The 121,896-nt window shown below is 43.7% G+C and overlaps 3 protein-coding genes and 1 long non-coding RNA gene across 16 annotated transcripts; all 4 read right to left on the reverse strand.

Annotated features, from left to right (window-relative positions):
• Positions 1 to 44,740: 44,740 nt before the first annotated feature.
• LOC109909347 (calpain-8) lies at positions 44,741 to 57,285 on the reverse strand. Of its 3 annotated transcripts, XM_031796113.1 has the most exons (22): positions 56,885 to 57,285; positions 54,723 to 54,792; positions 53,728 to 53,846; positions 50,844 to 50,977; positions 50,367 to 50,538; positions 50,099 to 50,182; positions 49,916 to 50,001; positions 49,745 to 49,822; positions 48,689 to 48,882; positions 48,371 to 48,573; positions 48,249 to 48,260; positions 47,948 to 48,027; positions 47,730 to 47,852; positions 47,583 to 47,619; positions 47,327 to 47,401; positions 47,186 to 47,231; positions 46,825 to 46,886; positions 46,520 to 46,588; positions 46,087 to 46,165; positions 45,852 to 45,968; positions 45,694 to 45,746; positions 44,741 to 45,312 (listed from the first exon to the last, which is right to left on the reverse strand). In XM_031796113.1, the coding sequence occupies exons 1-22, from the start codon at positions 57,077 to 57,079 to the stop codon at positions 45,286 to 45,288; spliced, it is 2,115 nt and encodes a 704-aa protein (XP_031651973.1). In that variant the 5' UTR covers positions 57,080 to 57,285; the 3' UTR covers positions 44,741 to 45,285. The 3 variants fall into 3 exon arrangements, with proteins under 3 accessions (XP_031651973.1, XP_031651972.1, XP_031651974.1); XM_031796112.1 differs by having other exon boundaries at positions 45,694 to 45,968; XM_031796114.1 differs by having other exon boundaries at positions 45,694 to 45,968; positions 54,723 to 55,535; positions 56,885 to 57,255.
• Positions 57,286 to 69,625: 12,340 nt separating this feature from the next.
• On the reverse strand, positions 69,626 to 72,225 carry LOC116354771 (uncharacterized). Its single transcript, XR_004204000.1, has 3 exons — positions 71,763 to 72,225; positions 71,552 to 71,650; positions 69,626 to 70,069 (listed from the first exon to the last, which is right to left on the reverse strand). It is a non-coding gene; the product is annotated as an uncharacterized LOC116354771 (long non-coding RNA).
• An 11,494-nt stretch (positions 72,226 to 83,719) lies between these two features.
• On the reverse strand, positions 83,720 to 99,390 carry LOC109909346 (B-cell lymphoma/leukemia 11A-like). The gene is made up of 4 exons (XM_031796115.1): positions 99,126 to 99,390; positions 96,819 to 97,163; positions 86,230 to 87,357; positions 83,720 to 86,178 (listed from the first exon to the last, which is right to left on the reverse strand). The coding sequence occupies exons 1-4, from the start codon at positions 99,175 to 99,177 to the stop codon at positions 85,574 to 85,576; spliced, it is 2,130 nt and encodes a 709-aa protein (XP_031651975.1). The 5' UTR covers positions 99,178 to 99,390; the 3' UTR covers positions 83,720 to 85,573.
• Positions 99,391 to 100,596: 1,206 nt separating this feature from the next.
• LOC109908881 (CLK4-associating serine/arginine rich protein-like) lies at positions 100,597 to 117,974 on the reverse strand. 11 transcript variants are annotated; one of them, XR_004204004.1, is made up of 21 exons: positions 117,847 to 117,956; positions 112,237 to 112,376; positions 111,891 to 111,988; positions 111,618 to 111,719; positions 111,327 to 111,406; positions 111,138 to 111,222; positions 110,879 to 111,018; positions 110,520 to 110,616; positions 110,182 to 110,260; positions 110,011 to 110,084; positions 109,720 to 109,761; positions 108,912 to 109,078; positions 108,012 to 108,329; positions 107,467 to 107,658; positions 104,819 to 104,858; positions 103,090 to 103,150; positions 102,925 to 102,983; positions 102,714 to 102,760; positions 102,544 to 102,629; positions 102,122 to 102,146; positions 100,597 to 101,307 (listed from the first exon to the last, which is right to left on the reverse strand). XR_004204004.1 is itself a non-coding variant. In XM_031796123.1 (21 exons), exons 2-21 carry the CDS (start codon positions 112,333 to 112,335, stop codon positions 101,265 to 101,267), a joined length of 1,953 nt encoding a protein of 650 aa, XP_031651983.1. In that variant the 5' UTR covers positions 112,336 to 112,376; positions 117,847 to 117,974; the 3' UTR covers positions 100,597 to 101,264. The 11 variants fall into 11 exon arrangements, 5 of the variants coding, with proteins under 5 accessions (XP_031651983.1, XP_031651981.1, XP_031651982.1 ...); XR_004204005.1 differs by having other exon boundaries at positions 104,815 to 104,858; XR_004204002.1 differs by having other exon boundaries at positions 104,815 to 104,858; positions 108,893 to 109,078.
• Between the last annotated feature and the right edge of the window lie 3,922 nt (positions 117,975 to 121,896).

A 121,896-nucleotide genomic window follows, 5' to 3' on the forward strand; every position in this document is an offset into this window, starting at 1 on the left:
TTCTCCCATCTCCACAGAGGAACTCTGGAGCTCTGTCAGAGTGACCATCAGGTTCTTGGTCACCTCCCTGACCAAGGCCCTTCTCCCCCAATTGCTCAGTTTGGCTGGGCGGCGGAGTCTTGGTGGTTCTAAACTTCTTCCATTTAAGAATTATGGAGGCCACTGTTCTAGGGGACCTTCAATGATGCAGAAATGTTTTGGTACCCTTCCCCAGATCTGTGCCTCGACACAATCCTGTCTCGTAGCTCCTTCGACATCATGGCTTAGTTTTTGCTCTGACATGCACTGTCAACTGTGGGACCTTATATAGACAGGAGAGTCTATAAACATCTCAAGGATGATCAATGGAAAAAGGATGCACCTGATCTCAATTCCGAGTCACATAGCAAAGGGTCTGAACACTTATGTAAATAAGGTATTTACATTTTTTACTTTTTGTTTAAAAAAAAACTTGTGTAAAAACTTGTTTTCGCTTTGTCATTAAGGGGTATTGTGTGTAGATGGATTAAATAAACTAAAAACTCATACATTTTAGAATAAGGCTGTAACGTAACTGTCACGACTTCCACCGAAGTCGTTTCCTCTCCTTGTTCGGGCGGTGTTCGGCGGTCGGTGTCACCGCTCTTCTAGCCATCTTCGATCCACTTTTCATTTTCCATTTGTTTTGTCTTGTTTTCTTACACACCTGGTTTCCATTTCCATCATTAATTGTTGTGTATTTAACCCTCTGTTCCCCCCATGTCCTTGTGTGGAATTGTTTGTTTGTAAGTGCTTGTACGCTATGTTACTGGTGTGCATCAGGTTTTGTACCCATGTAGGTTATTTTTGTATTGCAGTTGGTTTTGTAATGAAACTGCTCCGGCTATTACTTATCTTTGCTCTCCTGCGTCTGACTTCACTGCCACCAGTTCCGCAACCCTTACAGTAACAAAATGTGGGAAAAGTCAAGAGGTCTGAATACTTTCAGAATGCGCTGTACCACACCCCCTCTGGCCTTATAGGGCTCTGAGGGGCCACACCCCCATTCCTGTGGTTATAGTTCTGGAACTGACACACCCATACATTTCTTTTGCATAAAAATGTCAACAACATGCTGCTTGTGTGGTTCCAAACCGTAATTAGGTACAACAACAATCTCTGGGGAGAACCATTCTTTCAAAATAATAGAAATCACTTAAAACAAAATGATTTATGAGAAAAAAAAGTCAAGGGTACAAGACTATGTACATACCAGAGTCAGGGGGAAAACAAACTACTCATCCCATACAGCATTGCGGTCAGTTAACAACAAATTGTTATTTACAATGACTGCCTACGCCGGCCAAACCCCAATCACGGCTGGTTGTGATACACCGGACTCCCAATCACGGCTGGTTGTGATACACCGGACTCCCAATCACGGCTGGTTGTGATACACCGGACTCCCAATCACGGCTGGTTGTGATACACCGGACTCCCAATCACGGCTGGTTGTGATACACCGGACTCCCAATCACGGCTGGTTGTGATACACCGGACTCCCAATCACGGCTGGTTGTGATACACCGGACTCCCAATCACGGCTGGTTGTGATACACCGGACTCCCAATCACGGCTGGTTGTGATACACCGGACTCCCAATCACGGCTGGTTGTGATACACCGGACTCCCAATCACGGCTGGTTGTGATACACCGGACTCCCAATCACGGCTGGTTGTGATACACCGGACTCCCAATCCAGGCTGGTTGTGATACACCGGACTCCCAATCACGGCTGGTTGTGATACACCGGACTCCCAATCACGGCTGGTTGTGATACACCGAACTCCCAATCACGGCTGGTTGTGATACACCGGACTCCCAATCACGGCTGGTTGTGATACACCGGACTCCCAATCACGGCTGGTTGTGATACACCGGACTCCCAATCACGGCTGGTTGTGATACACCGGACTCCCAATCACGGCTGGTTGTGATACACCGGACTCCCAATTACGGCTGGTTGTGATACACCGGACTCCCAATCACGGCTGGTTGTGATACACCGGACTCCCAATCACGGCTGGTTGTGATACACCGGACTCCCAATCACGGCTGGTTGTGATACAGCCTGGATTCAAACCAGGGAGTGTGTAGTGACACCTCTACCACTCCTCCCCTTGGGATCACAATACAAGCGGATACAAGCCACGTGACCACTGGACTCAACCTTGGACATTATTTGAAATACGGCTGTTGTTGGTTAGGCAAGGGCAAAGAGGAAGAGGCGAAGCAAGAGGTTTTACTCCACCCTAAATCTAAAATAACCCTACGAAGTGAGACATTGTTATACATTTTTTGCTCCTTTGCACCCCAGTATCTCTACTTGCACGTTCATCTCCTATCTATCACTCTAGTGTTTAATTGCTAAATTGTAATTATTTCACCACTATGGCCTATTTATTGCCTTACCTACCTAATCTTACTACATTTGCACACACTGTATATAGATTTTTCTATTGTGTTGTTGACTGTACGTTTGTTTATCCCATGTGTAACTCTGTTGTTTGTGTCACATTGATTTGCTTTATCTTGGCCAGGTTGCAGTTGTAAATGAGAACTTGTTCTCAACTGGCCTACCTGGTTAAATAAAGGTGAAATAAAAAATACAATTAAAATAAATAAATAAAAGATTTAAAAAAAATACTTTTAGCAAATAGGGAGAGCCAACTAAAGGTGTTAACCTTCCACATCTCTCCAGCCAACTGTGCCAGCACAGATGAAACACCTTACTAACAAGATGACAAGCCAGCACAGGTGTAAAACATACTGACTAATGAGATGACATCTCAGCAAAAAGAGGGGAGCGGGAAACATCCTTACTCTGTTCAGCAATCAGCTACTTCCCAGACATCGAAGTGTCAACTGTAGGGGTCCCTCTCTTCCTTCAGTGGTCCGACAAACATACTCATCTTTGGGGTTTTCAAAGGAGAGGTCGGAATCACCCATAAACGTCTCAGACAGATCGACCATGGTGGGATCGCTGACGTCCTCCTCAACACTAGACTTGCTCCCGGCAACTTTCTTAGACATAGCACGTGTAACGGCACACGCTGGGAACACTCTAAATCACAGTGCATTCGTGAACTATTCAGGTTCCCCTACTCTGTGTTCCTTACAAATGACAGGATTTAGCACAACCTTCCCTCCAACTAAATCATTTCCCAAAATGAATGAGACCCCTTCACCAGTAGCCTAGGCCTCACTCCAAATGACAACGGAACCAGAAATAAGATCAGATTTGAGTTCCACGTTTTACAAAACAACTTCCATGCAACCCTTCTCCACCCCTTGTATTAACGCACTGTAACAAGTTGCTGAAATGTCAGACAAGGGCAAAATGCCCTCCGAAATTAAGGATTGGGCTGCCACAGTGTCTTGCAGTATCTTCACCGGCTGCTTAACAGATTTGCCACTCGGCAGAGACATGAACGCATCTGAAACAAAGTTCATACACATCTGATCCAAAATCTTGTTTAGGAAATGCATACCAGTCCAAACCAGAGACTTAATGGGCTGGAGTGCTCCCACAAAAAGAAACTGCTTTTTCCTCTCTCTAATTTTCCTGTTTCAACTTAGGACACAGAGACAATATGTTATTTCTCACTGGCAGTAACAACAAAAAGGTGGATACGAAAAACCAGTTCTGCTGATCATTGTCTTTGGGCACTGTAGAAAAAGACATACCTTGCCGTAGGAGATGGCTTCCCTTGCGTAGGGATAACTACTAGGTGCTTTGTTTGTGAAGGTAGTTTTATGTGTTAACAAACTCATCTGCAAGGACTGCAGCTTTCTCAAGAGTGAGATCCTTGTCCTCAAATGTAGGTAGCAACCCTTAAATGACGGCAATTCTTGAAATGATCAAGAGGTACGAACGTCTTTAAATCCTCAAGGTCCTTGACCTCTTGAGAACCACACCACCGATCAAAAATCCATGTTATTTCCTTTGCGAACTCAACATGGCTTTGTGATTCTGTCTTTCGTAATTTATGGAACTGTTACCTGTATGCCTTTGGGACCAACGTGTAAAATAGAAGCTTTAACAGTGTCATAATCTAAGCTCTGGCCAAGAGAAAGCACCGTATACTTTCTGGGCATTTCCCACAAGAACACTTTGGAGGAACAGTGTCCTGACTGCCATTTTAGGAATGAGGCAATCCGATCAAACCGAGTAAAATTCACATCGACCTCCTTTTTTTTTTAAAGGCATTACAAGCCGGCTGTTCCGACCAAGATCAAACTCTGTTGAGGGTGCAGGATGGCCTTGATTCGGAGTACTTACAGATCTGTCTCCCTTTGTTGCGCTTCCAGCTCAATCTGTTTTATTCACTCTTCCTGTTCTTGTTCTAGTCTGGCTGCACAGTCTCTTATCCTTTTCTTGTGTTCGAGCTCTAATTTCTGTCGTTCCCATTTTGCCTTTAGTTCTACCTCTCGCAGTTCTATGTCTATGGGGTGTACTCTACCACCCGAAGGACCCTTTCATCATCCTCCCTCTCTGTGAGGATTTCCTCCTCCACCAAAGCAGTATAGACTAACTCTTTGAGGATTTGTTGGATTTTCCACAAATGCTTCCAACTTTTATGAAACTTTCAATGATTTCACCAATCTTATAGCCACTCTGGGTGGATGTCAGTGACATAAATCCTACCCCAAACGGGTCTTTTGAACACTCAAATATCTGGACACACCCGAGCTTCAGAGTAGGTGATTAGAGCAACTACCATACCCATGGTAAACAAGATCCCGGACGAGCCCCCATTTTGTTACTTTCCCCAGCAATAAAACAAAAAAAAGTAACTCAAACAGAAAGGGAACTAACAAAGAGTCACGGACTACGTCCAGAACGACAGGTGGGATTCTAGTTGACGAGCCATAACAACCTAAAAGGCCTAAAAGACACCCACACATTAGTGCCCAATACATCTGCCTAAGAAGAGGCAAACAAAATAAAACCCCACACCAAACTTAGACCGAAAACAACAACAAAAAAAGTGGATCAAAACGAAAACGGGGAAGATCAGACAAAGGATAGTTAAAAAACAAAAACAAATAGGGAGAGCCAACTAAAGGTGTGAAACGTCATCACCATATCTCAAGCCAACTGGAGCACTGGGTCAGCCCCTCTTAAACATCACCTGTGGGTAGGAGTGAACGAGGCAGAGGATTGTAATGGTATATTAGCTATGAGGTTTTGCCTAAAACCTTGCTACTCTGCTCCCACCTACTGGCTTTTACTGGTACTGTAGTGTAATAATATTCCCCACAATAGGACTAACATACAATACCGGTACCCTTCATTACAACAGATTTGACTAAATTAACATAACAATTAATAATGATGTCGGCGGAAAATCGATTTAGCATTAAAAAAAAATCCCTATTAAAAATCTGTCAGTTTAAGTTAGAGATACGTTTTGCTGCATTGGATCTGTCTCAATCCACCATATTAGCCTATGTCGCACCTTCGCTTCTGTGGTGAAAGGTGACAAAGCTAGAGCGGTGTTTGTCAGACGTTCTCACAAAATCGGCCATAGCGTCCGAACGGTTTGCTCTACGACTCCCACAAGCGTCTTGGCACTCGTCTGAATTTGGTACAGCCAATCTGCCAACTTCTGTCTATGACCCCACTGTGGAAAGGTGAGACTCTCACGAACACATACATGGCTTTTGTGCCCGAGGACACCCACGAGCAACAGAAGACTCGTCTGAAGATCCTCCAGTACCAGTTGAAAACATTTATGGAAGTATATACGGAGACTGTTTAGTGCCAAAAATAAGGGGTTAAATAACAAATGTTTCCTGATCTTTCTTATATCGCTCAGCTGGGGTGGCATGTGGCCTAGTGGTTAGAGCAGTAATCTAAAGGTTGCTGGATCAAATCCCAGAGCTGACAAGGTAAAAATATGCCCCTGCACCGCTCTGATTCAGAGGGGTTGTGTTAAATGCGGAAGAGACATTTCAGTTGAAGGCATAAGACAGAACAAACTTTGATAAATTATGTGTGTTGTTCCATGTAGTGAATCTGTTATTCAATGCATTTGTATGGGCTAATAGCAGTGAGGCCAAATAGTTTTTTAAATAAAATAGTTTTTTATATAATTCTTAAAACAATTCCATATATCTTATCAGAACCCCCTCCCCCGGCTTAGACTCTTATGGATTCATTAATGATCTAACCTGAGTTAATGAGCTTCATGAACAGGAGGTTAATTCTCTTCTATGGTTGAGTTATATTTTTAGACGAGAGAATTCCTACAGGCCCCGCCATCTCATCAAGGGGTCTTCTGTACTCTCTTACGATCCTCTGGCAAGACTGGTGGCATTGACGTTACATGTGAAGCACACACACACACACACACACTTCTTGACCTGAACCACACACACACAAACAATGGTAACACTTACTTTTAAGGGGTCCTTATTACAGTGCAATTACACTACAACAAGTATTGTAATAATTTATAGTTACCCTGTATTAACATGTAACTGATTGGTGTTAATTGCAGTCTGTAATCACAAAGGTGTAACAACAAATGCTTGTTACCATGCTTGTTACAAATGTTCAAGTTTCTGATGGCACCGGAATGCTACATTTCTCAGCCTGCACAAATCACATTATAAAGTGTTAGTCAATTGAAAACCAACCATGTAATTTACACAACTCTGCTATAAAGGGCCCTGGAGTCTGATGCACAGGCCCAGCTCCAGCTCTCGTTTGAAATGCATGGAAGCTTATCAATGCTATGGCATGAGGGGTTTACATCCATTATTATTTTTTATTGTTAAATAATTGAACGGTGCATTTGACCTGGAAAGCAACAGTAGCTAAGGAGGACGGGGCTTGACAATGAGGGGGGTTCTACTAAGCTATATGGAATTGTTTTAAGGATGTCAATTTAGCTATTTAATTTAGAATTTTAAGACCCCGTGAAGTATCAAAATAAATATATATAAACAAAAATGTATGCATTAAAATATTTTTTTTTACTGCTATTAGCCCATACAAACGCATTGAATAACATATTCACTACATGGAACAACAGAAAAAATCCAAAATAAGTTTGTTCTGAAGTGTATGTCCGAAAGTATTCAGAACCCTTGACTTTTTCCACATTTTGCTACGTTACAGCCTTATCCTAAAATTGATTACCACACTAACTACCAAGAGAGTTCTCATCTATATTATTCGCAGCCTTCAATTTTCCACCACAAACCGATGCTGGCTCGAAGACCGCACTCAACCAACCCTATAAGGCCATAAGCAAACAAGAAAATGCTCATCCAGAAGCGACGCACTTTGTGGCCGAGGACTTTAATGCAGGCAAACAAAGCCCTTTCACATAATTTCTACCAGCATGTGACATGTGCAACCAGAGGAAAATAAACTCTAGACCACCTTTACTCCACACACAGAGATGCATACAAAGCTCTTCCCCGCCCTCCATTTGGCAAATCTGACCATAATTCTATCCTCCTGATTCTTGCTTACTAGCAAAAACTATAACAGGAAGTACCAGTGACTCACTCAATACGGAAGTGGTCAGATGACGCGGATGCTACGCTACGCTACAGGAATGTTTTGCTCGCACAGACTGGAATATGTTCCGTGATTCATCCAATGGCATTGAGGAGTATACCACCTCAGTCATCAGCTTCATCAATAAGTGGATCGACGATGTCGTCTCCACAGTGACCGTACGTACATATCCCAACCAGAAGCCATGGATTACAGGCAACATCCGCATTGAGCTAAAGGCTAGAGCTGCTGTTTTCAAGGAGCCGGACACTAACCCAGAAACCTATAAGAAATCCCGCTATGCCCTCAGATGAACCACAAAACAAGCAAAGCGTCAATACAGGATTAAGATTGAATCCTACTCCTACTCCTCTGACGCTCGTCGGATGTGGCAGGGCTTGAAAACTATTACGGACTACAAAGGAAAACCCAGTCGCGAGCTGCACAGTGACACGAGCCTACCAGACAAGATACATGCCTTTTCATGCTGGCTTTGAGGCAAGCAACACTGAAGCATGCACGAGAGCACCAGCTGTTCTGGATGACTGTGTGATAATGCTCTCTGTAGCCGATGTGAGCAAGACCTTTAAACAGGTCAACATTCACAAAGCCGTGGGGCCAGACGGATTACCAAGACGTGTATTCAAAGCATGCGCGGACCAACTGGCAAGTATCTTCACTGACATTTTCAACCTCTCCCTGACCGAGTCTGTAATACCTACATGTTTCAAGCAGACCACCATAGTCCCTGTGCCCTAGGTAGCGAAGGTAAACTGTCTAAATGATTACCACCCCGTAGCACTCATGTCGGTAGCCATGAAGTGCTTTGAAAGGCAGGTCATGGCTCACATCAACAGCATCCTCCCGGATACCTTAGACCCACTCCAATTTGCATACCGCCCAAACAGATCCACAGATGACGCAATCTCAATCGCACTCCACACTGCCCTTTCCCAACTGGACAAAAGGAACACCTACAGTGGGGAGAACAAGTATTTGATACACTGCCGATTTTGCAGGTTTTCCTACTTACAAAGCATGTAGAGGTCTGTAATTTTTATCATAGGTACACTTCAACTGTGAGAGACGGAATCTAAAACAAAAATCCAGAAAATCACATTGTATGATTTTTAAGTAATTAATTTGCATTTTATTGCATGACATAGGTATTTGATCACCTACCAACCACTAAGAATTCCGGCTCTCACAGACCTGTTAGTTTTTCTTTAAGAAGCCCTCCTGTTCTCCACTCATTACCTGTATTAACTGCACCTGTTTGAACTCGTTACCTGTATAAAAGACCTGTCCACACACTCAATCAAACAGACTCCAACCTCTCCACAATGGCCAAGACCAGAGAGCCTTGTAAGGACATCAGGGATATAATTGTAGACCTGCACAAGGCTGGGATGGGCTACAGGACAATAGGCAAGCAGCTTGGTGAGAAGGCAACAACTGTTGGCGCAATTATTAGAAAATGGAAGAAGTTCAAGATGACGGTCAATCACCCTCGGTCTGGGGCTCCATGCAAGATCTCACCTCGTGGGGCATCAATGATCATGAGGAAGGTGAGGGATCAGCCCAGAACTACACGGCAGGACCGGGAAAATGACCTGAAGAGAGCTGGGACCACAGTCTCAAAGAAAACCATTAGTAACACACTACGCCGTCATGGATTAAAATCCTGCAGCGCACGCAAGGTCCTCCTGCTCAAGCCAGCGCATGTCCAGGCCCGTCTGAAGTTTGCCAGTGACCATCTGGATGATCCAGAGTAGGAATGGGAGAAGGTCATTGTGGTCTGATGAGACAAAAATAGAGCCTTTTGGTCTAAACTCCACTCACCGTGTTTGGAGGAAGAAGAAGGATGAGTACAACCCCAAGAACACCACCCAACCGTCAAGCATGGAGGTGGAAACATCATTCTTTGGGGATGATTTTCTGCAAAGGGGACAGGACGACTGCACCGTATTGAGGGAAGGATGGATGGGGCCATGTATCCCGAGATCTTGGCCAACAACCTCCTTCCCTCAGTAAGAGCATTGAAGATGGGTCGTGGCTGGGTCTTCCAGCATGACAACGACCCGAAACACACAGCCATGGCAACTAAGGAGTGGCTCTGTAAGAAGCATCTCAAGTTCCTGGAGTGGCCTAGCCAGTCTCCAGACCTGAACCCAATAGAAAATCTTTGGAGGGAGCTGAAAGTCCGTATTACCCAGCGACAGCCTCGAAACCTGAAGGATCGGGCGAGTGTCTGTATGGAGGAGTGGGCCAAAATCCCTGCTGCAGTGTGTGCAAACATGGTCAAGAACTACAGGAAATGTATGATCTCTGTAATTGCAAACAAAGGTTTCTGTACCAAATATTAAGTTCTGTTTTTCTGATGTATCAAATACTTATGTCATGCAATAAAATGCAAATTAATTACTTAAAAATCATACAATGTGATTTTCTGGATTTTTGTTTTAGATTCCGTCTCTCTCACAGTTGAAGTGTACCTATGATAAAAATTACAGACCTCTACACATGCTTTGTAAGTAGAAAAACCTGCAAAATTGGCAGTGTATCAAATACTTGTTCTCCCCACTGTATGTGAGAATGCTGTTCATTGACTACAGCTCAGCTTTCAACACCATAGTGCCCATGAAGCTCATCACTAAGCTAAGAACCCTGGGACTAAACACCCTCCCACTGCAACTGGATCCTGGACTTCTGCCCCCAGGTGGTAAGGGTAGACAACAACACGTCTGCCACGCTGATCCTCAACACTGGGGCCCCTCAGGGGTGTGTACAGTACATCCAGTACTCCTTGTTCACCCATCACTGCGTGACTCCAACATGACTCCAACACCATCATTAACTTTGCTGACGACACAAGTGATAGGCCTGATCACCGACAACGATGAAACAGCCTATAGGTAGAAGGTCAGAGACCTGGCAGTGTGGTGCCAGGACAAGAATCTCTCCCTCAATGTGAGCAAGACAAAAGAGCTGATCGTGAACTACAGGAAAAGGCAGGCCGAACATGCCCTCATTAACATCGACGGGCTGTAGTGGAGCGGGTTGAGAGTTTCAAGTTCTTTTTTTAATGTTTATTTATTTATTGAATATTTGAAACATACAATATACTTGCAGTGAAGCCGAAGAAGCATCCAGGGTCAATGCCCTGATCTACCACCAGGCCAAAAATCATGAACCCGAACCCTCCAAGATCCCCCCACAGTTCCCCAATAGCTGTCCCTCAACCATTCAAGACCCCTCCCAAGGTCACCGCCCCAGGAAGAAAAAATTAATAAAAAATACTATTAATTCCATTCCCCACCCCCAATAACCCCCTAATGCACCAACAACCAAGAGAATAAACTAAAGAGAAAAAAGGAAAGGTTGGAAGAAAACAGCAAACAACAATGCAAAAAATCTTTAACAAAATAAACTAAAGGACATCAAGGACAACTAAAATCATAACAGCAATGCCAACTGTATATTTTTGTGTGCATGTCTGGCACTGTTCTTGTATGTGTTTATTTGAATGAGAGCATGTGTACAAACACCTGCACGGCATCAGCCTCAGGCAAACCGGCATTAGTTGTAAAAACATTGCCACTTCGTGTCATTCAAATGTACTTTTTATTATGTTTTATTTTGACTTTTTAAAATTTGATCTTTGACCATCATTCTCTCTCTCACACAGCAACTCCAATCCAACTTGTCTCCAATTCCACATACCAACCCTCAGCACATCCCATCTATCTCTGTTGGCCACCCACTTCGGGTTTCTGCGCAACACATATCTTTCAACTATGCTGTGATGTTTAACGTACAATTTCAATCTATCTAATCGAATCGAATCCACCGATTGCGAGTTGAAGATAAATACTTTTACTAAGATTAAAAGATCTCCTAACAGTACTATTTCTAGGGTCAATTTTAGATCAATGTTATTTATTTTCAGCCATTTCTGAACCTGAGACCAGAAACAAGCTACCTGAGGGCAATACCAAAATAAATGCTCTATTGATTCTGTATCCTCACAACAAAATCTGCAGAGCTTCAATGATTTTATGCCCCAAATATTCAACATTTTGTTGGTGGCAAGAATTCTATATACAGTGCCTTGCGAAAGTATTCGGCCCCCTTGAACTTTGCGACCTTTTGCCACATTTCAGGCTTCAAACATAAAGATATAAAACTGTATGTTTTTGTGAAGAATCAACAACAAGTGGGACACAATCATGAAGTGGAACGACATTTATTGGATATTTCAAACTCTTTTAACAAATCATAAACTGAAAAATTGGGCGTGCAAAATTATTCAGCCCCCTTAAGTTAATACTTTGTAGCGCCACCTTTTGCTGCGATTACAGCTGTAAGTCGCTTGGGGTATGTCTCTATCAGTTTTGCACATCGAGAGACTGAAATTGTTCCCATTCCTCCTTGCTAAACAGTTCGAGCTCAGTGAGGTTGGATGGAGAGCATTTGTGAACAGCAGTTTTCAGTTCTTTCCACAGATTCTCGATTGGATTCAGGTCTGGACTTTGACTTGGCCATTCTAACACCTGGATATGTTTATTTTTGAACCATTCCATTGTAGATTTTGCTTTATGTTTTGGATCATTGTCTTGTTGGAAGACAAATCTCCGTCCCAGTCTCAGGTCTTTTGCAGACTCCATCAGGTTTTCTTCCAGAATGGTCCTGTATTTGGCTCCATCCATCTTCCCATCAATTTTAACCATCTTCCCTGTCCCTGCTGAAGAAAAGCAGGCCCAAACCATGATGCTGCCACCACCATGTTTGACAGTGGGGATGGTGTGTTCAGGGTGATGAGCTGTGTTGCTTTTACGCCAAACATAACGTTTTGCATTGTTGCCAAAAAGTTCAATTTTGGTTTCATCTGACCAGAGCACCTTCTTCCACATGTTTGGTGTGTCTCCCAGGTGGCTTGTGGCAAACTTTAAACAACACTTTTTATGGATATCTTTAAGAAATGGCTTTCTTCTTGCCACTCTTCCATAAAAGCCAGATTTGTGCAATATACGACTGATTGTTGTCCTATGGACAGAGTCTCCCACCGCAGCTGTAGATCTCTGCAGTTCATCCAGAGTGATCATGGGCCTCTTGGCTGCATCTCTGATCAGTCTTCTCCTTGTATGAGCTGAAAGTTTAGAGGGACGGCCAGGTCTTGGTAGATTTGCAGTGGTCTGATACTCCTTCCATTTCAATATTATCGCTTGCACAGTGCTCCTTGGGATGTTTAAAGCTTGGGAAATCTTTTTGTATCCAAATCCGGCTTTAAACTTCTTCACAACAGTATCTCGGACCTGCCTGGTGTGTTCCTTGTTCTTCATGATGCTCTCTGCGCTTTTAATGGACCTCTGAGACTATCACAGTGCAGGTGCATTTATACGGAGACTTGATTACACACAGGTGGATTGTATTTATCATCATTAGTCATTTAGGTCAACATTGGATCATTCAGAGATCCTCACTGAACTTCTGGAGAGAGTTTGCTGCACTGAAAGTAAAGGGGCTGAATAATTTTGCACGCCCAATTTTTCAGTACTTGATTTGTTAAAAAGGTTTGAAATATCCAATAAATGTCGTTCCACTTCATGATTGTGTCCCACTTGTAGTTGATTCTTCACAAAAAAATACAGTTTTATATCTTTATGTTTGAAGCCAGAAATGTGGCAAAAGGTCGCAAAGTTCAAGGGGGCCGAATACTTTCGCAAGGCACTGTATATTATACTGGAAAAATTCAGTTATGAATTATTTTGTCTTAGTTAAAAAATAAGTTGTCGTCCAGTAAACTTTGATTAAATTTCAAATATCCCCATCCATGTGGAAAATCTATGAGAGTTATGTGAATGCCAGGTAGATGTAAAGGTTTTCCTCCTCTTTGTCTGAAGAGGAGAGGCGAGAAGGATCGGAGGACCAATATACGGCGTGGTAAGTGTCCATGGTTCTTTTAATAAGAACTACTCAACATGAACACAACTGATACAAAAACAATAAACGTGAAACGATCGAAACCTAAACAGTACCGTGTGGTGAAAAACACAGACACGGAAACAAACACCCCCCAACAAACAGTGAAACCCAGGCTACCTAAGTATGATTCTCAATCAGAGACAACTACTGACACCTGCCTCTGATTGAGAACCATACTAGGCCGAAACATAGAAATCCCAAAATCATAGAAAAACAAACATAGACTGCCCACCCCAAATCATGCCCTGACCATACTAAAGAATGACAAAACAAAGGAAATAAATGTCAGAACGTGACATTAGATGATGATCCGATCACATTCTGTCTCCTATCAAAACTTTTTTAACCTTTGATGCAAGAGAGAAAGTGACAAGAAAGTAGTCAAGACGACTAACTTGATTAAGTCTCCTCCATGTATATCTCACTAGGTCAGGGTTTTTTTAAGTCTCCAAATATCCACTATTTCTAATGTGTCCATAATATTTGTGATTTCCTTAAGGGCACGGTGATGATAGTTTGTAGAGTGATTACCTTTACGCTCCATTGAGGTATTTAACACTGTGTTATAGTCTCCTACCATAATGATTAGATCATTTGTTGCCTGTAAGTTCAATAAATTGGTATAAATGTTTTTGAAGAAGTCTGGATCATCCTGATTTGGACCATACAGATTATTGAGCCAGATCTCTTTTCCGTACACTTTCATATTCGAAAGGATCCACCTTCCTTGCGAATCATTCCTGACTATTTGCACATTCAGATCGAAATTTATGTTAATTAATATCATCACACCTTTTGAATTCCTTTGACCATGACAGAAAAAAAATTCACCATTCCTTTTTCCACGCAACTTCATCTAAGGATGTACAGTCAAAAGTTTTGGCCAAACGTTTTGAGAATGTGACAAATATTAATTTGCACAAAGTTTGCTGCTTCAGTGTCTAGATATTTTTGTCAGATGTTACTATGGAATACTGAAGTATAAATTACAAGCATTTCAAATGTGTCAAAGGCTTTTATTGACAATTACATGAAGTTGATGCAAGAGTCATTATTTGCAGTGTTGACCCTTCTTTTTCAAGACCTCTGCAATCCACCCTGGCATGCTGTCAATTAACTTCTGGGCCACATCCTGACTGATGGCAGCCCATTCTTGCATAATCAATACTTGGAGTTTGTCAGAATTTGTGGGTTTTTGTTTGTCCACCCGCCTCTTGAGGATTGACCACAAGTTCTCAATGGGACCTAGGGAGTTTCCTGGCCATGGACCCAAAAAATCTGTTTTGTTCCCCGAGCCACTTAGTTATCACTTTTGCCTTATGGAAAGGTGCTCCTTCATGCTGGAAAAGGCATTGTTCATCACCAATCTGTTCCTGGATGGTTGGGAGAAGTTGCTCCCGGAGGATGTGTTGGTACCATTCTTTATTCATGGCTGTGTTCTTAGGCAAAATTGTGAGTGAGCCCACTCCCTTGGCTGAGAAGCAACCCCAGACATGAATGGTCTCAGGATGCTTTACTGTTGGTATGACACAGGACTGATGGTAGCGCTCACCTTGTCTTCTCCGGACAAGCTTTTTTCCGGATGCTCCAAACAATCGGAAAGAGGATTCATCAGAGAAAATGACTTCCTCAGCAGTCCAATCCCTGTACCTTCTGCAGAATATCAGTCTGTCCCTGATGTTTTTCCTGGAGAGAAGTGGCTTCTTTGCTACCCTTCTTGACACCAGGCCATCCAACCAAAAGTATTCACCTCACTGTGTGTGCAGATGCACTCACACCTGCCTGCTGCCATTCCTGAGCAAGCTCTGTACTGGTGGTGCCCCGATCCCGCAGCTGAATCAACTTTAGGAGACGGTCCTGGCACTTGCTGGACTTTTTTGGGCGCCCTGAAGCCTTCTTCACAGCAATTGAACCGCTCTCCTTGAAGTTCTTGATGATCCGATAAATGTTTGATTTAGGTGCAATCTTACTGGCAGCAATATCCTTGCCTGTGAAGCCCTTTTTGTGCAAAGCAATGATGACGGCACATGTTTCCTTGCAGGTAACCATGGTTGACAGAGGAAGAACAATGATTCCAAGCACCACCCTCCTTTTGAAGCTTCCAGTCTGTTATTCGAACTCCATCAGCATGACAGAGTGATCTCCAGCCTTGTCCTCGTCAACACTCACACCTGTGTTAACGAGAGAATCACAGACATGATATCAGCTGGTCCTTTTGTGGCAGGGCTGAAATGCAGTGGAAATGTTTTTGGGGGTTTTAGTTCATTTGCATGGCAAAGAGGGACTTTACAATTAATTGCAATTTATCTGATCACTCTTCATAACATTCTGGAGCATATGCAAATTGCCATCATACAAACTGAGGCACCAGACATTGTGAAAATGAATATTTGTGTCATTCTCAAAACTTTTGGCCACGACTGTAGAGTGAGTTTCCTGTAAACAGTATATGTTATATTCCTTTTCTTTTAGCCATGTAACGACGGATCTTCTTTTTTTATAATCTGCTAAACCGTTACAATTATAACTGGCTATACTTATTTCACCCCTTACCATAACTAGATCCTATTCTCAGTCTAAATTTACCATAATTAGTGCTTGTAAAATGACTGCTATCAGAGGTATTATGACGGTCAAAACTAGAGCTTTCAAATATCTGATATTTAGAATTCAAGAAATAGGTTCTAGCAATATTAGTTTTATTCCCTTGCCTGTTTGCCTGTGAGCCAATGCCACAGATGTTAGAAAATTGAGACAAGATATTATGTGTGTAACACATCTGAGTAGGTTGATGTGTATGATATTGGATGTGTTATAATGAGTGTGTACTATGTCTGTATAAGAGTAAGACTATAAGAGTATAATGTGTGATGTCCAAATAAATAATAACTCTAATAACTCTAATGGTTGAGTGTCTTTGTGTAACATGTAGTGCGTATAGCCTTAATATTCATGATGATAATTGTAATCCTTATCGTATCACCATCATAGTTGCATTATAATTACCTTTAACATAATTGTAAAACAAATCCCAACATTTCCATAGCAATTGACGTTTCGCATGATCTTGAAAGAGACCTTGCATTACTCTAGAGACGGCTTCACTACAGTACGAGGTTTGATGTTGGTGTGCTGTGACTTTTTTTCTCCACACATAGTGTTGTGTGTTCCTTCCAAACAACTCAGCTTTAGTTTCATCTGTCCACAGAATATTTTGCCAGTAGCTCTGTGGAACGTCCAGGTGCTCTTTTGCAAACATCAGACATGCAGCAGTTGCTTCTTCCATGGTGTCCTCTCATGAACACCATTCTTGTTTTAAAGTTCTACGTATCGTAGACTCGTCAACAGAGATAGCATGTTCCAGAGATTTCTGTAAGTCTTTAGCTGACACCCTAGGATTCTTCTTAACCTCATTGAGCATTTTGCACTGTGCTCTTGCAGTCATCTTTGCAGGATGGCCACTCCTAGGGAGAGTAGCAACAGTGCTGATCTTGTTCCATTTATAGACAATTTGTCTTACTGTGGACTGATGAACATCAAGGCTTTTAGAGATACTTTTGTAATCCTTTCCAGCCTTATGCAAGTCAACAATTCTTAATCTTTGGTCTCCTGAGATCTCTTTTGTTCGAGGCATGGTTCACATCAGGCAATGATTCTTGTGAATAGCAAACTCAAATTTTGTCAGTGTTTTTTATAGGGCAGGCCATCTCTAACCAACATCTCCAATCTCGTCTCAAGGATTGTACTCCAGGTTGGCTGACTCCTGACTCCAATTAGCTTTTGGAGATGTCATTAGCCTATGGGTTCACATACTTTTTCCAACCTACACTTCAAATGTTCAAATGATGTATTTAATATAGACAAGAAAAATACAACAATTTATGTGTTATTAGATTAAGCACACGGTGTTTGTCTGTTGTTATGACTTAGATGAGGATCAAATCTAATTTTATGACCAATTTATGCAGAAATCCAGATAAATCCAAAGGGTCCACATACTTTTTCTTGCCACTGTTAGACCTCAGAATAACTGGAGTGAGTATGATAAGCACTTCAATCAGACGCCTAAGAAGATACTAGGCAATGTTTGACTCACTTGTCTCGCATTCTTCCTTTTCTTTGCCCCGAGGAAGAGGACCTATTCCCGGGTAGCACGCCACCAGGTGCAAGTTGAGAGCATGTCTTGAAGCCCCGGACTCATCGCTCTCTCTGTTTTGTTCCTTAACACAGGCAGTCAGAGGAGCCACCACGACGGACACAGTGACCCACTCGTTACTTGAGAGGCCTTTCAGTTGTATTTCTCCCCTCCCCCCCAACGTTTATGAACCAACTTTATTTTGAGCATCGTAAAACGGTCTCCCACTGTCTTATTTTACTGTGAGTTTCACTTTTGACTCCCCTGGCCTGCCACAGTACTTATGGAAATTGTAACGGAATTCCTTTCTACAGAGGAGGAGTAGCAAGGATCAGACCAATGTGCAGCCTGGTATATTTAATAAATCAACAGAACACTGAGCAAAATAACAAAAGTACAAACAAACAACCGAAACAGTCCCGTATGGTGAAAACACTAACACAGGATACAACCACCCACAAAACACAATAGAAAACAGGCTACATAAATATGGCTCCCAATCAGAGACAGCGACTGACACCTGCCTCTGATTGAGAACCATACTAAATATAACAGAACAAAACATAGAAAAACAACATAGAATGCCCACCCCAACTCACGCCCTGACAAACTAAAATGAAAACATAAAAAAGGAACTAAGGTCAGAACGTGACAGAAATAAGCTAGTGCACTCGCCTCGATTTGGCGAGGGCGCTAGAACAATCTGCAATACTCAGCCTCACTCTACTAAAATCTGAAGTCAAATGTCTAAACTCATGATATGGTGCTTCTGTCTCCAGCCAAGGAGGGCCTACAGCAGCACTTAGATCTTCTACACAGATTGTGTCAGACCTGGGCCCCGACAGTAAATCTCAGTAAGACAAAAATAATGTTGTTTCAAAAAAGGTCTAGCTGCCAGGACGACACATTTCCATCTAGACACCGTTGCCCTAGAGCATTAAAAAAAAACTATTACATACCTCGGCCTAAACATCAGCGACACAGGTAACTTCCAGGAAAGCTGTGAACAATCTAAGACACAAGTCAAGAACGGCCTTCTACGCCATTAAAAGGAACATAAAATTCAACATACCAATTAGGATCTGGCTAAAAATACCTGAGTCAGTTAAAGAACCCATTGCCCTTTATATCTGTGAAGTCTGGGGTCCGCTCACCAACCAAGAATTCACAAAATGGGACAAAGTCCAAATTGAGACTCGGCATGCAGACTTCTGGAAAAATATCCTCTGTGTACAATGTAATGTACAATGACCAGGGATGTTGTCTTGATAAGTGCGTGAATTAGACCAATTTCCTGTCCTGCTAAGCATTCAAATTGTAAAGAGTACTTTTGGGTGTCAGGGAAAATGTAAGGAGTAAAAAGTACATTATTTTCTTTAGGAATGTAGTGGAGTAAAAGTAAAAGTTGTCAAAAATATAAATAGTAATGTAAAGTAAAGATACCACAAAAAAGTACTTTACACCACTGCAAGTAACAGTCTGTTAAAACATACACTGAGTGTACAAAACATTAGGAAAACCTTCCTTATTGAGTTGCACCCCCCTTTGCCCTCAGAAGAGCCTTAATTCGCTGGGGCAAAGTGTCGAAAGCGTACCGCAGGGGTGATGGCCCATGTTGACTCCAGTGATTCCCACAGTTGTGTCAAGTTGGCTGGATGTCCTTTGGGTGGTGGACCATTCTTGTTTCATACTGGAAACTGTTGAGCATAGAAAAACCTAGCAGCAGCACTGCAGTTCTTGACACACTCAAACCAGTGCGTCTGGCACCTATTACAATTCCCCATTCAAAGACACTTAAGTCTTTTGTCTTGCCTAATTCACCCTCCCAGTGGCACACATAGACAATCCATGTCTCAATTGTGTCAAGGCTTACTACACTGATTGGATTTAAGTGGATTTAACAAGTGACATCAATTAGGGATCATAGCATTTCCCATGGTCACCTGTTTTGTAGACTCAGTGTATATATTATGAGTAATTCTTCATCAATCATTCAATTCAAAAGTGCTCCTATGAAATAAAACACACATTGATATTTGTGGGAGCTGTGGGAGTCTCGTTGACACTGAAAACGTACCAACACACTGTGCATTTGCCTCACAAACACATCAGTCAGTTTTGGCCAGGGATCAATGTCATGGATTATCATACCCAATTGTTATTGCAAGCGATCATCAGTTACATTTTTTGACACACCATCTACTCCAGCACAAGGAAAGGCCCATAGGATTCAGGTTTGTGTACACAGTATCATATACTACTAGCATATAGTACTTAAAACTTCTTAGGGCTGCAATCCCGTTAACGGCCCAGGGCCCAGTGTACATGGGTGGCCAAGGATGCAGGGCATTGCCAAAGTTAAACCCAACCCTCGTTACCCCCTTGACAGTGGAACACAGAGAGTAGAGAGCAGTTAATGACATTTCTCCAGAGAAGAAGACTTTGGGGCGGTCTTGTTTGGAATGAGTCCCAGCTGTTTTAAGGGTTAAGGGTGGGGGGGTAATTAGAGATCTCCCTTGTGAGTGACAGAAGGGGGGATGAAGAGGGGGGTCATAAATCTAGTGGGCTAATTATACAGCAGTACAAGCAAACTGTCTGTTAATCTTGGGCACGGATCATCAACTGGATTCAGCAGCGGGCTGTTTTTTTCTTGAGCGGATGGTCAGGGGACTGGAATATAATTATAAATCATTTATAGACTGCAAATTGACCACAGGAAGAACAAACAGATATAATATTTGACTAAAACATAATCCTTTCAATCCTTGCTTACATTTGTATATGATCACATACATATCTCTCTATTATGCGTGGGAATACTTTGGAACAGATTTCCAAAATTAAAATCACGTGCGGCTGATTTGCTGGTGTTTTTTACAGTCTTTTTAAAGAAGATAAAATCAAATCACACTTGGGCCATATTCGGCCCGTGGGCCGCCAGTTTGAGAACCCTGATTTAGTTACACCACCTCCTCCCATAACCCATACTCTCTGTTATACACACACTAACACACTCCTCTATTCTCTCATTCCCTTTGTTCCTACCTTTGCTTCTCTCGCTCTTTTCCAAGACATGCTACTCAATAGAATTGTAAGGGACATCTTCATTGCAATAACAAAAAGTGAGAATGCAGGACACATGCTCATGAACCCTCCCCACATTTTACCATGAAGTGGAAAATGCCAGCATAGGATTCTGTCAGGCACTGATTAGGTGGTACCACCTTGACAAAGAGATTGGGGTGCATGGTAAGGCAGGACAGGGCAGCTAGAAGTCAACAGTCACAGGTTAGAAAAATAAAGAGACAGGCAATATGCACGTTAACAATTGTTATGATATGGGGTTTAGGTTAGTGTTAGCCCACAGTTAGGCTGCACACTACTAGGTTACACGTCCACACTCCATCCCCACGTGGCAGCACCAACCGGATCAAGGGCATTGCTCTGCCAGGAAACCTTAATAAGCTTCAGTTGCTTAAAATTATGGTGATCATTAGTCAGGGTCCCAGCTGGCAGAGCCTGAGGTATTGATAAATCAGGAAAACAGATTTTGCATGTCCATTTAAATTATTTTTAAAGCAACTTCATAATGGTCTATCAACTAGAAACGTTTTAAAGTCATCCACAACAATAGCATGAAGAACCATGTTACGTTTGGCTTTGACATCTTGAAATACACTGAGTGTACAAAATATTAGGAACACCTCCCTAACACCTTCCCTGTTGCCCTCAGAACGGCCTCAATTAGTCAGGGCATGGATTCTACAAAGTGTCGAAAGTGTTCTACAGAGATGCTGGCCCATGTTGACTCCAACACTGGTCGAAAAGGGTCAATATCAGGGGATATCTTTATCTATATATTTCCGGATATCTGACATTTTACTAGATATACGGTGCATTCAGAAAGTATTCCAACCCTTTCCTTTTTCCACCTTTTGTTACATCCTTATTCTGAAATTGATTAAATACCCCACAATGACAAACCGAAAAAACTTTTTTCAAAAATGTTGCACATTTAGTAAAATAAAAAACATAAATAACTTATTTACATAAGTATTGCTGTGAGACTCTACATCGAGCTCAGGTGCATCCCCTTTCCATTGATCATCCTTGAGATGTTTCTACAACTCGATTGGAGTCACCCTGTCTTAAATTCAATTGATTGGACATGATTTGGAAAGGCACACACCTGTCTATATAAGGTTCCACAGTTAACAGTTGTCAGAGAAAAACACAAGCCATGAGGTTGAAGGAATAGTCTGTAGAGCTCCAACACAGGATTGTGTTGAGGCACAGATCTGGGGAAGGGTACCAAAAATGTCTGCAGCATTAAAGGTTCCCAAGAACACAGTGGCCTCCATAACTCTTAAATGGAAGAAGTTTGGAACCACCAAGACTCTTCTTAGAGCTGGCCGCCTGGCCAAACTGAGTAATCGGGGAGAAGGGCCTTGGTCAGGGAGGTGACCAAGAACCCGATGGTCACTCTGACAGAGCTCCAGAGTTCCTCTGTGGAGATCGGAGAACCTTCCAGAAGGACAACCATCTCTGCAGCACTCCACCAATCAGGCCTTTATGGTAGAGTGGCCAGACGGAAGCCACTCCTCAGTAAAAGGCACATGACAGACTGCTTGGAGTTTACCAAAAGGCCCCTAAATGACTCTAAGACCATGAGAAAGAACATTCTCTGGCCTTATGAAACCAAGATTGAACTATTTGGCCTGAATGGTGAAGCATGGTGGTGGCAACATCATGCTGTGGGATGTTTTTCAGCAGCAGGGATGGGGAGACTAGTCAAGAACGAGGGAAAGATAAACAGAGCAAAGGACAGAGAGATCCTTGATGAAAACTTGCTCCAGAGGTGATTAGGACCTCAGACTGGGGCAAAGGTTCACCTTCCAACAGAACAACAACCCTAAGCACACAGCCAAGACAAGGCAGGAGTGGCTTCTCTGAATGTCCTTGAGTGGCGCAGCATGAGCCTGGACTTGAACCCTATCTAACATCTCTGGACAGACCTGAAAATAACTGTGCAGCAATGTTCCCCATCCAACCTGACAGAGTTTGAGAGGATCTGCAGAGAAGAATGGGAGAAACTCCACAGATACAGGTGTGCCAAGCTTGTAGAGTCATACCCAAGAAGACTCAAGGCTGTAATCGCTGCGAAATGTTCTTCAACAAAGTACTGAGTAAAGGCTCTGAATACTTATGTAAATGTGATATTTCATTTTTTAATTTGTTTTTTATTTTGCAACAATTTCTAAAAGAAATGTTTTGCTTTGTCATTATGGGGTATTGTGTGTAGACTGATGAGGGGGAAAAAACAATAAGGCTGTAACTTAACAGAATGTGGAAAATGTCAAGGGGTCTGAATACTTTCCGAATGCACTGTCAATCTGAATGGCACACATACACAATCATGTCACAATTGTCTCAAGACTTGAAAAGCCTTCATTAACCTGTCTCCCCCCCTTTCATCTGCACTGATTGAAGTGGATGTAACAGGTAACATCAATAAGGGATCATAGCTTTCACCTGGATTCACCTGGTCAGTCTATGTCATGGAAAGAGCAGAGCTGTGTTTCAAACTCATAAAAGACACACCCTCTTCCACTTACCCTCGCCTTATGCCTTATCTTGAACGTCGGTCCAAACGATTAGCCAAACAATTATGTTCACTTTGGGGCCTGAAATGCCCCATAATTCAATCCACGATGATTGTACATCCGCTAAGAAAAGTCTGGCAAAACTTAAAACCTCAACGTCAATATGGAGTCAACATACAAGTGTAAGTAAAAACGAATGTAAAAAAGGTTAGAAATTCCATTTTAGTCCATTTAAAAAATCATTCCTTCCTCCCTCGCCCCTTGCCCTGCAAGTGTATACCTGTCAGACGTCATGATACGTCGTCAGAAGTGTCCACTTAATTTGAGGGTTTAGGGTGTATTTTAAGTGCTGCCCAGGTGTTTAATGTTTTGCTCACACAGTGTATAAGGAAACTATTAACAACTATTTATTTTTTACTATGTAACACTAATGCTTAAAATAATCATAAAAAGTCCTCTTCCAATGGACTAAAGGCCGGATTTACTCCAAATGTGGTTTTTGGACTCCTCACCGTGGTCCCTAAAGAGCTTGATAAAATAACGTGCATTTAAAGATGGCCTCAATATACCAGTAGACGCATATTAGCACATACAGTTGTTCTGATATGGGGTTTAGGTTAGTGTTAACACACAGTTAGGCAACACACTACCAGGTTACACTTCCAAACTTCCATCCCCAGGTGCAGCACCAACCGGGTCAAGAGCATTGCTCTGCCAGGTAGCCATGATAAGGACATCAAAGTGCAGGCAATTAAGGTGATCGTCAGTCAGAGTCCCAGCTGGCAGAGCCGTGAGGCTGCTGGTTTGTTTGGTGGCCATGAGACCTTTCGTTTGGTTTTGAGACTTTCGTTTGGCCATGCCTGTTTGTAGTTTTCCTTTTTGTATGTTTATTTTCATCACCCATCTGAACAAATTAAGAGTTTCAATCCAAAACACTATACTATATATCAATTTTCAGAAATGTTGGCCAATTAGCTTTTATTGTCTAAACAAATTATGAAGAGATGTGTTTTTTCACCATCTAATCATTGCATTGGGTTTTTCAATGACAGATTTTAAACAAATACATGTCTATCACTTGATGGTTTCATTTCAGTGAACTACCCACAACTCAAGGGCGAAACCAGGCAGCCTAAGTATGGTTCTCAATCAGAGACAACGATTGACAGCTGCCTCTGATTGGGAACCATACCAGGCCAAACACATAGAAATACAAACATAGAACAAAACATAGAATACCCACCCACATCACTCTGACCAAACTAAAAATAGAAACATACAAAGCAATCTACGGTCAGGGCGTGACATTCATGAGGGAAAATGTTAATTAATAGATTTAAGAATAAGGCTGTAACGTAACAAAATGTGGAAAAAGTCAAGGGGTCTAAATACTTTCCGAATGCACTTCTACGGAGGGTTTTTCAATGCGACATCAAACACTGGACCATTTATTTTATACTGTTTTTCACACTGTGTATTTATACACTGTATTTTCCACATAGCTCATTCTAAAATCTACTACTGTACATAGAATTTTTGCTACACTGTTTATACCGCCTGTATGTATATGCTGGCTTCTTGACAGTTTACATATTTTCACCTGTACATATCATTCTAAGTATATATTTTTTGTGTATATATGCATAGATTGCTTTTGGATCCGAGGGGTGTCCTCGGATGGGGCCACAGTGTCTCCTGACCCCTCCTGTCTCAGCCTCCAGTATTTATGCTGCAGTAGTTTATATGTCGGGGGGCTAGGGTCAGTTTGTTATATCTGGAGTACCTCTCCTGTGCTATTCGGTGTCCTGTGTGAATCTAAGTGTGCGTTCTCTAATTCTCTCTTTCTCTCTCTCTCGGAGGACCTGAGCCCTAGGACCATGCCCCAGGACTACCTGACATGATGACTCCTTGCTGTCCCCAGTCCACCTGACCGTGCTGCTGCTCCAGTTTCAACTGTTCTGCCTTATTATTATTCGACCATGCTGGTCATTTATGAACATTTGAACATCTTGGCCATGTTCTGTTATAATCTCCACCCGGCACAGCCAGAAGAGGACTGGCCACCCCACATAGCCTGGTTCCTCTCTAGGTTTCTTCCTAGGTTTTGGCCTTTCTAGGGAGTTTTTCCTAGCCACCGTGCTTCTACACCTGCATTGCTTGCTGTTTAGGGTTTTAGGCTGGGTTTCTGTACAGCACTTTGAGATATCAGCTGATGTACGAAGGGCTATATAAATACATTTGATTTGATTTGACTTACCCCAAGGTGGCTCAACTTACCCCATACCCGGAATAAGTCATGTCAAGAGACCACTTTTTTGGACAAGCTATGTTTTTAAACAGTTAAATTTACATGAATATTGATTATTTCCAGGGATACACATCGTAAATCATATGTAGATATCTTTGTTACAAAGAATACTATATTTCCCTTGACATGGTGATGCTGAAAACTTACCCCACTCTCCCATACTTTTGATTTCAAATCATTTCCTGAGGCTTGGGGAACTTCTGCCACCGCAGATTTCCCACATGCACGCACGCAGGCACGCACGCACTCTCTCTCTAACAAACACACACACATGCACACAAAACATGCTTGTACACACACAGGCACATTCCTCTCTAACAGTAAACAGCTGCTCTGTGTGTCCATGTAGAGGAACGAAAGAGGTTCCGATGTTTGACGCACATATGCACACACACACACACACACACACAGACACACAGACACACAGACACACAGGATGCCACATTGCCACCATATCCATCACACAAACCTCGAGGACAAATATTCAAGCAATAACAAAGTAAGCAACAATGCAACAATTCTCCCTATGTCACCTCAATAAAAAACAGACTGGACGTCGCACGAAAAGCGGTGACTAAAACAAGTAACATTGTTTTTCGTGGGAGAAAGAGGTGTGACCACAGGGTCCATTTTTAGACCCACTGATACACTGAGGAGTTTGGGACAGTAAAGAAGGCAGTAAAAGGACAGGAAGTTAGCCCGATTCCCCCCCCCTGCTGTTGGGGCATGTGTTTGGAGCGGAGGCCCTGGGGCGGTCTGGAGGGGTGATAGAGATTTGATAGAGATGCTCCAAAGTCACTGAGAGACTGAACCATACAGAGAAGAGAACCAGGATCTCTCATGCCCATTCCAATGAGAATAGGTTTGGAGAGGTGAGGGTCAATCTGGTTACACAGGAACACTGTGAGTTGGAGGTAAGTATCTACCTGTCACTGAAATGATACCCACATCCTACGATGTTTAAAACGCACGCACACACAAACACACCGTTGTGATGCGCGGGTTGACTTATAACATGCAGTCCCGGTGGTTATATCAGGCGCGTTTAGGGGCATGAAATATTGTGTAGATGAAGGGCGGGTAGGAGGCGGGTGGTTTGAATAAATGGAAAACGATGCATTAAAAATCCCTGTGATGTTTAATATACCATTTGAATCTATCTAATCGTTTAGAATCCACAGATTGTCAACCGACGTGAATTCAATGTGAAATTAACCAAAAATGTTACCCTGTCATTGGAATTTTTAGGTTTAAATGACATGGAACCAATACTGATTGATTAAACCAGTTTTTGCCCAGTGGGAAACTCTCACATAGCCTTTTATAATATTTACTGCTGCAGAATTAAGCATTTCTTGCAGTAAAAGGGTACACCAAATGTACATTTTCACTCAGGAACAGGGGTGGAGAAATATTATTTATTCCTTTCAGCATCTTGAGAGAATGGATGCGCGTTAGGGACCGTCTGTAAAGGTGCTATCTTTCTCAGCGTCATAAAAGCTGATAGTACTGTACTTCAACCACATAAAATATGCATCCAAGCCAAACGGAAATCTTATCAGAAACATGTTGGGTCATTTTCAGAACTTTTCATTCCCTTAAAACCAGTTATACTGATGTAATTTGGAAATTTAGCACGGAAATCTTTTTTTTTTTTTTTTGTAAATGCATTTTCTTCCTGGTCCCTAAACAAGAGAGACAGAGATTAAGAATATCACTAGATGAAGCATTCATTCTATCAATGTATGACATATTTTCTGGTGAGCATGGGAGAGAATAGAAGAGAAGCTGCATATATCGAATTATAGACTAATTAAGTAGACTAACAAATAGCCTACCAAAATGTCCGAAATTATAAGCAGAAACATTCCACTGGGCACAGATGTCAGTTAAAAGTCTAGTTTGGATTTACATTTCATTGAAATGTCAACTAACGTGAATTCAAGGTGAAACGTAAAAGAAATGCCAGCATGTCATTGGATTTAGGTTAAAAGCTAAAAGCTGGGAGGACAAAATACGAAATGTCCAACATCATCACATTATTTATTGTTTGCTTGAAATGACGTGGAAGCAATGTTGAATCAACCATTTTTTGGACCAGTGGGATAGGCCTATGTAAATTAATCCCTGTTCAAAAATCGTTCTGGCATCTCTGACTGTATGTGCATTTTCTATATTTGCGGGTCAGGGTCGGGTGCAGGCCTCAGATTTTCACATAAAGTAGGGCGGTAGCCGATGGGTTATTAGCATTTGCGGGGGGGGGGGGGGGGGGGGGGGGTGAATTTACAGCTGACCATGACAAGGGAATGTTAACGATTTAAACCGCATCACAAGTTTCATGGCTTCTTCGGTTGTTATTTCATAATTCCATCTCTGTTCTGCTTTTAGAGATATCCTGTCCAGCTGTTTGGCTCAGACTCAGAGTCTGGACTGTAAGTTCTCTTTCTTCTCGCTGAACATGCTCCATTCTGTCCGTTCTCTCTCTTCTCGCTGAACATGCTCCATTCTGTCCGTTCTCTCTCTTCTCGCTGAACATGCTCCATTCTGTCCGTTCTCTCTCTTCTCGCTGAACATGCTCCATTCTGTCCGTTCTCTCTCTTCTCTCTTAACATGCTCCAGCATATCAATCTATCTTCCTCAAAACTAGAGCACACCTGACAGAAAGAAGGGTTGCCATGTTCACGGTTTTCATGCTATTGGGCTACTTTGAAAATAACGTTTTTATGATCTATTAATTTCACTGTGACCTGCTGTTGCTGACTTTCAGGCAATGAGGCAGGCTGCTGTTGCTGAGTGAGTGGTGGCGGGGCGGGAGCTTCATATACAGTCATTGGAAGGGAGGAGCGGGCTGTGTTTGTGTTTGTGGAGTGTGTTTGTGTGTAGTACTGTTGAGACTGAGAGAGCGCTTCTGCTGCAGCTGGCAGCCGAGTCACATCAGCGAGGGGAGAGCAGTACACGCACACAAGTGAGGTGTGGTTCAACGACAAAACAGCACTAGCTAGCTGCATACTTCTCCCTACCAAATTGTTCTTTGTATTCTGACCGCCCCCAGTCCTACCAATCATTACAGCCAACGCAGCAAGGGAGAGAAACTGAGAATGAATCATCCAACAGTTTCAGAGCGAAGAAGAGAGGATTGACCAATGTGCTTCTAATTTTTCAATTCAAAGGGGTTTATTGGCATGTTTACATCGCCGAAACAATTGAACTAGATGATAAACCAAAGCGGGGGAAAAATAAGACCAGTAACCATTAAACTCAGAAAAGTTCCAAAATACAGTGTTGTAAGGATGTGCAAATAGTTAAAGTACAAAGGGGAAAATAAATCAACATAAATATGGGTTGTATTTACAATGGTGTTTGTTCTTCACTGGTTGCCCTTTTCTTGTGGCAACTGGTCACAAATCTTGCTGCTGTGATGGCACACTGTGGTATTTCACCCAGTAGATATGGGAGTTTATCAAAATTGGATTTGTTTTCAAATTCTTTGTGGATCTGTATAATCTGAGGGAAACATGTGTCTCTAATATTGTCATACATTTGGCAGGAAGTGCAGCTCAGTTTTCCACCTCATTTTGTGGGCAGTGTGCACATAGCCGGTCTGCCTACGGCGGCCTCTCAATAGCAAGGCTATGCTCACTGGGTCTGTACATAGTCAAAGCTTTCTTTCATTTTGGGTTAGTCACAGTGGTCATGTATTCTTTCACTGTGTACTTTCTGTTTAGGGCCAAATAGCGTTCTAGTTTGCTCTGTTGTTTTGTTAATTGTTTCCAATTTGTCAAGTAATTATCTTTTTGTTTTCTCATGATTTGGTTGGGTCTTATTGTGTTGCTGTCCTGGGGCTCTGTAGGGTCTGTTTGTGTTTGTGAACAGAGCCCCAGGACCAGCTTGCTTAGAAGACTCTTCTCCAGGTTAATCTCTCTGTAGGTGATGGCTTTGTTAGGGAAGGTTTGGGAATTTTATGTGGTTGTAGAATTTAACGGCTCTTTTCTTGATTAGCGGGTATCAGCCTAATTTTGCTCTGCATGCATTATTTGGTGTTTTATGTTGTACTCTGAGAATATTTTTCTGAACTCTGCATGCAAAAAAAAATAAAAAATTCTGCATGTCTCAATTTGGTGTTTGTCCCATGTCTTGGTTGGTGAGCAGACCCCAGACCTCACAACCATAAAGGGAAATGGGTTCCAGAACTTTTTTTGGAACTCCATTATTTTTGTCTTAATGAGATTTAATGTTCAGGCCCTGGTCTGACAGAATCTGTGAAGAGTATCTAGGTGTTGCTGTAGGCCCTCCTTGGTTGGGGACAGAAGCACTAGATCATCAGCAAACAGTAGACATTTCATTTCAGATTCTAGTAGGGTCAAGCCACATATCCCATGGTAGATATTGGGGTCAAATTTGTCTACACTTCTGTGGATTTGGGTGATCAGTCCTTGGTTCCAAATATTGGGAAAGATGCCAGTGTCAACACTGATGATGTTGATGTTAATATTTAGACTTGAGAAGCTGAGAGGTCTAATATATTGTTTAGGTTTTCTACTGCCAAGATTACACCACTATTACAGTGAAACGTTCTGTCCAGGAAGTTGTCTAAAAAGGGATTTCATTTTTTGTTGCCTAATTGTTTTTTGGTAGGTTTCTACACTCATTTCCTTCCATCTATAGCATTTAATATTATGTAGTTCCTTTGGCTTTGATGCCTCATGATTGAGTATTGCTCTGTTCAAGTAGACAGTGATTTTGCTGTCAGTGGGCTGATCACTCTGAGAGACTCTGGGTTGAGGTCAGTGATACACTACTACTGCCAAGGGATGAGCTGTAGGTGTACCTACTGTAAGAGTCCCCTCGAAGCCTACCATTGACTATGTACAGACCCAGCATGCGACAGAGCGGCAGGAGTTGTGACCTGTTTTTGTTGGTTGTTTTGTCATAGTTGTGTCTAGGGGGGCATATTTGGGAGGGAATGCTGTCAACTCCAGGTAGGTGTGTTGGTACCATACTTTATTCATGGCTGTGTTCTTAGGCAAAATTGTGAGTGAGCCCACTCCCTTGGCTGAGAAGCAACCCCACACATGAATGGTCTCAGGATGCTTTACTGTTGGCATGACACAGGACTGATGGTAGCGCTCACCTTGTCTTCTCCGGACAAGCTTTTTTTCCGGATGCCCCACACAATCGGAAAGAGGATTCATCAGAGAAAATGACTTTACCCCAGTCCTCAGCAGTCCAATCCCTGTACCTTTTGAAGAATATCAGTCTGTCCCTGATGTTTTTCCTAGAGAGAAGTGGCTTCTTTGCTACCCTTCTTGACCCCAGGCCATCCAACCAAAAGTCTTCGCCTCACTGTACGTGCAGATGCATTCACACCTGCCTGCTGCCATTCCTGAGCAAGCTCTGTACTGGTGGTGCCCCGATCCTGCATCTGAATCAACTTTAGGAGACGGTCCTGGCACTTGCTGGACTTTTTTGGGCACCCTGAAGCCTCCTTCACAGCAATTGAACCGCTCTCCTTGAAGTTCTTGATGATCCAATAAATGGTTGATTTAGGTGCAATCTTACTGGCAGCAATATCCTTGCCTGTGAAGCCCTTTTTGTGCGAAGCAATGATGACGGCACGTGTTTCCTTGCAGGTAACCATGGTTGACAGAGGAAGAACAATGATTCCAAGCATCACCCTCCTTTTGAAGCTTCCAGTCTGTTATTCGAACTCCATCAGCATGATAGAGTGATCTCCAACCTTGTCCTCGTCAACACTCCTTTTGTGGCAGGGCTGAAATGCAGTGGAAATGTTTTTGGGGGATTCAGTTAATTTGCATGGCAAAAATGTACTTTGTCATTAATTGCAATTCATCTGATCACTCTTCATAACATTCTGGACTATATGCAAATTGCCATCATACAAACTGAGGCAGCAGACTTTGTGAAAATTCATATTTGTGTCATTCTCAAAACTTTTGGCCACGACTGTACATGTCCCTGAGCCTGGAAATGGTTGATCTCCCCCTCTAGGATGGAGAAGCTGTCGTCGTTAAAGTATGTGGATTCTATTGGGAGGATATAGGTAGCACACATGAGGACATTTTTCACTGTTGAGATAATTTCCTTATACATTTTTAGCCAGACGTAAAATGTTCCTGTTTTGAATAATTTAATAGAGTGGGCTAGGTCTGTTTTTAGCATACCCAGAGTCTCTTCCCTGTTTCAAACCTGGTAGTTCGAGGGATTGGACTACCAGCTCTCTGTAACCTAGAGGGCAAACAGTGCATCCGTCTCCTCTATACCATGTTTCTTGTAGGATGACAATGTCTGTATTTCCAATTTCTTTGATGAAGTCTGGGTTCCTGCACTTTAGGCCAAAGGCAGATGACCTCAGACCTTGTATATTCCAGGATGAGAGAGTAAAAGCTTTGTGTTCCATAGTGTCTAGTTTTTTTTGTGTGGTTTTAGGCCTGGACCATCACAGTAAGTGTGATCAGAGCATGTTGAGCATCTGATACATACCTGTAAGGTCGCAGGATGGGGCTTGGGCAGGTGTAATAGTGGGGGTTGGGCCTGCTGCTCTGCTCACGGCCTGGACATATGTCCTGCGTATGTCCTGCTGTCATGTTGAGGTCCTTTCTGAAGAGGTAGGAGGCATGGGGGGGGGGTCTGATCTGGGGGGGCCTATATAGGGTGTGGCCAGGGTTTGTTTGGGGGGGGTGGGGGGGTCTCAGCTGGTTGGGATGGGGATGTGGCTGGTGATGCTGTGGTCTGGGTGTAGGTCCTCTTGGCGTGGGTTTTCACAGTGCAGGTCCTTCGGGAGGGGGCTGGTGTCCATTGCTCTGTTGTTCCTATGTGAGGTGCTGGTGCTGAGGTTGAGGGTGACATCCTTCAGAGTCCAGGCAAAAGTTGGGATTGCTGCCTTGTAGAGGTGGACCTGGTCGTAAAGGCTGTTCAAGTCCAGGGTGGAGTGGTGGGCCAGGTATACATTAGGTTTTGAGGCACAGTCCTGGGAAATCCTTGCATTCACCTGCTGTATGGTGGAAGGGTAAAAGACTTAGGTAGCAGGGTGGAGATGACCACTTGAGCGTTGGGGAAAGTGGAAGAAGCTTTTTCAATCGCTCCATTGAGTGCTGTGGCCACCCTTTCCTGCTGGGCCCTCAGGTCGTTTGTGCCGGGGGAATTAGGATGTGGCTGGGGGACCCTAGTCTGTCTTTTGACAACAGCTCGAGGGCATACCTAGTGTTTGTGCACCGGTTTAGCCACTTTGTGTTTGGGTTAAAGTGTATTCTCTTGAATGTATTTCTCATTTGAGTCCATGAGGAGCACAATCTCTGGCTTTTGTGTGTCCTTGGTGGATGTGTGGGAGTTGTCAGGAGGGCTATCGGGGAAGCTGACAGGGGGGCTGTTAGGAGGGGTTGGTGGGTCCTGTGTTGTCTGTCCCATATTGGTATTGAGGTTGTGGTCCGGGTCTGAGGTCGGCTGTTCTGCTGGCTTCTCTGAGGTAGTGTCCTGCTCTCTGTCACACCTCAGCTTTCTCACCTCCATCAGTGCATTTAGCTGGGTTGTGTGTTCCTCTCCTCCTTCAGTGCAGCCAGCTGGGCTGTGTCCCTCTCCTCCTTCAGTGCAGTTAGCTGGGCTGTGTGTTCCTCACCTCCTTCAGTGCAGCTAGCTGGGCTGTGTTCCTCTCCTCCTTCAGTGCAGCTAGCTGGGCTGTGTTCCTCTCCTCCTTCAGTGCAGCTAGCTGGGCTGTGTCCCTCTCCTCCTTCAGTGCAGTTAGCTGGGATGTGTGTTCCTCTCCTCCTTCAGTGCAGTTAGCTGGGCTGTGTGTTCCTCTCTCTCCTCCTTAAGTGCTGTTAGCTGGGCGGTGTGTTCCTCTCCTCCTTCAGTGCAGTTAGCTGGGCTGTGTGTTCCTCTCTCTCCTCCTTGAGTGCTGTTAGCTGGGCGGTGTGTTCCTCTCCTCCTTCAGTGCAGTTAGCTGGGCTGTGTGTTCCTCTCTCTCCTCCTTCAGTGCTGTTAGCTGGGCTGTGTGTTCCTCTCTCTCCTCTTTCAGTGCTGTTAGCTGGGCTGTGTGTTCCTCTCCTCCTTCAGTGCAGCTAGCTGGGCTGTGTTCCTCTCCTCCTTCAGTGCAGCTAGCTGGGCTGTGTTCCTCTCCTCCTTCAGTGCAGCTAGCTGGGCTGTGTTCCTCTCCTCCTTCAGTGCAGCTAGCTGGGCTGTGTTCCTCTCCTCCTTCAGTGCAGCTAGCTGGGGTGTGTTCCTCTCCTCCTTCAGTGCAGCTAGCTGGGCTGTGTTCCTCTCCTCCTTCAGTGCAGCTAGCTGGGCTGTGTTCCTCTCCTCCTTCAGTGCAGCTAGCTGGGCTGTGTTCCTCTCCTCCTTCAGTGCAGCTAGCTGGGGTGTGTTCCTCTCCTCCTTCAGTGCAGCTAGCTGGGCTGTGTTCCTCTCCTCCTTCAGTGCAGCTAGCTGGGCTGTGTTCCTCTCCTCCTTCAGTGCAGCTAGCTGGGCTGTGTCCCTCTCCTCCTTCAGTGCAGTTAGCTGGGATGTGTGTTCCTTTCTCTCCTCCTTGAGTGCTGTTAGCTGGGCTGTGTGTACCTCTCTCTCCTCCTTGAGTGCTGTTAGCTGGGCTGTGTGTTCCTCTCTCTCCTCCTTGAGTGCTGTTAGCTGGGCTGTGTGTTCCTCTCTCTCCTCCTTCAGTGCAGTTAGCTGGGCTGTGTGTTCCTCTCCCCCTTCAGTGCAGTTAGCTGGGGTGTGTTCCTCTCCTCCTTCAGTGCAGCTAGCTGGGCTGTGTTCCTCTCCTCCTTCAGTGCAGCTAGCTGGGCTGTGTTCCTCTCCTCCTTCAGTGCAGCTAGCTGGGCTGTGTTCCTCTCCTCCTTCAGTGCTGTTAGCTGGGCTGTGTTCCTCTCTCCTCCTTCAGGGCTGTTAGCTGGGCGGTGTGTTCCTCTCCTCCTTCAGTGCAGCTAGCTGGGCTGTGTTCCTCTCCTCCTTCAGTGCTGTTAGCTGGACTGTGTTCCTCTCTCCTCCTTCAGGGCTGTTAGCTGGACTCTCCTCTTGGGGCTCCTCGTTTGAGGATGAGGTGTGACAAGACTCACTTAGTATGGGTGAGTCGTCACCAAGAGACAGCTTTTCCTGCTGTGCTCTCTAATTCATTCTGTAAAAGTCCTGCTGAAACTGCATAAGGATGCCCTGCACCATTACCGTCCCAGATTTGTACATGTTGACAGAGGTTGTTTCAATTTCCTCAATGTCTATAACCTCTTTCTTGGCATAGGGGTAGCGTTCTCTCATAGCACTGTGCCATGCCAGGGGATGATCTGTGTGGGAAATTAAGTTGCTTACATTTCCCTCTTCGTAGCAGTCAGTAAATAGTGTCTCTGGATTGTCCTTAAAAACCTCTACAGGATCGGTGTCCCGTCCTCGGGACGGTTAAGCTAACGTAGACTGTGATTAGCATGAGGTTGCAAGAAGAAAAAAATCCCAGGACATATTATGACATGTTATGAGCAGAAAGCTTAAATTCTTGTTAATCTAACTGCACTGTCCAATTTCCAGTAGCTATTACAGTGAAAGAATCCCATGATATTGTTTGAGGAGAGTGCAGAATTATGAACTTAAAAATGTATGAATAAATCAATTAGGCACATTTGGGCAGTCTTGATACAACATTTTTAATAGATATGCAATAGTTCACTGGATCACTCTAAAACTTCGCACATACAGTGCTGCCATCTATTGTCCAAAGTCTAAATTGCGTCTTGTCTAGAATGATTCATTATGGCCTTTCTCTTGCATTTCAAAGATGATGGTACAAAAATATTCTCCTACATTAATTTCACATTTTAACAAACTTCAAAGTGTTTATTTTCAAATGGGTTCCAAGAATATGCATATCCTTGCTTCAGGGCCTGAGCTACAGGCAGTTCGATTTGGGTAGGTCATTTGAGGTGAAAATTTAAAAAAATTGTCAGATCCAGATTTATTAAGGGGCTTATTTTTTTACTTATTGTGTGCAGTGTTCTTTTTTTAAATATTCAAGGTGACCTCTCACACAGGGGGAAGCCATGGAGCAGGGAGCTTCAAAGGCCTCTGCATTTGGGTGGGGGAGGCTATGAAACGCTGCTGCCATTGTGGGCTCAAGAGTTCACACATCTCACTTCACACTTCAGTGCTATTTGAAGTTGCAGCCGGGTCTCTTCTGTCCTAGCAGCTTGGTAGCTTAGTAGACTTTTTTTTAAACTTAGCTTTACATAACAAAATGACTTAGTTATTGTAACTTTTGGACTTCAGAAGTAGCTTTAGACTGAACATTACTCACTCAGTTTGGGGTTGGATGGTATTTTGGTTTGCTATACGTTTCTTCTTGATAGTCCTTATAGTAAGAATCCTACAGAGTAATTTTGTCCAAAATCAAGGTTGTAGTTTTGGAATTTGGATTTAGAGGGTAGTATCCTGTGTAAGTCCTTGCTCAAAAAAAAAAAAAAACATGTTCATCTACGTTTATCCTACTTGAATTCCATTTTTGGGGCAGAAGAACTCAGGCTACCATTGCCAGAAAGTTGAAGTCAGAGGGGAGTCAGAAGAACCCAGGCTACCATTGCCAGAAAGTTGAAGTCAGAGGGGAGTCAGAAGAACTCAGGCTACCATTGCCAGAAAGTTGAAGTCAGAGGGGAGTCAGAAGAACTCAGGCTACCATTGCCAGAAAGTTGAAGTCATAGGGGAGTCAGAAGAACTCAGGCTACCATTGCCAGAAAGTTGAAGTCATAGGGGAGTCAGAAGAACTCAGGCTACCATTGCCAGAAAGTTGAAGTCAGAGGGGAGTCAGAAGAACTCAGGCTACCATTGCCAGAAAGTTGAAGTCATAGGGGAGTCAGAAGAACTCAGGCTACCATTGCCAGAAAGTTGAAGTCAGAGGGGAGTCAGAAGAACTTAGGCTACCATTGCCAGAAAGTTGAAGTCAGAGGGGAGTCAGAAGAACTCAGGCTACCATTGCCAGAAAGTTGAAGTCAGAGGGGAGTCAGAAGAACTCAGGCTACCATTGCCAGAAAGTTGAAGTCATAGGGGAGTCAGAAGAACTCAGGCTACCATTGCCAGAAAGTTGAAGTCAGAGGGGAGTCAGAAGAACTTAGGCTACCATTGCCAGAAAGTTGAAGTCAGAGGGGAGTCAGAAGAACCCAGGCTACCATTGCCAGAAAGTTAAAGTCAGAGGGGAGTCAGAAGAACTCAGGCTACCATTGCCAGAAAGTTGAAGTCAGAGGGGAGTCAGAAGGACCCAGGCTACCATTGCCAGAAAGTTGAAGTCAGAGGGGAGTCAGAAGAACTCAGGCTACCAATGCCAGAAAGTTGAAGTCAGAGGGGAGTCAGAAGAACTCAGTCTACCATTGCCAGAAAGTTGAAGTCAGAGGGGAGTCAGAAGAACTCAGGCTACCATTGCCAGAAAGTTGAAGTCAGAGGGGAGTCAGAAGGACCCAGGCTACCATTGCCAGAAAGTTGAAGTCAGAGGGGAGTCAGAAGAACTCAGGCTACCATTGCCAGAAAGTTGAAGTCAGAGGGGAGTCAGAAGAACTCAGTCTACCATTGCCAGAAAGTTGAAGTCAGAGGGGAGTCAGAAGAACTCAGGCTACCATTGCCAGAAAGTTGAAGTCAGAGGGGAGTCAGAAGAACTCAGGCTACCATTGCCAGAAAGTTGAAGTCAGAGGGGACTCAGAAGCGACGTGCAGCGGCACAGAGGTGAGGACGTAGGAACCGATTTTGACACGCTAGTTTATTGGCAAGACACGGTTCTACTGCCAGAATGCCAGCGAAATGGGCAAAATATGGGCGAAAATATTACTAAGACTGGGAAAGAGAACGGGGTGTAATGGAATTGATTAAGAGCATACCAGAAAAGCTTACCATATGTATTGCAAATCAGAAATGCGAGCCCACCACGCCGATCTTATTTCTCATGAGCAAATGGAGAAACACAAGAGAAATGCTGCTCTATTTTCTAATGTAAGGACATCGCTTGACACAGGAACTACATTTGTACGAGAGAATAACACAGTTGAACAATCGGAGTTACAGACGGCTGCACATATTGCATGCCACTCCAGCATAGCAACTGTAGATCACCTGCGTGCGATGTGTGGTTGAAGACATTGCAAAGACAGGAGTCAATGTCCACAGAACAATATGCACAGTGCTCATAAACGCAGTTACAGGGCCCGCAGTGCATGAGGAACTAATAAAGGACCTTGGGAATGAGGCTTACTTGTTGATTATTGATGCAAGTACTGATGTCGCAACCCGAGAAGCAACTGTGTGTGGGGGGATAAGATGACACAGCATGAAACTTTCTCAAATCACGAGCAACATTCCAGCTGGAGATTCACTGACTATTGCCAATGCCTTGTTCAAGTTTCTTAATGACAAATGAATGATACATTTCCCATTGACAACTGCATCGGTCGAGCCACAGGTGGCTGCAACAGAGTGTGTGGCAAAAACGATTTCCACCTGACAAAACGTCAAGCACGTAATCCGAACATCGTCTACATAAAATGTGTCCTTCCCTGCAACTCTGTGCCTCCAAAGCAGTGAATGCTCTTCCATACATTTTTTGATTATATGGCGTCACAGACACATACATGGTTCTCCAATGATAAGGGGACGACGAGCGGATAAGAGGCGATCCGTAATTTCGATTAAGACATTAATGAGCGAGCTAGGACGGATGTAGTTATATTGACTATTTGTTCAGTACTTTTGAAATGTACAGCAACAGAATTCAGAACATGGGCCATTCTTACAGTATTCTCCTTGTACACCAAGTCAGAACTGTAGGATAAATAATGGGGGCCTATAAGCAGACAATGAAAGCTCTTACAATATTCGATGATAACAGTTCTCTAAAACAGATTACATCTGCACCACCAAGTCAGAACAGTAGATGAAATTAAGAGGGGAAAAGGAGACAAATTATTAGAGTGAGGTACTTGGGCTACTAACAGCTAACTACACAACATACACTTAGTATTAATTTCTTAGCTAGAGTATACATATCTCCCTGGCATATTATATTTATGCAGCAGCAAGAAGACATTTTTGGACCTTGTTGTGCTGTGCTCACTTAAACAGGAAGGTGGCGTGGCAGTCCATCGTAGGAAAATTTGTCATCAAACTTTGTCATCAAAGTATGTCATTCTCTGGATTTATGGTGCTTCCAAGACAACTGGGAACTCAAAGCCGAATCATGATGACGTCAGTGATCTTCAGGTGGTCGGCGCTCTAGAAAGAGGCCAGAGTTACAATTCCGAGTTGGATGACCGTTCAAAACATATTTTCCCAGTCTGAGCTTGTTTTTTTTCCTGAGTTCCCAGTTGTCTTGAACTCACTGAAGTCCGAGTTTCCAGTTGTTTTGAGAGCAGCAGAAGTAATGCTGGAATGACAGCATGGCCAATGTTGAATGTTTATCCTTTTACGCTTGGAAAAGAGACCCTTAAACCCAGACTTGGGACCACACACCCACTCCACTGAATAGCAGGCTCGTGATGCTTGCAGTTAGCCACAGATTCCTTCCAAAGCACTCATTGTTGAATTTGCGATTTCCAACTTGTTGTGTAATGTGTATGTCCAATGGCCGATGAGCACCGATATGTTTTATCTATAATTTATCTTCATATGACAAGGATTGAAAAGGATTTGCCAGTAGATTGTCGACTTGATTAATGATGATGACCGCTAGCTACTGTAGATATAATGTGATTTGACATCATTTTATCTGTGGCCAATGACCTTGAGCCTTCTTGAATGGGCACCTCTAATGTAATGCTATGGCAGCACCCGAGGAGCTTGAATTTTCGAGCTCTACCATGAGTCACAGAACAGTGAGCCAATCACGGCGCAACTAGAGAACATTACCAACCCCTACGCACCGTATTTTCCGCTAGTTGCCCCACCACCACAGAAAGCACTGAGCTAGGCTGAAACACCTGCATTTTGGAGCTGCCTTACTCAGGAAAGCAAGAAAGAGACCAAGTTTACATACGGCTTTATTAATAAGTCAATTATATTTTTGCACAATTTTTTTTTACATAGTTTGCAATCTGCGATGTGGTACATATTAATGTCAAAGTAACATGCAGAACAGGCAACCCCCACCCCCAAAAACACTTTTCCGGCTAGACTCCAGGAAAACTATTATCTGATCAAATGACCTTCTACTGCTCTCTTGTGGAGCAAGTCATGGTGCCTCAACGATTCCACACCAGGAGCGAACTCATGGAATTCGACTTGACAGATGAGCCTCGCCTGCCGCTCGAGGCTGTGGACTTCGGGGTTCAGTTCCCGCCTTGCTCTCTCTGAAGGCAGAGGAATAGACCCACAAATAGTACAGGACATGAGAACCCTACAGAACCCTAACCCTACATCAAACAACTGGAGGCACTCAAGTCTCTCGCTCTGATTATTCTGCTCAGTAGCGTCAAGCCACATCTAGATGCTCCCATTCCCCCCCCCCAAAAAAAAAAAAAATCTGGAGCAAATGTTATTGGTCACATACATGTGTTTAGCAGCTGTTATTGCGGGTTTGGCGAAATGCTTGTGTTTCTAGCTCCGACAGTGCAGTAATATCTAACAACTAATATCTAACAATGTCACAACATATACCCAATACATACAAATCTAGGTAAAGGAATGGAATTAAGAATATATAGATAAACGGACGAGCAATGTCAGAGCGGCATAGACTAAGATACAGTAGAATAGAATACAGTATATACATATGAGATGAGTAGTACAAAATATGTAAACATTATTAAAGTGACTAGTGTTCCATCATTAAAGTGGCCAGTTATTTCAAGTCTATGTATATAGGCATCAGCCTCTAATGTGCTAGTGATGGCTATTTAACAGTCTGATGGCCTTGAGATAGAAGTTGTTTTTCAGTCTCTCAGTCCCAGCTTTGATGCACCTGTACTGACCTCGCCTTCTGGATGATAGCGGGGTGATCAGGCAGTTCTTATCTGATAGAAAATAGGTAACAGACTGTAAATAGTTTGGATCCCCAGAACAAAAAACGGACAGAGTAGAGTGGCAGTTCACAGCAGGAGGAGAGTGTTCTGGATAAGGGCAGGGAGTTTGCACACATCAAGACAACATCCCTGGTCATCCCTACTACCTGTTATCTGTCAGACTCACTAAACACAAATGCTTCGTTTGTAAATTAAACTCTACTCTCTGTAGAGCAACATGGGGAATGGCAGCAGCGGCAATTTGTATGCGGATCACCTCATCCAATAGGTGGAGGGCTACTACCAAACCAGCACTACTGTCTTGGTGAGTACTTATCTCTAACTCCATTACAGACCATCAAATTATAGTAGTGATCGACTGATTAATAGTAGAATACGCTATCTGATGTGATGTACTGGACTCCTGATGGATCTCCTCTCTCTCTCTTTTCATGCTACAGAGGGAGGATGGATGACTGAGTCCAGTATGTCAGAGGAAGGCCCAAAAAATTGCCTAAGACTCCAGCAACCCTAGTCATAGACTGTTCTCTCTGCTACCGCACGGCAAGCGGTACCTAGACTACGTCCAAAAGGCTTTGTAACAGCTTCATCCCCCCCAAGCCATAAGACTCCTGAACAGCTAATTAAATAGCTACCTGGCCTATTTGCACCCCCCCCCCACCTCATTTTTATGTTGCTGCTATTCTCTGTTTATTACCCATACATGGTCACTTTACCTCTACCTACATGTACATATTACCTCGTCTAAGCTGTGCCTCTGCACATTGACTCTGTACCAGTACCTCCTGTATGTAGCCTCGCTACTGTTATTTTATTGTTGCTCCTTAATTACTTTTATTTGTATTTTTTTAACTTCAGTTTATTTTAGTAAATACTTTCTTAACACCTTCTTAACACTTATTTTCTTAAAACTGCATTGTTGGTTAAGGGCTTGTAAGTAAACATTTCACTGTAAGGTCTACGACACCTGTTGTAATTTGGCCCACAAATACAATTTGATTTGATTTGGCTGGGACATCAGGCTGCAACCACACATGAATTTACATTTATTATGGAATAAAAGAAGCCTAAAGCAAACTGATTGGGCTGTGAGATTTGTATAGTCCAGTTTGAAGGAATACAATTATTTTAGAGCAATGTGACTTGTATTAACACTATTTCACAATGATTAACATTGTGAAAACACCATTTCAGAAGAATGCTTTCTGAAAAAAAACATACCTCTTAACCATTCACTTTCCATCACTTCTATAGTTAAGATTACATATTTTGGGGTGATTGACCAATAACAAAGGGAGAAATGAAGAGAATAAGGTAAAGCAATTTGACCATAAGTATTTAGAATGTAATTATGGAGACACCTATTGAATAAATGTGAAAACTTGTCGGAAAACACATTTGGCCTACTTTTCAGGCCTTGTGGGTCGGTTTTTGAGTCATCATTGTGCAAAAAAAATGGACCCTGACCTGGCAACACTCACAGTGAATCAGCTCAGGTGTCCAGGAGCAACACCCAACTTTACAAACTCTGCCTTGAACTACCTAGACTTACTCATATCCTCATCAAACTCGATGCATAATGTCAATATCAAAATGATAACATAGGCTACAGATATCAGTAAAATAAGCATGACTATCACGAGTAAAAAGCTCAGTATTGCAATATAGAAGTATGTTTTTGAGCGGAACCACATGGCTCGCTATCATGATAGGACGGTAGCCTACCTTGGATCGCAGCCACTTGATCTCTTTGCTGGGGTCCAGGTCGGTGGGCATACCGATGGAGGTCTGGTACCGGGGAGAAGGTTGGGTCAGAACAGCGAACCGGACTTAACGTACCCATCTAGGACAGCCACATAGTTCTGGTCCAGAAATGACACCGGGTTGGCAATGGACCCAGGTGCGACCTGCTGAGCCTCCATTTTCAGTGGCAGTTGAGATGAATTTGGAAAAGTAGGCCTAGCAAATATAATCAGATTGAACCAACATTCCTATCTCGATTTGTTCGTCTAAACTCAGTTTTGGGGGAATTGTGCAACAAACAAACCCAGTTCATAACACATTCCCACCCACCAGGGAGTTAGTCAGCTGAAGTAATGACATGGTGCCAGGAGTTTACTGTATTCTTTATCGTCGATTTGCATAATTTTCCGAGGGTTAGTTAATCCGATATCGATGAAATGTGTGGTGGCCTATAAACTGCTGTATATTAAAACGTCCTGCTCTCGCTTTCAAACACACATACACGTTCCTCTTCTTCCTTTAAACACATTTCTTTCACAATTCTTCTTCCACACATTGCCTATATTTAGCTCAAACTGTCCTCTCCATCAAACCAGTTAATGCGGGGTCTATGTTGTGAGCGCCTTTTCGACTGCAATCGATAGTAGAATGCTATATTTAGTCACCAGATGGCGGTCTGTCTCTGCAAGATGGGCGATACGGAACTAGAGTACAATTTTGAAGCACTACAAACGCCAAGAGACAACAAAGCCGAAAAATGTGATATCATCCGCAAATGTTACTTGGAAAGGAGAGATACAGTATGCCTACGAATATGTCTAGGCCATTTTTTATTTCCTTCTATGACTATAGCCTGTTTGTCAATCTATAGGCAGTGGTGGAAAAAAAGTACTAAATGGTCATACTTGAGTAGAAGTAAAGATACCTTAATAGAAAATACTCAAGTAGAAGTGAAAGTCACCCAGTAAAATACTAAAACGTTTCTGGGTTAAAATATACTTTAGTATCAAAAGTAAATGTAATTGCTGAAATATATTTAAGAAACAAGTACAAATCATTTCACATTCCTTATATTAAGCAAAACAGATGGCACGATTTTATTTTTTCATGTTTTATTTACGGATAGCCAGGGGCACACTCCAAGACACAAATAATTTACAAACGAAGCATTTGTGTTTAGTGAGTCTGACAGATAACAGGTAGTAGGGATGACCAGGGATGTTGTCTTGATGTGTGTGAATTAGACCGTTTCCCTGTCCTGCTAAGCATTCGAAATGTAACGAGTACTTTTGTGTCAGGGAAAATGTATGCACTAAAAAGTACAGTGTATTCTTTAGGAATGTAGTGGAGAAAAAGTCAAAGTTGTCAAATATAAAGAGTAAAGCACAGATACCCCCAAAAACAGCTTAAGTAGCACTTTCAAGTATATTTACTTAAGTACTTTACACCACTGTCTATATGCCTACATGCAGGAACTACTAATCTAGCCTTTAGCATCACAGTCAGTACCTCACCAGTGGGTTGGGGGGTGGATGCATAGAGCAGGTGATGGGGGGCTTAGTGGGCCATTTTAGGAATTGTAGAAAAATAGGGAAAGGAGGGTGGGGAGGAGATGAAAGGAGAAGATGGATATATTTGGTAGGGGTAAAAGGCAGTTCAAATTTGGTTCAAATTCAGCTGTTGAATTTCAGATGACTCAATACAGGGAAATACATGTAATGATATCTTGCTGGGTTGAGCTGATACAGCCCCTAGGGTGTGTGTGGTGTGTTTGTTTTTTAGCGGAAAGAGAGACACAGAGAGGAGGGCCCCATCCTGGTACATGTGTATTATGTCTCCTGGGCCCAGTGATGTCTATTTTTCCACCCTCGGCTAGACCACAGCTGTCGCACTAACTCACCTCATACAGAACTCAGTCAGCTGAACCAGAATCCAGACAGACCGAGAGACAAAGGTGGAGAAATAGAGTCACATTACACATCTGTCTACTACGCTCCCTTTCTGTCCCGAGGTGGATGGACTGTTGCCACGGGCAACCGGGCAACCTGTCTGTAGTCGCATAAAGACGAACAGGAAGAAGCTGTGTGTGAGCAAAGCTTCTATTTATAGGAGAATCAGGAGAAAGGACAAGAGCATAAATGTTTGTGTGACAGAGCAAATGGGTAACCAGAGGGAGAAGGAGGCAGAGTGTGAGACAGAGTTACTAGAGAGAGCGCGAGGGAGGAATGGAGCAAAGGAGGGAGGGAGCGAGGGAACGTGGTGGAGGAGGCGGCGAGTGCGTGTTGATGCTGTACGTGGCGTCAGTATGATAAGAATAGAGACGGCGAGTGCAGCGCGGCTGAGACCTCACCTTCAATCCCTCACCGGGGCAGGCCGTACTCACCGTGTGTGTGTGAGGCTGGGTTGTATTTATAAACACAGGAATAATTTTACATTATCAAAGCAGATTCATGTTTGCAAAGATTTATTTTCGGATACATTTCATTATTGCGTTTTTCATTTGAATTTCCAGAGCTTCAAATACATTTTCACTATTTCAGCTGTTGGGCAATACCACCTCATTATTTGAGTTTTAAGAAATACTTGGCTGTAAAACTGAAAATACTTGACTCAATTACTTTGCGGAAATAGCTGAAACAAATGAACATTTACAGATTCATATCTGTGTACACATCAAATACATTAGTAGTGACTAACTCCAGAGGTACTATCCATGTAAATGAATGTAAAGCACTATAGGACAATATGGCACTGGTGTATAGTATGGTGACAAAGTTCAGGGATTGTGTGTGTGTGTGTGTGTGTGTGTGTGTGTGTGTGTGTGTGTGTGTGTGTGTGTGTGTGTGTGTGTGTGTGTGTGTGTGTGTGTGTGTGTGTGTGTGTGTGTGTGTGTGGACGAGGACGCCGCCAGAAGCATGATGTTATCATATGGTCCTGGTCAGACAGAATGCCCCTGCAGTGCCCACGCGGAGACCCCGTTTGCAGAGCACACTCACACGATCAGGAGTCGGAGCAGCCACTGTAAAAAAAACAGCAAAGAGAGGAGCAACCAACCAGGCAGGGTTAGAGGGCATTAGTAAAGGTATAGCATATATAAAGGTTAGGGTCAGGGACAAGGTATAAGTTAGGCTTGAGGATATGGTCTGGCACAGGACGGGGTAGGGTCAGGTTATGATTCATGTTTAGGGTCATGGTTACTGTCAAGATAGGGTTATGGCTAGGGTAAGGGTTGAACAGGAATGTGGACATTATGCTAGGGTTGTGGGTGAGGTTAGGGTTGAACCGGGATGTGGACATTGAGTTAGGGTTGAGGGTAAGGATAGGGTTGAACCCGGATGTGGACGTGAAGTTAGGGTTAGGGCCAGGGTTTTGGTTGATTTCATAGTCAAGGACGACTCACGGCATTGATTCCCACATCTTTGACCTCTGGGTTGCTCTCTGATTTATACAGGGCTGGGTAGAGGGGACACAAACACACACAATATTGCAGCAGAACATCGTAACCGACAACAAAACATAACACGCCTCGCTGTGTGCGTTGCGTGTGTGTTGACATACCGAATAGCTTGCGCAGCCTGGTGACACAGGCCACAAAGCCATGGAAAGGCAGATGCGGCTCCCCAGAGCCAAACCTCTCCCACAGCACCTGTATGACCTGGCCATCACACTGCACCCCTAGCAGGAGCGAGAGGGGAGGAGAGAGAAATGGGTTATTATCCATTCAAGAGTGGAGTGGAGGGTAAAATGTAACACACCATATGGAAAGTGAGTGAGTGAGTGAGTGAGTGTGTACCTGCAGCCTGGAGGGCCAGACTAAGCTCAAAGGGGCTCATGGTCCCTGAAGAGTCCTGATCAAACTTGAAGAAGATGGACTGAAAGAGAGAGAGCGTGAGAGGTCAATGACAGATGGTTGAGTAACTGTAGCTAAGTAATATTACTAATTATAAACCAGGTATTTTGTGTCCTGGATACTGATTGGCCGAAACAGCATTTCAGCTGTGTGTATATCAGACAATATACAATGGGTATGAAGCAAAAATACCATTTATGTTGGTAACCAGTTTATAAAAGCAATACGTATACCCATGGTATACGGTCTGATATACCAAAGCGTTCAGCCAATCAGCATTCAGGGTTGATTGGCAGTTTATAATGGCCAATATACCACAACCCCTCTGGCTTTATTGCTTAACACCTTGGGGCTTGTCCCTCTAGCACAGTCGTACCTGCAGACTGCGAAGAGAGGCCAGCACAGGCTCTGTCTGCTCTCGGGTCAGACTGCTACGCCCCCCAGTCTGACAGGTGGGTTAGGGATAGCTCTCAGACACAGACAGAGGTGCTCAAAAGTACCAGGGCCCGTATCCACAAAGCAGTTTGGCGTTTTAGATCACAATGAATAAGATTCAATGGACAAATCCTAGATCAGCACTCCTGCTCTTAGATGCTTTGTGGATACGGGCCCTGGCAAGAAGAACAAAGGCAGTGAGATGTATGGGGTAAGGTTGTGACAACTGGCCAAATGAAAGGATACATCCTCTCCAAAGATGAGCTGTCTGCATGTCTCCAGTGGCAGCTGGTAGTCTTTCTCCAAAACTGAGAGAGGGGGAGAGGGGAGGAGTGAAAGTGGCAGATGATTTTAATGCTATATTAGCTATGAGGTTATGCCTAGAGAAGTCATCTCTGTTTAGCCCAAAAAGTTTGTCTACCTGATAGAGGTAACCTTGCTACTCTGCTCCCACCTACTGGCTGTTACTGGTACTGCAGTGTAAGAATATTCCCCACAATAGGACCAAATGGAGGTACCCTTCATCACAGCAGTTTAGGGAGTTCAGCGACACGGTTTGACTAAATTAACCTTAGAAAGGAAAACCTGAGCTCATGAAGGACCGAACCTGAGTTAACCAGCTTCATGAACTCCTTAGCATTCAGCTTGTCGTCCTGCCAGGGAGAGAGAGAACAGGAGGTTAAGACTGTCTAAGGGAGATAATTATCTTCTATGGTTGAGTTATATTTTGAGACGAGAGAATTCCTACAGGCCCCGCCATCTCATCAAAGGTCTTCTGTACTCTCTTGCGATCCTCTGGCAACACTGGTGGCATTGACATTACCTGTGAAGGACACGGACACACACACACACACACACACACACACACACACACACACACACACACACACACACACACACACACACACACACACACACACACACACACACACAGTGACAGTTGGCTTGCTGAACTGGAGAGTGGTAAGTGCAGTAGAAGTATGCTTCAGTAAGGTCCAACGCACCATGATGAAGCCAGTGGAGCAGGTGAAATCTTTGGTCCTGGAATACAAGGAGGAGCTCCATCAGTCTCAATGCAATATAAGATTGTCACTGAACTGTCATCATCGGCAGCATCATCATCACCCGCCCCCACCCATCCCCCTCTGTACCCCAGATTGTTGCCGGTCTTGGAATAGACGCGGAGGAAGAATTCCGCAGGCTGGTTGGGACTGTAGGTGGATGCCAGAATCACATAGTTTCCCGGGTCCAGCCTCACCTCCCTCCACACAGCCCTACGGCGACAAATGACAAGAAGAAGAGATGAGATATAACTTTGTAGACTGTTTTCATGAACATGTGACACAGTATTTGCAGGGAGGTACAATACCTCAGGGGCTGGTACTTCCCAGAACTCCCCACAGGCTGCTGGGAAGAGAAGAAGCTCTGGTCCAGACACAGGCCCTGGAGCTACAAGAGGGGGAGCGGGGAGGAGAGGAGAGGGGAAGATAGGAGAGGAAAGAGAGGAAGAAGGCAGATATAGAAAAGAGGGAGAGATGGAGGTAGTGGTTGGAGAGAGAGGGGGGCAGCAGAGGGGGGCAGCAGACATGGTTGTTAGATTAAAAGTGACATTATCTAACAAATGAAAATATGTCGTTTTTTCCCCAATTTCTTCCCAACATGATACTCACCTTTGGAGGAACCTGCGGAGACAGGAAAAACGTCAGACTAACTGAACATGTAGAACATTCAGATTCACAGCACACACGGGGACAACGCATGTTCTCTCCCTCGCTCTCCCTTCCTCTCTCACCCTGTAGATGTGGAAGGCGATGTGGAGGAAGTTGACTTTGTCCTTCTTTCTCCGGTTTTTCTGCAGTAGTTCCACCAACACGGTGCACTGCTTCGCTTTCTCCTTCTGATTCTCGGCCACCTTCTTCTCCTCCGGAGTCATCGCATGATCGTCATCATGCTCGGCAAGGACAAGCTGGAACTGGGGATTCTTCCAGAAGGATCCTACAATAGAGGAGGGATTGATGGTAGTAAATGACAAGGAAGGTAGTAAATGACAAGAGGATGAAATTACAAACGTTCTACACACACACACACACACACACACACACACACTCACGAGGGTAAGTACAGCTTCCCCCTGCAGTGGAGCCCGATACCCAGGAGCCTTTATGGGAGCTGAGGGTCCAGGAAGAGATGGGGGCGGCAGGGGAGTCGGGGTCGGTGGGTGTGTCCTCGTCCACTATGGGGTCAGGGTCCACACTGCACAGCTCCACTGTGCCAAACAGCTTGCTGAAGTCCTCCGCACTGATCCTGACACACAGAGAGGGACGCGCACTGTTGGAATGTGTTTGTGTGCTGTTGTTGTATTGTATGAAACTAGATTGCACTTTAGAGTTAGAGACATTTATTAAAGTGTCATTCCACAATGATACAATGCAAAATGCAGATTTTAAAAGACCACATTGTGGACCACTCAAACAGAGTTTTGAGACACGAAAAAGCAGTCATAGTCCAACATGGTACACAGTGTTTCATTTGGAGTCATCTATAATACATTACATCATCTATGCATTTTTGGTGTCAGTTATTGTACATTACATTGTATTTACACGTGTGTGCATCAACAGAAACAGTACAGCAGACATAAGGTGAGACTGGTCGATGTTTGCGTCTACGTGTGTTTGTGTCCATGTGGGTTTGTGTCTGTGTCCATGTGGGTTTGCATCTGTGTCCATGTGGGTTTGTATCTGTGTCCATGTGGGTTTGTATCTGTGTCCATGTGGGTTTGTGTCTGTGTCCATGTGGGTTTGTATCTGTGTCCATGTGGGTTTGTGTCTGTGTCCATGTGGGTTTGTGTCTGTGTCCATGTGGGTTTGTATCTGTGTCCATGTGGGTTTGTATCTGTGTCCATGTGGGTTTGTATCTGTGTCCATGTGGGTTTGTGTCTGTGGCCATGTGGGTTTGTATCTGTGTCCATGTGGGTTTGTATCTGTGTCCATGTGGGTTTGTGTCTGTGTCCATGTGGGTTTGTATCTGTGTCCATGTGGGTTTGTATCTGTGTCCATGTGGGTTTGTGTCTGTGTCCATGTGGGTTTGTGTCTGTGTCCATGTGGGTTTGTATCTGTGTCCATGTGGGTTTGTATCTACGTGTTTTTGTAATGCCAGAACCTACCAGAACTCTCCGTCCTCACTATTTTTCAGCTCAATCCTTTTCTTTTCAGCAGCATTCACATCATCCCAGTCTTTACTCCTGCAATTACACACACACACAGGAAAATGAGCACGGGATCACTGTGTAGTGACAAAATGAAACACACACACACGCACACACACACTTCCTCACTTGTCACTCCAGGGTCCAGAGTACTCCACAAAGCCCCAGGGGTTCCTCAGCCTCAGCAACAAGGCCTCACCAGCTGACTTCTTCACCTGAACCACACGCACACAAACAATTATGTTAGCAAAATGGGAACGTGGATTATTTTCTCAATGACTTTAGTTCAGGGAAGCACAGTATGATACATACCGTGTCAGTGTCTGTGATGGCGTAGGCATGGCCCTTCACCAGTCCCTCTGCAGTTACTGTGCCTATCTCAAGATAGTTACTAGCCTGTGGAGATACACAGCACATAGAGAGCAACTTGCTTCTTACACAGTGAAAGTCACACTTGCAATCACAGTAGCTATTGACGAAGGAGCGGTGTGGGTGTCAGAAAGGTGTGTAGCTTTGTTGGTACAGCATTCTGTGTGTGTGTGTGTGTGTGCGTTCTTGCTTGCTTGTGTTTGTGCTGTACCTGTATGAAGCAGCTGAGCAGGCTGCCACGGGACAGGGCATCAGAGAGGGCTTTCCACATGATCCTGGGGGTGCGTGAGGATACAGGGAGGGAGTAGGCTATGCCCCCTGTGAAGTCCTCCATCGCCTCAGAGATATTACCCCCCTTCAGACTGCCATATGACCCGATCAGCCTGCTCCGAGATAGGGGTAGAGGGAGCAGGAGAAAGAGGTGTGTGGAGAGAAAGGGGGAGGGGATAGAGTGTTGGGGGAGAGGAATGAGGGAGATAAAGGAAGGGGACATTTTCTAGATTTAGCAGGTGCTCTTTTTCAAAGTGCCTTATGATAAACATATTCAAATGAGGAGGCTGAAACCTCATAAGAGCATTGTCAGGCACACACAAACACTACAACCATATAGCATATTACACATGCACACACACACACACACACACACACACACAAACACACACACACACACACACCCCGGTTGACTCACTTGGCATAGGCTTTCTCCACCAGGGCGCTCCAGTACTCGTTGCGGGTACAGGAGTAGCTGAAGAGCAGGCGGCCTCCGCGTACAGGCAGCCTGTCATCCACTACCACCTCCACCCACTCACCATACTGCCAGAACTACACAAGGAGGGGGAGGGAGAGGGAGGTACGGAGGGGGAGGGAGGTAGCGAGGGAGAGGGAGGCATAAAGAAGGTGGACAGTAAGGGAGGGAGAAGGTGAGAGAGAAATCTACATTTAATGTGTTGCGTAACAGTGGGCAAGTACAGGCCTGCATTTAAACATACTGGAGGTCATGAGTTATGACTTGGTGATGTTCTCTAATTGCTTGCCCATAAGCGTGTGTGTGTGTGTGTGTGGATGCATGCGTGCGTGTATCCCAGGGTAGTAGCTACCTACAAGTCTGGACTACACTCCCAACATAACCACTCCAGCTATCTAAGTCTACTCATATTATCCCCCTTCCTTCCGACAAACATGTTATGTCATGCCACACATACTTCACTGAGAGGACATTAGAAAATATTAAAGCATTTACAGAGTCATAACTCATGACCTCTATGTTTTAATGTTTCCATTGCATGTCTTTTCACAGATGTTATTTCATGAGACAATGTTTCAGTAATCAATCCCTTTAAATTGACACAATTGGTCCAGAGAACAATTAAATGATAATGACGTCAGGGGCAAGTTTGCAGAGACGAGATAGAGAATGGGTTAGAGGTGTGTGTATGAAAATGTGTGTGTGTGTGTGTGTGTGTGGGGGGGGGGGGGGATGAAAGGTGTGTGTGTGGGGGGGTCATAAATCTAGTAGGGTGATTATACAGCAGTACAAGCAAACTAGCACAAGCAAAGTTAATCTAGGGCAGAGATCATCAACTAGATCTAGGGTGCCGGAACATAATAACATATTATTTGTAGACTGCGAAATGACCGCAAGTAGCCCAAACAGGTCAAATATTTTACGAAAACAACCCTTTCAAACTTTGCTTACATTTCCATACGATCACATATATCTCCATATCACAGGGGGTTCATGGCACCTTCATTGGGGAGGACGAGCACGTGGTAATGGCTGGAGAGGAATATTAGTTACACCACCCAACTTGGTCTCAAAGCATTTTGTATTATTCTGTACGTAAACCCGAACCACTCCATTTAGTATGATATGTCACGTTTCGTGTGGTTACATAAGACAGATGGTTACTAAAAGCAAAAACATAAGGAGGGTGGCTGTGGGTGGGTGCACAGCGAGAACATCTAGCAACCCAAAGGTTGCCGAGTTCAAATCTCATCACGACCAACATTAGCATTTTAGCAACTTTTCAACTACTTACTACTTTTTTAGCTCCTTTGCATCTACTTAGCATGTTAGCTAACCCTTTCCCCTAACCTTAACCCTTTTAGCTAACCCTTCCCCTAGCCCTTAAAACTAACTCCTAAACTTAACCCTAACACCTAACACAAAACCTAGCTAATGTTAGCCAGATAGCTAACGCTAGGCACCTAGCTAGAATCCTTAACATATCATACTAAATGGAGTGGTTGCCCCACCTGGTCCCATAACACACACTAACACACGCCTATATTGTCTCATTTTCTTTGTTCCCTTAATAACTCTTTATTTCCACCTTACCACTGAGACATAGCTAAAAAAAATAGCTACATGGACCGAGTTTACCTTGTATCTTTGTATATTTGCTCTGTCTCTGTGTACACTCACAGGGCTCCCTACGCACTCACACACACTGTCACTCCAACGCACTCACACACACTGTCACTCCAACGCACTCACACACACTGTCACTCCAACGCACTCACACACACTGTCACTCCAACGCACTCACACACACTGTCACTCCAACGCACACACAAACACTCACTCCATCATTTGCCCACTCACACATACATTTATACTGACTCCACTCACATACAAGCTGCTGCTACTCTGTTTATCTTATATCCTGTTGCCTAGTCCCCTTACCCCCTATACATATCTACCTCCATCACTCCAGTATCCCTGCACTAGAGGAGATCTGCATGGAGGAATGGGCCAAAATACCAGCAACAGTGTGTGAAAACCTTGTGAAGACTTACAGAAAACGTTTGACCTCTGTCATTGCCAACAAAGGGTATATAACAAAGTATTGAGATAAACTTTTGCTATTGACCAAATACTTATTTTCCACCATAATTTGCAAATAAATTCATTAAAAATCCTACAATGTGATTTTCTGGATTTTTTTTCCTCATTTTGTCTGTCATAGTTGAAGTGTACCTATGATGAAAATTACAGGCCTCTCTCATCTTTTTAAGTGGGAGAACATGCACAATTGGTGGCTGACTAAATACTTTTTTGCCCCTCTATATAGCATGCTTACCTACTTACTTTATTGTGTTTTTCATATTATTCTTATTTCTTGTGTGTGTTTTTTTCTATTAATACATTCGCTATTGATTACTGCATAGTTTTTTTTTAAATGTACCTTTTATTTAACTAGGCAAGTCAGTTAAGAACAAATTCTTATTTTCAAAGATGGTGGGTTAACGGCCTTGTTCAGGGGCAGAACAACAGTTTTGGGGTTTGAACTTGCAACCTTCCGGTTACTAGTCCAACACTCTAACCACTAGGCTACCCTGACGCCCCATTGTTGGGTTTTGAGTTTGGAAGAAAGGCACTTCACTGTACTTGTGCATGTGACATTAAAACGTGACACTACTACTTTTCAGTCCTGCTTTTGCTTCTCTCACTCTTTTACATGGCATGCTGCACTAATACGATTGTAAGGGACATTCTCATTGTAACGACAAAAAAGTGAGTATGCAGAACACATGTACACTGCAAGCTCATTAACCCTCCCCCGCATTACCGTGAAGTGGAAGATGCCAGCATAGGATTCTGTCAGGCTCTGATTAGGTGGTACCACTTTGACAAAGAGATTGGGGTGCATGGTAAGGCAGGACAGGGCAGCCAGAAGCCAACAGTCACCTATTAGAAAAACAAAGAGACAGGCCAAAGGCATGATAACTAGCCATATGATAACTAGCCATAACTAGCCATATGATTCTACATGTTTTTTTGTTTGTTTTTCTCATTTCAAATCATTTCCTGACGCTTGAGGAAGTTCTAACACTGCAGAGTTCCCACACTCACACACTCTCTCCCTCACAAACACACACACATGCACAAGCGCACACAAACATGCCTGTACACACACAGGCACATTCCTCTCTAACAGTCAACAGCTGCTCTTTGTGTCCGTGTAGAGGAAAGTAAGAGGTGTTGATGTTTGATGCACACACACACACACACACACACACACACACACACACACACACACACACACACAAGGGATGCCACATTGCCACCAGATCCTTTACACAAACCCAGAGGACAAATAATGAAGCAATAACAAGAGAATGAGAATTCTCCCTATTTCACAACAATGAAAAACAGACTGGACATCGCATGAAAAGCAGTGATAAACAAGGCACATTGTTTTTCATGGGAGAAAGGGGTGTGACCACAGGGTCCATTTTAGACCCACAGATTCCCCCGGGAGGTTGGGACTGGGAGGTGAGAGCACAGAATGTCTCCCCGATCCCCATGCTGTTGGTCCATGTGTTTGGAGCGGAGCCCCTGGGGTGGTATGGAAGGGTGACCTATTCAGAGTCTGAACCACACAGATAGTAGAACCAGGATATCATCTTGGCCCCATTCCCAGGAGAATAGGTTTGGAGAGGTGAGGTCAATCTAGTTCTACATGAAAACTGTGAGTTGGAGTGAGCATAAGTGTCTACCTGTTACTGCAATGATATCCCATCCTACGATGCTTAAAACACACGCACGCACACACACACTTACCCAGCTGGCCCTGGCAGATATCGGTGGTGCAGGTTGTGTCCTCCACAAACACAGCATTGGCACTGATCTCCTGCAGAGAGAGAGAGAGACACAGGGCAGAGTTCAAGGCTACAGTTTACACTGTCTGAGGGAATGTGTAACTCTTTGTTTCATTCACATAACAGTTGACTGGATGATGACAAAGCAATGTTCCTGATTTCAACTGCATCACAGACGTTCCATGGCTTCTTCGGTTGTTCTCCTCTTTCCATGTCTTTTCTGCTTTTAGTGATTTCCTGTCCAGCTGTTTGGCACAAACTCTGTAAGTTCTCTTTCTTTTCTCTCTCTCAACATTCTCCGTTCTGTCAATTCGCTCTCTTCTCTCTCTGAATACGCTCCAGCAGATCAATCTATCTCCCTCAGAACTAGACCACACCTGACAGTGAGTCAGCTCTGGTGTAGCCTACATCTGTCCAGGAGCATCACCCAATTGTACACAACTAGAGCTACTCATATCCTCATCAACCTCAATTCATAATGTCAATGTAAATATGATAACATAGGCTACAGATATCCATAAAATAAGCATGACTAAGAAATTTGACTATTGCAATTTAGAAGTATGTTTTTGAGAGTGACCACATGGCTGGCTATCATGTAGACCAGGGTTCCCCAAACTCTGTCCTGGGCCCCCCCCCGGGTGCACTTTTTTTTCTTCCCTAGCACTGCATAGCTGGGGGGGGGGGACCCTGATGTAGCCCAGTTGTCACCAATCGGTCGATCACGATCGACTTTTCCATCTTCAAGGCATCCCTAGATGATCACCAAACATTCCTGTAGAAAAGCGATAAAGGATTGAGTTCCTTTGTGTGTGTGTGTGTGTGTGTGTGTGTGTGTTGCGCTGCCAACTCTGCCTACCTGGCAGACCGGGAGATCTGTGGCTAAATCGAGTGTGCCAGCACTGGCCAATCCGGTAGCTCAAATCACTGTGCCTACAGCTTCCGTCATCCTGGCCACAAAATTTGATACTAGCCTATGTGAGATTTCATAACTTTTAAAACCATGACCAGAGAGAGACTGTCAAAGAATAACCTAAAGCGACGAGCTGCTATTCTGAGTGAGTTCACGTCTAAGTTTTTATTCAGTACTGTTTTATTTAACCAGGCAAGTCAGTGAAGAACAAATTCTTATTTACAATGACGACCTACCCCTTCCAAACCTGGGCCAATTGTGCACCGCCCTATTGGACTCCCAATCACAGCCATATGTGAACCAGGGACTGTAGTGACACCTCTTAGCACTGAGATGCCGTGCCTTAGACCACTGCGCCACTCAGGAGCCCTATTACAAACAAAACGCTCTTCTTCCTACTTCCACTGGAGCTGCAATGAATGAGTATCCAAGTGTAGGCTACCAATAGCCCTGCGTTTTTATTATTATTAGCATTTCGTCCTGTCTATTGTAATATCAAGGAATATGTAGCTTTCTCTGGTCATAGGGACAACATTAATTTGTGCATGAGGCAGACGCGGTTTAAAACATTCGAGTTTTGCCATCAGGTGGAAGATTGTGTCCTCTCTCTCTGGTCAGTCTCACCAGAGGAAAGGGAGGAGAGAGCAGGGACTCTGCTGCTCTCTCCCTCCCTCAGCTGAGACTAATCTCATACTTCAGTGTGTTCAAGACAACTGGGAACTCGGAATAAAACGAGATCTGACTTGGGGGGGAAAAAAATCTTTAACGGTCATCCAACTCGGAATTCCAAGTCGGAAATATTTCTAGAGCTCTGACTTTCCGACCTGAAAATCACTAATATCATGATTTGACTTTCCCCCTTCTTGTTCCCAGTTGTCTTGAACGCACCATGACCATCAGAGGCAGTTAGCATCAGTCCAGTAAAATAAAAAAGCTCATTATTTCAAATTATACTGTGCCTCGCAAGTGCTACAACTGAAATATTTTGCTATCAAAGCTCGAGTTTTGAAATATAATATGGCCTAAGAATAGCAATATTGGCCGGCCAGGCGTATAGCCAATTTGCTGTGATAATGTATTTGGCGTACTGCACAAACCTCAATTCTACAGAACAGTTTTATTATTTTAATATTTCAAGTCATGTTTAAAAAAGAAATCACTGCGGTAGATCTCGACTTGCTTGTGTATACACTGATAGGACAGTAGCCTACCTTGGGTCGCAGCCACTTGATCTCCTTTTTGGGATCCGGGTCGGTAGGCATACCGATTGAGCTCTGGTCCGGGGCGAAGGTTGAGTCAGAGAACAGCAAACCGGATTTAACGCACGCATCTAGGAGGGCTACATAGTCCTGGTCCCGAAATTGAACAGGGTTGGCAATGGAACCGGTTGCGACCTGAGTCTCCATTTCCAATGTTCAAGTTGAGATCAATTTGGAAAAATAGTAAACGTAGCCTAATTAGAGTTAAACTATGCCAGCTTTCCTATTTTGACTCACTCCTGTATGCTTATTTTTTGGGACTTGTGCAACAACCCCTGTTCTTAAATACACACACACTCATTCACCCGTATGGAGACATAAGGGCGCCTCCCTTACTCGAACCATCCCAGAAAGGTATGCAGAGCCCCCGGGAGGTTTGGAATTTTCTCCTTTTGTTAACACAATCAACATGTTCCTGTACTGTGGCCGGAATTGTGATCGAATCAAAGTAAAGTTAGCCACTCTCAATGCAACAAATATGAAACAAAACGAACTTCGACTTAGTAGGAGAGTGTATGCAAGATATTTTGAAAATAACTTCTGAGTAGAATTATATTGCAACGACTGGCGCAAGCGACTTGATATATGTGCTTGTTTTGAGATCAAAGCGAGAGCCGTATGTACTGCCACGTGTGCACATTTGTTGATATTCTTTGTTAGTTAGTGAGTTATTAGCCCAGTTATAGCTCATTTCTGGTCAGCAATGATGGAGTGATTGCTTCATACAAAAGCAGAAACTGTGTACATTTCTAGCCATCTGAGTCAAGTAGATGTTTTTATGTCTTAAAAGGGCAGTGTTGTATTTTGAGACATGCTTGAATAGCTAAGTTGCCATTAAACAGAGGGTAGCATAGATTTTTGTCTGATTCTCTGTAATAATAAAAATTATATGGGAATAAGAATTATTCTTATTTTGTAAAGTGGTTTCTTGCATAAATCTATGGTGCTCCTGAGCAGTGACTTGCCTATACAACAACATTTTCAGTGATGTCCTTGTTCGAAGAACAAGTTGATAAACAGGTTAATGACAAACCCTGCATGTTTTTTCAAAGGTGTCTTGAAATGTAGGCCTACATTGAACACCCCATGTTGTCTACTACTGTAGGCTGAATGATATAACTATGTCCTTGTTAAAATGTTATGGGATGCATTTTCTCAGTTGTTTTTGACATTATGATCAAAGAGCCACAGTAGCCTTCCTAGCCACTGTTAAAACAGTGACTTAAAGCAGGTGCAGCCTCAGTGTTGACAGTAAACACCGGAAATTGCACAGCATTTTCACAATGTTCAGGTTTGCAGACCTGAAATTTCCTCAGTGCTGAAAAAAATGTAAGGGAACATTGTCTATGACACTTGCTTTGTCCACAGGAGGATTTGGACTCTCAAAGAGCCCTTCAGTCTGTCGCTGGGCCGTTCTCCTTCACGCCTGATTAAATCGACAATGAGGACAAGAAAACAATGACCAGAGCAAACAAACACAAAGAATAACGATTCAAACCCATAGAATGGTGCCCATTTAACTCCATTATCCGCCTGCCCATTCTCCCCATATGGTCTTTGAGGTCGGGATTATACACAGCCCTAATAACATAGCTCGCCGACCTGCCCTAAACATCCACATCCACATCAACATCCTTTTGATCCCACGACTCGCGACGTTCTGACGAAAACTGTCACCGCCACTATTTAAAAATATATAATGTATAAATGTTATATATATATATATATATATAAAAATGTGTTACAAATTAATTCTAAAAAATAGGTCAGGGAAATGAACAATATGAACAACCACCTGAAATAAAATAAATAGAAGATGACAGATCACAATTCAACATACCGGTACATCAAATCCAATTATATAATGTTATGGTGCAAATACTATTTTGTTACTATGTAACTTGAGGGTATTTGGCATTTTATTAGGATCCCCATTAGCTGTTGCAAAAGCAGCAGCTACTCTTCCTGGGGTCCACACAAAACATGAAACATGACATCATACAGAACATTAATAAACAGAACTACATCAAAAACTAATTTAAAGGCTCACGTAGCCAACATATGAATACATACACACAAACTATCTAGGTGAAATAGGGGAGAGGCGTGGTGCCGTTAGGTGTTGCTTTATCTGATTTTTTAAATCAGGTTTCCTGTTCATTTGAGCAATATGAGATGGAAGGGAGTTTCATGCAATAACGGCCCTAGTAAGGCTACAAATTCACAAATTAAGGTTTGAAATCTGGGCGTCTTCTTTGAAAATATACATTTATGAATATAGATTTTAATCATAAGTAAATTCTGTTTTTTCAGAATTTCTTTTAGTAAGCAGGAGTCTGGGTAATGACATGGTGCCAGGAGCTGACTGAATGGTAGCCTATTATTTTTCGCCTATTTGCATCATTTTCTGTAGTCAGGCAATCCCATGTCGATTAAACGTGTATGTCGATTAAAAATGTATGAAGAACAGGCTGTGTGTGTTCTCTCTCTATAACTCACACATAAACACACTTTCCTCGTCCTACTTTAAGCACATTATTTCACACATTCTTCTTCCACACACAGCCTATATTTAGTTGAAACCAATTACATATACAGTGCATTCAGAAAGTATTCAGACCCCTGTAAGGAGTGCGTAACTGGTGGCAGGGAAATCAGACACAGGAGAGCAGAACTAGGTAATAGCTGGAGCAGTTTAATTCCAAAACCAACGGCATTAAGAAAATATCAACATGGGTACAAAACCCGACGCGCACCAGTAAACATGTGCACAAGCACTTACAACAAACAATACCACACAAAGACACGGGGGGAACAGAGGGTTAAATACACAACACGTAATGAGGGAATGAAAACCAGGTGTGTAGGAAAACAAGACAAAACAAATGGAAAATGAATCGGCGATGGCTAGAAGACCGGTGACGTCAACCGCCGAACACCGCCCGAACAAGGAGAGGAACCGACTTCGGCAGAAGTCGTGACAACCCCTTGACTTTTTCCACATTTTGTTATGTTAGAGCCTTATTCTAAAACGGATTTTATAGTTTTTCCCTCATCGATCTACACACAATACCCCATAATGACAAAGCCAAAACAGTTTTTTCTGACTTTTTACAAATTTAGTTTAAAAATAAATCGGAAATCACTTTTACATAAGTATTCAGACCCTTAACTCAGTACTTTGTTGAAACACCTTTGGCAGAAATTACAGCCTGGAGTCATCTTGGGTATGATGCTACAAGCTTGGCCCACCTGTATTTGATGAAGTTTCTCCCATTCTTCTCTGCAGAGCTCTGTTAGGTTGGATGGGGAACGTCGCTGCACAGATATTTTCAAGTCTCTCCAGAGATGTTTGATCGGGTTCGAGTCCGGGCTCTGGCTGGGCCACTCAAGGCCATTCGGAGACTTGTCTCGAAGCCACTCCTGCATTGTCTTGGCTGTGTGCTTAGGGTCGTTATCCTGTTGGAAGGTGAACCTTAACCAATGTCTGAGGTCCTGAGAGCTCTGGAGCAGGTTTTCATCAAGGAACTCTCTGTACTTTGCTATGTTAATTTTTCCCTCTATCCTGACAAGTCTTCCAGTCCCTGCCGCTGAAAAACATCCCCACAGCATGATGCTGCCACCACCATGCTTCATCGTAGGGATGGTGCCAGGTTTCCTCCAGACGTGATGCTTCGCATTCAGGCTAAAGAGTTCAATCTTGGTTTAGTCAGACCAGAGAATCGTGTTTCTCATGGTCTGATAATCCTTTAGGTGCCTTTTGGCAAACTCTAAGCGTAGTGTCTTGTGCCTTTTACTGAGGAGTGGCTTCCGTCTGGTCACTCTACCATAAAGTCCTGATTGGTGGAGTGCTGCAGAGATGGTTGTCCTTCTGGAAGGTTCTCCCATCTCCACAGAGGAACTTTGGAACTTTGTCAGAGTGACCATAGGGTTTTTGGTCACCTCCCTGACCAAGGCCCTTCTAGCCCGATTGCTCATTTTGGCCGGGCGGCCAGCTCTAGGAAGAGTTTTGGCTGTTCCAGACTTCTTCCATTTAAGAATGATGGACCTTCAATGCTGCAAACATTTTTTGATACCCTTCCCCAGATCCATGCCTCGACCCAATCCTATCAGATCTCTACGGACAATTCCTTCGACCTCATGGCTTGTTTTTTGCTCTGACATGCACTGTCAACTGTGGGACCTTTTATAGACAGGTGTATGCCTTTCCAAATGTCCAATCAATAGAATTTACCACAGGTGGACTCCAATCAAGTTGTAGAAACATCTCAAGGATGATCAATGGAAACAGGATACACCTGAGCTCAATTTTGAGTCTAATAGCAAGGGTCTGAATAATTATGTAAATAAGGTTACTGTATTTAAAAAATATATACAATAATAATACATTTGCAAAAATGTCCAAAAACATGTTATCACTTTGTCATTATGTGGTATTGTGTGTATACTGATGAGGATTTTTTAAATTTTATCCATTTTAGAATAAGGCTGTAATAACAAAATGTGAAAAAAAGTGATGGTGTCTGAATTCTTCCTGAATGCACTGTCAATGTTTTGTCTTACCCATTCACCCTCTGAATGGCACACATACACAATCCATGTCTCAATTTAGAGGCTTTGAGGGCACCGGCCGCCATTTTTGTACTCCACAGAAGGCACAGTCCTCCATTGGAATGAATGGAATTCAAAATAACATGTACTTCTTTGTTGTAGTGGGGACAGTAACATTATTACTATTTAAGAAAAATACTTTAAGGAATATGTTTTAATAAACAAATATATATTTTTATGTTCAGTTCACATCATAATTTAATAAAAAATTAGGCTATGCATTAAGATGTCAAGGTGATTCAAAGCAAGAGGGTTTACTCCGCAAGAGGGTTTTACTGATCGCTCCTCCTCCCGGCTGTCTGCCATCTTTGGAGACTTGCATTTCCATTGTTAGAGCGGTCACTCGACTATCTCGTCAATATAATAGATCATAATTGCTAAAACTGTCCTCTCCATCAGACCAGCCATTTTGGGTCTTTGATGTGAGCGCCTTTTTCGCACTACCAGACTGCAATCAATAGTAGGCTACTACATTTCGCCACTAGATGGCAGTCTGTCTCTGCTAGATGTGCGAGGGAATTGGAGTTGCTGCCCATACAATTTTGAAGCACTTTAAATGCCAAGAGACAATAAAGCAAGAAAAGTGATATCATTCAAATGTTACTAGCCTTAAATGGAAAAAGAGAGACATTATATATACAAAAAAAAGTATGTGGAATCTCCTTCAAATTAGTGGATTTGCCTGTTTCAGGCATATCTGTTGCTGACAGGTGTATAAAATTGAGCACACATCCATGTAATCTCCATAGACAAACATTGACAGTAGAATGGCCTTACTGAAGAGCTCAGTGACATTCAACGAGGCACCGGCATAGAATGCTACCTGTCCAAAAAGTCAGTTTGTCACATTTCTACCCTGCTAAAGCTGCCCAACTGGTCAACTGTTATTGTGAAGTTGAAATGTCTAGGAGCAACAACGACTCCGCCGCAAAGTTTTAGGCCACACAAGCTCACATCTGTAGTCGGTTGTAACACTCACTACCGAGTTCCAAACTGCCTCTGGAAGCAACATCAGCACAATAACTGTTCATTGGAAGCTTCATGAGATGGGTTTCCATGGCCATGCAGCCGCACACAAGTCTAAAATCACAATGCGCAATGCAAAGCGTTGGCTGGAGTTCACCGCCACTGGACTCTCGAGCAATGCAAATGCGTTCTCTGGAGTGATGAATAACGCTTCACCATCTGGCAGTCCGACGGATTAATCTGGGTTTGGCGGATGCCTGGAGAACGTTACCTGCCCCAATGCATAGTGCCAACTGTAAAGTTTGGTGGAGGAGGAATAATGGTTTGGGGCTGTTTTTCATGGTTCGGGCTAGGCCCCTTAGTTCCAGTGAAAGGAAATCCTAACGTTACAGCATACAATGACATTCTAGATGATTCTCTGCTTCCAACTTTGTGGCAATAGTTTGGGGCAGGCCCATTCCTGTTTCAGCATGAAAATTCCCCCATGCACAAAGTGAGGTCCATACATAAATGGTTTGTCGAGATCGGTGTGAAAGAACTTGACTGGCCTGCACAGACCCCTGACCTCAACCCCATCGAACACCTTTGTGATGAATTGGAACGCTGACTGCTAGCCAGGCCTAATTGCCCAACATCAGTGCCCGACCTCACTAATGCTCTTCTGGCTGAATGGAAGAAAGTCCCTGCAGCATGTTCCAACATCGTGTGGAAAGCCTTCACAGAAGAGTGGAGACTATTTTAGCAGCAAAGGGGGACCAACTACATATTAATGCCCATTATTTTTTTATGAGATGTTCGATCAGCAGGTGTCCACATATTTTTGGCCACGTGTGTTGTATTTTCACATGACCCTCCCCTAAATTGAACATCTTACCCCCTCATAGAATTAACTCAAATAAATGCTTAGACAACAACAAATAACTGTATCAACCCTGTCTTTATAAACGTGGATATCTACTTTGCTTTTGTAGCACAGTCGTGTCGATGCCACGCAGGTTGAGGTTTCACCGATCACCACAGAGGAGCTCACTCTCCCTGCTTGTTTCACTTCTTCACGATCAGAGCCGGTTACAGACAATTATCAGATTTTTCAACATTTTGGTGCCATATTTATAATTATCTAAAATTTACGCAACACATTTTCCACCAACAAGTTTCTGTGACAATGCACTACACAACCAATAAACAAAAGGTACCGACATGGTTTGCATTTCAACACCACAATAAATAGACAATGTCAATCTCGACAAACAGAAAACACATCCCTCCCTACCTTGTAGTTTTGCCGGTGTATCGAAGACTTGGTGACAATCTCTGAATGCCATTGAACTTGTTGGTGTTTTGGAAAACAGATGTCTCTTTACATTAATCAAATTTCCTCTGCACAGTTTGGATTGATTGATTGATTTTATTTGCCAGTTAATAAAATGACATATATACACAAATCATTTTTAAAGTGACCGGGATTGCACAAAGTCAGGGACTGATTTCCATTGTGGTCCCTATTTGCTGCAGAATATACTACAGTAATATAAGGTCTGATTGCAAGTCTAATTTACACATCTCCATCTGGCTTTCTGGTGTCACCTTATTTTTTAACATAACTACATCTATGGGCTTTTATGTTTTTCTGTCGTGCGTAATGTGTGGTCGCCTAAATAATAGGCTATGTATTGGGCTTTTTTGGGTTTGGGCTCAAAAAAATGTCTTTAATGTAGGGCTCATAAAATGTATTTAATGTATGGCTCATCTGGCTCAGGTAGCATCAGACTTGAATTTTCATGCCGATCAAAGCTGTAAATCAAATCCAGACATGTTAATAGGCTTTATACGCTTTACACTTCCGGTTTGGGCGGGTTATACTGTGTTACCCGGGAGAAAAAGGATTATACTCGGGATGGAACATTTGTAATACAGGGAAAATATTCTACACTAGTCTGTAGTTTATTTAGATATTTGGGGCTGCTGGTGAACCATGATGTGCTGGCATAATCAAAGTGACACTGAACAATAGCACTTGCGAGAGACTTTAGGGTGTCTATAGGTTTCAAGGTATGCACATTTCACGGTTTCAAAATTCAAATTGTATCGCCGGACAACGTGACCGGGAAGATTTTAATTTACCAGACATTTGGGAAATTTACCAGACATCCATATGCATTCAGATCCGACTTGGCGCAGCCAGCCCCACCAATAAACTAGGGATATTGGTCAAACGTGTACATGTCCTTAACCGCCTATAACAAATTACAAAAACACTATTCCTTGTATTTCCATGTGTAGCATATGCAAAACATAACCATTTTTTTGTATCGCTTTTTAGCCTATTTTTCTAAAACAATCATTGTTAACTTCACGGTTCAGCTGTTGGAGATTTGAGCACTAAATGCCTCAGGGTATGCATAGGCCTATAGGCTTAGGTGTTTTGTATGATATTAATATTTAAATATATATATAGCCTATATAAAGGAAGAGAAGCTTAGACCGCTTAGACCTAGCCCGAGAGAGAGCGAGAGAGATAGAGATATGCTGGCAGCATTCTACATGGCCGACATACTTATGTCATACTTACATACTTATTTATGTCAGATGGCTACTGCCTCTGCTATACAGATATAGATGTACAGAAGGAGGCTAATTCGTTCATATTTAGTATAACGATAAGCATTATATTGTTAGATTATGGGAGTAACTTTGGTAGGCATGAAACATTCTTCCTCACCTCGAAGTTCAACTGTCTGAGTCAGTTGTAGCGCTGGTGCGCACTGCCTTCATATCATAGGCTTGCAGCAGCTAAAGTTTAATAATAGCCACACCAAACATCCACAAACATTTCTAAACTTTATTAGGGTAATATCAAAAGTAAGTCAAGCCATTGCTTATAGTGAAAATATGAGCAGACTATTATATTGTGGCAAACACAGCATTACATTTGGAACTGAAGAACCTTTTACTGCAGCGGGCTAAATCAGGGTCACACGGCATTCCTTGGTAGTCTTAAACATGTCTACTTTGAAACAGAAGTATTCCACCTCACACACGTGGTTATGGGCTTAAAAAAACAAGACACCTGTGCAATGTCAGATATAGAGTTGAAATGTATTACATTTTGAGTTTGCGTACAAATATTACCCTTTATACACATCACAGAAGACTGAAATATAACAAAACAGTTTGACATAGAATTTAGATTTTCTGCAGCTTTATATAAAAAAGTTGATTAATTATAAAATCATGAAAAATATTAGTAAAATTCCACCCATGAGGCCACTAAGTCATTTGACTGCAGGATACTTTGGCTGAAGGAAATGGCTCAACAGAATGAAACAAAACACTTGCAAACGGGTTTAAACCTTAACAAAAGATTTGAACAAGCTATATTGCAGCAATTACTAAAGAGGCAAGTGCCTACCATATCCCAAAAATGACAGAAATAGGCTAATATTATGTATTTTACAACAGACCTACTTATAACCTATCTTAAACAAAAGACGGAGCTCAAAATTAAAAAGACAGATATCATTGAATTAGCCAATGAAAATGTCTCAACAGAATTAAACAGGTTTTGCATAAGAACTGTTTTCGATTAATAGGCTTACAATAATAACAAGGATATACAATAATAATTATAATAATTATGATAAAACAAATTATTAAACTACGTTTTAGTTCCAAAATTGCATCCTACCTAAATAGGGAGTTGCACAGTAGCCTGTATTCTTTAAAAAAATGTGTCCACTACAATATTAAAACTCGCATAAAATTCCTCTTGTAGGCTTTTCACTAAAGACATCCTCTTTTTCATCTAACTTTTGTTTGACTTGAAAAAGGCCTCCATCTTTGCAAGTATCTGTAGCCTAGGCACTAGGCCAAGGCTCCTCTGTTCCTCTCTCTCCTCAGCAGCAGGCGCACGTGTGCGCAAGGCGAGAGAGATTGGTACTGAAGCGCCAATTCGGGGTGTCGGCTATGATAGACAGCCTCTCCTGGAAAATTTGTCCTGCTACAATTTTATTTATCTGCTTTAATTCAAAAAATCTCAGCCAAATGCAGGCAAGTACCAGCTAAGGGAACCCATGGAGCATTTTCCCATCAGAGTTGTGTTCCATCAAATGTACTTCTTGTACTACATGACACTTTTGAAGTAGCCTAATCTGATTCAAACATTGTGACTGGATGTGTTTATGCCATATATAAAAGGTAATACATCTGAACAGTTACATTATACATAGTTTGGCTATGAAGCGTTAGGTTCTAGGTGTTTGAAGAATAGCCGGAGAGGATTGGAGAGGAAGCAGAACTTTCCTGGACAACTGGGCATGCCGGGAGCATATGTGGCCACATTATTATAGGACGATTTGGGAGAATGAGGATCTCAACAAACAGCGCATTCAGTATCAAAAGTAAAAATACAGCCAGAGTGGCCTGCTACTGTTCCTTTCTAGACCTTATAAACTGTCAAAAGTAGACCCACAACTGATCCAAATCTAATGGCACATTCATATCACAGTGCTTTTGCACTGTTATTCAAATGACACTTTCACTGCGGCATAGAGTAGGCTAGAATGTTGACTCAAAGCCACAAGAGCATAGAACATATTTCAAACCTTGCTTGCTAGGGGGAGGTAGTTGCAGAAACGTTGGAATGGTTATTAAGTCAACTTCCTCAATAGTTGGTCCAGATGATCCACCGCCTCCAGAAACGGTGCCACCTGGTGTTGTGGGCTAGCATAGGTAGGATAATTGGATTGTCCCTAAACAAGATCAGTAGAGCTTTTTGAGTTGTGTGCCTCACGTCTTCACTGTTCTTTCATGCGCAATGATGCACCTGGCCTCTCCGCTGCCTTTCAGCTAATCCTATTTGTTCTTGTCCATTCATCTAAAAAATTTATGCAGCTTTGAATGTTTTTATGTGTGGTATGATTTCTAGCTAGCCTATTGCAGATCTGGACAAACGGTCCAAATACCATTATTGCCACTTTGAATTGTGTATGGAGGGCAGGATAGACTGTTAGACTGATAAACTATGCTGACCTGTGGTATACTAAAAGTTAGCATGATAAACTATGCTGACCTGTGGTATACTAAAAGTTAGCACAAGGAAAAGCATAGTGCATAATATCTTGATATAGGGGAAGCACATGCAAGCAGATGAGGAAATTTGGCTTGGATGGAATAAATTAAATAGTAAAACCTGCAAAAGAGCGAATGAAAACCAGGGGGGAAAACGCACTTACCCTCCTGTGCTAAAAAAACAAACACAACATAATACACCCCAAAGCGAAATAAAAAGTTTGACAACCCTCCCCTATTTTGGACCACCCCTCTCCCCCAGTAAATTGCGATTTGTCCCTTGTTTCTCATTGGCTGTCCCATCTATGCCCCCCTCCATTGCCTTTCCAAACCAAACTGCCTCAACTTCATCCCAAAATGACGGCTTTCAATCTCCACTGTTTCCATTTTTTTGGTCTGTTTTTTTCTCAACTTTTGACGTGTTTTGAGATTCTTCGAAAAGCGCTGTACAAGTAAAATAAAATGTAAGTAAAATGTAAAAGTATAACGATGTTTACAATAAAATCTAGCCTCTTAGCAATGTTGTCAAAATTTTAAAAAATGTCATTTTTGCTCAAGGTAAAGTTTGAAACATACCCATTTGAAAAATATACTACGAGATCAAGATCATCCCAGAATTTGGGTATTACATTACGTTACGACAAAAAATAATAATTCTTGTCCACATCTGTGCACTTCGAAATCAAGGCATTTGTTGGATATATTATGTATCACCTTCAAATGGACGTCTCTAGCCTTACTTGGTATACAAAACCTGTAAGGCTTTAACCATGCTTTTTTCAAATCTATGTAATCAATTATTGAATTCGAATAAAACTTCCCTTTTGGTGTTGCTGCCACTAGTATTCTGTCTGCAGCACACATAATGACATCACTTTCGTATGGTAATGAGGAAACCTTCCACATAAAACCCCCTCATTTCAAAAACATTGCCATGAGGATAACTCATTTGAAAAGTCCATTTTTTTATTGTGCTTATTAACAAATGCAAGAAGGAAGTTATGAAAACAATTAGAAATATGTTTCAATATGTCTGAGTGACTCATTGCGAGTTTACAGAACAGGGTTGCAGGCGGCTGAGATCGAGACCTTCTCTTCCTCTGCATCAGCTTCTAAAACCACTTTCTGAATTTCAAGCTTCTGCCTCTAACTCTAGGAAATTATTTCCCACCTTCTCCTCCTTCCTTAATCCTCCAACCCCTCCCCCTCGCTCCTCCCTCTCTGTGGACGCCTTTGTCATCCACTTTGAAAAAAAGCTTGATGACATCCGCTACTCATTCACTCAGCCTATTGAGTCCACTGGTCTCACTCACATAGGACTACCCTACGCCTTGACCTCTTTCTCCCCTCTCTCTCCAGATGACATCCTGCAACTAGTGAAGTCAGGCCACCAGACAACCTGCCTGCTTGACCCCACCCCCTCCTCCAGACCATCTCTGGAGATCTTCTCCCACTCCTCACTTCCCTCATCACTGGCTGTGTTCCCTCTGACTTCAAAATGGCCTGAGTTGCTCCCCTCCTCAAGAAACCAACACTCAACCAACATCTGACACCCGACCAACATCTGACGTCAAAAACTATAGACCTGTATCCTTTCTTTTTTCTTCTTTCCAAAACACTTGAGCGCGCGGTCTCTGATCAACTTTCTTGAAATCTCTCGCAGAACAATCGTCTTGACTTTAACCAGTCAGGCTTCACGACGGGTCACTCAATCGAGACTGCTCTTCTCTGTTATCACGGAGGCTCTCCGCACTGCCAAAGCTGACTCTTCTCTGTTCTCACCCTCCTAGATTTATCCGCTGCCTTCGACTCCGTGAAGCATCAGCTCCTCCTCTCCACCCTCTCGGGGCTGGGTGTCTCAGGCTCTGTCAGGTCCTCCTCTCCACCCTCTCGGGGCTGGGTGTCTCAGGCTCTGTCAGGTCCTCCTCTCCACCCTCTCAGGGCTGGGCGTCTCAGGCTCTGTCAGATCCTCCTCTCCACCCTCTCAGGGCTGGGCGTCTAGGGCTCTGTCAGATCCTCCTCTCCACCCTCTCAGGGCTGGGCGTCTAGGGCTCTGTCAGATCCTCCTCTCCACCCTCTCAGGGCTGGGCGTCTCAGGCTCTGCACACTCTTGGATTGCATCCTACCTGGCAGGCCGCTCCTACCAGATGACGTGGAGAGGATTTGTGTCTGCACCACAGACTCTCACTACTGGTGTCCCCCAGGGCTGTGAGATGTGGTTGTCCCACCTAGCTATCTTAAAATGATAGCACTAACTGTAAGTCGCTCTGGATAAGAGCGTCTGCTAATTGTATAAAATGTCAAATGTAAATGGGGCCTTTAGGATCATTTAGTGTCAGCTCTACAGGGGGGGACATGCCTCATCTGATACAGATACTTTACTCTCGTTTGAGCTGTGTCTATGACTATAATAGTCTCACAAAAAACTTGGACTAACAGCCTCTCTCAGCCCTGGCTTGCAGCTCTGCATCCACCAACCCCTTTAGCCACCTGAAAATAAACCAGACATTCTGCATGTTAAAATACAACACAAACAAGGTTTAGGGTTGCAGAGGGCATCAAATCTCCCATCTGAGGAATGTGATTATGAAATCAGCCACTATGCAACCTGCCCAAAACTTTAAATTAAATCTAATTCGCCTATGTGGTCGAGCTACAGCTGTGTTTGTCAGACCATGAGACATTATGAAAAACGGTCTTCTCACAAAAATGCCTGAGGCGTCTAAATGGTTGGTGTTCAAAGGTGTTTTCCATTTTGCTCTACGACCCCACAGTCAGTAATGCTAAAGTGACAACTTCTGTCTGTAGTGTCCAAACTGTTTGAGCTACAAACTATACTGAACAAAAATATAAACGCAACATGTAATGTATTGGTCTCATGTTTCATGAACTGAAATAAAAGACCCCCTCCCCCCAAAAAGATCAAATTTTATGCACAAGTTTGTCTCTGTTAGTGAGCATTTCTCCTTTGCCAAGATAATCTATCCATCTGACAGGTGTGGCATATCAAGAAGCTGATAAAAAACAGCAGGATCATTACACAGGTGAACCTTGTGCTGGAGACAATAAAAGGCCACTCGGAAATGTGCAGTTTTGTCACACAACACAATGCCACAGATGTCTCAAGTATTGAGGGAGTGTGCAATTGGCATTCTGACTGAAGGAATCTCCACCAGAAATGTTGCCAGAAAATTGAATGTTAATTTCTCTACCATAAGACTCTAATGTCATTTTAGAGTGGCCTTTGTGGGGAAAAACTCAAAATAAGAGGGTAAATACGTAAGTTTTCTGAGTTTTCTTATATATCTCCTAGATATAGAACAGACACTTCAAAAAATTCCTTATGATCTATTTTTTGATTGTCTTTTTTGCCATTTATGAATGTGTTATTCAAAGAGTTTCTTTGGGCTATAGTAGTAAAGGCCAAATTCAATATTTTATCAAATAATAATACCTAAAGGAGTTCTAAAATTCTAAATCAAATAGCAAAACAATTCCAAATGTTAGCTTTGAGTGGGGAAAGATTGAAAGAGTTTTTATTGGCAGAGAGGATTGGAACTCTTTCTTATTGGTCTATTACATAATTTACCACATGGTGATGTCACCATGGAAGGCCAAAACTCCCTCCCACCAAAACAGGCTGAACTTTCAGGCAGCCTTTTCAAACAGCTCTTATACTAAAAGTCCACTGTCTGTCATCATTTTCACATTTTTCGAGTATTATTCCAACCCTTATGTTTTTGACTGCATTGGGCCTTTAAGATCTTGTGAAGTAGTTATTCAGTATAACCTTTTTTATATAAGGGGTAGCCTGCCATCTTGTGGTCAGTTTCTGCAGTTGCAGTTACTGTCTTGTTCATTTTGGGTTCTCTACCTGGGAATATAGTGCACCTGATGGAATCTTTATCCCAGCCTTCACAAACAAATCCTTATTGATGATGATAGGTTGTGTGTGCGTTTGTGTGTGTGTACTTTCTACGGCAGCTCCATTAGGCTCGGCGTATCCCGGTCCCTTAGTGATGATGCGACAGAAGATTCCTCCATCCTCCCTTGTAACTAAAACAGCTCCATCTAACACACACAAACAAAATATTAATTTAAGCACTCTCACAAAATCACACATGTCAATGTTGACTGAATGTATAACAAAAAAAAAAACTCTCTCAATCCCTCACAGACAGACCTGGAAGACGTGGTTGGGGGGGTATCTTCGGGTGGACTGCCGTAGTCATACTCTGGTTGTCCTTTCATAGTAACCACTCCCAGGTATCACAGCTTGATTGCATGACGTACACACACACACACAGTTATAGTGACTACACCCAGGTCCAATGCCTTGATTGCCTGGCCCACACTAACACACAGACACACTTGAGACACACACACCCTTGCCCAGCTCAAAAGATAACTTATTTCCTTGTTCGAGGCCAGAGTAAAACAGGGTTTCATCCAGCAGCATGCCAACATAGTAAACAAACACCTTGTCCCCCACCAACAAACACCCTGTCCCTGTGCTTCACTAACTACAGAGGGAAGGGAGGGAGAGAGACACTGGAGGTTAGTTCTGCTGTAGCAGTGTATTGCATGGTCAGCAACACACAATATAATTCCCTTACATTTTTGCTTTTACAGTTTGTTTTTTGTTATATACATAAGACATTATTTAAAAAAATAAATAATAATATTATATATATATATATATACACACAATATATACACAAACAACATTTTGGATAGTTAGTACTCTGACATCTACCTAGTGTTTTCAATAACGATTACCGATTATGAGCTTTTTAAACCCAGCCCTCTGCTACTCTCAGCCCATCCCACCAGTCTCCGTAGACCACCACTTTTTGATTTCCACGCTCCATTTATTTTTCAAATGTGCTGTGATGTCTCACATGAACTTTGAACTTTTCTAATCACATAGTATCCTCAGATTGTACGTTAAAGATAAATATTTTTCCTAAGAGTATTATATTATATTATTTATTGACTGACTATGACTTTCCAAATCGTCCAACACTGCAATTTGTAGGGTTAATTTTAGATGAATATTGTGATTTTTCATCCATTTCTGAACCTGTGACCAGAAATAAGCTACGTGGGGACAATACCAGAATAAATGATCTAATAATTTTGTTCAGCAAAATCTGCAGAGCTGAGAGTGTGTGTGTCCCATTCAGGCTTCTGCCTCTAACCTTAGGAAACTTGGTGGCAAGAATATTGTATAATAATTTAAACTGAAAAAGTTGCTGTTGAATCAAGTGTTGTTTTGTGTATTAGTTTATATACCGTGTGCCATGGAATTAGTACATCAGAAAAACATTTTTGCAACCTGTATGGCACAGCTGTCAACATTTGTTGTCCTCAAATGAAACTGGTATATTTTTCTATTTATGCCAATCTTTTTCAGACAGTTTTGGTGTTTAATATATAGCAGACTATCAAATTCTCTACTTTGTCCCCCTTCCACCTGCCTCCTCCATTTTTGCAGTAATGCTGCAATCAGTTGGTTGTAGTTTGGACTGAGCAAACATACCCATACATTTTCAATAGCTACATAAATTCACCAATACTACTCATAAAATCCTTAATAAATATAATATATATATTTTTTAATGTCCATCATGTAGTTTTTTTTTATCAATGAGTATATTTGAGTTTAACCATAATATGTTGTAATATTTGTCTTTTCTGGAGGATAAATTGAAATTGTAACCAGCTTTGTACAGCTTGTTTCAGAAAGGGCAATACTTTGAACAAGGTTTCTTTTTCAAAGAACCAGAAAGTAGAAGTTGTAATCTGTAAAAAGACAACAAAAAATTCTTAGTAATCTACTGGAGAACAAATTCAGGTTTAAGTATAATTTATGTATGAGTGAAGCTTTTAGTGAGAGGTTTAATGCTTTAATATTTAATTTCAGCGCCTTAAACTCATATACATTATATAAATAGGCACTTTAAATTTGTCTGGCTTAGGGTTCCAAATAAAGTGAAATATTTTATGTTCATATGATTTTTATTTATTTATCTGGAGTAGGCAATGCCATAAGTAAAGAAGTAAACTTTGATAGGACTAAAGAATTGATCCATGTGATTTACCTCTCCATTGTTACAGAATCTTGTCTATTTTTGAGAATTTTCATAAAAATGTGTTGTAGTAAATTCATTTATATCTTTAGGAATATGAATACCAAGTACGTATACTTCGTCATCAGCCCATTTTATTGCTAAACTACATGGTAATGTAAGAGTTGTATCTTTTATAGATCCAATACGTAATGTGGTGCACTTATTATAATTTGATTTTAGTCCAGAGAGGCTAGAGAAGTGATTTTCAATGAGACCGGGCAGGGATCCAGATTGCATACATCGACACTTTTGTTTTAAAGACCTGGATTTCTAACCCCTTGAGATGTTCTTGGATCTGATTTGAATAGCTAGCATTTCAACCATAAGAAATAGATATGGAGACAGCAGACAGCCTTGTTTTCCTGCTCTTGACAGTTCAATACTTTCTGAGATGTAACTATTATTTACTATTGAACACCTGGGGTTGCTATACATAACTTTAATCCAGTATATAAGAGATTCACCTAAATTAAAATAGTCCAGGCAATTATGTATAAATTCTAGTGATACTTGATTAAAACCCTTTTCAAAATCTGCTATAAAGATCAGGCCTGGTTTATTTGAGGTTTCGTTTTGTTCTACTGTTTCAAGTAATTATTGTATATTATCTCTCCTGTTTCAGTAATAGTGAAATCAGACCTTGTTGAGTAGTTGACTATTTTTATAGGAGTAGTTAGAAAATTCTAATAGTGCATCTTTAGTACATAAAAAAAGGTTTGATAAATCTCTACTGGTATGCCATCAAGTCCTGGGGGTTTTCCCAGACCAAAAGTATTTTATTGCCTCAAAAAGTTCCTCTTCTGTAAGTTGGCCTTCACACAGGTCTTTCTGTACATCTGTTAATTTTACATTATTATTAGGGAAAAAATCCTTACAGTTAACATCATTCAGTGGAGATGAAGGAGAATGGAAAGAAAACATATGCTTAAAATATTTTGCTTCCTTTTTCAAAATATAATTTGGTGGATCATGGATGACTGTCATTGGTAATGGGTTTCTGTAACTTCTTTTTGGTAGGATTTCGATGTTGAAGATTCAAGAAAAATGTTGTGCATTTGTCCCCATTTTCCATTCAGTTCTCTTTATTGTTGTAATAAATGACACTTGATCGTTCATGAATAAGTTCCTCAAGTTCTTTTTGTTTTTCCTCTTACCTCTATAGTACTGTTTGTATTGCCAGCTACCTGTGCAGTCAGTTCCTCTATTTCCTTTGTTAGTCTAAACCTTTATATATTGTTTTAGATTTTTTTAAATGTAGCACTTTTTCATGGTATCCAATTGGTAGATACAGTCTTGTCCCAACGCTGCAACTCCCCTATGGACTCGGGAGAGGCGGAGGATGAGAGCCATGTGTCCTCCGAAACACAACCCTGTCAAGCCATATTGCTTGTTGACACACTCCTCGCTTAATCCGGAAGCCAGCCGTACCAATGTGTCGGAGGAAACACCATCCACCTGGGCAACCGAAGTCAGCCACAAGGACCCGGAACGCCACAAGGAGTCGCTAGAGCATGATAGGACAAGGAAATCCCATCCGGCCAAACCCTCCCCTAACCTGGACGATGCTGGACCAATTGTGTGCCGCCTCATGGGTCTCCTGGTCGTGGCCGGCTATGACACAGCCTGGGATTGAAGCCGGTTCTGTAGTGATGCCTCAAGCACTGCAAAGCAGTGCACCACTTGGGAGGCAGTCTAAACTCTTTTGACCGAAACTGCTTTGTTTTACAGATGAGCATGGCATTGCATGGCATGGTCTCTGAAGACACATTTGGAAGGGAACCATACAGTAAGGGGATCTGCTGCACCTGTATATTGTGGGTGAAAAATTCAGTTATAAATTATTTTGTCTTAGTTAAGAACCAATTGTCATCCAGTAGGCCTTGATTACATTTCCATTACCCCCGTCCACATGGAAATTCTGTAAGAGTTATGTGGAGGCTAATTAGATGGTGGTCCGATCGCATTCTGTCTCCTATAAATACTTTTGGTGCCCGAGAGAATGACACAATAACTTATTCAAGATTGATAGCTTGATTAAGTCTCCTCCAAGTATAAAGTAGGTCCGTTTTTTCCCCCCACTAGTACTAATGTGGGACGGTAGGTAGCCTAGTGGTTAGAGCGTTGGGCCAGTAACCGAAAGGTTGCTGGATTGAATCCCCGAGCTGACAAGGTAAAAATCTGTCGTTCTGCCCTTGAACAAGACAGTTAACCCACTGTTCCCCGTTAGGCCATCATTGTAAATAAGAATTTGTTCACTGACTTGCCTAGTTAAATAAAGGTTAAATAAAAAATGTGTCCAGGATATTTGTGATCTCCTTAAGGGCGTGTGGTAGTGGTACTGTATGCTGTCCAGTACTTTGGCCTGCAGTTGTGTTCAGGTCTTGGGCTTTGGGCTCTTAAACTGCAAGAAGTGAATTGATTTGTGTGATGTGGGAACTGTCGGATGAGACAATGAGAGTCTTCTGCAAGAGGGACAGTAAAGGTAAATCATAGATGCATGAAAATGGCAGTTCAAAAATCATTGTATAATAAAAATCAATCCCTGTGACATCTCACATTCATAACTGAAACCGTAACATACCAAACATTATTTTAAAACCGTTGTTTTGCATGTTAACACACCCACCTACAACTGAAAAACATTTAGGGAAGATCTACAGAGAAAATACTTAACCAGAATGTTATGGCAGTAGATGAAATGTAGGAGTATGACGCATCTTGATGAAGGTTGGTTGTCTGATGTTGGGTAGATCAGGGGGGAGGACTTTGGATGTTGGGAAAGGAGCCCTGGAGGTACCCTGCTGTCTGGCACTGCAGAACCCCTCTGTAGATTCCGTAGAACTAGAACAGAGTAAACAGGAAGAGGGAGTAGAAAGGGGAGGTGGAGGGATGCAATAGAGAAAACACAGGTATCAGTAGATATATATATCAGCGGGTATATAAAAGGGGTAGTTTTAGTCATCTTTACTTAGCTAACTAGCTACCTTGCAGTACAAATGGGTCACAGGACTAGTTGAGATGGACTATGGTCCCTGGGTTGTTTCTAATCACTGCAATCCAAAGCAAATACTTGCATAATTCAAGGCAGAACACAATCAGATAGTAAGACAGTTAGATTACTATTAACTTACTTTAACTACGTTAGTAGTTGTACAGTTCACTATCATTATGTACAATAAGTGTTGTAAAAACTAGCTAGCAGGATAACATTTCCATTATTTGTAAGTGTCAACAGTTGAAGAGATGCAAAGCTTACCTATCAGAACAAGCTCCTCTCAGGAAGGTAGCTAGTTAGATTGTTAGCTTTTTGCTGCCAAAGGAGGGTCAACCAGTTATTAAATCCAAGGGTTCATACTTTTTTCACCCTAAACTGTGAATGTTTACACTGTGTTCAATAAAGACATAACGTATAATTGTTTGTGTGTTGTTAGTTTAAGCAGACTGCTCGTCTATTGTTGTGCTTTAGATGAAGATCAGCTTTTATGACCAATTTATGCAGAAATCCAGGTAATTCCGAAGGGTTTACATACTTTCTTGCCACACACACACATAGTAACGGAATTCCTCTTCAGAGGAGTAGCAAGGATCAGACCAATGTGCAGCGTGGTAAGTGTCAATAATGATATTTAATAAGTCAACTGAACAAAATAACAAAAGTACAAACAAAACAGTCCCATATGGTGAAACCACTAACACAGGATACAAATACATTAGAAAACAGGCTACCTAAATATGGCTCCCAATCAGAGACAATGACTGACACCTGCCTCTGATTGAGAACCATACTAGGCCAAACACATAGAATATAACAGAACAAAAACATAGAATGCCCACCCCAACTCACACCTGTTACGGTCTTCTGGTGAAAGAGAGGAGGACCAAAATGCAGCGTTGTTATTCATAAAGATCTTTAATGAAAGATGAAAATACAAACAATTTACAATAAAAGTAACGTGACAACAGTCCTAACTTGTGCAAAACACAGAGACAGGAACAATCTCTGATTGAGAACCACTCTAGGCAACCATAGATTTACCTAGAATACTATACTAAACACAACCCCATAAATCTACAAAACCCCTAGACAAGCAAACACATAATCACCCATGTCACACCCTGGCCTAACCACAATAATAAAGAAAACACAAAATACTAAGGCCAGGGCGTGACAACGCTCTGACCAACTAAAATAAAGACATACAAAAGGAACTAAGGTCAGAACATGACATATATATATCTATATATATACAATGCCTTCAGAAAGTAGTCATACCCCTTGACTTATTCCACATTTATTCCACATTTTGTTGTGATACAGCCTGAATTCAAAATGGATTAAATATATATTTTTCTCACCCATCTACACAAAACATCCCATAATGACAAAGTGAAAACATGTTTTTATGCATTTTTGTAGATTTATTGAAAATGAAATAGAGCAATATCTCATTTACATAAGTGTTCACACCCATGAGTCGATGCTTTGTCGAAGCACCTTTGGCAGCGATTACACCTGTGAGTCTTTCTGGGTAAGTCTCTAAGAAATTTCCACACCTGAATTGTGCAACATTTGCCCATTAAAAAAATTATTCAAGCTCTAAAAATTGGTTGTTGATCATTGCTAGACAACCGTTTTCAGGTCGTGTCATAGATTTTCAAGTAGATTTAATTTAAAACTAACTCGGCCACTCAGGACAATTCACTGTCTTCTTGGTAAGCAACTCCAGTGTAGATTTGGCCTTGTGTTTTAGGTTATTGTCCTGCTGAAAGGTGAATTAATCTCCCAGTGTCTGGTGGAAAGCAGACTGAGCCAGGTTTGCCTCTATTATTTTGCCTGTGCTTAGCTCCATTCCGTTGAATTTTTATCCTGAAAAACTCCCCAGTTCCTAATTATTATAAACATACCCATAACATGATGCAGCCACCAGTATGCTTGAAAATATGGAGTGGTACTCAGTAATGTGTTGTATTGGATTTGCCCCAAACATAACACTTTGTATTCAGGAGAAAAAGTTAATTGCTTTGCCACATTTTTTGCACTATTACTTTAGTGCCTTGTTGCAAACAGGATGCATGTTTTGGATTTGTTTTTTAAATTACAGGGTTCCTTCTTTTCACTCTATCCATTAGGTTAGTATTGTGGATTAACTACAATGTTGTTGATCCATCCTCAGTTTTATTCAACCACAGCCATTCAACCCTGTAACTGTTTTAATGTCACCAAATCCCTGAGTGTTTTCCTTCCTCTCCTGCGAATGAGTTAGGAAGGAGGATGACTGTATCTTTGTAGTGGCTGGGTGTATTGATACACCATCCAAAGTTTAATTAACAACTTCACCATTCTCGAAGGGATATTCAATCTCTGTTTATTTTTTCTTTCTTCCCATCTACCAATAGGTGCCCTTCTTTGTGAGGCATTGGAAAACCTCCCTGGTCTTTGTGGTTGTATCTGTTTGAAATTCACTGCTTGACTGAGACACCTTACATATACTTTTATGTGTGGGGTACAGGGATGAGGTAGTCATTCAAAAATCATGTTAAACACTATTATTGCACACAGAGTGAGTCTGTGCAACTTATTAGGCGACTTGTTAAGCATATTTTTACTCCTGGACTTATTTAGGCTTGCCATAACCAAGGGGTTGAATACTTACTGTCTCAAGACATTTCAGCTTTTCATTTATAATTCATTTGTAAAAATGTCAAAAACATAATTCCACTTTGACATTATTCAAAGTGTGTAGGCCAGTGAAAAAAAAAATCACAATTTTATCAATTTTAAGTTCAGGATGTAACGCAGCAAAATGTGGAAAAAGTCAAGGGGTGTGAATACTTTTGGAAGGGGGGTACCAGTACATGAGGTACCACTACAGAGTCCTGTTTAGTAGTCTTATGGCTTGGGGGTAGAAGCTATTCAGGGTCCTGTTGGTTCCAGACCTGGTGCATCGGTACCGCTTGCTGTGCGGTAGCAGAGAAAACAGTTTATGACTTGGGTGGCTGGAGTCTTTGACAATTTATAAGGGCCTTCCTCTGACAACGCCTGGTATAGAGGTCCTGGATGGCAGGGAGTTTGGCCCCAGTGATATTCTGGCAGTAATCACTACCCTCTGTAGCGCCTTGCAGTCAGATGCCAAGAAGCTGACATGCCAGGCGGTGATGCAGCCAGTCAAGATGCTCTCAATGGTGCAGCTGTATAACTTTTTGAGGATCTGAAGAACATATTCCAGTTTGTGCTAGCGAAACAGTCCTTTATTTTAGTATCCGCTTCATTGGACCACTTCCGTATTGAGCGTGTCACTGGTACTTCCTGTTTTGAGTTTTTGCTTGTAAGCAGGAATCAGGAGGATAGAGTTATGGTCAGATTTGCCAAAGGGAGGGTGAGGGACAGTCTTGTATGCATTTTCATGTGCTTATCCATACGCAAAGCACAGACGTTAGGAAATTATCAAGAATATGAACCTTCCGACACCGCCTACGCGGTACATGACGTCTTTGCATCAGAAAATCCATAGAATATTAATTCCAAAAACAGATGTGTTTTGACACGCTCAGATGAACGGTCGACAGCAGAGTTATCCACAACCATCGCTAACTCCTCCTTCTCCCAGCACGAATCAAGGCCTACTCTCCTGAGCTGACTTAGCTGGCCATCCAGGTAATGCCAGGTCATGGCAGTTATGCTATGTGTGTGTGTGTGTGTGTGTGTGTGTGTGTGTGTGTGTGTGTGTGTGTGTGTGTGTGTGTGTGTGTGTGTGTGTGTGTGTGTGTGTGTGTGTGTGTGTGTGTGTGTGTGCACGTGCACGTGCATGCGTTTATGTTTGGCACGGAACCCTGGAAGGATGGATCTGGGTTCAGAGGAGCTAGTTCTTCCAGTTCTCTCATGTGTTGCTGGGGAGTTAGAATGACCCTGTGACTGGCCCTCAGGTGTGGAGAGAGGGAGGGAGGGAACGAGAGAGAGAGAGAGAGAGGTTTATAACCAGGTGCAGAGGGAACATGGTCATGTGTGTCAAGCGTTGGAAGTGTTAACAGACTGCTTGTTATTGAGTGGGTGGAGGTGGCAGTGGAGGTTTTATTAATGAGGTAGCTAGTGGAGGAATGAGACTGTGAAGGTGCGGGTTAGAATATCACGTTCTTTCTTTCTCTATGCTGGTCATAAGGGTGTATTGAGGTGGGTGGAAGAGGTCCAAATGAGAATTTCCACTGAAATGACAGTACTCCAAAGAGAATTTCAGCAAATATGTTCAGTGTTAATAGAGCAAAAAAAGACATGACACGTTTCAGGCGTGACGAATAGTGGAAATAAAGAAAACGTTTAAACGCTCCAAGTTTTAAGCAAGGTTTGGACCACTGTGGGTCCTGGCAAAGAGTACGAGCCGTAAACCATGAATTGAGAGATGGAGACAGTGGCGTCTATGACATACGATCAGTGTATTAGGCTACAATTCACTGAAGGGAATCAGGCAGACACAGATGTTCAGTTAGGCTATTCACTGAAACTGTACACGAGGACATGACTCATCTTTAGGAAAACACTACTAAACACACATCTTAATGCTGGTAATATTAGCCATTTTGGTGAACTTCAGGCTTCAGTGTAAAGACAGTTGGGTCCATTGAAATCCTGTAGATCCTAGAGGTGTGCTGTTTGCACCACCTAAATGGCAGACATCAATAGACGTCCTGCCCTGTTTTTATCATAACCTTGTTTCACAGCGTTCCCACCTTGTCATGATTATTCCCCATAGAAGCCCGGCAAGGCCACTCTCATACGGTCCTCCCCAGCCATTCAATATCATTATATAACCCTTGAAGAATGGACACCATCTGAATGCATTGTTCCCCCCCTGCTCATTATGTGGAGGTGTTGAACGGCACAGACTGGATTGACGGCTGGGACCGCGTCGCCTCTCACCCATCCTCTCACACTCTCACTGGGAGAGTTAGGTGATGGAGGGGAGGGCAGACGGTGGGGGAGTGTAATTCCAGGGTTTAGGTTTCACGTTGTGGTCTTTGTTGGAGGGAGGGAGGGAGGGAGGGAGGTGGAGGTTGTGGGAACGAAGGCTTAGCCTATTCATTCCCAAACGCATCTCTCCCCTTTCTCCTCACCCCTTTGGTGTGAACCCTCACCCCTGCCTTGCCTTCTAAACTGTACCCCCCTTTTCCGTTCTGGGAGGCAAAGAGGGAGTCATGGGGGAGGAGGATTGGATGGCAGACGTTAAATGTAATTAAGAGAAGTTAATTGGCTTTTTACATGAGAAAGCCCAACCTTAATTCTAATATAAGGTAGAGGCATGTTTGTGGCTCTAGGCCTGCCCCATACAATACCACAGTGTATCACAGTCCTGCATGTCTGTCTGGGCTATTCGTGGCAACTTTCAGAATTGGATGTCTTATCAATACGACAGTGTGTCCCTGTTTACCCCTTGAGATTATACTAATAACAAGAGTCAAAGACAATATCAAGAATGAATCCCATGACTGCATGGCCATAAGGCAGGGAAGGTAACCGTGACGGTGCTGCTAGCTCTATAAACACTTCAGTTGGTTCAGCTGTTAGTATTTTGTACACACACACACAGGAAGCTCTTGCACAACCCTGATGGCTTTCTGGCCATTTTACTTCAGGTAAGACATTAAATGTTCCAAAAGTTTCCAACCAGAAGAGGCTGGTGGGAAGAGTTATAGGAGGACGGGCTCATTGTAATGGCTGGAGTAAATGGAACGTGAAACACATCAAACATGAGTCAAACACGAGGTGTCCATGGTTTGATGTGGTCGACTCCGTTCCATAAATTCCATTCCAGCCATTACAATGAGCCCGTCCTCCTATAACCCCTCTCCCTGTCCTGGCCCAACAAAAGCCTTCTCTGTCGAGCTGAGACACGGCTATTAGATCTCAAAGTCCATGCCACCGCCGCCCCAGGGCTGGGCTCTGGTCAGACACACACACACACGGTCAGCTGATGATTTCCCCCGCACCCTGCCCTGCTCTATTGGCCGACAGCCTGTGTCTGATAAAGTCCAGAGAGGTGATTGGCTGACCCAGTGTGAATGGAGCAGGGTCGGGGTTGGTCATCGTTGCTCCGGTACAGAGGTGTGGACTGGAGGTGGCTGGCAGGAATACAAAGACCAGTTGGGGGTGGGAAGGTAAGCATTTGCCGTGGTGGCTACTGCACTGCTGTGTATCACCTTACCTTACATAATTTGGTGCATATGGACACCAAATGGTGCAGGAGTGCCCACATAGCGAACCTGCCCTGGGTCCAAGGGGAGAAGTGCAGGATGTTACCTGTCCCACACCTGTGTGGTACCTGCCCTCTCACCCTCTTTGGGGAGAAGAGCAGACCAACTCCTCTGGGTCTGGTCCAGTGAACGGCTTTGGTTCTCTTCATTCCCTCCTTATTCTCCCCTACACAATAGAAATCGGTAGTGGGGGGCGTGTGCGCATCTGGTGCCCACCCCTCCTACCGGCCATGCTGAAAGCTCATTAAAAATGGCTTGCTGTTAATGAGCTATAGGGATCATAGAGTTATCATAGAGCCTTCTCTTTAGAGGGGGCAGGGCTATGGCCATAGGATGCTGGCGAAGGGATTTTTGTGCCCCCTAAATGCAGTCCGCAATTACGTGAGCGCAACCCCCTGGCACCCAGTACCCCCTACCCCTAGAAACCTTACAGCTTTCCCCTGTCCCATCCCAATTCCCCTGGATATGTAGCCTTCATACCCGTCCCAATTCCCTGGCTATGTAGCCTTCTACGTAAAGTTCAACTGGCCTACAGATTGAGTCACGTCACTTCCTTTTAGAAACTCTCTCCGGTTGGCGTTTGATCTGTGCGGGTCGTTTCTCTGTGGACTGACTCCAGTCATCCCGAGTTATGAATGTTTAATGTCAGAGCACTGGATCAAGGACCCTCTATGCTTGTTTACATCCGTCTGACGTTTGTTGCTTTTGACCTTCAGGAGCGGGTTCGCCGTTCCTACACGGAGACCAAAACACACACACGAGATCGCTTTGCCTCAAATCTTTAATGAGACTTCTCATAACCAGGCCAATGACAAAATGGTATCAAGTTTACAAAAAGACAGTGGCATAGTTAGCCTCATTGCAGTCAGCACAGACAGAGAAAACCAGGAATGCTGGGAAAATGAGTTTGAGGCATACAGCATACAGTCAATTGATGATAACAAACGGCAACGACATCTACATGTAGGAGTGCCATTTTACGTACATAACATTGGTCCCTGAACAAGTACTCCGCTCATGTCCATCAATCATTCACATTTTACCCTATCACTACATTTCATACACAAAGCATAGAATTGGTTTTTCAAAGTGTCCAAAAAGAAGGGTTCCCTGCCATCAGTGTATATAGACATCAATAATGAAAATCACAATAGTCAGAAATTAGTTGGTGACACGTCACTCAAAGCATGTTCTCAGCCACAATGGCAAATGTAGCTAAATGTTAGCTGCATAATTGTTGTTGGCATAGGCTCACTTTCCATGCACATAAAACAGCTTGCTTATGACTTGTTACGTCATGTTTCGGATGTAGTTAGTTAGGCATTTGACCGAAGGTTCAAGTCAAGTGTTACCAAAAAATTCCCCTGTACACACACACACACACACACACACACACACACACACACACACACAAAACATAGACACATACACAAGTGCTCATTCGGTGTTACCCACAAAACTCTCCCACCTATCAACAAGCCACTCACTGTAGCTCTCCACCCTGTAGTTTAGCAGTAGATAGACTTTTCATTTGCCAACCACTAACATGCAGTGTTCATAAATAAGGACAAATTTTAAAGCACACAGGCAAAAGAAAACAGAAAACATTTCAAATTGCAGCAAAACATGCATGTTTAAGCTTCAAGCAGTTCAGCGTTTCAAAAAAATAAAAAGTAAACAAAGGAAAGAGAACGATCCCCCCCCCCCCAATTATCAAGCACAAAAAAAAAGAAATTCACAAGTTTCATATGAAGTTAAATTGCAGTTTTTCTTATGCATAGGAGTTCAGGAAATCAGCAGATGAGACGTATACACATATATAAAAATAACATCCATACACAGAGAAGAACAACACAATGCTGCTGGGCCTCGTGAGCCTCAAACTTTACATTAAGTGGCAAGTGTTGTGACATAGAAGCACATTTAGGACGGAGAAACGACAGGCAATCTAGGTTTGGCTTCGTTTCCCCTTTGACCCCGTCTCCGTCCAAACAACTAGTCTTTCATTCATCCACAGAGTGAAACGACCACCATCCTAGTTGTCACCAAAGCAACGGAACAGGATATGAAAGCCTCACTATTGTCGCAATCTCTTGCCACTAGATATAAAAAATATAAAAACAATGAAACCCTTTTTACATTTGACAGTTCAGATTGGTAATCATCATTATGTTGAGTGAGTGAACCAATCAATTGACCACGGGTGTCCAATTCCTATATTCTGCTGGAGCATAGTGATCAACTTCCTGTGTTCTGGTGGACTGTGGTGGTATGAATTCCTGTTCTTAAGTCCTGTTTGCCCTCCACCTTTCCATTGCATGTCTGGGTTTTGTGCTGTGGTCTAAGTAGGTGGATTTGCATATGCTAATTGTCAGCTCTGGCGAGACGTGATGTACCTCAGCATTGCACAGATAGGGAATTCAGAGGAGAGCAGGGTTGGTACCTAGATTCCAGTTGGAATTGATCCCCAGTTGAGTGCTAGGAAAGGTTCATTACATTTATATGGATATTTATGTTGGTCAAAGCGGTTGGAATGATTGAGAGTCCAAGCCAGTGCTTCTGAATGTCTTAGTCAGTGTACAAAAGTGTGAAACGACGGCTATGCTGGACCCGTAGTTTACACCAAGCCCACATCCACACTGCCTTCAGTAGGAAGCTCACCCACACTATCCTCCACTACGGCTGGGCTGACAGTACCATCCACCTCCCCTTTCTGGTTCTCCTCAGCCTCCACTACCACCTCGATGGCAGCCATGTTGCTTTCTGTCTGGTCCGTGCTGGCTTCATCCTCCATCTTGATGACTAACCCGTCCTCCATTTTGACAAGGGCCCAGTTGGCATCAGCTGCACTGGCCTGGGTGTAGGTCCCAACTCTGGCATGGCTCAGCCCATGCACCTTCTTCAGGTGTTTCTCCAGGGTGGTGTACACAGTAAAGGGCACCCCGCACAGCTGGCACAGGAACGGGGCGCGGGCCCCGTGGGCACCGTGGGTTTTCATGTGGCGTGTGAGCTTGGAGCTCTGGGCGCATGCGTAGCTGCACAGGCCACACTGGTAGGGTCGTTCTCCCGTGTGGCTGCGCCGGTGCACCGTCAGGTTGCTGCTGTTCCGGAACTGTTTCCCACAGTACTCACAGGCCTCCTCCTTCTTCTTCTTCCCTGACCCCCCATCGTTGTTACCACTGTTACTGCTGATGACGCCGTTTCCTCCTCCTCCTCCTCCTCCTCCTCCTCCTCCTCCTCCTCCTCCTCCTCCTCCTCCTCCTCCTCCTCCTCTCCGTTCACTCTCCCTTTGCCACTCCTGGACCACCTCGATGTTCCCACCTGCAAGCCACTCCTTCTCTCCATCCCTCTCGCTCACCCACTCCCCCCCTACCTGAGCCCTCTCCTCCCTCTCCGGACGTTTGGGGGTGCAATTTCCGCTGGCGATGCCACTCTCCCCGCTGCCACCCGTCTCTCCACTTTCAAGTGACCCCCCTGAAGGGCTGGCGTAGGGGGACGCATGCTGGGGCTCCTCTTGACCCTCCACCACCTCTCCCTGGGGTTGGAACAGCCTGAACAGGCTCATGTCTGGACCTCCAGGCTGGGAAGCGAGCAGGATCAGTCCAGAGCCTGGGGAGTGAGGCTTGGACTGGGATAGGTCCAACCTCTCCCCTGGTCCTCCACTCAACACCCTCTCTCCTGTCCCCTGCATTACAAATCTCCCTCTCATCCCCTGCCGACCCCCCTCATCCTCCCCTACCAGCCCCACCTCCACCCCCTCGTAGCCCCCTCCACCAGTCTCTCCGCGGTGACTCCTCATGTGGCGAGCCAGCTGACCACTCTGGGCAAAGGCCTGGTCACACAAGCCACAGTGATAGGGCCGCTCACATGAGTGGGTCCTCCGGTGCGCTGACAGGCTGCGGAGGGACTGGAAACCCTGGCCACACAGCTCACAGGGAAACCCCACCTGGGCGGGTCCGCACTGGGGGAAGGAAGAGGCGGCCGGGGGGGACGGCGATGGAGAGGTGACCAGATCTCCAGCAGTGGTGAGGATGGTGGTGTTGCTACTGCCCTCAACCAGCTCTTTCAGACAGAAGTTGAGGGCCTGTCGTTCTCTGGAGGAAGGGATGGAGCTGGCCCGAGAAGCTGGCCTGCGGTTCTGACGAGGACTGAAGATGCGGGGCAGACGCAGAATGGAAGGGTGGAAGGCAGTGGCCAGGGTGTGGCTCAGTTGACAGGGATCCAGGGTAGCTGCAGGTTTGGAGTGCTGGTGACGCCCTCTTCCCATCTTCTCCTCGTCATCCTTCTCCCCGTCCTCCTGGTAGATACTAAAAGAGTGTGTGTGCTGGGCGTGTTGGAGCAGGTCCCAGGCAGAGGGCAACACACACTCACACAGTTGGCAGGTAAAGCAGGATGGCTCTTCTGCCACAGGAAAAAAAACACAGTTAGTAAGCAAACCAAGACGACATTAGCAGAAACATTTCCTTGATCTGAAAAATGTAAGGGATCTCAATAGTTTTTTTAAATTAAAACAGCACATATCAGACAGTAGGAACTATTGTAGATAGCTAGGCGGTGACAGCAGAATACTGAATATACGGCACAGAAAAAATGAACTCTGGTTAGGGCAGTACATAGGTGCAGAGAAACTAAGCCTGTTAAGTCGGTGAAGAGTGAGTGACCACAGCAAGAGGGACGGTGCTTAACATCCTCTGGTTCAGGTCTACAGGACAAGGTAGTCTGAGTTTCAAATAGAAGAAAAAAAATGCATTGTTCCTGCCTCTCGTCCTTTTTGAGACAGAAGCCAAGGAGAGAGGGACTCAGAGATAGCGAAGGCTGTTGATGGGACCAGAAGCAGGTGAGAGATGAACGACAGAGGCCAGCAGAAAGGGGAGATGGATAGTCAAGTACATCTGGAGAAATGTTTTAAATGTGGTTAGCATTGTCTCTTAACCGAGAGCCACTCTCCAATTAAGCTGCAAATTGCTAATTAGCGGAACCGAGAAAACGAAGGCTTTATGTAAATCAGGGACTGACTCAGCCTGCTTGACAAATGAGGCCTTTCTGCATAAATCTAAATTGGAAAGAAGATCCTCAAATTGAGGGGGAAAACAGTTCTATTTTTTGTGAAGGTTCAAAGCCGACTCTGGTATAAGCCTCTTTCATGTTTCCTGAAGTCAAAATCCTTCTGTATTTTACTGGAGGGGGAGGAGAGAAAAGATGAAAAAGAAAGCAACTCTTTCTCCCTCTCCCTCCCTCCCTCTCCCTTGCGCTCTGCCTGGAGAGGATAGGAGATGTGGTGGACACATCCTTTAACTTAGCCTGAAGAGATGAGTAGAGCAGGAGAGAAGTTGGTGTATTTATGAAAAGTGGGGTGAATGAGAGCGCAACAACAACAACAACAAAAAAAAGAGATGAGGAAAGCGAGAGAAAGATCAAAAAGGAGGATGTCGCAGCGCGGGGTCGAGAAACGCCACAAACAAATGTGTCACCCCTTGGATTGTACTTCAGACCCATCCTCCTACCCCTCACCCCTCTGCCCCCCTAACCCTCCAAAATCTCTCCCCGAGGGGGGGCTTTTGTCTTGGGCTCCTGGAGTGAAACACAATACCCAGCCGGTTTCTCATTCGCTCTTTCTTTCCCTCTCCATCTTTTTTTTGTGTAAGGATTCCCATTTGGCCCGGGGTAGCACTTGAATATTAAGCAGAAGCAATAACTGCTAATTAAAAATGCAGATTGGCTCGGAGCACTAACGAGCAGTAGGCAGAATCTCCTCTCCCGGGGGAGAAAGAGGGAGGAGAAAAGAGTGTGGGGGAGATTGAAATAGGGCAAGCGAGAGTCTGTTGAAATGGGGGGGGGGGGGGGGGGGGGGGGGAATAATGTTAGAGATGAGAAAAAAACAAACAAGTCGAATAAATAAAAATAAATGGAGGCAGACGCACACGTTATTATATTCCATCACGTTCTTCCATTCTCCATCACATACACATTCTAGAGTGAAAGGGACACCTATCCGCTGTGGGGATAATTGCTCTTTCAGTTTGAGTCATCTTCCTGAAGCAGACATATTCACATGCCAAGAGAAGCAAAACATCTACCCAGAAAAATATGCAATAAATCAAATCAAATTTTATTTGTCACATACACATGGTTAGCAGATGTTAATGCGAGTGTAGCGAAATGCTTGTGCTTCTAGTTCCGACAATGCAGTAATAACGAACAAGTAATCTAACTAACAATTCCAAAAAACTACTGTCTTATACACAGTGTAAGGGGATAAAGAATATGTACATAAGGATATATGAATGAGTGATGGTACAGAGCAGCATAGGCAAGATACAGTAGATGATATCGAGTACAGTATAACATATGAGATGAGTATGTAAACAAAGTGGCATAGTTAAAGTGGCTAGTGATACATGTATTACATAAGGATGCAGTCGATGATATAGAGTACAGTATATACGTATGCATATGAGATGAATAATGTAGGGTAAGTAACATTATATAAGGTAGCATTGTTTAAAGTGGCTAGTGATATATTTACATCATTTCCCATCAATTCCCATTATTAAAGTGGCTGGAGTTGAGTCAGTGTCATTGACAGTGTGTTGGCAGCAGCCACTCAATGTTAGTGGTGGCTGTTTAACAGTCTGATGGCCTTGAGATAGAAGCTGTTTTTCAGTCTCTCGGTCCCAGCTTTGATGCACCTGTACTGACCTCGCCTTCTGGATGACAGCGGGGTGAACAGGCAGTGGCTCGGGTGGTTGTTGTCCTTGATGATCTTTATGGCCTTCCTGTAGCATCGGGTGGTGTAGGTGTCCTGGAGGGCAGGTAGTTTGCCCCCAGTGATGCGTTGTGCAGACCTCACTACCCTCTGGAGAGCTTTACGGTTGAGGGCGGTGCAGTTGCCATACTAGGCGGTGATACAGCCCGCCAGGATGCTCTCGATTGTGCATCTGTAGAAGTTTGTGAGTGCTTTTGGTGACAAGCCGAAATTCTTCAGTTTCCTGAAGTCCACAATCATCTCCTTAGTTTTGTTGACGTTGAGTGTGAGGTTATTTTCCTGACACCACACTCCGAGGGCCCTCACCTCCTCCCTGTAGGCCGTCTCGTCGTTGGTGGTAATCAAGCCTACCACTGTTGTGTCGTCCGCAAACTTGATGATTGAGTTGGAGGCGTGCGTGGCCACGCAGTCGTGGGTGAACAGGGAGTACAGGAGAGGGCTCAGAACGCACCCTTGTGGGGCCCCAGTGTTGAGGATCAGCGGGGAGGAGATGTTGTTGCCTACCCTCACCACCTGGGGGCGGCCCGTCAGGAAGTCCAGTACCCAGTTGCACAGGGCGGGGTCGAGACCCAGGGTCTCGAGCTTGATGACGAGCTTGGAGGGTACTATGGTGTTGAATGCCGAGCTGTAGTCGATGAACAGCATTCTCACATAGGTATTCCTCTTGTCCAGATGGGTTAGGGCAGTGTGCAGTGTGGTTGAGATTGCATCGTCTGTGGACCTATTTGGGCGGTAAGCAAATTGGAGTGGGTCTAGGGTGTCAGGTAGGGTGGAGGTGATATGGTCCTCGACTAGTCTCTCAAAGCACTTCATGATGACGGATGTGAGTGCTACGGGGCGGTAGTCGTTTAGCTCAGTTACCTTAGCTTTCTTGGGAACAGGAACAATGATGGCCCTCTTGAAGCATGTGGGAACAGCAGACTGGTATAGGGATTGATTGAATATGTCCGTAAACACACCGGCCAGCTGGTCTGCGCATGCTCGGAGGGCGCGGCTGGGGATGCCGTCTGGGCCTGCAGCCTTGCGAGGGTTAACACGTTTAAATGTCTTACTCACCTCGGCTGCAGTGAAGGAGAGACCGCATGTTTTCGTTGCAGGCCGTGTCAGTGGCACTGTATTGTCCTCAAAGCGGGCAAAAAAGTTATTTAGTCTGCCTGGGAGCAAGACATCCTGGTCCGTGACTGGGCTGGATTTCTTCCTGTAGTCCGTGATTGACTGTAGACCCTGCCACATGCCTCGTGTCTGAGCTGTTGAATTGAGATTCTACTTTGTCTCTGTACTGGCGCTTAGCTTGTTTGATAGCCTTGCGGAGGGAATTGCTGCACTGTTTGTATTCGGTCATGTTACCAGACACCTTGCCCTGATTAAAAGCAGTGGTTCGCGCTTTCAGTTTCACACGAATGCTGCCATCAATCCACGGTTTCTGGTTAGGGAATGTTTTAATCGTTGCTATGGGAACGACATCTTCAACGCACGTTCTAATGAACTCGCACACCGAATCAGCGTATTCGTCAATGTTGTTATCTGACACAATACGAAACATCTCCCAGTCCACGTGATGGAAGCAGTCTTGGAGTGTGGAGTCAGCTTGGTCGGACCAGCGTTGGACAGACCTCAGCGTGGGAGCCTCTTGTTTTAGTTTCTGTCTGTAGGCAGGGATCAACAAAATGGAGTCGTGGTCAGCTTTTCCGAAAGGGGGGCGGGGCAGGGCCTTATATGCGTCGTGGAAGTTAGAGTAACAATGATCCAAGGTCTTTCCACCCCTGGTTGCGCAATCGATATGCTGATAAAATTTAGGGAGTCTTGTTTTCAGATTAGCCTTGTTAAAATCCCCAGCTACAATGAATGCAGCCTCCGGATAAATTGTTTCCAGTTTGTTTCCGCCAGTAGTATTGAATGCAAGAGAAGTCAGCGAGCATTTAGCCTCCCTTTATAAAAAAAAGTATACAATAATAGCCAATCAGTGTTGAGCTAAACTGAGTGAGCTCAACTGTGAATGGTCTTGGTGCATCCCAAAAAAAAACAAAAAAACAGGAAGCCAGTTTGGATTGGGCTTCACGCCAATCACATCGAAAGAAAAACACAGACAGAAAAAAATATATATTGTTGTGTCATTTTCCTCAGTTGGCTAGCTAACTAGCTAAAATTGTCCCTTTCCTAAATTAGCCATGAATGGAGATAGGGATTTGGACTTGTGGTTTTACTTAATTCTCCGTACTGGCTAATGATTTATAACGGCGATTCTGATCCAACCATAAATTCATACATTGTTCCCCTAGCCTGAGAGGATGGAAGTTCAATATGTAGCTAGATGTAGAAGGCTAGTGTTAACTAGTTGGCCTGAGACATTGATGCCCATGAAAAGGACGTTAGGCTAGTGAGCGAGCATTTTAGCCAAGTAGCCTAGGTCAAAAAAAAATATTAAGTGTGTACTGTATGACAGAGTCATAGACTGTTTCGTCAACATGAAAGAAAGGATGGCATTGGCATTTCTCGACATGTAGCGTGAGTCAACATGTTCTCTCTACTTGAACGCACGCTTGCACACAGCAAGAGAGCGAGCCATGGACAGCCACATGATATTTAGCTTATGTTGATTGGACTAAATTGTTTTATGGTATATTTTATTTGTCATAGCATAGGGGATTTGATGATGTTGAAATGGTGGAGGCAGCTCCTGTTTTCTTTGCGACTTGCGCTAACTCTCCGCGGTTCTAAATCAATAGTTGTTTAGTAGTCTGAAAATGTTGTAAACATCCACTTGCTTGACCCTGCTGTAGGTCATGTAACTGCCTGTCACATGCAATATGCTTTGTGGACTCCACCGGACAGAGGTTGGTCTCTGGATTTCTGATGAAACAAAGGTGTGGTTGAATTTACTCTGCCACCGTCTTTCCTATGGTCTTGTTGCATATACCACAGTCGCAAAGGCATATGAACTAACAGGTTATAGAGCAAACAATGCAATTATCACAACACACAGGTTGTAATGTGAAAAAAATGTAATGGGCTTGGCATCACCAGGGATTTTAGATAGACGCACAACACGTAGCGCATACAGTACTGTATCAAATCATACCACATACAAAACATTTAACTTGAGTTACTTAACCCTTGTGTTGTCTTAAGGGTAAAAAAAAAATGACCCGCCACTGTTCAACAGCAGAGACATTTTTTCCATTTGAAATGTTATGACTTTTCCGACAGTGACCCCAATATTAGAAAAAGTGAAACATCACCTTTGTTCATATTTCCATGAAAGCTGTACACCACCAGGGTACAAAGATTGTCTTAGGGACATTTTTGATCCGGCGGTTATAAAATAATTTACGCACCACACAAACCACAGAGACACACACGAAATTGAGATTACATGTGCTACTGATTGAAAGAACAAGCCTGAGCTCCCCCCTGCACTCCCCGCAACAAAGTTTGCCTTCACCCCCACCACCCCACTAACCACAGTGGTTAGAGCGTTGGACTAGTAACCGAAAGGTTGCAAGACCAAATCCCCAAGCTGACAAGGTAAAAAAGTATGTCGTTCTGCCGCCCCCCCCCCCCCCCCCATTCTGTCATTGAAAATAATATGTTCTTAACTGACTTACCTAGCTAAATAAAAGGTCAAATAAAATACATGCAAAAAATTTAAAAACCACTAGTTTCCTACCTCCCAAAGAGGAACACAAATGTCGTCCTCCTGAGCACACTGCGCAAAACGGCTGAGATCAGTGATCATGAGGACAGGAAGCCAGCCATCGTCCTGGACTACAACCACAACAAAGGAGGCGTGGACAACCTGGACAAGGTGACTGGAACTTACTGCTGCAGGAGGACGACTGCCCGCTGATCCCTGGTCATCTTCTATAACATCATTGATGTGTCCTCGTACAATGCCTTTGTGATATGGAACAAGATCAACTCTACCTGGATGCCTGATAAGTGTTCCTGGAGGAGCTGGGAAAGGCCCTTGTAACGCCACATGTTCAAAGAAGGGAGCGCCTCCCCTGCACAGCAGCGCTTGTGAAAGCTGTTCAGGGGGCTGAATCTTGTTCTGATCCACCTGAGGCTGCAGCTGGGGCAGGCAAGGGGAGGAGATGACAATTCTTCCCCCCAAAGAAGGACTGTAAAACAAACTGTGTGCTGCACATGTGAGAAATACATCTGCAAAGTCCATGCACACACACTTGCATACTGTCCTACATGTGCTAATTAGAGTTGATTGATTTATGTTCTTCACGTTTTTGTTTTGTATCTATTATTTTATTAATATTTATTGTTGTTGTTTATACACCTTGTGGGTGGGAGCAATGGTTTAAAAAATTGGAAAAATACTAATATTTTGTAGTTGAATTCCTCATTGTACAGTATAAGAATATCACTATGTTGCCAAAAAAGTTCAAGATTTATTGTTTCCCGTCAATAAAATGCATTCAAAACAACTTTCTGCACATTTTTGCTACTTTCTTAGGCTATACAATAGCCATCTCTTGCAACAACAACAAAAAGAGTATGTTTACGCCTATATGCAGTACCTTTAGCAATACTACTTTAGTAAAGAAAACTATTGAAAACAATGAAATAGTACCCGCAAATCACCAGTCTCAACGTCAACAGTGAAGAGGCGACCCCAGGATGCTGGCCTTCTAGGCACAGTTCCTCTGTCCAGTGTCTGTATTATTTTGCCCATCTTAATCTTTTATTGGCCAGTCTGAGATATGGCTTTTTCTTTGCAACTCTGCCTAGAAGGCCAGCATCCCAGAGTCGCCTCTGCACCGGTTGACTCTGGGATGCTGGTGTTTTGCAGGCACTGTTTAATGAAGCTGCCAATTGAGGACTTGTTAAGCGTCTGTTTCTCAAACTAGACACTAATGTACTTATCCTCTTGCTCAGTTGTTTACCGGGGTATCCCACTTGTTATATTCTGGTTAGAGCCAGTTTGCTCTGTTCTGTGAAGGGAGTAGTTCACAGCTTTGTACGATATCTTCAGTTTCTTGGCAATTTCTCACATGGAATAGCCTTCATTTCTCAGAACAAGAATAGACTGATGAGTTTCAGAAGAAAGTTATTTGTTTCTGGCCATTTTGATCCTGTAATCAAACCCACCAATGCTGAAGCTCCAGATACTCAACTAGTCTAAAGAAGGCCAGTTTTATTGCTTCTTTAATCAGAACAGTTTCAGCTGTGCTAACATAATTGCAAAATGATTTTCTAATGATCAATTAGCCTTTTAAAATTATAAACTTGGATGAGCTAATATAACGTGCCATTGGATGGTTGCTGATAATGGGCCTCTAAGCCTATGTAGATATTCCATAAAAAATCTACCATTTCCAGCTACAATAGTCATTTACAACATTAACAATGTCTACACTGTATTTCTGATCAATTTGATGTTATTTTATTGGACAAAAGTGATTTTTCTTTCAAAAACAAGGACATTTCTCTGTGACCCCAAACTTTTGAACGATAGTGTACATATCAATAGTTCAACCTAGGTCTTTTCCACAAATACCTCCTAACAATTTAAACAACACATCCAAATTCTAAAAATGGGCGATCGACATTAGATACACGTTTTCATGCACCAGTGACTCATTTCGTTATTAAAAAGTTGAATTAAAAGTGATCTTGCTTTGCTTGGTTGGAGATACGGCTCGTGTAGTGCACGTGGGTAGCTCTGTTGTGTAAGCCGTTGGGCACGGAGAAGAGAACTTACACACAGACAGAAACATTTTTAAAAAGCAGCTAGAAAGCGATAGAGCGGTTGAGAGAGACAGAAGAGAGAGAGAGAGAACATGTAAAACAGGCAGCGAGAGACCTAGAGGTAGAGACAGGTTGAGAGAGAGAGAAAACATAACAGGCAGGCCTGGAAGAGACCGAAAGAGAAAAACGTGGACAGACGGAAACAGAGCATGCAGCAGTCCCCTGAGCGTTACACAAAGGAAGGAAGTGCACGTGGCTGTGTGTGAGAGAGTGCGTATGTATGTCTAAGGGTCTCAGCTCCAAAAATATGCATATGAACAAAACATTTAAAAATATATATGTTTTATTGTCACACACTGGATAGGTGCATTGAAATGTGTTGTTTTACAGGATAAGCCATAGAAGGATGGCGCCTCTGGTGCGAATGAGCATCAAGTGCTTTGCGCATGGCCCCATCAACTGATTTTTCATCGGCTTGAGTATTCGAACAAGCTACATTTCGGTTACTGGCTCAACGCTCTCACAGCTAGGCTACCTGCCGCCCTAAAGCTCATCTAATCAGAGTCATTCAGACCATATACTGTAAATAGAATCTAGAAATTCTATTTCTATGGTTCAGACACACAATGAGAACTTGCTTGTTCACTTCTAAATACATGACCTATACATACTGTGAGGCCCCCTCTTACTGCCTACATAGTCCTGCTTCAGATGCCTAGTAGAAAGCCTCTAAGGTAGGAGAGACAAGGAAGGAAACCATGGGTGCATCTCAATAGTCATGTTGCTGTTCTTCACTTGTCTCCATTCCTCCCATCTCTGTAAAGACGTTGGCGAGGAGACAAGGGGAGGAAGTATCACTCAACTATTTACTATCAAAATGCAGATTGGGATGCCCATCTGATGGACACCACACACTTGCACCGAGAAGCCATTCAAACATCAGAACGATGGTGACATTATCCTTTTAAACATGTTGCAATGGTAGTATGACCACACTGCAGCCTGTTGTGACACCATCTCATTGTCCCCCTCAGCTTAGCACAGCCAGTCCTCCAGTGAGCGCAGGCCGTGTTATTGCGTGGCCAGAGAGCACAGTGCCTTGCCCTATGTGTTTACCTGGCCACTTCACCTGAGAGAGACAGAGTCAAGGAGATGGAGGGGAGCTCAGGTGCACCGGAGCCCTCAGGGGCCCCCTATGGCCTCAAAACACCGCTGCCTATCCTTTCCACACAATTACCCAGCGCGTCGCTAACTCACAGAGGCCTCCTCAGCACAGCAACGCCCAGCTAATGAGCTGGACTGGGGGGGACGGTTGTTAGAAGGGGGGGGGGGGGGGGGGGGAGAAAACAACAAAATAAAAAAAGTCACTAATTAGCGACCTGCCCGCACTCACCTGTTCTGTTAGCCTCCATCTTCACCTTCACACTATGCTCCTCCCCTCTGGACATGTCTGTCAAACTCCTCAGCTCCACGAACCCAGCCTCTACCTGAGTGACATCACCGCGTCGCTGTGTCCGGTTGGCTGGGGAGGGAGGGGTGTGGGTGTTGGGGGTGTGATTCCGGGAGCGGCAGCCCCCTTGTTTGTGCTGGATGAAGGCCAGGATGTGGGCGAGAGGGAAGGCCTGGCTGCACTGCCCACAGGTCAGCAGGTCACGACCCTCCTCAATACCCCTGACCCGGGGAAGGGACCCCCTCTCGTCCAACGATGGAGTGGCAGCGTCCAAGGGCTCAGGGGCATCTGAGAGAAGATGAGAGGCAAGTGAGGGAGAGTCAGAGAAATATGAGGGGGAGAGTGAAAAACAAATTAGGGCAGGGGAGTGATACGGGGAAAGGAAGCGAAGACAGAGGGAGGAAGACGAAGAGAGTCAAGAAGAACATTTGAGAAAATAGAAACTACAAAGAGTTTGAATATTCTGTCCATCATGTAAGATCCTACAGCAACAGGGAGACAGTGGGTGGTCAGACACCATGTAGATTGGGCAACTGCTGATATGGCCTTTTAAAGCATTACTTTCGATGCTGCGCCACCCCACCCCACCCGCTCCACCAGGGCTACAGAGGCAGCCAGGCTATTCCGGTCAGCTGATACTGACCACTTCCCCCTAACTAACCCTTTGACAGCTCCTTTCACTGAGATGGCAGGCTGCATAGTGGCATGTTTTCACTGACACCGTTGCTTCCTGTCTCTATTGGTGCTGTGAGTAGAAATATATCTATTTTTAATTATACCATTCCCAAGGCCCGGGAGAAAGAAAAAAAACACCTGTCAACACATTCTCAATCATCAACTACTCAAGTAAGAGAAACAACAAGGCAAGGAACTGACCAGTTTATCTGCGAGAAAGTGAGTGGCCATGACTCGAAGGCGAGTCACTCAGGGTTTGAAGGCCAAATGAATCATTTATCACTAAGAGAGTTGAGTCGAACACGAGATTACTCAAATTAAATGTGTGGTTTAGATTTAAGCACCTCTCAGGGATGTAGTCTGGTTTCCAATTTCAGTCTCTCATTAGCGCCATAAACGTATGCTACAAAATAAAAATGTCCATGACTCATATATGACCCAAGTAGACAGCCAAAGACAAGGATGGTTAAATACCGTTGGTCGGGTTTGAGCTGTTGGACTGGCCCTCACCACTCTTTTAACGACTTGTGAGAGTTGAGGCAGGGAGTGAGTCAATATGGTCGTGTACACACCTTAAAGCTTGGACCGGCTTCACTTGCCCGGACTAGGCCGAGTACAGGACAGGTACAGACAGTACAGTCGCGCTGAGTAGCTCACCGGTGGTTACTCAAAAATGTTACCTTTCCTGTTTCAGTGCTGCTCACGGTTTGTGCAGACAAGCTAGGCGCGGTTTGCACGCACACCATTGAAGAGTCAAGGCTTGTGGTCAAACTAGACACGCTCGACTGGTCTTCGTTGGGGTAACAGAGAAAGAGATGTTTTCTAACATTTGTCAATGTTTTTGTCAAAGGCCTGCCCTCATTGACCTGGGGAAGAAACACGATATCATCAACTAACCCGCGGTTTAATAAGCAGAGCCTGTTATTTTGATATACAACTATATCTTTATGATAACCTACATAGGCCTACGCACAAGTCAAGTGTATGGGGTATCTAGGCTAGATAATTTTTTTTGACGAAACGGCTATAAAAGTGGAAGAGGTCAGTGGAGTTGTTGTGAGGGCAGACTGTATCCTCTCCTCTCTCGCCTTGTCACACGGATACAGTGTCTAGAACACGCGGTCTGCCCCACAAGGAAGCGTTCATGTTGGCAAAAAATTATTCGATAATTCAAAACAGCCCCCCCACAGACAAGACAGAAAGAAAAACTAGAAGAAAATACACAGGCCAGCAAAGAACCCGGATAAAAATAATAAAAAACATTACCTATGTTTAAAGCCACCTTTTAATGTGTAGTTTATGAACACATTTCATTGATTTTAAACTTCATTTGTTGAACAGCTGAGTGTAGCCTATATATAAATCAGCTCTTTACAAAAATATATTTGATAACTTTTATCAATGATTTAACTTCAATGTCAAGGTGCGCATAACCCCACAAAGCCCGACTGACACCCCCACCCCAAAAAGCGACGTTTAACATGAATACATCGTATATGAAATACATAACATAACATAACATAACATGCCAACCCCTTATTAGTAAACTATGGCCATAGCCTCATCTCAGTTTACCTTGAATTGCACTCAGGTGTTGCGGTCGGCTGCCTTGTTTGCGTCTGGACATTCTGTTTGATTACACCAGGCAAGGTTTGTCTGGTGTATCCACACCCCTCGATCGGAATCTAACTTAATTGATCAAGTTGATAAGAATACTGTGTAGCTCAATGGCACGGACGGGTCGTGGCTCGCTGTGTACCAGCCAGTGTTCAAGTTCAGGCTACCAGCCCCGCAGCGGAGGAAAGAAGGGGCAACATGTTAGGCGCCGCCCGTCACTAACTACTCCGACCCCGCCCTCTACACAATGTTACACACTCACACATACCTTGTTTTACTCGCACTTGTGAGGACAAAAACAATTGATTCCCATTCCAAATAATATTTTCCCCTTAACAGCCTTTGTTTTTTCTCTTGTGGGGACCAGCAAAATGTCTTCACTTATCCTAATGTTCCTTGTTTTACTTCTGGTCCCCACAAGGAGAGTAAAAACCCCACCAAAATAATACATACACAGAATCCTCATGTGATAGTGTCATCACAGTCTAGACCGGTTTGGCTTCTATAAGCAATCAATATTAGTGGCCCATTTATTTCAGGAACTATCTCATGCAACGATATTAAAATGCACGTTGCAGAATACATGGGATGATGGGAGGCAGCAATAGGACTTACAGCTAAACAGCCACTTCCTCCTTGCACCCCTAGCTTACATGCAGCCTACTGGTTATAGCTGCCTGCTAAGGATGTGGGTGAGGAGGAAGTGGCTTTAACAAGGTCGCTGAAGACAGGTGTTTGTTTTGCTGTCCGGCTGATTTCGAAACCGATGTAAACGGTCTGTTCGTTTCTCCTTTTGTTACTCACCAGACAGCACATCAAATACAGTGGCGGGTGGGGTTAAAAACCATAGGCCTGACCGTAAACTTTTACAAAGCCAAACTAAGCAGCCTAGGCGCTAGCTTATCTTGGTTGGGAAATGATTCCGACGGATTAGGAGACAATATAGCTATAAAGTAGGTTGTGAAACATTGTAAATGGTTAGATGTAACACATGCTGAATAATGTGCGTAAAAGGTAGGTTATTACACGAAATAAGGTGTTTGGCGCCACCCGGTGGCTAAACGTGGCCTGCTTAACGAGAACTGCGCCTTACAAGTAGGGTAGTAGACTATAAATGCTGACGCCTTCCCTTCACACTCATCACTTAGTGAGTTGATCTTACCAGTACGCTAAAGCGCAATCATTTCGACAAAATGCATTATAATCTATAATTGTAAATGCATCTTAGCTACAATAACCAAACTACTTGTTAAATTGGTCCCTGACTTTTATATAACTCCAAACAACTTTAATCAAGTGTTGGACAAGACACTTTGCTGCTTGACTCAACAAAGCCTCACTAGTGAATTGTTGCAGTTATGACTTGGGGACTTTTATAATGCATGTATGAGAGATGAGAACATTCAAGTAAAGACACAAAACCAATAGATTGACGACAGATACTTTTGTGCATTTTATTTGGATTTCTCAGTTTGATAACTGATCATATATTTGGATTAAAACAATCTGTTACTCAGAAGAGTACAATCAAGTCTCAATTCACTGGGTGAGTGGTTTGCATGCCATACAAAAAGATTAAAATCATTAGCGACCAATTATTTTCCGTATTCACATGGAGCTATACACCGCCTCGGGATTTCATCAATGTTCACTCACTTGTAATTGAAGAAAACTATATACATAGACGAAGGTAAAAATTTAAATCTGATTTCTTTTACATCCTATTCAGTGATGCCAACATACTCTTCTCAGAGAGAGATTGAGGGGACGGGGGCACAGGGAAAGATAGAAAGAACACCCAGAGATGGAGAAAAAGCAAGACCATCATAAAAGGAGATAAATATGTATGCAGAATTACTCATACTAAAATGTGGCCAGATGCAATAACTACCAAATCTCAATCTCCGGCCTCCAATTCAGCTCTTCCATTTTCCTCTCCCCCATCCATCTCTACCTCACCCTCATTCAGTCTCTCTACCACTTCCCTTCAGCACATTGTCCCTCACTTCTCTCCTTTTCTCAAATCTCTTCACTGGAACAGTAGGCAGAAGAGGGGATGAGGAGGGTTGTGGGGGTTAGTGGGTCCAAGCGGTATGTTTAGTATCGGTAATATGGACTCCTCGACCGGGAACGGGATCTCCTGGAAACCCGAGAAAAGAGTGTGTTTGAGTCTCAGGTAACACAGTGGTACATTTGGACCCCCACAGTATATTCACTACCCCCACATATAATGCTATATGTCAAACTGGACATGACTAGCCAGTTATTACACAATACATTACTTTCATTAAAATATTGGGATACTTCCTGGTGTAAACAGTTGCTCTCCAGTATTTGCTGGTACTTGGCTAGCTTGTATCATATTTGACTAAGCTACCATTGGTCTGTCGCATACACATGGATGGTCTAAGTGCAGAACTGCTGTATCATATTGAGACTGACAGTGTTAAGCCTCATCTGTTTCTGATGTACCGAGACTCCAGGTTCAGTGTGTCCCCCACTACCCAATACCACAGCCGGCCCCACAACTCCCCAGGGAGGACCAGGGACGAGAGAGCCTAACATCAGTACTGACAGCCCTCAGAGAGTATGCAGGCTTTTGATTCAAACTCTTTGTCCCAATGTGGGTGCGTGTGAGCGGGAGAAAATACATTTGAATACAAGTGTGTGAGGGGGAGGGGGGGGAAGAAAGGAACAAAGAGTGTGAGAGTGTGTGTCTGTCATGTGGCACAAATAGAACACTGGAAATCTTGAGCATTACAGAAATATGCTCAACATTGTGTTAATCACTCTAAACTGAATATGGACTTCAGTGATCATAACTTCCCCCATTACAGTGTCGAGAAAGAGTTGCGACAGATCGCAGAGGGAGAGTATGATGCGCTACTGAGATAACGTGCGCGAGAGTCAACATCCTTCCTCAACAGTGGAGATTCTTGTGGTTGCTCACATACCTTCTGGATGAGCTGTGGTCACGACCTGAGGGACAGACAAGAGGACAGACACACCTGATGAAAGAATGACCAACACAACAGCGTGCCAGAAAGTTAACTGACAACACTCAGAACTAGTACAATGACAAAAAAAAAAAAAAAGTGTATAATTTGCAAATTCTTACTTTTAACTCTGCATTGTTGGGAGAGGGCTCGTAAGTAAGCAATTCACGGTGAAGTCTACACCTTTTGTGTTCGGCACGTGTGACAAATACAATTTGATTTGACAACTAATACTGAGCCACAACTAGTACTGTGAGCTACTGTTAGAAGCTTATGAGCTGCATCCCAATTGCACGGCCATTTCAAAAAGTGTGTAATTGAACACATCCCGTCAAGGATTTAACAACGATGACAGTTAAGGGGTGACTCACTGGACTCACCATATTTAGATGGGGAGGGCGAGTGGCTTTGTCGTCCGTACTGTCTCTCCCACTCGTCCCTCTCTTTCTCCCGACGCTCACGCTCCCTGGAACACACACACACACACCACCGTTTAACCAGAGTCATACGGTACCACAATGCAGCATCACACACACAATCACAGTCTTACTTCATGCGGATCTTGCGTGCCATGGCTCTGAGCTCTCCCTCGCGCTCCTGTAAAGTATACACAGCCATGAGGGCCAATGGCAGATGACAACATGTATCAAAGGACTGTCTTAGGGGGACACTGTCTGTTTCTAGAGGAAACATCACAATATGCTATAATGGGGGGGGGGGGGGAGCTGGCTAGCAGATCACAAACACGAATCCACACGCACCGCTCGCTTATTTTCCTGCTGAGTGACTTTCGCCTGGGCTGCTTTCTTATCCGCCTTGGCTGTGGGAGAAACAGAAGAGCAGAGGTAGGATGAATATTTATATACAAACACAGCATCAACTAGTTGTAACTGAGGCTGACCAAAGAGTCCAGTCTGTCTACTCACACTGCCTGTTGAGGGCCTTCTGCATGCGTATCTTCAGCTTCTCCTGCGGGGTCATCCTGGGCTGTAAGAGACACGCAGGCATCAGCACACACACTCGCAGGGCAGGAACGCAGGGTGTGTGTGGAACTACGGGGATGGGCACGTTTTGGACCACCACTGCCTCATAAAGCAGCTTGTAAGGCCACGGTTAGTCATATGGGGGTTATACGGCCGTAAATCATGTCATGTCCTGTTCTCTGCTGGACTGGAAGAGCCGGCTATGTGAGGAGAGGAGAGGCAAACCCCGTGCCCGTTGCACACTGTAGCAGGACAGGATCACATTACATGGAACTGGACTCTTAAGTATATGTGTCTTATGCATTTTTACATATGTGTGAATGTTGTGAGGACAGCTAAGGGTAAGAGAGTCGAACAGGGAAAGAACAGTCTGGCACAAGTAGCGCCAGCAGCCCTCCCCTCCCCTGTACATTCCCTGCTGACACTCCCTGGCCAGGTAGGAATTCAGCTTGAGGATAAACAAGCACACACATACACAACAGGCTAAAATGGCAACCTACTGAGTTTAATGACCCTTCCCTCTATCACTCTCCTTCTACACAGCAACTACGAGACATCCCTTTACCCCGGTGAATCCCCTGTACTGGAGCGCTTACTAGCCATGTCTAGTGGCGTGTCTCTAAGGGAAAGGCAGCAGGTAACAGTGTGTGCTGTTAAGTCCTGGGTGGAGAGGCGCGGTGGTGTATTTCTCCTGCCTGCTCAGACAAGCCCAGCCCCCCCCCCCCCCCTCTGCTGTCCACAACAGCTGCATACACCTGAGAGCTCCGAACTCACTACATAGCAGCCTAAAATGGCCTCCTCTCCTGAGTGTCCTTCACTTTAGCTGATCTGTAACGTAACAGAGAAGAATATAGAGTATGCCTGCCAGTGCACCGCCTTCACCGGTCTAGTTCTTTACCGTCAGCGCAGATGGCAGAATGGAGACGAGGAGAGGAAGCCTCTTAAGACTATTGGAACGCACCCAGACTACTCTCCCCCCTATTCTCTTATATGGCTTCCTTTATTACTTCTGCGTTTTTACTGGCCCAGTCCCTTAAGATCAATGGTGAGGGGAGAGTGGAGACAAGGAAGCCATTTAAGAGCTTCTGACAATGACATATCAGTGCTTTCCCCTCAGTCGGAGGGCACGAGCTTTAAAAATGTGTTGTCTATATGTAGAGTGAAACGTCTCAGCATTGAGATTGAGGGACACACTCCACTCTCTGGTCTGACCCACACCACTCTGCATAGCTCAGCAGGTGCCGCAGAATATCCATAATATAGACAGATACATAAGTGACAGAAATGGGTGCTGGGAACACCAGTCCTTCAGGGATACGGAGAAAGAAGGGTCCGGGAAAAGTCTGTCACAACACTCTGCAATGTAGGTTGTGCCCTTTGGAGGCAGGCTAACCCTGTAACCACACTCTACACTGAGTAGAGAAGGGTTTAACTCTACACTACATTCAGGGGGAGGTAAGGACACCATTTAAAAAATATGGGAGCTCCACAGAGAGGGGCAGTCAAAAGACATTTCATATGATTTCCATTCTCTGTGTGCACAGTGGCCTTTTGGGGGGGGGGGGGGGGGGGGGGGGGGTCCCCAGCCTGATGGATAGCCAGCTCAGCCTGTCAGGGGTGAGGGAGGCGTAGTCTTTTGCAACAAACCCAGCTAGATCAAATTCTTACTGACTTTGGCAGCTCCCGTCTCTTTACCACCCGGAGTATCAGGCCTGGAGGGAGAGAAAGAGAGAGGGGGAGAAAGAGGAAGAAAAGTAGGGCTGAAATGGTCACCATTTCCCATTTGAGAGCTCCTCCATGGGACAGACTAGGGCAAATATTAGCTACTTATTGCTGCTGTTTGTTTTAAACAGCATTGTGAGGGGGAGGCTGGGTGTATATATACAGTGGGGCAAAGAAGTATTTAGTCAGCCACCAATTGTGCAAGTTATCCCACTTAAAAAGATGAGAGGCCTGTAATTTTCATCATAGGTACACTTCAAATATGACAGACAAAATGAGAAGAAAAGATCTCCAGAAAATCACATTGTAGGATTTTTAATGAATTTATTTGCAAATTATGGTGGAAAATAAGTATTTGGTCACCTACAAACAAGCAAGATTTCTGGCTCTCACAGACCTGTAACTTCTTCTTTAAGAGGCTCCTTTGTCCTCCACTCGTTACCTGTATTAATGGCACCTGTTTGAACTTGTTATCAGTATAAAAGACACCTGTCCACAACCTCAAACAGTCACACTCCAAACTCCACTATGGCCAAGACCAAAGAGCTGTCAAAGGACACCAGAAACAAAATTGTAGACCTGCACCAGGCTGGGAAGACTGAATCTGCAATAGGTAAGCAGCTTGGTTTGAAGAAATCAACTGTGGGAGCAATTATTAGGAAATGGAAGACATACAAGACCACTGATAATCTCCCTCGATCTGGGGCTCCACGCAAGATCTCACCCCGTGGGGTCAAAATGATCACAAGAACGGTGAGTAAAAATCCCAGAACCACACGGGGGGGGGATCTAGTGAATGACCTGCAGAGAGCTGGGACCAAAGTAACAAAGCCTACCATCAGTAACACACTACGCCGCCAGGGACTCAAATCCTGCAGTGCCAGACGTGTCCCCCTGCTTAAGCCAGTACATGTCCAGGCCCGTCTGAAGTTTGCTAGAGAGCATTTGGATGATCCAGAAGAAGATTGGGAGAATGTCATATGGTCAGATGAAACCAAAACTCATCGTGTTTGGAGGACAAAGAATGCTGAGTTGCATCCAAAGAACACCATACCTACTGTGAAGCATGGGGGTGGAAACATCATGCTTTGGGGCTGTTTTTCTGCAAAGGGACCAGGACGACTGATCCGTGTAAAGGAAAGAATGAATGGGGCCATGTATCGTGAGAATTTGAGTGAAAACCTCCTTCCATCAGCAAGGGCATTGAAGATTAAATGTGGCTGGGTCTTTCAGCATGACAATGATCCCAAACACACCGCCCGGGCAACGAAGGAGTGGCTTCGTAAGAAGCATTTCAAGGTCCTGGAGTGGCCTAGCCAGTCTCAACCCCATAGAAAATGTTTGGAGGGAGTTGAATGTCCGTGTTGCCCAGCAACAGCCCCAAAACATCACTGCTCTAGAGGAGATCTGCATGGAGGAATGGGCCAAAATAACAGCAACAGTGTGTGAAAACCTTGTGAAGACTTACAGAAAACGTTTGACCTCTGTCATTGCCAACAAATGGTATAGAACAAAGTATTGAGATAAACTTTTGTTATTGAGCAAATACTTATTATCCAACATAATTTGCAAATAAATTCATTAAAAATCCTACAATGTGATTTTCTGGAATTTTTCCCCTCATTTTGTCTGTCATAGTTGAAGTGTAACTATGATGAAAATTACAGGCCTCTCATCTTTTTAAGTGGGAGAACTTGCACAATTGGTGGCTGACTAAATACTTTTTTGCCCCACTATACATATGTGTATTAATGTGTGTGTGCTTTAGAGGTCTTTTCGGATCTACCTATACCTGATTACCAGACCCAATCCGGGACCCAGAATTCTAAATATCACGGGGTCTGGGTCAGATCTGATTGTCACAGGTCTCAGGTACCTGTCATTTTAACTGAGTTTGCACATGATGCGTACAGATCCAAACAGCGACTGCTGCAGTAGAGAGAGAAATGTAATCATTTATGCTGCTGCTCTTGCTTTTCACGAGAATGGCACATGTAGCTTGTTGGCCAATTATAAGTCAAAGCGGCAATAGGCTACAGTCAGAGGCTCCATGTGTGGCAAAAGTTATAGATATCTAGTCAATGGAAGGTAAAGTTAGGCATTTCACAGTTAGGCTACACCTATTGGTTTACAAAGCATTTGACAAATAACATTTGATTTGTAATCATATTGAATGATGAATAACCTAGCTATGGCAGCTATTTACTATAACACGAGTCGGCTTGGTTGGTTGCATTCCCTCCCTCCGTCCTTCGGCTTGGTTGGTTGCGGTCTCATCTTTAACGCCCTCCTCCATGTCACTCGCTCACACACTCGGAGTACACGCACGGCCCCCCTCTCTCCCCCTTGCTTATCAGCGCCAGTTAATAAAGTAGCTTAAAATTGACTTTTTGTCTGATTCCCTAAGTCGGTCTGGATCGGAACGGGTCTAGTTGTTCTTGTGTACTTTTAGAACAGGTCATTATATTTCAAAATTGTATTTATGCATATCGGGTCTGGGCGGGAAAGCCCCAGGTCTATTTCGGAACGGGTCCAACTTTTTTTGAACCCGTTTATGATCTCTAGTGTGTTTATGCATGTAGGTGTCAGTGGACTCACTTTCTCAGCTTGTCACAGAGTGCAGTGGCAGAGGGCGGGCCTCCTCTGTGTGAGGGGGAAGGGGTGCAGCTGGGCTGGGGGGATTGGGAGGGGCTAGGACTACTGCTGCTGACCCCCCTCTGATGGCCTCCCAAAGTCCGCCCCCCACCCCCCCGCCTTGCACGGTCCCCCTGTCGAGAGTTCGAGCGGGACCTGGAAGTCGAGCAGACAGATGTGATCAGCACAACGTCGAAGAGCTCACCGGTTCATGTAAGTGATAGAATTTAAAAAAATACATTACGTTCAGGATTTACTTAGGTTAAAAAAGTCGTATGGAGGGGCCTCCCAAGAGGCGCAGCTGTCTAAAGCACTGCATCGAAGCGCTAGAGGCATCACTACAAAACCCGGGTTCGATCCCAGGCTGTGTCGCAGCCGGCCGTGACCGGGAGACCCCCGTACGGAAGTTGCAGCGATGGGACAAAACTGTAACTACCAATTGGATATCACAAAATTGGGGAGAAAAAGGGGTCCAAAAAATATAAATATTGTTGTCTAGGCTGCCTTACCGTGTGCGCCTGCGTGCCACGAAGCGACGTCCCACGTCCCTGTCTCGCTCCCTGTCCCTCTCCCGGTCTCCATCTCGGTCATTGGAGCGGGACTGTGTCCGGTCGCATCTCCTCCGTGACCCCCCTCTTCCTCCTCCGTTGGCTCCTCTACCCCGGGACCGCGAGTCGGAGCGCCGCCTCGACCGGGAGCGGGAATGTCGTCTGTCCCTCCCTCCTCCACGGCGTCTGTCACGGCGTGAGTGAGAGGAGGAACGAGAGGAGGAGCGATGAGTGGAAGCGTGGGTGGAAGAGGAGGAAGGGCTGGAGGAAGAGCGGCGTCTGCTGAACAGAGAGACAACACTGAGGTATTAGCAACGACCCACAGGCTGCTCTAATCCTAAATGTCCGCTTGAACTCATTTTTATTTCAGGTTTTGATCTACATTGGACTGATAGTGCTGCAATTGTGTTGTAAAATCATGTAACCACACAGGTAGACCAGAGCTCAGGACTTAAGCATTGCTGCTACTTTGTGAACCATACTGAATATTGACACATGGCATACATGCCATATACGAATTCCCTTACCTCCTGGTGCCTTTAAAAGTGGTACTAAGTTGTCTAGGGCAGCTTTTAATGTGAAGAAGTACACAATCTAATTGATTTACCATGAATAACAACATGCAGAATTTGCTGTTTGGGATGTACAAACTAACACGCATCTCTAAAAAGGTCACTACTAGGACTGTAAACTGTTCAGGTCAAACTTACTAACCTAAATCTGAGCTCCACTTCACCTACCAAATCTCTAAAGCCCAAATCTTTACAGCTGTAGTCAATGGACAGCAACATGACTGACAGGAGTAAACAACCAATGGAAAGCAGAAGGGGAAAGCTACCGACCGGGAGCCCCTGCTATGACCTGCGGGCTGGTGCAGCGAGTTGGCGGGGGTGTGGACAGGGGGTGGAGCTTGAATTGCAGCGGCAGCCTCCTCGTCACTGCCTCCGAAGCTGGTGATAAAGGTGATCTTCTCTGGGCCCGGGGAACGGGAGCGGGACCGCGACTCCGAACTGGACTCTGACTGGGGCCTGAGGGAGAGAGGAAGGAGGTAAAAAAATAAAAAATAAATAGAAAAACACACAAAAAAAACCATAGGGCTGCTTATATTTGTCTTGTTTCACACATGTACAAGCGTGTAACCTGTACAAGTGTGTGGTGTGAACTTGAGCCCACCCTCGGAGAGTGGGCTCAAGGCTAGGGATCAGCCATTATTGACAGCGGCGCTGGACTAATTACAGGGTAAAGGAAAATTCCACTCAAACTGTTTTGGTATTTGTTTCACTATTCAAATGTTGATACAGTCCCAAAATAGCTTGCATGCCAGCAATCATGTTTTCAAGATATAGAACTTTCAAAATACAGAAAGTGTCACAGTATGATGCATTTTGGCATCATGTGCTAGGGCAGATGCTCCCTACCTAGACAACTTGGGGATTCGAACTAGCTCTAACCACTAAGCTACCTATCGCGCTGCCAGGGAAGGGAGAATCATCAGTGTTCTCTCTACTGATTAAAAGGGTGACCTCAAACTAGCAAGCAGTTAATCATTAGTTGGTAGCACTGACCAAAAGGATGACAGTGCCATTACTTTCCTAGTCAAAACATACTATTAGATGGACTTTTAAAGTGAAAAACTTCAACAAAGTTAAATGGTTGGCCTCCAGCTCACCGTTTGTAGGGATCGTAGGTTGGACTGTCTCTCCTGGCATAGCTGGAGATCATAAACAGAGAAAGGGTTTAAAAGAGGTGTGACAGTGTGTCTCGTACCATGTGTGCGCTACACATTGGTCGTGGATGAGGTGAGTTACCCCATATCGTATAAAAATCAGGGTTGGGGTCAAATCCATACCAAGTAAATTCAGAAAGCAAACTAAATTCAAACGACAAAAGCAATGAAAATAATTGGAATTTCTGTGTACTTCCTGAATTGACCCCAACCCTGGTATAAACTTCTGTTTACCTGGGTGGGCTGATCTGTCTGCCCTTCAGTCTCTTCTCTCTGAACTCCCTCCTCTGTCTGCGAGAGCGACGGCCCTGAGGGTCACACACACAGTCAGTCAGTGACATCATCAGGGAAAAGGCCTACCAACAATCATCGACATAACAGCAACACACACCAATTCTTTCTTACCGAGTACATGGCCTTCTCTGCCTCCAGAGCTTTGGCATGTTTAATGGCCTCCAGCTCATCCTTGTCTTTCCTCAGCATCCTGTCAAACAATCAGCCAGTTAACACATTGTATATAACAGCAGACTTTTTACTCTTTAACCTTTGTTAAAATACGTTATGAAAGGAGCGGGTCATTTACTAGAAGCATAAAATGCACAACAAAAAAAAATTTGCAACATGGGGCAACGTAAGCGACATTTAAAAAACAAATTAGGACAGGCATTTGCGGCGATAATGTAACGTCGACAATTAAAATTGTAGCGAAACGCATAGCCTATAATGGGAGCAGGTAGACTGACCTGACAAAATCTCCCTCTGCCATTCCATATGGAGTGGCCATCTTGTTCAGATCCAACTCCTGCTCCGTGTTGAGCTCGTCAACGTCCACCTCCACGTCTGAAACACACACACAACAAAATGGTATAAGAGAATAATGCATACTCGCATTCCACATACATGACCATTTTCTGGGCTTGTTCAAAATTGCAGTCAACATGATGCATTCTGGGTCAATTGTGACCGACTGATCTACAAATAATAATTGATTTTATTTTTGACGCAACGTCATTTCTAGATCAGTCAGTCGGCTGCAATGTCAAACAAGCCCAATGTCCACTCATACTTACAGTAATGTGGGTGAGAAGATATGGGAACTCACCAATGTCTGGAATACCCTCGTCCTCCTCTGATTCGCTGTTGTCAGAGTCATCCTCCTCCCCTTTCTCTTCTTCCTCCCCAGGCTTCGTAACAGTACTGTCCTCGTACGTGTAGCCAATTGTGGCCTTCTCCTTGGCAAGCCTAAATGAAAAAAGGTAGGGGCTTATTCATAATCAATACAAAGAATCTAAATACAAGTATACTTCTATAAGCCATAAATAGAGAATGTGGAGATCGTGAAAAGATGGGATAGGACTAACTTTTTCTTCTCGTCCTCATTTGGCCTCTGCAGGCCACCATAGAGCTCGTCCATTTGGATCTGGTACAAACACTGCTCCTCAGAGACTGCAGAGGGACAGCGGGAGGTTAGAGAACACTGAGAAACACAATATACCCACTGGGAGGGAGGCACAAGAGACATGGCATTACCAACACCGGCGGATACTCACTGCAGGCGAAGTCGTTCTGCACTAGGCCTCTGTAACGCTCATAGTTGCACTTCCTCTCCTCCGACTCCTGTTCTGGTGTGCTGCAACCCAAACGCAACACTTCAATATGTTTGATGAAAAACGGTGGTGGTCCCACGTAACACATTTGACCTTTCATATCAAATTTCATTAAACAACCGCAACAAATCAACCTGTGTCTGTATGATTATAATCAATTTCAGTGAGGACATCTTACTAGAGTGGCGTAATAAGGTAGGAAGTCTGAAGGAGAGACCTCAGTCACACACTTACGCTGTGTTGAGGAGCGGAGGGGTGTAGGTGAGTATGAAGTCCAGGTGTGCCCTCACGTCAAACCTGTCAATCATGTTGTTGGCGTCTCCCTGCCAGGGCATCCTGCAACAACAAGAGAACATAACATCCTGATTAGTGTTCTCAGGTGGTGCGAGCGTGTGATGTGCAGAAAGAGTATTTGTGTGACAGTATTATATCAAGAGTAAGACATGGTGGCATGTATGCGCATGCATGTCTTGTGTGTGTTGTACTCATGCGCGTTTCTCTCCTCACATGTTGACGGGGCTTTCTGCGGCGAGCGCCACGGCCGAGTCCAGATGGATCTTATAGGCCCGGCCGTGAACCTGAAGGAACTGAGCCGGGTCCTTTTTCTGTAGAGGAGAGAAGGGTGAAAGGAAGGACAGGGGGAGGAGACCAGAGCAGGTGAATCCCCATTCAGTAAAAAAAAAAAAAAAAAAAAATCACCAACTCTGGTCCTGGAGAGCTACACGGTGTGAAGGCTTTAGTTCCAGCCCAGCACGAAACACCAGATTGTATGAAGTTGTGCAGATCTGGATGATTCGTGTAATGAGCTATGCACAAGAAAAGCAACAAAAAAAAGTGCGCCTGGGCGACTTACGATCTTCTCGTAGTACTCTCGCCGGCGCTCGCCGCGGCGTTTGTAGTCCACCATCATGCCGCGCAGCTTGCGCTCATGTTTGCGGGCCTCCTGCCACATGACGGCTCCGCTGGGGGTGGGGGCGCGGCGGGGCACGGTGACTGAGGAGACAGGACCAATACCATATTAAACAGAATAAAAATAGAAGACGCAGCAATAAAGACTTTACAGAGTTAAAGTTTATATAAGGAAATCAGTCAATTTAAATAAATAAATTAGGCCCTAATCTATGGATTTCACATGACTGGGTATACAGATACATCTGTTGGTCACAGATACCTAAAAAAATATATAAAAAAATAGGGGTGTGGATCAGAAAACCGATGAGCATCTGGTGTGACCACCATTTGTCTCATGCAGGGTGACGCATCTCCTTCGCAATGAGTTGATCAGGCTGTTGATTGTGGCCTGTGGAATGTTGTCCCACTCCTCTTCAATGGCTGTGCGAAGTTGCTGGATATTGGTGGGAAAAGGAACATGCAGTAGTGCTGTCGATCAAGAGCATTCCAAACATTCTCAATAATTGACATGTCTGGTGAGTATGCAGGCCATGGAAGAACAGACATGCTCAACTTCCAGGAATTATGAACAGATTCTTGCGACATGAGGCCGTGCATGATCATACTGAAACATGAGGTGATGTCGGCAGATTAATAGCACGACAATAGGCCTCAGGATCTCATCACGATATCTCTGTGCATTGAAACTTACATAGATAGGAACACAATTGCATTCCTGTCCCTAGCTTATGTCTGCCCATGACATAACCAGACCATGTGGGCACTCTGTTCACAACGCTCACCCACGCCATACACGCAGTCTGCCGGGCACAGTTGAAACCACGAATTAGCTGTGAAGAACACACTTCAGCATGCAAGTGGCCATCGAAGGTTGGCATTTTCCCACTGAAGTCGGTTACGACGCCAAACTGCAGTCAGGTCAAGACCCCGATGAGGACAACGAGCATGCAGATGAGCTTCCCTGAGATGGTTTCTGACAGTTTGTGCAGAAATTCTTTGGTTGTGCAAAACCCACAGTTTCATGCGCCCGTGCTTAGGTCTATCCAACGCTGGTCTGATCAATCGGATTCCACGCTTCAGGATTGCGTCGATCACGTGAAATTGGATATGTTCCGGCAAGACTCGGATAATAAAATTGACGTATACGCTGACTCGGTGAGCGAGTTTATAAGTGTATAGGAGATGTACCCACTGACTATTAAAACCCTCCCTAACCAGAAACTGTGGATGGATGGCAGCATTCACGCTAAACTGAAAGCATGTACCACCGCATTTAATCATGGCAAGTCGACTGGAAATATGTCCCGAATACAAACAGTGTAGTAATTCCCTCCGTAAGGCAAACAAGCAAAGTCAGTATAGAGACAACGTGGAGTTGCAAGCTCAACCACAAGATGCATGTGGCAGGGTCTACAGACAATTACGGATTACAAAAAGAAAACCAGCCCTGTCGCAGACATCGACATCTTACTTCTAGACAAATTAAACAACTTTGCGTGCTTTGAGGACAATACAGTGCCATCAACATGGCTTGATACCAAAGACTGTGGGCTCTCCTTCTCCGTGGCCGATGTGAGTAAAACATTTAAACGTGTTAACCCTCGCAAGGCTGCCGGCCCAGACGGCATCCCTAGCCGCGTCCTCGGAGCATAGGCAGACCAGCTGGCTGGTGTGTTTATTGACATAATCAATCCCTATCCCCGCCCGCTGTTCCCACATGCTTCAAGATGGCCACCATTGTTCCTGTTCCCAAGAAAGCTAAGGTAACTGAACTAAATGACTATCGCCCCGTAGAACTCACTTCTGTCATCATGAAGTGCGTCAAGAGACTAGTCAAGGATCACATCACCTCCATCCTACCTGTCACCCTAGATCCACTTCAATTTGCTTAATAGGTCCAAAGACAATGAAGTAACCATCACACTGCCCTATCCCATCTGGACAAGAGGAATACCCATGTAAGAATGCTGTTAATTGACTACAGCTCAGCATTTAACACCATAGTACCCTGCAAACTCGTAATTAAGCTTGAGACAATGAGTCTCGACCCCGCCCTGTGCAACTGGTTCCTGGACTTTGACGGGCCGCACCCAGGTGGTGAAGGTAGGAAACATCTCCACTCCGCTGATCCTCAACACTGGGACCCCACAAGGGTGAGTTCTCAGCACCCTTCTGTACTCCCTGTTCATCCATGACTGCGTGGCCAGGCACGCCTCCAACTCAATCAACAAGATTGCAGACAACACAACAGTAGTGGGCTTGATCACCAACAACGAAGAGACAGCCTACAGGGAGGAGGTGAGGGACCTCAGAGTGTGGTGTCAGGAAAATAACCTCAATGTCAGCAAAACAAAAGAGATGACCGTGGACTTCAGGAAAAAGCAAAAGGAACACCCCCCCCCTATCCACATTGATGGGACAGCAGTGGAGAAGGTGGAAAGTTGAGTTCCTCTGTGTACATTTCACCAACAAACAAATGGTCCACGCACACAGACAGCAACAGCACCTCTTCAACCTCAGGAGGCTGACATTTTTTTTCCTTGACACTAAAACCCACCACTAACTTTCACAGGTGCACAAGAGCATCCTGTCGGGCTGTCACCGCCTGGTACAGCAACTGCACCGCCCACAACCGCAAAGGCTCTCCAGAGGGTGGTTCGGTCTAGAGGTCGACCGATTAATCGGAATGGCCGATTAATTAGGGCCGATTTCAAGTTTTTATAACAATTGGAAATCTGTATTTTTGGGCGCCGATTTGCAAAATTATAAAAATAAAATAATAATCATACCTTTATTTAACTAGGCAAGTGAGTTAAGAACACATTCTTATTTTCAATGACGGTCTAGGAACGGTGGGTTAACTGCCTTGTTCAGGGACAGAAAGACAGATTTTCACCTTGCCAGCTCAGGGGATCCAATCTAGCAAACTTACAGTTAACTAGTCCAACACAATAACAGCCTGCCTCTCTCTCGTTGCACTCCACAAGGAGACTGCCTGTTACGCGAATGCAGTAAGCCAAGGTAAGTTGCTAGCTAGCATTAAAATTATCATAATCACTAGTTAACTACACATGGTTGATGATATTACTAGATATTATCTAGCGTGTCCTGCGTTGCATATAATCTTACTGAGCATACAAGCATACAAGTATCTGACTGAGCGGTGGTAGGCAGAAGCAGGTGTAAGCATTCATTCAAACAGCACTTTCGCGTGTTTTGCCAGCAGCTCTTGGTTGTGCGTCAAGCATTGCACTGTTTATGACTTCAAGCCTATCAACTCCCGAGATGAGGCTGGTGTAACTGAAGGGAAATGGCTAGCTAGTTAGCGCGCGCTAATAGCGTTTCAAACGTCACTCGCTTTGAGCCTTCTAGTAGTTGTTCCCCTTGCTCTGCATGGGTAACGCTGCTTTGTTGTTGTTGTGTTGCTGGTTCTAGCCCAGGGAGAAGCGAGGAGAGGGACAGAAGCTATACTGTTACACTGGCAATCCTAAAGTGCCTATAAGAACATCCAATAGTCAATGGTTAATGAAATACAAATGGTATAGAGGGAAATAGTCCTAGAATTCCTATAATAAACTACAACCTAAAACTTCTTACCTGGGAATATTTTAGACTCATGTTAAAAGGAACCACCAGCTTTCATATGTTCTCATGTTCTGAGCAAGGAACTGAAGCGTTAACTTTCTTACAATGGCACATATTGCACTTTTACTTTCTTCTCCAACACTTTGTTTTTGCATTATTTAAACCAAATTGAACATGTTTCATTATTTACTTGAGGCTAAATTGATTTTATTTATGTATTATATTAAGTTAAAATAAGTGTTTATCCAGTATTGTTGTAATTGCCATTATTACAAATAAAAATCATCCGATTAATCGGTATCGGCTATTTTGGTCCTCCAATAAATCGGTATCGGCGTTGAAAAATCATAATCGGTCGACCTCTAGTTCAATCAGCTTAATTTCTCAGAGATCAAATTAGAACACAATGTGTCAGGAAACGCTCATTTTATCTGTTCCAAACTACAGAGACAATTTCAGAAAAATTTTAGCTGGTGGTTTTCATGGTTTGCAGAAAAATTGGAATGACCAATGGTCCATACACACAAACACAGTTGTGAAGAAGGCACAACAACTCCTTTTCCCACTCAGGCTGGATAGATTTGGCATGGGCCCACAGGTCCTCACAAAGTTCTACAGCTGCACCATTGAGAGCATCTTCACTGCCCGCGTGACTGCTTGGTATGGAAAGTGATTGGCATCTGACTACAAGGTGCTACAGAGGGCAGTATATACGGCCAAGTTTCCTGCCACCCAGGACCTCTATACCAGGCGGTGTCAGAGGAAGGCCCTAAAAATTGTCAAAGACTCCAGCTACCCTAGTCATAGACGGTTCCCTCTGCTACCACACAGCAAGCAGTACCGGAGCGCCAAGTCTAGGTCCAAGAGGCTTCTAAACTGCTTCTACACCCAAGCCATAAGACTACTGAACATCTAATCAAATGGCTACCCAGACTACTTGGATTGCCCGCCACCCTCCTTTACATTGCTGTTACTCTCTAGTATTAACTATGTATAAGTCATTTGATTAACTCTGCCACACGTATACATTACCATGTTGGCCATGTTCTGTTATAATCTCCACCTGGCACAGCCAGAAGAGGACTGGCCACCCCACATAGCCTGGTTCCTCTCTAGGTTTTTCCAAGGTTTTGGCCTTTCTAGGGAGTTTTTCCTAGCCACCGTGCTTCTACACCTACACCTGCATTGCTTGCTGTTTGGGGTTTTAGGCTGGGTTTCTGTACAACACTTTGAAATATCAGCTGATGTACGAAGGGCTATATAAATACATTTGATTTGATTACCTGAATTACATCGACTAACCGGTATCCCCTGTATATAGCCCCGCTATTGTTATTTTACTGCTGCTCTTTAATTAGTTGTTGGTTAAGGACTTGTAAGTAAGCATTTCAGTAAGCTCTACTACACCTGTTGTATTCGGCGCATGTGACAAATAAAATTTGATCACCTCGTACACTTCCACATAGACTCGGTACGTGTACCCGGTGTATAATAGCCAAGTTCTCGTTACTCATTGTGTATTTATCCCTTCTGTTATTATCTCTCTAAATTGTTGGTTAGGGCCTTAAGTAAGCATTTTACTGTTATGCTACAACTATTCTTTACGAAGTATGTGACATTTACAATTTTATTTGAGCCCTGACCCTGCAGCGGACCGTGGCGCAGCCAAAACAACACGGTAAACACCGTTACCTATGTATACTAGTAAAGCAAGATTTGGTTTGGAGACTTAAAACACCATTGTCTGCAGAAAATAGGTTTTAGCTTCCTGAATTTGCTAGCTACTAACGCAATGACTTCTGGCCCACTAACGTGTTAGCTAGCTAGCTAGCCAGCCATTCAGCTAACGTTAGCTAGCAATGGGGGGGCCTCCATGTGTGGTTGGGATAATGCACACGAAAGATTGTGTATGAATACAATACATGCAGTCATTCATTTAGTTGATTTTAGGCACGTATTGGTATACCTGTTTTTGTAGTTCTCCAACACACACTTGAATTATTTCTCCAGATTGTTCGGCTGAGCGATAGCAGCCGAAGTCATCTCGTCACGGTTACACCTCCTTTCAGACCGGAAGCTGACTCTGAGTTCTTCTATGGTATATTGACGATCACACAATTTAATGTGCATCCCGCCAACTACTGTTCCGGATGGAAACAGAATTCCCCCAAAAACTGAACAATTAACTAAAAAACGACAACAAAAAAATGCATAAATAAAACCACAACGTTTTTAAAAATATATTTTAAATAGATCTGATCCCTACACAGCCTCAAGGGGAACCTGGGAGGCCAGGTCTTCCGGAGCCAGTACAACTTGCAAGTCTTTAGATGTAAAATCCTTAAGTCCCAAGGATGGCCGCAGACATAATAATGTCCAGTTTCTTAGACTTGTTTGAGACTCGTGCCTTACAGTGTGTAACTGTAGCAATGAACGCAACAAAATCCACATTTTTAACAAACAGGGTATCTTTTGTCTGGAAGCAAACATTTACTACAGGCTGTGTAGTAAATATCTTCTACCACTACTAATATCTTCACCAGCATCATTTGTTTTCTTAATTGTTTTAATCGCCTCCACATAGGAGATTAGATTGACCGCACTATCTTTTGCCACCTCAATCTCCTTTACCCTTATAGGGCACTCCAGGAACTCAAGATATTGATCCCCACCACAATTGCAACACCGTTGCCCTTCTGCACACCGTTCTTCAGTATACTCTGTCCGTCTGTTGAAACATGGACATATCCTTTACAATTCTTACACTGGGGTGGTTTAGGGACGAAAGCTCTTACAGCATATCTAACATAACCAACCACATGCATTGGTATTTGCTCTTTATGAAAAAACAACAGGACGACAGGCTTTCTTCTTTTTCTCTATTCACGCCGGGCACCAACCACCCCAGGAATTCTCTTCAGGTATTCAACCGGAACATCCGTCGTCACTCCTGAGATGACTCCTTTGACGGGTGCTCTACTACGAAGATCAAAACACAACACTTCTGTTCTTTTTGAAGCCCACTGCAATCTTCCTCTGTTCTTCAGAAATACAATTACTCAAAATAAGACCACTCCTGGTCACTCTGACAGACTCCACTTTTCCAAGCGCATACTTCACCATTTTTGACACCTCAAACGGGTCTCCCACATATGCATGCTTACTCAAAAACGCATCCCAACAAGGAGCGATTCATTATCATTCGTACATGTATCCTCCACTCCAATTTTAGACAATTTCATTTTTGTTCCAGTTTTTGATATTATTGTTGTCCATTCAGAACATTCATCTTCACCACATTTACTCGACACAATGCTTGATTCGAACTCAGCCTCCACCTCTGCCATCTTCTCCGTTGTCGGAATCACCTTCTGCTAACCCCATCTCCTCACTCTGAGTTAGTGGGATGTTGTCAAAATGGTGTGTAGGTTATTTTTCTTCTTCTTTGGTGTGTCATGACTGTTCATGAGAATCCAAATAGGTCAGATCAGGTTTGCAATGAATAACTTCAATCAGACCCCCTCTCACCAGTAAACGGGGATGGAAATAACTAGTGGGGATTAACAACTCACGTCCTGTTGTAAATCAAGGAGAAGATCCAGGCTCTCCCTCTCCAAATTCACCAAAGTAATGTGCTTTGTCTCAGCAGACCTTTTTCCTGCTGACACTTGAACACATTCAAAAGCAACTACTGGAACAGTATTTCTAACATAGAACGTGGGGAATGGTCAGAAGCGAACTATAGAACACTAATGTCATTTTGTTTGTTATTTTGTGATGACATTAAACATGTTATAAAGGAAATACTGTAACTATGAAAGTATACCCACAACATATATGAAGTTTTCATACTATGCATTGTGCATGTAATATGACACAAGATGAAAGTGTTTTTGTTAAGAGAGGGATGTGATTTGAGAAGCCATAAGAGATAAGTGTTTTACATAACTTTGCACCGGGAGTAGTCACTGCCCTGAAGTGTAGTCAGAGAGCGTGTCAGCCTGCCGGAGCCGCCCCTTTCTGGCAAAAGGTGTAAATGAAAGATTAAGAAACAAACACATTGGACCAGAAAAGCATGAAGTGGCAGTCACACGTTTAAAAAGGTATGAACTTTGAATCTCAACACGAGGTGATGATAAACTCATCTCCCGGACAAACACTGGTACGGCTGATTAGCTGTCCTAAGTAAAGTTTCTTCAAATGTGAATTTAAGTCGGATCATCCTGTTACTCTGCTCAAACCATCGTATTACGCTACTCTCACCCCGGTGAACCCAGGCATTTCACGTAAATACATTCATGATTCCTAACTCAAAGCGGGAGGTGGTTTGTGTGCAATGTATATGGTTACTGTAGGTGACAGTTGTTTCCGAATGTGGCAATGTTAAGGGTCTCTGTCCCTCTCTTTCCCTCTCCATCTCTTCTTTAACAAGCATCCATGTTGTTGTCTTTCTGCTAGGGACCTGTTTTCAGCGTATTAAGTCCAGTCAATAACCGGTGCTGAGTTAGTTTGTTTATCCTGTGTTCCCATTTAATTAGCTAGTAAATAAATAATTAAACCAATTTGTGTAGTACTGAATCATAAGTAAGGCTTGGCCTTTTGCAGATGCAAGGAGGTTACGACTGTTCAGAATGGTAATATGCTACGAGGTTATGATTATTAAGTTGACTGTTAATAGATGTGATAGGTAAAGACCTTTTAGAGTTTCATTCGGGAGATGGTAACTCTTTAAAGAACTGCTCTCGTGGTGCCCCAGATCCTAATGAGTTCATTGTTACATTATTAATTTAATCGGGAAACAATTAAACATAGTTAATTACAGTGTCCAGATGCACATTTCCAAGCACTCTGATTGGTTGGGAATAGCAGCGCTATGATGGGTGAGTGACAACTAAGTTAAACTGCGCAGCCAAACTAACGGGACTTAAGGGAAACTAAGAGAACTGTGAGGAGTAGTTAGATAGAGGGGAGGGGAGCAGGAAGGCCTTTTTTTTTTTTTTTTTACAGCCGCCACCAATATTTCTTAATTATATGAACAATTAATTTACTGGCACTAAGCCACAGATGAATAATTAGTGTTGCAAACTAGTATAAAAGCAAAGTGTTTTCCGCTAACATAATGGCCACCAGATGGCGCTACATAACCTGTAATTTCTTTGTGGTTCATTTACCTAATCATACTCTCGTTCCTCTGAATTCATTGCCAGATAATGAAGCTGTAGCAAAACTCAATGAGTACCCTTTTGATATGATTCTACCTGCCCTGCTGCTTTGAACGGTAATATGAAGAAAGTGAGATCTGTAGTGTTCATATTCAGTTGGAGGTGCCACATATTGAAGAATAGAAATGTCTCCCAAAAATTCCACCTTTGAGGGACAAATGGCTTATATTTATCATACCTACTTGTGAGTTATGTTGATATTGAAAAGGGGGTTGTTCCACCGATTCGGTGCCTTTTGAGAAGTGTAGCTTAACTTGTTTTAAAGAATGAAGTTTAATTCCACCTCATTTTAACCTTCTGCATGAGGAAAACATTTTCAACTTGATAAAAAACACATTTTCCCATTTCAAGAGGTAAAAAAAAAATGACTATAGTAAGTTCCTATTCAGTGCCAAACAAAGTAACAGGGTTCTTAAATCAACCATAAATCCCCTTGTGACAGGAAGCTTGTTGTGTTCAACAGGGAGTGGCAATTGAATGCAAGCTTCACAAAAACATGTATAATTGTTCAAACATTTCAAGCCTAACATCTATCAGTCACAGCGTTGACTTATTATTCTCGAACCTCACCGTTTCCCACCACAAAACACCAGGAAATGGCCAAAAGGAGTAGAAGATGATTTGAAATAGAACCACGAGGAAAACTGTCGGGAACGTTATCCTTTTATCGCTACTTTCAACCACTCCAAAGCGAATTTCTGACAAGAATATTGAGAGGTCAGAATGGAACCTACAGGTTTCCAACAGCTAGTGGTCTCTGGCTCCTCAAAATAGACCTAGAGGAACTAGCAGAA

This window comes from Oncorhynchus kisutch, linkage group LG18, assembly GCF_002021735.2.
Source record: "Oncorhynchus kisutch isolate 150728-3 linkage group LG18, Okis_V2, whole genome shotgun sequence".
NCBI classification, from domain to species: Eukaryota; Metazoa; Chordata; class Actinopteri; order Salmoniformes; family Salmonidae; genus Oncorhynchus; species Oncorhynchus kisutch.

Coding starts and splice junctions, on each gene's coding strand:
- LOC109909347 (XM_031796112.1), bottom strand. CDS start 57,079: ATGGAGACTCAGGTCGCAACCGGTTCCATTGCCAACCCTGTTCAATTT. Junction 46,589..46,824: donor AGCTCATCTTTGGAGAGGAT/GTATCCTTTCAT, acceptor CCCACCTGTCAG/ACTGGGGGGCGTAGCAGTCT. Junction 45,969..46,086: donor TCTGGCCCTCCAGGCTGCAG/GTACACACTCAC, acceptor CGCTCCTGCTAG/GGGTGCAGTGTGATGGCCAG.
- LOC109909346 (XM_031796115.1), bottom strand. CDS start 99,177: ATGTCCAGACGCAAACAAGGCAGCCGACCGCAACACCTGAGTGCAATT. Junction 87,358..96,818: donor GATGGAGGCTAACAGAACAG/GTGAGTGCGGGC, acceptor TTCCTGTGGCAG/AAGAGCCATCCTGCTTTACC. Junction 86,179..86,229: donor GCAAAGGGAGAGTGAACGGA/GAGGAGGAGGAG, acceptor GAGGAGGAGGAG/GAGGAGGAGGAGGAGGAGGA.
- LOC109908881 (XM_031796120.1), bottom strand. CDS start 112,335: ATGTGGCAGGAGGCCCGCAAACATGAGCGCAAGCTGCGCGGCATGATG. Junction 111,407..111,617: donor CCTCCGCTCCTCAACACAGC/GTAAGTGTGTGA, acceptor TTTGGGTTGCAG/CACACCAGAACAGGAGTCGG. Junction 102,147..102,534: donor ATCTAAATATGGTGAGTCCA/GTGAGTCACCCC, acceptor TCTGTCCCTCAG/GTCGTGACCACAGCTCATCC.